General features: G+C 40.6%; 1 protein-coding gene across 1 annotated transcript; it reads left to right on the forward strand.

Moving 5' to 3' along the window:
• Nucleotides 1-668: 668 nt before the first annotated feature.
• LOC149267085 (F-box only protein 6-like) lies at nucleotides 669-104794 on the forward strand. The gene is made up of 2 exons (XM_089398060.1): nucleotides 669-1924; nucleotides 104471-104794. The coding sequence occupies exon 1, from the start codon at nucleotides 758-760 to the stop codon at nucleotides 1916-1918; it is 1161 nt and encodes a 386-aa protein (XP_089254186.1). The 5' UTR covers nucleotides 669-757; the 3' UTR covers nucleotides 1919-1924; nucleotides 104471-104794.
• Nucleotides 104795-144179: the final 39385 nt, after the last annotated feature.

Raw genomic sequence — 144179 nt, forward strand, 5'->3', positions numbered from 1 at the left:
AAGAAGTGAAAAATGGATATAGAATGATATAATTTAAGCTAACATGTGAAAAAAGAGAGAACAACAACATTTATTTAGTTTATAATTTATAATATATTTAATAATAATTTAAAAAAATGAAAAATAAAAATCATTGGTTACAATCCATCTTAACTTGACAACCATGGGAAGGCCTAAATCATTAGAGGCGTAAATCTTCAAATTTCTGCATTCCAAACCACTTTGATGCGAGAAATCCCAAATCATTAGAAAAATAAACTAGCAAATTTTTACTGTTAAAATAATATATATATATATATTTTCAAAAAACAAACCCTTCAATTGGATCATTTAATGTTAAAACAAATTTACTAATAAAATAAATTAATTTAAATCCATCTAAAACTTAATATTTTACACTCCAGAAGTTTATATTTTAATATTTTTTCCTATTATATTCAATATGAAAAAAATATATTTATACTGCATTTTATTTCTTATCATGATTATAGGTGATTCTATAACATCAGAAATTTAAGATGTATCTGTTATTAGTATAAAGATAAATCTAAGTGTGATTGGTTTGCTAAAGCCCTAGCTTCGACAAATATACACTCTTATTATCTTTTTCCTAAAGCCCTAGCTTCGACAAATATACACTCTTATTATCCTTTTCCTCCTTTTATTAAAACCCTTGCTAAGTTTTTTCTGTACAACTCGCTTCAACGCCTTAGATTCCAATTTTGCCGGCTCTACGAGTGTCGAGCCTTGTTTGAAAATGGCGCAGTCGAAAAAACGCTCAAGAACCTATGATGATCTGTATGATCATTTAAAAGAAGAAATACTGTCGTGGCTGCCAGTGGAATGTGTGTGCAGATTTCGTAGCGTCTCGAAGCAGTGGAATAATCTCCTGTCATCACACAATTTCATAACAAATGTATGGAGAAAGAAGCCTGCTAACATGAACCCATGGCTCGTTGTGCACCCTGTCAACTCCGATGGTTTGGCATACTGCTTCTTCACACGAACCTGGAAGACGACCTCCTCCATCTTCATTGAAAATGCAAATAATAATGGAGAAAACCAAATCTTGGGATCAGCCGCAGGCTTGTTCTTGCTAATAACTGCACCATTTTTATTTGTATGCAATCCTCTTACAAGAACTTTGCTAGAACTCCCCTCTATTAAATGCACAACAATTGATGTCGCAGGGATCATGGCAGAGGAGGGCGAAAGCTCTGACACATACAAGGTAGTAGTGGTGGGCATATCAAGTCTTCTGAATGCGCATTTAATAGAAATATATGATTCCAAGGACAAGGCATGGAGAATTGCAATGCAAGTGCCAAAGGAGAATGCCATAACGATGGGTCGGGGGACCGAAATGGTTTTCTGTGGCGGTTTCATGTACTGCTTGATGCGTACTGGTTATTATGATTGGAACGTTCTGGGCTTCAACATCAGAGAGGGGACTTCTTTCTCTACACCTTTGCCAGAGATGGCTAATGGAAAGAAAACTTACCCCTATCTGGTAGCCTGTGGATCGCGACTTCTGTTGTCAAGGGGCATATTCAAAGCAAGGGAGCAGCTCCTACAGGAGTTGATCATATGGGAGTTTGAGAAGGTGAAGGTGGAGTCCTCATCTTCCTCATCATCAGGGTGGAGGGAAATTACCAGAATGCCTCCACCCTTATGTGAGGGTGTTAACAGGACTATATTTGATGCTGAATACCCATTTATGTGTTGCGTAGGAGTTGGGGATTGCGCCTGCTTTGTAAGTAATGGAGATATTCAAGTGATAGAGGTGGTTGTTTACAATGTTGGTGAAAAGACATGGAGCAGTCTTCCCAGCTGTCATTTAGATGAGGAAACTGGTCACAAGGTATGGGAAGGCAGTGTTATGGCCTTTGAACCAAGGCCAGACATGAGGGTTCTGTGAAGCCTGGTATGTATTCCTTTTCCTTTCACATCACCATCTTCTAACATTTTAAACATGATTTCTCTCTTATTTAGATCTACATTTTTCTCTGCAAAGTTGCTTTGCTGTGCAATGTTCTTTGATATCAATAGTGATACAAACTTGTTTTATTTTGGTAATTAAAAGATGTTCTTATTACTGATCTAAAAAATTTATTACAAAACTGGGGTGGCCAGAGCCAATCCCCCTGTTGTGGTTTGGAAGTGGCTTTTAAAACTTTTATGCATGATATTCTAGCCATCTTTACAATGACATGATATGAATTTCTCCAATATATATTTCTGCCCTGTAACAAAATTTGGCCTCCTAATGGTTGGACTGATTTGCTTTCTAGAGATCAGATTGATAACCTTTAAGATTTTAATACCTTGGATGGCCCCATCTTGCAACCAAAGATTGATAGCCTTTAAGATTTTAATACCTGGATGGCCCCATTTTGCAACCAATGATAGATATTATGTATTTTGATAACATAAGAAAACCTTATTAAACGGCTGTAAAACCTTCCCAGGAATGCCTAGGCTCTTTTTGCTTCATTCTTCTCTCTCTATCAGTGTTGTGTTTGCAATGTATGTACTTTGTTTTGTCTCTATTTTTTTATTCTCCTTACCTTTTCCATCCCTCTTTGATTTCTTTGCAGCCAGATTCCCAAAATTTGTAGGATGGCTCTTTGTCTTTCTCATCTAGTGGGATACACGCTTGATGGAATTCCTCAAGTTGTACAACCTTAATTCCACTTCTTCCTTCTAGTCCTTCATTAAAGCTCCATTCTCCAACATTTCATTTGCAGGATTGATGGTCCATTCAGTGTGCTTGTGTTGTGCCTCATAACACATTTTCAGCCAAGTATAGACTGGGTAGCTTGGTCATCATGAATGTGAATGAGAGTCCAATGCAGCCTAGTAAAAATACGTCCCAATTCTCTGTTTTAAGTTTCAGGGGAATGGGTCTGTGAGGGATACATTGGGGATTTTCCTGTTCTTTATTTTGGTTTCCCACTCTACCCCCAGTTTTGAGCAAGATGCCCATTCTGTCTACCACTCGCTTTGTAGGTTGCTCCTCATATCTTCCTTTTTGGAGGAGATCTTTGCTACCCTTTGAGGATGAAAGTGTTTGGCCCTACACATTTTCCTTTCTCGTACATGCCAAATAGATATAAAGAGGTTTTCCCTCTTATACTCACGACAAGGCTCAAGCAATCAAAGGAAAGCACAAAGCCTAGGGCTTGACAGCTAAAGAAAAGAGGAAGCATGGCATGGTCTGAACTTTTAAAATTAGGTGGAAAAACACCTTAGAAACGGAACTAAAACTATGAAGCTGCGCTGGATAAACAATAGAACCTGCCTTTAAAATCTGAATCTTCGAGAGAATGGGGCACGATGTTAAACTATCAAGAATGGATGACCCAACCCTTTTGGAAGAACTCTATTGCACACTTACTCGGCACAATGTTAAACTATCCAGGAATGGAAAATCCAACCATTTTGGAAGAACTCCGTTGCACACTTGATTTAGAATCCCATGCCAAATAAAAAAGCAGAGGCCATAGAAGTGCACTTTGTAATATCCACAATGCCATAGTCTAACGAGGCCAGGGAGGCCAGGACTTCGCCAAGAAAATAATAGAAATTCTGGCATAATTTTAAGAAAATTTTGCAAATTTTTTAGGTAATCGGAATTACAGCTATCAAAATTTAGGGTTTTGGGTAGCCAGGTTCTTGATGGTGCTGAATCCATTTCCATTATAAAAAAATAGTTCTGGTTAGAAATTTCTTGATGTGTTACTATTGTCAAACTTCAAACTTCAAGGTTTTGAGTAGCCCAAAGTTCTTGATAGTGCTAAATCTATTTCCACTATAAAAAATACAAAATGATTCAAACATTGAATTAAATTTAAAAAAAAAAATTATAACAAATTCCAACCAAATTGTAACCTCATTAAACAACGTCTATATACAATAATCTACTTTTACTATTCAAAAGCTTACTTTTTCTCATCTTGCCATTTCCCAATGCCCCAACAGTGTTCCATTATTCTGTTGTTCCATTATTCTGTTGAGCCCCATGAAGATGTCAATTCTCGTTTATGCTTTCTTAACCATGATTGATTTTGATGTGGCACTACAAGCTTGATTTTTTTTATTTTTTTTACAGAAACAGATACTTTGCATCACTTCCTAAAAAAAGCCTTGGCCTATCCTGGAGGCAAGACTTTTTAAAAATTCCAATAAATAAAAGGTGCGGAGCACCTAGTTCAAACCATAATAAATCAGATTTGTTTTAGAAATATCACTGTTGTCTCTAATTTTCTGTGTTTTTGTATAGACAGACAAATTGTTCTCCTAAGAAATAAACGAAAAAAAAGCATATATTAACTAACTATATGCTTCACATTGTACTTCCTTGTGCTGTTTGGCTCTTGACCTCCTCCTCCGGACCTCCTTCTCCGGACCTCCTTCTCATGTTCTGCAAGGAGATTTAGATCATTCTTACCGATAATTTATCTAACAATTTCTTCTATTCGCTTCACATGGGCAGCCTGTTGTGCATTCAGTTGCTCCCATAGGAATGCCTTTGGCCATTTCTTGTACTCCTGACACTTCGCATTGAGAAAAGCCAGATTCATTTTATATATTGGTGACGTACAACATAAAAACCCATTTTTCAGCGATTAGTTAGATAATGTGTAAAGGATTCATGGGTTAGTAGGTTAATGCTTTACGGAGTTAGTAGGTTATATATTCATAGGTTAGTAGCATCATCATTAATATTTATAGTAGACTATTATATTTTATTGAAATTAATTATGGTTAATTATTAGAATAATCAATGGGTTAATGATTAAGGCAGGTTGGTTAGTTGATCCATAATTAGGGAGTGGCCTAGTTTAAATAGGCCACAATTTTATCCGCAAATTAATACAAATTTGGACATGAATTTTTAGAAAATTTGGTAGAAAAGCAGGGTTCTGATGGTGCTAAACCCATTTCTACCATAAAAACATGATACCAACACTCACATAGATATTTGAAATATTTTCCTTAGGCTTCTAGCGAGAAATTTGTCGTTTGGGTGAAATTGTGGCCTCGCTAGACAATGCCTAAAGGAATTGTGAGTTTGTGGATCAATCATTAAAAAGTGTGTTGGTTAGTAGGTTAATGGTGACAGTTTTAATATATTAGTGATTGGGTTCTTTATTTAAAAGGTAATGGGTTTGGTATTAAGGGGTTCATGGTAATGGTTTGAGCATAGTGAATTAGTGGTTCATGCTTAAATTTATGGGATTAGTATGTGAGAGACTAAGGGTTTAATGGCTTGGTGGTTAAATACGATGAAGGAATTAGAGAGTTAGTGAGTTTAGAGTTAGGTGTTAGTGGGTTACAATGTACAAGTTAACTATATTGAAAACAACTATTTCCTACACATTGAAATTCCTAAGTTAAAAAATATTAAACATTGACCTGAATACAAGTCTTTCCAACTTGTGGTGTTTTATATCAAATAAATCCATATCCATTATAAAATATCTATCCCATTGTCACATGACCTTGGGCTTCTCACATTATAAATGATTGTCAATTTCTTGGTGTCACATTGTAGATGATTCTAATGGCCTCGAAGGTGACTGGTGAAGGCTTACATGGCTAGATTTGGTCAAGAGAACAAAGATATCTTTGATTTATTTTTCTCGCAAGGGTTTTCCAAGGTAAATTGTGTGTTAATATTGTGTGCATGATGTATGTGTTTTTGTTCTTATTTCCAGTTAATTATTTCTCTAAGTTATGTCGTTATTTTTAATATGGCATTAGAGCGAGATTAGCTAGGATTCTCTAAAAAGAGTGCCCTATGCATTTCCTAAATGGTGAATCAAAGCTTAGTAGACTCGAACTTTGTTACAAGAGTGGTTTGGTTTTGGAATCCATTAAAGGAGACAATATGTCATTATTGTTGCATTACATTTGCTATTAGTGTTGTCATGAGGAACAAATCAAACTCAATTTATTCGTTGAGGCATAGTTTCACTAATGGCAGGCCCACAAATGCTGGAGAATTAAGGATGATCGTTCCTCTCTTATTCTCATTGGGAGAGGGTGATAGTAATAATTGCTAGAGTTAGAAAATAAATGATTATGTGATTGCTCGCCAAATGCCACAAAAGAAACATGCATCATTATTGATCCAATTAACAAGGTTGCTAAGGTATTGTAACCTTGTCGGATGGGCACACACAAGCCAAGGAACCCCCATCAGCTTGGGCCAAGCCCCCAGTCTTGAGACCTAACTACCTCCTAAAAGGTCAAGGGAGGATTCCCAATAGTAACCCCAAGTAACTCCAAGTAAGACCAGTGCCTTAAATGGGGTCGAGAATGAGTGGAGGAGCTAATATATCGGGTCGTTTTGTTATTTTTTTGTATGATGTAGCAGCAAAATATTAAACAACAAATAAATTGACACCAAATGACTGAAATTTTTTGGAAACAATGATAATACTAGGGGGGGGGGGTGAATCAATATTAAGGCTAATTTTAAACTTTTTATGCCAATTTTCTTTTCTTATTCAAACTTGGAAACCATCCATATAATCAACAGCAACATGTAATATGGTAGCAATATCAAATCAGCATACAAGCACACACCATGAACATTATACACATGAGACACAAGGTTTTATGTGGAAACCCTCTTGGGAAAAAACCACCAAAGATTTTTGTTGTTATTGATGTAAAATAAGAAGACCTACTCTATTACGTCAATATGTTTTGTGAACACCAACTCACAGGAAACATCAACTCCCTTTGATTGTTTGCTAGCACCCACTAGTAGGAAGCACCAAATCCCTCTTTTTGTAGATCCCTTCCAGCTTACCAGAAGCACCAACTTCATGGATTTGTTGCAAGCACCAACTCGTAACTCCTTAGATTTATGCAAGCACCAACTTGCAGAAGGCAACAACCCCCAAGCCTTCTCAAGCACCCACTAGAGATGGAAGCATCGACTTCCTGAATGTAGGCTTCAACCCACACTCAAATAAGAACTGAATGTTCTCTGTAATTGGCAACCACTCTGTCTGATCTCAGCTATGTTCTCTGCTCACTCTTCTCACTCTGCAACAACAAACTAATTTGCTCAAATATAGTCACTCATCACAGTCCACGCAACTCTCTATTCTCTGCTCTTCATCAGCATACAGTCAGCGCTCGGACTCTTTTATTCATCAGGCCCTCTCAGCCTTACACACCATAACACTAGTTCACTCGGCCTTCTTTCTCTGCACAGGAACCTTCGACCTTTCTCACACAGCAAAACAACTTCTCTCGGGGTCTCTTACCTCTGCATAGGAACTCCTGACCTTTCTCTACAGAACAGGCTCACTTAGCCTCACACAACGGCGCACACACAGAGCTTTTCCACTTAGCTCTCTAGCAACAATGCTACTTTCCCCATATTTCTCATCTGAGCTCTTGGGTTTTGTTCCTCTGCTGCCAACTAATCGATGCTGCCACTCATGTCCTGTATTCACACTGCGCGAGTGTACCTCGGCATGACTCTTCCATTCTGTTGTTGCATCTGACTTGGTCTCTGCCATTGTATTAACCATGAGAATGGACACTTGATAGTTTCTCCATACTGAGAATGAATTCTCAGTCCACCTGCACACTCCAACTAGGGACAGTCCTCTTTGTGAACAACTCTCCTATAACTGAGGCTCTCCATGCTTATTCATGGTTTGGCACAACTTGGTTGTACTTTGGGATGGCTTCTTTGTGGACCATTGTCCTCATTTCCTTGTCTCAGAGTTTTTTTCACATCCATCTGACTCCATGAATCAACTCCGTTGATCTGCATTTATTCTTCGGTAGCTAACCCATTCACCTGCCTAACTCATTGAGACGTGCATCAGAGCACAGAGATGGATTGTCTCACCTCAAGGCAGACCCAACACTCTTTCCTGAAGATCGTGGTCCTTGCTACCTTGACCTAGCGATATTTGACAGTCGCCATTAATCCTGAGACCAACTCCTCTAGTCCTACATTCAATCCTGCAACTATCGACCCATACGCCTTTAACTCTCTGTACTGTCTTATCAGAGAAATTCCACATCGTTGCATCATAGTGGTGCAATGTTTTGATACTCCTCAGTGCCTTGGCGCTCATCTCCATTGAGAAATCACTGTCTCATATGAGTAGGCCAGTGACCATTGACTTAATGCCATATCAGAGTCTCCTTTGTATCGTAACTTCTATGAAGTTCCAATTTCATTGGCTCCTTCTGCGTAGCCCTCACAACATTTCTCTTCATATGACCGAGAGATGTGACCTACCGCTTAGCCTTAAGGTGCTAGGCCTTTAGACTCCAACGGGGGCCATTCTCCCTTTGTTAACTACTCCTCACCCTTGGTTCTTTGAACTCTCACGACCATGTGCCAACCCAATATCGAAAGCCCCCTCTATCAGAACTTTTCCAAACTTCAACTATTCTAGAGTTTCGACATCTTCAACCTTCGATATGCCGACCTCCGATTATGACATCATCACTCCACGTGGCGACTCCTTAGAGGTGACATGTGTCACCCAATTCTAGCCCATTAGACTACCTAATTAGGTTGAATATGCCTGCCACATGTCTTGTCGTATTACCATGTCATGCTGATGTCAGATACCACTATAGCTTATGGGTGCCAATCATATGTTGCCATGTGTCTGTCGTATTGCCATGTCATGCTGATGTCAGATGCCACTGTAGCTTATCGAAGTCAATCATATGATGCCATGTGTTCTACTAGAGTAGAGAGAAGAGGGCCTATCAACCTTTGGTTTTGTACCGAAATCCTTTGTTAATCTTCTTTTGGCATTCCTCGGTGCTTATAAAGGGTTATCAACACTTATTGGATATCACAACTTTTAAAGGTTCCTCACTTTAAGAAGTTTAGATATTCTGATCCTCGATATCTCGATGTTTCGATGTGCTAAGGCTCCAACCTTCGATGTGCCACTTGTGCCAATCCTCCGATGTTCCGGTATCTAGATCTCTGATATGCCTAAGTGCCGATATGTTGACGTCCAACATCTTGTTCTCCGATATGTTGATGCACTGATATGCCGACCTCTGATACAACCTTCTCCGATGTACTGATCCTTCGATTTTCTGATATCGTGATGTGACGATGCATCGATACGCTGACCTTCGATATTTCAATGCGCCGATATGCTGGACCTCCGACATTCCGATCTCTGATATGCCAATACACTGGACCTCTGACATTCCGATCTCCGATATGCCAATATGCAGATTATGCTGACCTTTGATATTCTGATGCACCGATATCTTGGACTTCCAATATGTCGATGCTGCGATATGCTGGACCTATGAAATTCTGATCTATGATATGCCAATATGTTGGACCTCCAACATTCTGATCTCCGAAATGCCGATATACTAGACCTGTAACATTTCGATCTCCGATACGCCTATATTCCTTCCTTCCTAAGGCTTCAAATCCCTAAACTTCAATAGGCCATAACTTTTGAACTAGGAATCCATTTATGAAATTCTGTATATTGCTGGAAAGCTGATTCAAAGAACTTTCTAATTTAGAGGGTCTGATGTAGGCTTTGAGCCCATCTTCTACCTCTAAGATGGCTCCAAACTCTTGAAATATAGCCTGCACTACCATGGAATTTCATCTGGTCCATCATTGTAGTCATCATTTTATGGCTTCTCCAATAAGCCTGCTACTATGATGATTCTCTTCATGAAGCCGGTAGCAACCATAGGATTTCTCCTAGGCCATCACTGCAAATTATCTGTTGTGACAAGTATCTATTCTAGTCTTGTTGACAACAATGTCAACACTCCTACCAACAGTTAGGCCAACTTCCTAACACATCTCCCAACATGATTGTTGACATTAATGCCAACACACTCTCAGATATCTTTACTAGGCCACTAGCCATCCAGACAGTGCCAACTGTCCAATAATCTCCCCCTTTGGCATTGATGGCAACACTTCATTCTTATCTTCATTTGATGGCCAAACCTCATGCTACTTCCACACATCTCATTGCATGAGACACCAATGGCCTGCTTTCTTTTGCACAAGCCATCACAACTTCTCCACAAATTCTCTCCCCCTTTGACATCAATGGCAACGGGCTACAAGCTATCTTTTTCTCCCCATGCAATCACTGACCGTGAAGACCAAGGTCTAATTATTGAGATGTGCAATCTACTTAGCAGACATCTCTTCTAGGACTGTCACTATTGTTGTTCCATAAACTGAGAATATGTGATATGCTCCCCTTGAACATATACTGCCTCTGTTTTGAATGCCTCCAGTTTTGGACACCTTATGGCTACTAGTTGAGTACTCTCTCCACTAATGCATCTTTTGTACCAAATTTAAAAAAAATGATACCAATTAAACTGCTCATGGTATTGTTGCTGTTGCAAATACCAGTTAATGATGATTCATTTCTTCCCGCACTTCACTACCGTTGTTGCTTTCGAGACTATGCTCACTTCATTTTAGCATCTTCTCCCCTTGAGATCATACTTACACAATAGCACTGCTTCTCAACTAATACCAATTGCACCAAATGAAATGATACAAATTAGATACACTACCATGCAAACTCTAATACTTTTTTTTTCAGAAAGAAATGTCCATTTGAACACAATCTTACTCCACATGAGCCCACATTATAAGTTGACATAGTGATACCAATTGAGGGTTAAGGAACATGAAAAGCTTGCACCAATTGTGTTTCATGAATTAAAGACTGCTATGCATAATCAAACTCACAACTTAAATGAAATAAGGGTATTTCACCCAAGATGCAAACCTTTCATTTGCTCAGCAACCTTCCTTTCTGAGGTTGCTAATTGTTGCATGTTACTGCTTATCAAAGTAGCTCCCCTTGATCTGATGCTCTTTGATCGCTTGCAACTACTTTCTTGCCTCTGCATGGGCACTGATCCTGTGGACCTGACATGACTGTGAGCTTCCTTTCATTCTACACTTCCATTGCAACCCATCTTTTTCCCACAACATAAGATATTGTTGTGTACTCTTCATGTTGGTTGCACTCCTCTTTTTCTATGTTGATGTATTCAAAATAAACCAATTTATTCTTGTAATCAACAAGAAATCACAACCATACCTTCATCTATCAGATGCACCTTTTTGTTCATTCCTTTTAGCTTCCTGCATCTGACTTATTCGACCTCCCTTGAGGCCATTCTCTTCCTTCGCTAAAGAGAAACAAAGGATCTACTCCCCTTGAGCAGATCATCCTCCTTCTTCTTCCAGACCTTCAATGGACGAGTCCCGATAGAAGCATTTCTCCCCAACTTCTTCTTTGCACATGTTTGGGCTTCTTCTCGGCTACACATGGATATATGAATCTTCTCCTTCAATTCCACCTTCTTAGCCCAAACCATCTTGCTACCATTTCGCTTTGTTTGCAAGATAATGGTAATTTGGTTATTGTTACTTCCTTTCTTTACCTGAAGCTTTCATTCATTACAAAAGGTGTCTAGAAAGGGTTTTCTCATAGGAATATGATAATCGTCCTTCTTAATTTTTCTTTGATTTTTCTTTAGAGACAAGTTGGCACCTTGATGATTTTCCTTCCATTGTCCAACATGCTCTCTTTACTCAGAGCACTGAATACATTCTTGACTTCATTTCATCGTATCACTTGATCTTGAGCCACTTGGAGACCCATGAGACCCATTTGGAGCCCACAACACCCAAATAGGGGTTTGGAGATGTTTTGCAGCATGTAGAGGTCATCACCCTCTTCATCATAATTTTTTGGGGCCCTCTCCCACATTTTTAGCACAAGAGGTCTCATTGCCACCCCTCTAGGCCTCCACCCATGTATGATGTCAACCTTGCATGGGCTTCACGGAGAGATAATTTTTTTTTTTAAAGCTATGATGATTGGCTTGTAACAATGGGTGGGTTACTTAGCACATTAGGCACATGGAGGGGCTTTGTCATTTGCATTTTGAACTCTTAGAACTTGTATAAATAAATGAGACCTATTCTCATCTCAAATCATCATCACAATGATTTTTGGCCTAGTTAGAGAATTCAAACTTGCAATTTTTGGATGGTTTTGGAGGATTATGGATGAATTTCGATGTTTGGATAATCTTGTCTCATTTTTGGAGCTTCTAATTGGCATTGTTATGGATGGATATACTCTTTACTATCTTGTATGTGCTCTTTATTGATGAATTTCTGAATGTTTCTAATGTCTAATTCATGGAATAATGTCTCATAGTTATTAATGTGCCCTATGTATTTGATATTGTTGAAAGTGTAACTCTTGAGAATTTTACGTGTTATTCATTGAATGGGGAATGAATGAATGTTCCTAGAGGATCATTGTATTTTTTATCCTTGAAACTCTACTAACAAGTGTCAAATAAGTATAAATATGTAAAGGGCTAGCAAAAGCCTTAACCTTTAGGTCTCCTTGAACAACGAGTTGCTCATATCATGATATTTCATGACTCCTAACCTCCCAATGGCTAGACACTAGTCTTGAATCCTTGATGGTCATCAAAACTCAAATAATTTCTCTCTCTAAACCCTACTTTTTCATCCCTTTAAGGATAAGAGGCTTCTCTAGGGCTTGGTGTGAAATCTTTTGGAGGAAGGAATTTTAAATTTCGCTTGGATTGAATTCTTCCTTAATGTCTCCTCTAGGGATCCTCAAGTTTTAGTGGAAATCTCATTGTGGATTCTCCGTAAATTTGATGCCTTAGCCATCACATCAACAGGGAACCCTAGAAGGTAATCCTTCAATTGGGGATTCATTGAAGGCATTTTCTTTAGTACTTGCTGAAGTAAATCACTCATCACCTTTTCTCTTATCTACCTTGACCTTGGATGCACTCATATCTCGTTATATATCTCAACTCTAGGTCTCGTGTAGTTATCTTTCAAAGGGGATTTTCATGGAAGGTCCTAATTAGCTTCTACCATAGCTCATACTTTTGTTGAACCCTTCTATTGAATGAACCACCTTCTCTCACTTCAAACCTATCATAGATGTACATCTATCACAAGTGGGTAATACTGGGACTTCTCTTGTCGGTGAAAATACGAGAAGAGTAGGGACTTAGGTTGTGGTGGTAGTGGGCTCTTTGTCCCAAGTGTTGTTGTGCTCTCTAGCTCTTGCCTCTTTACAAGGCCTGCTAGTTTGTGCAGTAACAAGTTCTACCACTTTTTCATAATCCAAAAATATTGAACAAACACCTTACAAGGAACATTCATCTTTTCCCATAGTCCTAGTGGAGATAAGGCACCTAATCCGTTATCAAAGAACTAACCACCTTTTTTCAAAATTCTTGCAATTTCCTTTTATTTATTGATATTATTCGGAAAATACCTAAAAATAAAAAACGGAAAAATCTAAACATAAAAAATAAAAAGTAACACAATGGAATATTGTGAGGCTCCCTCCAAGGGTCCTCTAACTAAAAACCAAATTTCTCTAATTTTAAACACAATAAGGTGGGAAAAAACTTATTTATATCTAAACATTTATTTGATGATAATATACCATTAAAATTTATTTACCACAAATAAATAAGTAAGAATTTCATTGCAACCATTTACATAAGTAATCAATAAACGAAGGAATACCTGTTCCAATAACTTAATTGAGATGCTCCTAAGCTCCCGACTCTGTTAGGATGCTCCTCTTGACTACCCGACTGGATTTGCCTCCTAGCCAACTAGGAAGTATTTTCTAGCCCAGGGAACCTCCACAGGTTCCCTAGCCCTCCGAGCCCAAGTCCAACAAGATGTAATGTGTCCAAGTTTAACAAACACTCTCTAGATCCAAATTTGTATTCCAACATTTATCTCTCCATTCTCTCCCCTCTCTTTCTCCACATTCCTCCCCCAAACACAATCCTCCAAAACAAAATCAAGACCAAGTATCTCCCCCCTCCTCTCATCATCCTCCCCCTTTTATGCCTCTTCCTCCCATCCACTTCAACCACCTATCATTAATGTCATGACTACCCCCTCATCCTTTCATTTAGTATCATTGACTTTTCTTACCATATCTTGTTCAAGTAGATTTGAGAAGACATTTTGGGGATAAGATATTAATATTTAATTTGAAAAGTAATTGGAGAAGACCATATCTTCTCCCAAGTAGATTTTGAGAAGACACCTTGGGATATGGATATTTAATTTGGAATAAATGGAAGGAGACCATATCCTATCGAAAATTAAATTTGAGAAGACAAGTTAGGAATTGAATAATAACAATAATAAAATTTATATCAGTGAATAAAAATTGCAGTTTAACAAATGTAGGTATATACCAATATTTCTTGACAATTATAAGTCAATATTTTCAAGTAATTTAAACACTAATAAAAACAAGGATGGAAGTATGTTTTCAAGAAGGGAAACAACGTGTAGGTGTAAGGCAAACTCAGAGAAAAGAATGAAGAGAACTAATAAATAATTTGTAAATTTCAATAAATGAAATGCATTTTAAAAAGGATATGTGCCTAAATTTTCCTAAAATTTATTATCTTTGTTCTAGTGTTGTTACTGTACTTGTATCTTTTACATTTTTGTTTACTTCTTATCTTGCCTTCTCTGATAATAACTCCAATCTATCTTTAACTAATGTTCTCGAACATTCTGAGCATTTTTAATTTGTTGCTTTCTATTCTCTCCACCTAAAGTGTGTACCCATTTCTGCCCTCTACAAAAGTTAGCATGGAGCTTTCCATATGGCTGTATATTTTATTTTATTTTATTTATTTATTTTTTTAAATTTTATTTTTTTTATTTTTTTTTTTTTTCGTGCAGTGAGTTTTGTTTCTCTTTATTTGTTGTAATGCTTCACATCCTTATTTAGTAATAGTATTTAAGTTGTATTTCCTCTGGAGGAGAGGGCTTAAGCACTTGTAACAATCTTCGTGATACTCTCCCAACAAAGGTATGCTTTTTGACAATGTCAAACTCAAGTTTCCTTGTCAGTTTCGAATATAGGTCATGTGTTACACTAGTTAAATAAAATAAAATAAAAAGTTATGACCAAATGTGACATCTACATGAATATTCCTTCCTTATGTGCATTTAAATGCTTCTTTGTTAATTCACTGGGTCATGATTTTATTCATGGTTTTTGAAATAGGACCATTATTACAGGGCTCAAATATTGTGTGAACAACATCACACTGAACACTGGGTTATGGTTTGGGTCTGTAGTTAATGATAACCATACTTATTAGAATTGGAAGTTCTCTTGGTACCCCAGTAGAAAGCAACATCTCATGCCTAGAGGGACGGGAAGAGAGCCAAAAATATAAAGAAAGGCATAAAGAAACCAGGGGATTCAAGGAATTCATAAACACCTCTCGAAGTAATAATGCATGCATTGATATGTAATCCAAATAAGCGCGAACTAAATAATGGCAAGTCTAGTGGAATGCCAAAAAAAAATGTCATTTCCAGCTAACTCCAGGCTTCAACCATTGCAAGTTGTAAACAGGCTGGAAGGAAACTTTGATGAATCGTACCGGTATGCAGATAAAGACTTGTACTACTATAGTTAGATCAGGTACTGAAGAAATGCGAATGATGTAGAGAGGTTCCAAATGAAGCCACACTTGAAGCAATTTTTTATGAATTCCGAAACCAAAGTGTTTTTGAGGAAGTTAGATCCAAGCACAACAATGTTGAAAGCATGATTTATTAATATCTTATCAATCATAATCAAGTATTTACAAGATCTTTGAAGGAAAATAGAGTCTTTGACCAAATTTATAAAATTGTTGTTGGAGATGATAAGAATAAATTCAACCGCTACCTATGTATGGTCTTTTGTGATGTGTATCTTTCATTTCTCCTTTGCTACATTCCATCCGACCTCTCCCTTTTGTTTTCTATTTGCTAAGGTATTATGTGAATACTAAAACCCTATGTTATGATGTCTTTAATGTTTGACACTTCTTTCAGCCTCTCTGAGTAGTATGGAATTCAAGTCATCCTAAATTTGTATTTAATGAATCTTTTGCATCATCCGTCTTTCAAGTATTTTATTCCCTGTTTCTGTGCTCTATCACTTTATGCTTATGATGTTTGTATTCCAAACAGAATATATGGCCATATCACTGCCCAGGTGCATGACTTGTTTTCTTTTAAGCATAGTTTGGGCCTTGATATGTGTTTCTTTTAAATTTCAATATTAAACCATTCAAATTGTTGCACCATTTCTTTATCCATGCATGATAGCGTGATGAATAGAGACCTTGGGGAAATTGGATGCTAATGTTAATTTTGGAGGGGAGTCCAGGCATAAGTCTTGGTTGGCTTCAATACTAACAATTGCCCATAGTGGTGCAATGACACTCCGACAAAATGTGTAGTATTAAAATGTTGTAGCCTAAGTTGTGTTTTAGATATACAAGTGTAGCTGGAATATTTAATCAAGCAGTTTGACAAGAGTGTATTTGTTTAGGATCTTGAACCTTCCGTGAATTTGGAAAGGAATGTATAATTTCCTGAAAGCTGAATTGTGGCATTTCTACAACTTCAAACCAGAAATGTAGCCTTACAACTGAGCAATAGAAGTTGAATTGGAAGTAAGTTCCAAGTTTAAAGCAACATCTTTCTTGAATGATATTTGTTTTTGTCTTGGTTGAATCGATTTCCAGGGCTCTGAAGGATCACTATCACACTAATTAGAGCCTTGAAAAACTTGTAATGTTAATTCAGTTTTCCAACAACTTTTGAATATTATTTGGCCTTGTCTCTATTGAGTCGATTTTCGAGGATCTGAGGGATCACTATCGGAAAAATTTGAGCTCCACAAAACCTGCATGCCCCCAAAATGGGAGAAGGAGAGCATCAAAGAGAGTCAGGGAATGGGCACATAAGACAAGGCAAGAAGAGCTTCTGCTGTCGTCAGTGCCATAGGAAGGAGGAATGTAGAGTTGCAATTGGAATAAGAGCTTGTCGTCAAACCATTGATCATGTCCTTAGTCACTAATGGTGATCTCAACTTAAATTGCTTCTCTAAAGTTTCACTGATCATGGTTACTTGTAGTTCATTTTTTTGTTCATGGTCATCATCCAAGCTAGAGGTGTCCTAACTCCTCTCTACATAGAGTATGCCACCAAAAAGAAACAATAATTTAGGTGACAAACACAAAAAAAGGGAGATTTGACGTTTTTCAAAACCATTCATTTAGTCATTTCTCACAATGCCTACATATAACAGAATCCAACCATTTCACCTTTATTGAAAGTGGCTTATTTCTATGGAAACACGAGAAAGGCCCAAGAATCATACTTTGCACCTTTCTAATAAAATGCCATTATTTTAGTCTTCTAAGTACAACAATTTGCACCAATTCTGGTGTGTGTGACATATGAATTAAAGCATCTCTAAACATTTCCTAATGCACCGGTATTCCTATTCCTTAATGTTGTTTTTGCATTCTGAAATCATCTTCTAGAGTCATTTTCCTAATGAAATGAACAATTTATTTTATTTTCTAAGCTTTTAAGAATCCAACTTAAGTGACTTCAACTTGTTCCTAATCCAAGATTCTTTAGCCCAAAAGTTAAACCTTTTAGAGTTCAATGTTAGAAATGTTGAAATCCTTCTCTCGAATCACTCTCATAACAAAATGAACAACTTAGTACTTTGTTTTGAAGAATAGTGCCACAATAAAGAATAGGTACCCAATACCCAGAATAGATGACCTATTTGATCAAATGAAGGGAGCAACGGTTTTCTCAAAGATCAATCTACGATCTGGATACCACCCATTTGAGGATTAAGGAAGGTGACATCTCAAAAACTGCATTTCGAACTCGGTTTGGGCACTACAAGTTCGTAGTTGTTCCATTTGCTTTAACCAATGCACCAACAATATTCATGAGCCTCATGAATGGTGTGTTCAGAAAGTATTTGGACCAATTTGTGCAAGTCTTTCTGGACGACATTCTTGTGTATTCCAAGAATGAAAAGGAGCATGAAAAGCACCTAAGGATTGTATTGACTTGCTTAAGGGAAAATCAATTGTATGGAAAATTGTCAAAATGTTCCTTCTTTTAGAAGAAAGTTCATTACCTTGGGCACATCATTTCAGGAGAAGGGATTTTAGTTGACCCGGAAAAGGTAAAATCCATAATGGATTGGTCAGTACCGAAAAATGCTCATGAGGTGCATAGTTTTATGGGGCTAGCGGGTTATTATCACAGGTTTATGGAAGGGTTTTCGAGGATTGCAAAACCCATCACCACATTACAATGAAAAGGGGTCAGGTATGAATGGACATATGAATGTGACATTGCATTAACTAAACTAAAGAGGTTATTAACTAGTGCACCGATCCTTATCTATATATATTTTTTTGTTATATATATGCATGAATGAGAACTAACCTGTAGATTGGAAAGAATTATATGATAGCCAAGATCTACTCTTCCATTGGGGAAGGTCGAGACATCTAACGAGGAAAGGTATGGTGTACATTGTTCTATTACATTTTGTATCTACTTGATATGCACTCTTATGACACAGGTAAAATGTAAATGGCAGGTGACAAGACTACCTGACTGGATTATTCGATGACAAGTATCCAACCGGTGTTGTAGTGTGGTCCATATTAGGGTGTTGACCCTAGTTGTAAGGAGGGGTGGATGTATTTCTCATCATGTAACCTCCAAACTAGAATCGTGGGAGGGCAGTGATGGACACGCTCCCATAGACGTGTGATGACGATTGCTAGTTGCCTGCTGGGGAAGTTAGGTCGATATAGTCGACACTTCCGCCATATTGGTTTTATCAGTGGTTAGATTGGTATAGCTGATGCCATAGTATATAACAGCAGAGGATGGATAGGATGGGAATGGAAGTAGGTTAGGAAGAATAGGAGGATATAGATTAGTTGGAGACTCTTTATAGGAAGTGGTATCATTGTCTGACTTATTAAATTTTACTATTATAATTCTCTCTTTATTTTGTTATGCTTTATTGTCAAACTGCATTCAAACTCCTTGTTTTTTTTCACTCTAACATTGAGACGAAGTTTTCTGAAGGAGGGGTGTATGTAATGCCCTACTTAATATTATCATGCAAATTTTACTAGTGTTTAAATTCCTTGAAAATATTGACTTATAATTATCAAGAAATATTGGTATATACCTACATTTGTGAAATTGCAATTTTTATTTACTAATATAAATTTTATTATTGTTATTATTCAATTCCCAATTTGTCTTCTCAAATTTAATTTTGGATAGGATATGTTCTCCTTCCATTTATTCCAAATTAAATATCCATATCCCAAGGTGACTTCTCAAAATCTACTTGGGTGAAGATATGGTCTTCTCCAATCTACCTATCACGCCCCTACACCTGCGGTAGTCTTTCAACCGCTTATAGCGAGGTGCGGCACCACCAAACACTTTCTTTTCACCAATACTTATGTTCATGGACTACTCCTTAACATTCAATACTTAGTTTATTTTTTCTTCACCAAGTATTATTATTAGCCTTTATACTAATGAACACCCATACACATTCATTATCCACAACAATTACACATAAATAACACAATTGCAACAGTATAAAGGAAGGGGAAACTCCCTGAATAAGAGTCTGCCCGATTTCAATATATTTTCAATCTTTCATAAAAATACAAGTATACCTTGGCAACCCCAAGTTTTATACTTAGACAAATTTCAGACTTTGTGTCTTTCCCCGAGCTGCCCACCTCAAGTTCGTTTCACCGTCGGGCGGGCACCTTCATGCAGCCCTCCACCCGAGTTCACCGTCGGGCGGGCGCCTTCGTGCAGCCCTCCACCCGAGTTCACCATCGGGCAGGCGCCTTCGTGCACCCTCCACCCGAGTTCACCAACCGACAGGCGGGCGCCTTCGTGCAGCCCTCCACCCGCACGTTCAACCGACGAGCGGGTGCCTCGTGTAACCTTCCACTCGTGCCTTCAACCGATGGGCGGGCGCCTCGTGCGACCCTTCATCTGTATCACCAACCACGAGCGGGCGCGACTTCATGCGGCCTGCCACCCGTGATACCTCCGTGTTCACTCGGCGGGCGCGCCTTCGTGCGGCCTGCCTACCGAAACCATTCATAACTCGTGCAGCTCATGCGAGTCTACCCGACGGGCAGGTGCATCAACCTGCGGTTTGACCTGCGCCTCTACGCCTGCTCCTCCACCTACACTTTGCACCTCGAGCTCGTCCAAATGACTCATTCGAATGCTTGATCGTTTGATGATTTGATGATCCCCCAACTCGTCCAGCCATCCGCCTATGTATATGGGCGGTGGCAAGGTCAGCTCGTCCGACTGACCTTCGTTCAGCTTGCCTAGCCGACTCGCCTCAACTCTAGTGGACACAGGGGCCACTCATAACTTCATGACGACATGGTTGGCAAAAGAGGTTGGACTGATGATCTTCCCATTGAATGTGGAAGTCAAGGCGGTGAACTTTAGAGCTAAAGTGGCGAATTTGGCACACGAAGTGCCTGTACAGATAAAAGACTGGAAGGGTCAATTGGACTTCACTGTGATGGAGATGAATGACTTTGATATGATATTGGGCCAAGATTTCTTGAAGGGCAACAAGGCAATTGTTGTCCCCTTCTGTGATGAGGTGGTGTTGGTTGGACAGTCACAAACTTGGACTTTGCCCACTCATAGGCAAAGGCGGGAAGTCAAAGTGCAACATGTTTCCGCACTGAGTTTGGAGAAGGCTATGAAGGAGTCAGATCTGAAGACATATGCAGTGATGTTCAAGGGAGTCGAAGGTGATGGAGTGGGGATGCCTGTTCCAGCCGAGATTTCTGAGGTATTAGCCAAATATGCAGATTTGATGCCTGATGAGCTACCAAAGAAGCTTCCACCAAGGCGTGCAGTGGACCATAGCATTGAGCTTGAGCCAGGGAAGAAACCTCTAGCTAAAGTACCTTATCGGTTGTCAGGACTTGAGTTGGAGGAATTGAAACGACAGTTAAAGAAGTTAACTGATGCATGTTTCATCAGACCTTCAAGGTCCCCCTATGGAGCTCCAGTATTGTTCCAGTGAAAGAAGGATTCGAATGAGCTACGGATGTGCTATGATTACCGTGCACTGAACAAGCAGACAATAAGGAACAGGTATCCTTTGCCATTGGTTGCTGATTGCTTTGAAAAGCTTGCGAAAGCCCGAGTGTTTTTTAAGCTGGACTTGAGGCATGGGTATTATCAGGTGTGGATCGCTGAAGGAGACGAGAAGAAGACGGCCATAGTAACGAGGTATGGTACTTTTGAATTCCTTGTTATGCCATTCAGGTTGTACAATGCTCCTGCTACGTTTTGCACTTTGATGAATGATGTTCTACGTCCATACTTGGATTCGTTCGTAGTAGTATACTTGGACGATATAGTGGTGTACAATGACAACTTGGAGGACCATAAGAAGCACTTGGCGATGGTGTTCGAGGCACTGAGGCAAATCAGTTGTACTTGAAGAAGTCTAAGTGTGTGTTTGCTCAGACCGAGATTCTGTTCCTTGGACATATAGTGGGTCAAGGGTACATACGGATGGAGCCAAGCAGAGTGAAGGCGATCGAGGACTGGGTTGAACCGAAGAATGTCCATGAGATGAGGGTGTTTTTGGGCATGACCAACTACCAATGGAAGTTTGTAGAGGGGTACTCCAAGGTAACATCATCACTGACAGACCTGTTGAAGAAAGACAAGAGATGGAGTTGGACGGATAAATGTCAGGTGGCATTTGATGATTTGAAGAACAGGATGGTTACAGCACCGATACTGAAGTTGTCGGACTTCGAGCGACCATTTGAGGTACACACAGATGCTTCATATTTTGCCATAGGAGGGGTTCTTATGCAAGATGGGCATCCGGTGGCGTACGAGAGTCGGAAGTTGCAGGATAGAGAACGGAGGTATCCAGTTCATGAGAAGGAGATGACTGTGATCATTCACTATTTTCATGTGTGGAGGCATTACCTGATCGGGAAGCCGTTTGTTGTCAAGACGGACAACGTTGCAGCAAGTTATTTTGCATCACAACCAAAGCTTTCTGCAAAGCAAGCTCGTTGGCATGACTTCTTGGCAGAGTTTGACATGACTATTGAGTATAGACCGGGGAGACACATTGCGGTAGCAGATGCCCTTAGCAGGAAGGGACAACTTGCAACATTGAAAGGGGAAGACCAGGCAGCAAGGAGTAGGAGTCGAATTCAGATGTCGGAAGAGATGCAGAATAAGCTCAAGGAAAGTGTTGAGACCGATACTCAGGCGCAAAATATAGTGAAGCAGATAAAGGAGGGGAAGACACGAAAGTTCTTTTTACGAGATGGATTCTTGTTCTTTGGAAACCGAATCTATGTTCCAAAGTCATCTAGGCTCAGGAGGCACCTTTTGAAGGAGTGCCATGACTCACCGTGGGTTGGCCACCCAGGGCAGCATCGTTCTTTGGCATTGTTGGAGAGAGGATTCTTTTGGGAGAAGATGCGGAAGGATGTAGAGGAGTATGTACATACGTGCATCATTTGTCAGCAAGACAAATCGGATAATCAAAGGCAAGGAAGTCTGTTGTAGCCTTTACCGATTCCTGAGAGACCATGGATGAGTGTCTCGATGGAATTCATCACTCAGTTGCCAGAGGTGCAGGGGTATAATGGGATAATGGTCGTGGTTGATCATTTTTCCAAGTATGTTGTCTTTGTTCCAACAAAGATACCATGTGGAGTCGAGCGGACTGCGAGTTGTTCTTCAAGAACATACTGAAGTACTGGGGGATGCCATTAAGCATCGTGTCAGACCAAGATCCACGTTTTACAGGCAGATTTTGGACTACATTGTTCAAGTTAGTTGGGACAGAGTTGTTGATGAGTTCGAGTTACCATCTGCAGACAGATGGACAGACCAAGAGGATCAACACATTGTTGGAGGATTATTTGAGACATTATGTGATGGCTGATCAGAAGAATTGCCCTGAACTCTTGGATGTGGCTCAGTTTAGCTACAACATAGAAAAGAGTTCTGTGACGGGGTACAATCCATTTAAGTTGGTGAATGGACAGATGCCAGTCACACTGCATACCGTAGTGACGGGAGGTTTGTTGAGGAGTCCTCATGCGAAGAAATTCATGAAGGCTTGGGATGAGACCATGGAGTTGGCACGGTTGCGCTTGCACAAAGATGCAAGGAGAATGAAGAAATGGGCAGATAAGGGAAGACGGGATGCACACTTCAGTATGGGAGATATGGTGTTTCTCAGGATTACCGAAAAGGAGTTTCAGCCACTTAAGGGGACTACAAGCAAACTGACATGGAAGTATGAGGGACCATTCCGAGTAAAAAAGAGAGTCGGGGAAGTTGCTTACGAGCTGGAGCTTCCACGCCATATGCACATGAAGCATCCAGTTTTTCACATGAGTCAGTTGAAGAGATGTAGACTTGATGTTGATCATCCAGAGAGAGTTGAACCCTCGAGGGGACCAACCATGATTGTGGACAAGCCGAATCTAGAGATGGACAAGATTCTGAGTGTTCGATCTACAGGGATTGGTTGCCACATGAGATGGGAATTTCTTGTCAGATGGAAGAATGCACCGAAGGAGGAAAGCTGGGAAACGGAGGACTCACTTTGGAGATGGAAGCGGAAGATTGCGAAGTATGATAGGAAGCTACGGAGGAGAGCTAGATTGCCAGGGACGACAATGCTTTCAGGTGGGGGAGAATGTAACGCCCTGCGGCTGGCGAGTCGCTCGGGCGCGCCCACCGATCGACCGAAGTAGCGTGCGAGGCAGAAAGGTGACCAAATAGACGAGACATGTTATATGGGCGAAGTTCAGTTGCATGTTTATACGCAGGCAGGTTGAACGAGTCACCCGCGAGTTGACCATGTGAAGTGGTGAAACGAGCGAGTGATGGTGGGGAGGTCCCGTGTGATGGGCGGGCCGACCTACACATCGAACAAGTTTTGCAAACTGAAGGCACATCCGCTGGGCAAGATGAATGAGTCAGCCGGGTGGCATGACTTGCCCAACCAACGTATGAATAGTTGGTGCGGTTGGGGAGACAAGGCATTCGAACAAGCATCGCTCATCGAGTAGCTCGTGGAAGGAGTGCGAGGTAGCTGCAGCGGAGGCGCAACAAACCGTAGGTTGATGCGCCCACTCGTCAGACAAGGCGGGCACGACATCACACGAAGTCTTGGTGAATGGTTGGTGCAGGTGGAGGGCTACATGAAGGCACCCGCCCGTCGGTTGGAAGTACGGGTGGAGGGCTACACGAAGGTACCCACCCGCTGGTCGAAGGCACGGGTAGAGGGCTGCGCGAAGGTGCTCGCCCGTCAATTGGTGAACTCGGGTGGAGGGTGCACGAAGGCGTCCACCCGACGATGACACGAGCTCGGGTGAGGAGTTCGGGTGGAGGGCCGCACGAGGGCGCGCCCGCCTGACTCAAGCAAGAGTTTGTGGGTTGAACGATGAAGTGTGGGGAGCGACCACCATGCAAGGCATGCACAAGGTGGGTGCCCGACACGGGTAAAAACTCTGGTGGAGCATTTGCTCCTAGTGATTTGTATTTCTACAAATTCATAATAAAAGATTATTATTGCATATGATGGTGTCCTCTCTGCTATTATGAATGTTTATGTTGAATGTTTATAATGTTAATGGATTTCGCACATTAATATTGTTAATGAAAGATGATGAATGTTAGTCGTAGTTCGCAAAGTAACTTAACAATGGAACATGTTAGTTACTTAGGCGGTGCCGCACCCTTGCCAATTAACGAAAAAAGAAATGGGGGCGTGACCGAACACTTTCTTTTCACCAATACTTATTTTCATGGACTACGCCTTAACATTCAATTCTTAGTTTATTTTTTCTTCACCAAGTATTATTATTAGCCTTTATACTAATGAACACCCATACACATTTATTATCCACAACAATTACACATAAATAACACAATAAGAGTCTGCCCGATTCCAATATATTTTCAATCTTTCATAAAAATACAAGTATACCTTGGCAACCCCAAGTTTTATACTTAGACATATTTCAGACTTCGTGTCTTGCCCTCGAGCTGCCCACCTCGTGCATGCCTTGCACGGTGGTCACTCTCACAATCCACACTTAGCCAAATTTCCACTTTTCCAACCGTCGGGCAACACCTCCGTGCAGCCTCACATGATCCGTTCAACCACGGGCGGGCGCCTTCGTTTCACCCCTCACCCGAGTTCGTTTCACCGTCGGGTGGGCACCTTCGTGCTACACTCCACCCGAGTTCACCATCGAGCGGGCGCCTTCGTGTAGCCCTCCATCCAAGTTCACCGTCGGGCAGGCACCTTCATGCACCCTCCACCCGAGTTCACCAACCGACGGGCGGGCGCCTTCGTGCAGCCCTCCACCCGCACGTTCAACCGATGGGCGGGCGCCTCATGCAACCCTCCACCCGTGCCTTCGACCGACGGGCAGGCGCCTCGTGCGACCCTTCACCAGTATCATCAACCGCGAGCGAGCACGCCTTCGTGCGGCCTACCACCCGTGATACCTCCGCGTTCACCCGGCGGGCATGCCTTCATGCGGTCTGCCTACCGAACCTGTTCACAACTCGTGCAGCTTGTGTGAGTCTGCCCGGTGGGTGGGCGCATCAACCTGCGGTTCGACTTGCGCCTCTACGCCTGCGCCTCCACTTGCACTTCGCACCTCAAGCTCATCCATATGACTCGTTCGAATGCTTGATCGTTTGATTCAATGATCCCCCAACTCATCCAGCCATCCGCCTATGTATATGGGCGGTGGCAAGGTCAGCTCGTCCGGTTGACCTTCGTTCATCTCACGCAGCCAACTCACCTCAACTCGCATAGCTCGTCCAAAGGTTGGGTTGGCCCGCCCAACTCGTGGGACTGCCCACCTAAACTCGCCCACATCGCAAGTCCTCCGTGTCGGCTCGTGGGTGACTCACCCAGCTTATCCCCATGGTATAAAATCACCCAGCCAACCTTCCTCCATGCGCATTTCACACCGCACACTCACTCGTTTGGCCGCAGCTCGCCTATCTTTGCACAGGATGTGCGTCTTGCCTGTCGCATGGATCGCAGGTCCTTACATCCTCCTCCACCTGAAGTCATTGTCGTCCTCGACAATATACCATCCCGGTAACCATCTGCCACCAAGATCCTCATCTCATCAAGATAACTGTCTCATCCTCGCCCATGATATCAACCAGTCCATCCACTGCAAACATCCCTACAACATATGTAAAACAACTGCCTCCATCATGTGTCGTCCCATCCTGTGAATGTCGTCAGATACTCCAACATAACGCCAACATCTCTCTGGTACACTGCTAGCCCTCATGACTCGAACTAGTCTGGTGCTCAGTCCAATTGTCACGCTCAAATCATAAGAATGCCCATCCTTATGTCTACACCAATCTTTCTCAGACTTTGCCACATCCTGGACTCACCAAGAATCTCTCCCATGCTCAGGTCCATGGAAACTCCATCCCATCTGCAACATGTCATGATGCTAATGCCAAACCATTCCTGCACCATCTGTCATACCTGCTCAACCTGTTTTAAGAACTCACTGTTATGAGCAGTTAACAATGTTCCCTATCTTCCTGTCATCTACGAAGATGTAGAGGGAGTAGAGCCTGAAGGCTCACCCTCACTAATAAGCTCAATCCATCTGTCAGGATCCTCTATCTCCATCCTCTACAGATATGTCACCTGATCCTCCTCACGGACATTCGGTCTCACATAAACATCCTCGTCATCATCATCCTCAACCTCTTCTAGCCTTCTTGACAAATCCAAGATACTATCAGATAGTGTCCTGATAACCAATGACTGCTCGGTAAGATTTGCCTCAGCAGTAGACAACAGATTACACACATCATCCAAATGCTTCTCGTCCTCCATCTGCATCACTGCTAGTTTACAATCAGGCCTTGTCACACCAATGGTTGGAACACCAATGGGTACATCTTCCCTTCCATCGTAAATGTACAGCTTCTTCAAATGTGGAACAATCATAGCATCATATTGTTTCAAGAATTCCATCCCTAGCACAGCCTCATAGTCATCAATCCGCACTATAGTGAAGTCGACTTTCCCGGTCCACTCACCTAGTGTTATGTCCACCCTTTCAGCTACACCAAGTACAGAATCAGGAGGAGAATTCACCGTCTTCATTTGCGCCTTCACCGGTACAAATTTCAGCCCAATTCTTCTCGCAACATCCTCACTCATGAAGTTATGAGTAGCTCCACTATCCACCATAGTGAGCACATCCATACCTCCAATCTTCATCCGAACATACTCCAAGCTGTTTCTTTCAAGATCTCTCCGAGAGACCACTTCCGTAGCAGCAGTAGCTCCAAGAATCTGCATCATCCCCACAAAAGCTTCTTCTTTCTTTGTATTAGATTGTGCAATAGCGGCCACTTTCGGTCTTGAAGGACAATTCTTCACCGTATGTGGTTCAGCACATATCCAACACTTCAAGGCTTTGTTCATCTTCGGCTTCTCATCCGATTTCAAAGCATCATCCTTCTTCTTCTCTTTTGGCTTATCGAACTTCTTCTTTTTCTCGTCAGAGGTTTCATCATAATGCTCCACCAATCAATCCACAATAGCAAAAGCTTCTTCAAGTGTCTTTATCTTCTGCCTCTTCACTTCATTGCGTGCCCAAGGTTTCAATCCAATAATGAAGTTGAACACCTTGTCCCTCTCCGCCATGTTAGGAAGTTCCAAAACCGCACTTGCAAACTCCCGCTGATATGTTTGTAGGTTCCCTGTCTGCTTAATAAACTTAATCTTCATCCTTGCTTCCTAAGTTTCATCCTGAGGACTGAAATGGGTCTGCAAAGCTTTCTTCATGTCATCCCACGAAGTAATGTCACTAGCGCTGCCACTAGCAATCTGATCCATTCTCCTTCACCACCACATCTTAGCATCTTTCATCAAGAATTGAGTAGCCACTTTCACCCTTGTAGACCCAAGCGTTCCAAGTATTGCTCCATATCCCGGAGAAAGTTACCAAGAGTCTTCGCACTTCTTGTACCATCATAAGGTTCCGGTTCCTTGATATTCACATGAGACACTCCTCCACTTGAGTTATGTCTCACGACCTTCTTCAACACCGCAATCTCATCACTCGCTTCATCAAGAGATTTCTGCAAGTTCAAGATTTCTGCCAAACCTCGATCCCTTGCTTCTCCAATCTCCTTGACTTCATCTTCAAGTTGTGTACACTTAATATCAATGTACTCATGCTGAATCCGGAGTTCATCGAGTTCTTCCCTCATCTTTGCATTAGCCTCTAGATCTTTCATGACCATGGCCACCTTCACAGTCCAGTAAGTCTCCAATTCCTCCATTCTTTCCAATATCCTTTCTATGAAAGCCTTGGTCGCATTGTGGCTAGATTCACCCGATACAACATGAGTTTCTCCTGCCATTTTTGCTAACAACTTCCTTCTTTGTGATCTAGTATAGACCATCTACCAGCTTCACCAAGTTCCCTGCAAAACCGAACCAGTTCTTGTCTCACTTGTATGTGAAACCAACTTCCTTCACCTGCAAGTACCTGTTTTCACTGTTACTTCATCACGAGCAACCCTGCTCTGATCAACAGCTTCAACACCCAAATTAATTGGAGAAGACCATATCTTCACCCAAGTAGATTTTGAGAAGACACCTTGGGATATGGATATTTAATTTGGAACAAATGGAAGGAGACCATATCCTATCCAAAATTAAATTTGAGAAGACAAGTTGGGAATTGAATAATAACAATAATAAAATCTATATCAGTAAATAAAAATTACAGTTTCACAAATGTAGGTATATACCAATATTTCTTGAAAATTATAAGTCAATATTTTCAAGTAATTTAAACACTAGTAAAATTTGCATGACAAGATTAAGTAGGGCATTACATACACCCCTCCTTCAAAAAACTTCATCTCGAAGTTAGAGTGAAAAGATACAAGGAGTTCGAAAACAGTTTGACAATAAGGCATAACAAAATAGAGAGGGAGTTATAGCAGTAAAATTTAATAAGCCAGGCTTTGATACCATGTGTGAGACTCCCTCCTAGGGTCCTCTAACTAAAAACCAAATTTCTCTAATTTTAAACACAATAAGATGGGAAATAACTTATTTATATCTAAACATTTATTAGACGATAATATACCATTAAAATTTATTTACCACAAATTAAATAAGTAAGAATTTCATTGCAACCATTTACATAAGTAAAGAATAAACGGAGGAATACATGTTCCAATAACTTAGTTGAGATGCTCCTAAGCTCTTGACTCTGTTGGGATGCTCCTCTTGACTACCCAACTAGAATTGCCTCCCAGCAAACTAGGAAGTATTTCCTAGCCCAGAGAACCTCCATAGATTCCCTAGCCCTTCGAGCCCAAGTCCAACTAGATCTAATGTGTCCAAGTTTAACAAACACTCTCCAGCTCCAATTTTGTACTCCCTCATTTATCTCGCCATTCTCTCCCTTCTCTTTCTCCACATTCCTAACCCAAACACAATCCTCCAAAACAAAATCAAGACCAAGGATATTCCCTCTCCTCTCACCATCCTTCCCCTTTTATGCCTATTCCTCCCATCCACCTCAACCACCTATCATTAATGTCATGACTACCCCCTCATCCTTTCATTTAGTATCCTTGACTTTTCTTACCATATCTTGTTCAAGTAGATTTGAAAAGACATTTTGGGGATAAGATATGAATATTTAATTTGGAAATTAATTGGAGAAGACCATATCTTCTCCCAAGTAGATTTTGAGAAGACACTTTGGGATATGGATATTTAATTTGGAATAAACTGAAGGAGACCATATACTATCCAAAATTAAATTTGAGAAGACAAGTTGGGAATTGAATAATAACAATAATAAAATTATATCAGTAAAATAAAAATTACAGTTTCACAAATGTAGGTATATACCAATATTTCTCTTGATAATTATAAGTCAATATTTTCAGGTAATTTAAACACTAATAAAATTTGCATGATAAGATTAAGTAGGGCATTACAAATATTTTTTATTTATTGATTATAAAAAAGTTGATAGATTACATTCTTAAATGATGGTGTTTTTCTTAGGGTTTGTGCCATTTTGAAGAATTAAAGGTTTAGGAAAAACATCCCTTTTGTTTTATGTTCTAAATATCTATCTGACATATATTTAACTATTTTAAAGGTGTTTTCATTGATCAAAATTTTATTACAACAATATCTTCAGAGATTGTTGAGGCTCCTTAACCAGGGCTTCATTAAATGTTGTCTCTAAACTCTTAAAGGCCCTACTCATACTTTTAAGTGTTTTCATTGCATATCTCTAACATTTGGAAGTATTTAAAGCTACCCTAAGTGTTGCATTTTTTTTAAATTGATTAGGGCACTTCTTAATTTTTAGCCCCTCAAGGATTGGACTCCAAATTCAAGCAAATCTGGATTAGATTGCTATAATTTATTGTTTGTTTACATAATATTCATTTTTAGGTTGTATTTTCACTCTTGTGTAAGTTCCCGAGCTCAAGCACCCAAGGATTAATCATTCTAAGTATGTTTTTTAGTGTTTTTTGCATTACTTTGCAGATATGGAAGTGTAGGATAGAAGCAATCTTGTCCCAATTAGGTCACAAATCAAGTGGTAAAAATGGGTAGACCATCTTGAATTTTGTGCCTTTTCCTCACTCTCAAGCTTCTAAGATAACCTTTTATCAAGTATTTTCATTGAGTTTTGTTTGCTTGTTTGTATTTTCTACAATAGAATATTATATGTCAGACCTAGAATATATTTTGTATTGCTCCTAACCTTCATAATTTTGATTGTTTAGAGGCATTGTTTTTCTCAAATAATTGGTGAATTTTGTATAGATTGGGATACCCACCATGGCATTCTAGGAGTTGGACTAATGTGAGAGGAGACTGAGATTGTGTTGAGGTAATAATGGGTGTATCTCTTGCACACTTACAATTTAGCACCTTGAATAGAACTTGTGAAAGCTTCTAATATAGGAGGTGCATTTTTTTTGGCACCATTTCTAGGGAGAAGCTCTTCATCCTAGTCTCTTAAACAACATTTGCGGTTAATTTTTTCCACTTCATATTGTGTCTTGATGAGTGTTTATGCAAGCTAACTTGATATGTCTCATATGGTGACTCTGCATTAACAAAATATGAAGAAATAATCTACAAGAACAAACCCTCAAGGTGTTCTTTTTCAAGTCCATAAGCTTGAACTTGTTTATCAAATAAGAAAGGTAGTGAAAGAAAATAATCAAGGCCTTCAAGCCTCATGTGATTTAAGAAAATGTTTTGAACATTATTTACGTGCTCAAGACATAATGGATGCCCCAGGGTTGACTAATTCCTTTAAACCTTTTAATTTCACTAACATTATAGGTCAACCTCATGACATGCTAGCTTCATTATAAGAAATTCCCACCTTTAGTGGGGATAATGTTGTTGGAGCAAGAGAAAATTATGATGCATTTTTAGAACATATGACTTCTCTTGTTGTCTTTCATTTGGATGTTTTACTTAAATGTTTCTCTCTAATCATTAAAAAAGATGTTAAAAGTAGCTTCTCATTTTGTTTGAATCATATCATGATACTTATTTTTATAGATGGCTTGAGAAAAAAATGTATGTTTCTTATTTAATGCTTTAACTAACATGGAAATAAAAGAAAATGAATCCATTGATTTTAATGCAAGGTTTGACAAGCTTGTGCAGGAAATCCTATAGACACATCAACCAAATAGAGAGACTATATTGATGTACTACATGAATGCTTTTCAAGGAAAATTTAGTTTCTTCCTAAATGAAGAAAGGCAAAATAGATTGAATGAAGCCAAGAAAAAACAAAAAGTATGGATGAGTTTTGGGTCTTGATAGGCGAACTAGATATTTTGATGCCCTCAAGAACAAAGATTGAGCATAAGAATAAGGTACAAACTTTGGCACCTCCTCCTTCTGGTCTAGATCCCTTATATTTCTTAATTGAAAAATTCAAAGAATTAGATAATATAAGATAATTATATTAATGTCCAACAAATGACCACAAAAGTAGGTCAACAGGACTACTGAGTAGAATGATGTCAATACAAAGTAGGATTACTAAGAAGTCTCCTATATACAGAACAAGAAATAAAGTAGAAGCATGAATTCTATATGTGAAAACATGAGGAAACATGAAAAGATGCTCATATCCAAGTGCAGACTACTGCAATAAGAGGGACATGTGCATGGGGAAATAATCTAGGGATTAGGTCATGATCCACTAGATATACTTCTCCTAATATCCAAGGTTGAATGAAGAAACCTCACGATAGGATGATGCCATGAAGAAGAAATAGGGGAAGGTCTAGATTGTCTCTTGTGCTAATGCTCGTCTTTTATAACTTTTTTTTGACATCTAGGCGATCTGATTTGCTTGCTCATAAGGGATCTTGTTTGGAAATGTATTTGAGGTCTCTAGGGAGGGAGAATGGCCCCTCTCGTCGGCATTGATCTAGATCTAGAAGTAATGTTATCATCATCTCGTCTCTTAATGCTTCTAGCTTATGGGAGCATCACAAAGAAGGAGGTGATCCATTGAACAATATTTGGCCTAGGTGGAGGCTGGAGAGTGTGGGTATGAAGCCTAAGGTCCTCCTATATGTAAAGGGATATACAACTCTAGTATGAGTATTGGAAGAAATTAGAAAGGGTTTGGATTCCCTTGAAAGGGGTCAACAACAATTCAAATTTCCACCAAGAAATGGATACAAAGGACACCAACAAATCTAAGACATCCAAGTTATGGAACCAAAAAACATGGTGGAACACCCCCATTTATATTATTGCAAGGATTGTAAAGCTTTTCATGCTAAATAAACTTGTGCCATATATTAGGAAAGTATGAGAGACAACAACACTCATCTTCTAGATGTTTGCAACATAATATTGAATGGAGATTATTTTTATGAATAAAGTCAACCATTTCAAGTAAGCATAATGGGAATAAACATATCTACAAAATTATTCTTTGAGATGCCTACACTAGAAGAAATATGTTAGATGTATGCAAACAGGTATAAAAGAATGGCTTACAGTCAAAGGATGACAAAGAACTCAAATCAATCAGAGTATTCAACTCCTCTAGAAGGTGAAAATCAACCTGAGGTCCCTCAAAAGAAAAGTACCAAGGAAACCCTGGTCCCACCTCAGGACGATCTTGATATCACAACTTGGATGAGTAATTTGAAGGTATTGGTGCTAAAAAAGGAATCAATCAAACATCCATTGATCAAGAAATAGATTATAGAGGTACTTGGTTTTGAAATTAAAGAAGCTTCGATCCTTAACATTGAAGAATGGTAAGATTCCCCAATCATCTTACAAAAAATAATTGGAAATGGGGCTAAGAATCCATTGAACTATCCATTTTTCATTTTGTTCATAGTTACAAACTAGATTTTACATAATTTTATGTTGGATTCTAGAGTCGCCATGAATGTAATGACCCTTGAAGTTATGACCATAATGGTATCAATAACTTCGAGGCCATATAGAAATATTTGTGCAATAGATTCTTAGGAATTTCTAGTGTGTGACTGTTACACAATATTTTGTCACGCCTCTTGCACTTCCCTGTTTCATACCCCAAAATGCTCAAAACTTGGCAATTATGGAGTGTACCCATCCTGATATGCAGTCTAGATCTTCCTTGGAGAATTGATGAAAACATGCCTTGAGCCTTCCCTGAAGAAGTAAGCTCAAAACCCTAATTTCAGGACCAGCGCAACTATGACACTGCCAAATCGTGTTGATGGCGGGTTACACCATACTAACCTCATGCTACCAGCGTGGTTTTTACTTGGATATTCACGTTGATCCCTAAAAGGCAAGTTTTCCCAAAGAGGACAAGAAGCTTCGTGATCTAGAGGCTTCCAGAACGATGCGCTGGAGGTTGTTCATTGTGGATGTGGTCGAATTCTCCCAATATTTCCATTTGATCTTATCCCTATGAACTTCCTCCTTGAGATGAGGGCCTTCCCCTATCTTTGGTGAGATCCTAACTCCTTATCCCTACCTATATATTCATCCTCCTCCATTCCCAAATGATTGGTCTCTGATTATTTGCACCCTTATGCTGAGATAGTGCCTACATGCTATTCAGTTTGGCTTAGAGAAGGAGTGCATGGAGAGCTTGAGCTTGGACTTGGACATTCACTCAAGGAAGGCTTACTAACATCAAGGCCTAGGTTGTATGCTTCCTCTTTTATTTCTTAATATATACAACTATTAGTTCGCTTTCCATAAATGCTTGTGTTAATGCATTGTTTATCTTAATGCTCCTTGATCTGTTAAGTGGATTACATTTGATTATGCTTGTTGCACTTGTATGCTTTGTTATGGCTTTGGCCCCTTGTGCAGGTATTCAAATGCTGTGAACAGTAAGGACTAAACTTGAGGAGCAAGCGATCAATCTCTTTAACAAAGGAGTGCATTATATGATCAGAACGAGGTAGGTCTCCTTCCTCCTCTCATTTCGATTGTAATTTAGGAAAGTGTCTCATAGATTGTCATGTTGGTTGCTAGTCCCACTCATTGGGATAGAGGGATCGTCTCTGTCATTGTCACTGATCATGGATCACATTTTCGTCAATACATGATGGTAGAGCTTACTGTTCAATTGGGTATTCACCATGACAGCTCAAATTCTTACTACCCTTAGGCCAATCGCCAAGTTGAAGCGATTAATAAAGTCTTAATTATTATGCTTCAACATACCATTGTGTTACAGGGAAAAGTGTCTATTTAGAACTGCTCTATCCCACTAAGGTGTGACAGCTGCCTTAGAAACAAACAGAGAAAAACTACTTTTGTATTTCCTTTATGAATTATAGATAGAGAGGAACAGAAAGACCAACCTCTGTCTTGCGCTAATCCTTCGATTCGATTCCTCTCTTCTTTGATAGTCCCCAGCTACCTACTCCCTTGCACGCCCAGCTTCACAAAGTACCTGTAAGAACACAGAAGCATAGCACTATACAAAGACATGGATCTATAATCATAAAAAATCTAGGATCAGATGTAAATTGACCATACAAATGTAACAAGCATCAATGATACAAAAGCATGGAGGAAAACTCAAATAGCTTTTATTGATAAAACAAGAAAAGATCCAGGAGGAGTTACAACCGGTTGTTCTGACCCAGCATCAACCTCCCAGCAAAGAAGCCCCTCTTCACCTCAAACAAAGCTTAGATCACCCAACAATCTGATGTTTGTCTCTAGAAACCAACAACAATTCCTTACAATATGCAAAATTCCAGCCTCCGGATCTCTGGGATGAGGGATCCATATATAGATTTCTATAAGGGGAATGAGTCAGCTTGTGATTTGATTAGTGTCTTCTCTCTGAAAGTTCTTGCTTCCACTTGGAGACTGAGGGCCTCTTACTCATCCTTGGTCGAATTCAGTGAGGCAAGTGTCACAGGAGAAGATTCTGGAAGCTTCCATTGCCTCTCCACCTCGTGGAATGACACTGCCATTTGTCATTTCTCACCCATCGCACCCCACAGAAGGGACTTTTGAAATGCAACACACCCTCACAGTGTATTTGGGTGAGATGCAACACACCTAGCCAGTGTAGCAGCTGCAATGATCCTGTTTTGACCAATTCTGAGTAGTTTCTCATGGAGAACATCTGGGAGAAGCTGTAATCTGTTGACCTTGTTCCTTTAGGGGTTAGAACAACACTTTTAGGGACTTAGGAGCCCTTGGTTTATGGACATTTCATGCTTGGGGTTGCAGGGCACAAAAATGTCTATAACAGTTGCCCCCTAAAGTATGAGGCCGTTAACCTTTTGGTGTCAGGTGAAATGCTTTATTATGAGGATCCGAAGTTCTTTCAATGCTGGGAGGAGACCTGTAATAAGATACAATACAATACATTATCTTCATAATATTTTCATGATCTAGCTGAGGCGGGCATTCCCATGCTCAGCTTTATAAATTCATTTTCATGTACATAGGACAGACAATCGTCTGAGTGTAGACTGATGATTCTGGTAGAGCCATCATCCTTTTGATAGGATGATTATCTGTGCTGCAATGATGTACATTTAATGTCTTTATTTCCCTGAATATATATCGCAGCCCAGATGGATGAAACTAGATCCGGGGTCTTCAATCTCGTCTGATCTTCACTCGAAGTACAAGTCGATCCATGTGAGAAATGTTCTGAAGTCGAACATGGAAAGACATCGCTTGATTACCAGTCAATGATGTAAACTGTTAACAAGCGCGAGAGGAATCACCGATAATGATAATGACCCTCAAGGTACTGCAGTACAATTCACGTGGTGTGAATAAAGGACTTGGCGTCGAACACCACGCAAAATCTTTCGGTCGAAGGCCATTGATGTAAACCTGTCGCCGGAAGTGAGAAACTTGCCATTGAGGCATGCAAGCTTCAAAGTACTGAATGGGGTGTTCCTAGATCATCTTCTTGGATAATGAGCTGATGTCGACAAGAAGTGATCCGTCACAGGAGGGCCTTAATGAATCCCACATCAATGACACGGAACGGAGCAAATGATTTTAATGGAGGTGAAAACGATCTGATGATATAAGGTTCAGGGTGGCGGTCATGAAAGAATGGAGTATAATGTATGGTAGTGGGTGAGACACAGGCGAATCCTCTGAATGACTTCTCTTGAACATATCGGCGACACTGATGTGATGGATCGGTAGCATTAACCCCAAATGTGGATGGTATGGCGTGACCATGGTGATGTGACCGGTGAATGAAACAACCCAACCCGACTCGGACACGGAGTGGAAGTGTCATGTTCAAGAGCGACTTGCTACCAACAAAGTTTCTTCGAGTTTTCTTCCCAATTTTTTCCCCAGTCATTGCTAACCAGTACCTCTTTATTTTTTCAAGCTTGAGGAGGATAACATATGCTTGTTCTATAATTTTCCCTTCGGGCAAACCCATCGCTATGCTTTAACGAGCCTAGCGATAGTGAAACTCGTTCTCGTCTATAGACAAGTTTGTCGCTATTAATTTTTTTAACGAGTTTAACGACAAAGACAACTCGGTCCTTTTCAATTTTAGAGAGTCTGAAAAGGAACGTAAAGGTAACTCCAAAATTCCTTTTTCGTCATGTAATCCCTTAAGTCCGAAAAAGTATAAAACAATACAGAAGGGATGAATTTTCGATATTTTAACGAGCCGAACAAAATAAGCGCTCGATCTTTTTGTGTAATAATCCCTCAGGTCCAAAAAGATTAAAATCTAGAGGAGGGATAGCACTTCCTGTCCCTTTAACGAGCTGGAGAGGCCAATGGCTCGACAATCTTTTCATATTTTACGAGTCAGTTGAAAAGAGCTTAAAGGAGACTCGTCTTTTGAGGAACGAGTGATAAAACGGGTAGCAGCTGATTCCAGGTAAGATTTGGAATTTTCCAATCACGGCAGTGTCACAAGGATGGCTAGTGAAATCACTCTTCGCAACTGTTCCTCAAAATGGGTAAACAATCAAATGGAGGTGAATGATCGGCCAATGAAAAAGTGGAGGTGACGGTGCAAACATGACCAAGGCTTTAACGCCTGAAGTACTACATTCACGATGGTTATTTACCGGGGAATAGTTCATTTTTTAACGAGCTTAAATGCGGGGAGAAACATTTGCTCATGTCTTATGTTTATTTTTTAACGAGCTTGAACTATGTGCTAAAACTGCTCAATGCGTGTTTATTTTTTAACGAGCTTGAACCTTGCAGTAACACTGCTCGATTAATCCAGTCGTGTGATAAGAATGTCTCATATAAAACGACAACTTTTAGAGTTTTGCCCCACATCCTTTCTTTATGCAAGTTAGGAGACGACCAATCCTACGAGTTTAAAGGGTTAGAGGTCCTAAAAATTAAAAAAAAATAAATAGTCGCTCTTCGCTTGCACTCCAAAAGGTTTGCATGCCCCTAGGTATAAAACAGAGTTTCAAGGTTACCCCTACTTCTTTCCGATAAAACATTTGTTTTAGCGAGAGAGGCCTACCTCTTACAGGTTACCCAAAGATTTTTCTATTCACAGCACAAACAAAACACTTCTCTGGCGATGTCTACCGAGATAAACAAAGGTGAGCGGCGGTGCTCGCCACCTCACATAACTTTGACAAGAGAATCTTGTTCCAGTCCAACTCCCCCTTCCAATCACGGACGGGAGTACGGAGGTCATATTCTCTCACGGAAACCTACCCTATACCTGAAGTTTTCCTGCCGAAGCAGACCAGGATGCATGCCCCCTGGGTTTCAGTCATGTCCCCTCGAATCACTCGCGCTCATCGGGTGGACGGACTGGAGATTGAGACATTTCTTGTGTGAAAAGACCATTCAGGGATGGTATATGACTATTTGCTATGCGTGATCCGGGAAATGAAAGCTGGTCTACGAGCTTGACCACTCTTCCTTCGTGCGGAAAACACATCACTCTAAAGAGTGATGAGACAATGGCTCTCATGCAATAAATATAGTCTCGTCCAAGGAGTAGATTGTAATCCAAGGGTCCTTGAACTACCATTACGTTCATGTGAACGGTTTTCCCTCTCAATGTTATGGGCACATTGGGAAGGATCCCTAACGGTCGACTGGTTCCTTTATCAAAGCCTGTCAGATTTCTCATCTCAGGAAAAAGCGATGGCGAACCAAGCGCTTTCCAAGCAGTTGAGGAAAGGATACTCACAGAAGCCCCTTCATCTATGATGGTACCAGCCATAACCATTCTATATATTTGAACAATGATTCGGAATGGTACACTAGCTGGTAAACGGGGCCTGCCTAGTTGATTCCAGTCGAAGGAGACAACTAGGTTGCTTGGAGGTGGGATCGAATAGACGGCCGGGTATGACTTTGACGAACTTCCTTCCTGCGGTAAAGGAACGGGTAAATTTCCCCCTTGTTTGTTGGAGTCTGTGCTTATGAAAAGAATTTGGACGGTGTCATCCTTGTTCTCTTCAGTGACTGTATCATCTGAAGATGGAACCTCTAAAGGCAAGACCGGGTCAACTGCCGCCTCGATCTTTTGACTTTCGTCTGGTATGGGTTCAGATGGTTTATCTTCAATGATAGATGCTTCGGCCGACCACCTGAGCGGGCCAGCCGGATTTTCAACTAGTGACGGACTCGGCAAGAGTTTTTTATATCCAGGAGGAAGTCGTAACGGTGAATGGCACAAGAGGGGACAACGGTGGATGGCATGATTGCCTTCGCACAGTTTACAAGGAAATCTATATTTTCCTTTTTGTCCTGGGGCTTCACTTTCACTAGTTGACGGTGTGTTTTCAACATGATTATCAGAGGTTGATGACACTGGGTTGTGCAAACGAGGAGACCAGTCCCTTAAGATCCGAGGGATGCAAGGACAATCTCTGTGATAGTGGTCTCCTCTGCAAATGACACATGGCGATTTAGGCCTGGTCGGTGCAGTGTGTGGATTTTCGTTAGACGACACTCGTTTGCCCCCATTCGCTTTTGGCTCCTTTTTCTTCTTCTCTTTCTTCTTCTTTTCCTTCTTCTCCTTAGGTACTTGACTTTTGGCTTTACCAGCCCCATCAAGCGAAGAGGAAGGAGGAGAGGAAGAATTAGAGGAAGTAAAAGGTTGGTGGGTAACTCTGGACTCATCTAATTGCTGATTTGATTTTTCAGGAATTGCGGTGTTCTGAACGACAGAGGTTGAGAAGAGCCATACAGGTAAACCAATTTTCAGTCCTGGAAGTGACAATGTGGCCATATGGGGTGCACCAACATCTCCCCAAGAGGAGAAGGGACTAGGATTTCCTCCAAGGGGAATCCCTTGGTTGGTGGATTCCATTTTCTCAACCCAAGATCAACGTAGGAAAGGGTAATGAATATTCCGTTTAAAATAAATTTTAGACGCTTTGACACAACTTGTTTTTTCAGTTTTTAAGAGTCGAGAAAAAACAAAATATGACTCTAGTCTCCTTCGATTTTTAATGAGCCTGAAGTGACAAGTGCTCAGATGGACCTTTTCCGTTAAGGAGTCTGAAAAGGAACGAAAGGGACTACTCTGGAAGTCTAGGTAGAGGGAGTACCAAACCAATCGCAAAACTGCAGAATACTTTTTACGGTACGGCAGTCAATCTTCCCGAATGCTGTGTTCAGTGCATTGCGATCGATAGGGCGGCAGACACAGCTTCCTATGGATAAAGGATTAAGCCTATTGGGGTTTCCCAAAATATACTCGACGGTACGTGGGAGCACAAGTCCGTACTGGCACTTATTGTCTCAAAGTGGAGGAATCACCCAACCATCAGTGAGAACAACAGTTACCAGGCTTTACGACGCCGGAATACGTCTCTAGCCTAGACTTCTAAATGTTGTGCGTTAAGTTCCAAAGCGTTGTTAGATTCATTGAATTTATTTTAAGTTGATCTTGTTTATGAAGTTTTCCTTTCGGGTTCACCACGAGATGTAGATGTAATTCCTAAAATGCAATCTAAGATGATAAACAAACTTTTTATCTCTTTTATGCAATGAAAATCCTAGCTACTAGGGAAAAGAAAGACAGAATCTTTTCACAAAGAGCAAAGAGCACACTCTAAATGCACTTTCCTAAATCAAGCCAATCAGACTGTCTATATGCAAATGCACATGCATGTATTTGTTTTCGACTTTCTTAGTATATGGATGCTAAAAAGAAAGTTGATGTACAAATCTGAATTTCTTTTCAAGTGACAAATATAAACAAGTTTCTTTTCGAAATTAAAAATGGAGACGATTACGACGCCTTATGATTTTGAACTGAATGCTTTTTCTTGACACTAAAAAATTACAAATTCAGACCAAAAGCAATAGTAACAGGATAATCGACCGTCAACAGCAATCAAACTTTTTCCTACGATCGAAATCGACACTTGCGACAGATTCAAATCAAAGGACGACAATACGACTATGCTACTTTTGCAAAGGAGAACTGTAAATGACTCAACAAACACACAAAAACATCTACAGTTCTTTTGTACAAAGGAGGCGGAATAACAGTAAGGAAAAGGGGTTTCAAACAGACATATACTGATCATAGGCAGAAAAATTCAGGAATAGAACTGGAAAGAATGAATCACAGAAGCCATAGCCGCACAGAGCTATTCTGATCAGCGCACCTGTAACACAGAGAATCTGAAATGCAGCGCAGGTTGTCCACTCGGGAAGTGCGCTGAAATTCAGAATCTCTGAACAGTACCTGCGCTGGGCCAGAAACGAGACTCTGTCCGGGTTCCGGGTCACAGTTTGCAGTTCAATTCTTGGGTTTTGGCCGAGTAAAAAGCAATCAGTAATGCAACAATCAGGGGAAGATCTAAGGAGGATCTAAGAGCTATCACAAGGGCAATCAGATAGTTTGTGAATCAGTTGTTTAAATCATAAACAGATCCAGTAGATGGATTGAAGTAGCAGTTGTCTACTTTGCATTTGTTATGGCAAATGCAGTTCGAATGCTACTTGTAAGTTTATGAAATAGACAACAAAGAATGATAAACAAACAAACTAATTATCTCCCCAGTGGAGTTGCCATTTTGTTACAGGGAAAAGTGTCTATTTAGAACTGCTCTATCCCACTAAGGTGTGACAGCTGCCTTAGAAGCAAACAGAGAAAAACTACTTTTGTATTTCCTTTATGAATTATAGATAGAGAGGAACAGAAAGACCAACCTCTGTCTTGCGCTAATCCTTCGATTCGATTCCTCTCTTCTTTGATAGTCCCTAGCTACCTGCTCCCTTGCACGCCCAGCTTCACAAAGTACCTGTAAGAACACAGAAGCATAGCACTATACAAAGACATGGATCTATAATCATAAACAATCTAGGATCAGATGTAAATTGACCATACAAATGTAACAAGCATCAATGATACAAAAGCATGGAGGAAAACTCAAATAGCTTTTATTGATAAAACAAGAAAAGATCCAGGAGGAGTTACAACCGGTTGTTCTGACCCAGCATCAACCTCCCAGCAAAGAAGCCCCTCTTCACCTCAAACAAAGCTTAGATCACCCAACAATCTAATGTTTGTCTCTAGAAACCAACAAAAATTCCTTACAATATGCAAAATTCCAGCCTCCGGATCTCTGGGATGAGGGATCCATATATAGATATCTGTAAGGGGAATGAGTCAGCTTGTGATTTGATTAGTGTCTTCTCTCTGACAGTTCTTGCTTCCACTTAGAGACTGAGGGCCTCTTACTCATCCTTGGTCGAATTCAGTGAGGCAAGTGTCACAGGAGAAGATTCTGGAAGCTTCCATTGCCTCTCCACCTCGCGGAATGACACTGCCATTTGTCATTTCTCGCCCATCGCACCCCACAGAAGGGACTTTTGAAATGCAACGCACCCTCACAGTGTATTTGGGTGAGATGCAACGTACCTAGCCAGTGTAGCAGCTGCAATGATCCTGTTTTGACCAATTCTGAGTAGTTTTTCATGGAGAACTTCTGGGAGAAGCTGTAATTTGTTGACCTTGTTCCTTTAAGGGTTAGAACAACACTTTTAGGGACTTAGGAGCCCTTGGTTTATGGACATTTCATGCTTGGGGTTGCAGGGCACAAAAATGTCTATAACACATTGGGAAGCATAAAAATGATTGACATCTCATGTTGTTCTTGGCTCTTTGGGCTTATTGAACCTCGGCTAAGACAACCACTGGTTTCACTCCATTCCAGTTGGTATATGGTTTAGAGGCAACACTCCCTATCGAGTCAGAGATTCCTTCGTTAAACCTAGCTATCGAGCTACTCCCCGATACCTCACCGGAAGAGGAATGATTACTTTATCTCAAGAGGCTTGATGAGACCCATCATATCGCTGCAATGGTTATCGAAGCACAGAAAAAACTGGTTAAAGCTCATTATGATAAACTGTTTCTCCACGAGTTTTCGCTGAAGGTGACTTGGTCTTGCTGTATGACCAAGCCAACGATAAGTTGGGAGCTGGGAAGTTCGAACGTATGTGGCATGGGCCATACATCGTTAAACGTGTCTTGTAAAAAAGTGCCTATGAGCTGGTCGACTACGAAGGCAATGCATTAATACAACCCTGCAACAGACTTTATCTAAAAAAGTATTATGCATGAATTTCGTGTAATTACTTTTGTACATTAATGTGTGAATTCATTCATGTGCATTTTTTGATTTCTTGGTGTGATTGTTTTCTTTGCAGACGTGTTTCCTCTGCTTACCTTGTGTTCCACTCGGTTCGCAGATGTCATCAAACCATTATGTTTGTTTTGCTTATGGTGCTTGTCATAGCACACAGAACTTATCCTCCGCAACTTGGACACTCTTCACCCCTGATGGCGAGTTGATCAATTTACTAGGTATTTGCCTGGGACGAACAACTAATAATATTGCCGAGTACAATGCAATTATTGAAATGTTATCAGAAGAAGTTGCTCTCGGAATTAGAAATTTGGTTGTTAAGTTAGATTCACAACTCGTTGTGCTACAATTAAATGATCATTACTCACTAAGAAATCCACAAATTTTGCGCATGTATCTACGTGTTTGATTATTGGAAAGAAATTTTGATTATATCACATATCAACACATTCCACAAAATTTGAATACATTAACAGATGCATTAGCAAATTATGTTTTAGATAGACATTAGCGTCATTTATGAAAAAAACGATCACATCATCATGATATATCAACACATATGTAAATAATAGAAACATGCATATATATATATATATATATATATATATATATATATATATATATATATATATATCGAGTCTGTCAAATTTTGTTCATCAAAATCCCAAAAAATAACTATGTTGACATACATGGCTTTCAAAACCTACAATAGTGCAGATAAACACGGCTAGGAAAAGGCTATTCGCCCACATGATGCTTGCGATAGTATGAGACCGCCTTGATCACTCGGCCTAACAACCGATGTAGTCTCGCAGACACTCCTACTGTATGCCTCTAGTACCGCAGTGGCTCGTCATCTATAGTCACATACTCTGGAATCTGTCGAGTATTCACTTCCAGATTTTGTTCCATTTCTACCATAGGATCTACTCCTTCCTCATATGGAGCATCTTCTGTTTGACGTGCTACTCATCGTGCTATTGGAGACATGCCAGGAGGCCTTTCCGGTCCTACATCTACAAAATTGTCACAAGTAGAACTCTCAGATACACTTCAAATAAAAAAAATCATAAAACTCGAAAAATTCCAAAAAACAAGTTTTACCTACATCGGTCCACTGTGCACTCGGTGGTAGAAGAAGATATGGATCTCCTCTGAAGTTCGTGCCTGCATAGGCATAGTCATCCATGACGATCAGTTGTTGGTGTAGCCAACCAAAGAACGATGGAGGGAAATGCATCCGTTGACCTCCTCCCCCTCAAGGCATGATCTCACTCCATCTGAGCAACCTTAGATCTTGTGGAGCTTGATCGTCCACCTCTACCCACTGGTATTGAAATAGGGGCACATGCTCCAAAAAGAAAGTGACCAAAATCGACCCAAAGCCGAATTGCTTCAATTTTCCCAACTTGTCTTTGGTGAGTTGTCTCTTCAGGTTGACCAACAATCCTTTGCACCAGTTGAACACTGTTGGAGCAAGACAATGCACTGCATATTGGAATTGTGATTTCGTTGCCTCATGCAACGCTTACACCCTAGCTATATGGGAAATGGTGTGTAGAATCGTCCTCAAGGGAAGGTTGTCGATGGTTTCTATCTTCACATTCTCGCTCACAGTTGTCTCTTCACCCGGGCAATGCCTTCTAATCAAAGTATTGGTTCTCCCTCCTCCAATACAAGCTCCAAAGAGTTGGAACCTCTCCCATCTACTGGACAATCCAATGATGACGTAGATATTGGTTATTTCCAACTCTAGTTCTTGATCTCCAATGATGAAGATTTGTTGGTTGACATCCCATAGTCCAATGAGATATTCTAACAGCTCATTTTGAGCTCTGAGTCCTGGGGTTCGAAAGAACTTTAGTAATCTACAATCCCTCAAAGCATTGACACACTCAAAGCTTGGGCAACTTGGTGATCTTCTGCCTCATGGCCCCTTTCCTTCCATTCGATGGCCATGTCTATCGAAATATCCTACAAACAACCCATAAACATCAGTTAGATGCCTTTCCATGGATCAAAATCTTGAAATAATCGATCAAGGGAGAGGATTTTCATTCTATTTTCCGCTCTGCTTCTAGCGTGACTATCTAAATTAATCTTGCGCTGGCAGCGTGGGAGCCTTTTGGGCTCAGGGGCGATCAGCGCGGATCTGATTATCATACTCGCGTTGGTCACCCATGATTTTAAAAATGAAAATCCTCCCCTTAACCAACTAAAATTCCTATGAAATGGCATGAAATAAGTATGAAAAGAAAGAGAAAATTAAGATATCTTACCTGGAGCTGACGGTTCATGAAATGGTGCCCTAGATCTCCCACACTGCTTGCCTGAAGAATCAAGGAAAATGGGGTAAAATGCACTCTCCAATTTACTTCAAGTGAAATGGTAAAATGTTTTTACTTTTGGTCTATTTATAAGTTTTAAACACATTTTTGTCAATATTTTATTATTTTTTCGATATCAGTGATTTGTGGTTGTCTTTGTGCAATTGAAGGATCTCTTTGGTGGTAACAATGATCATTTTTTATCGATTCAATGAGTTTTTGTTTTATCTCTTTTCCAGACTCGTTTAAAAATAAACGAAAAAGGAACCCCATTGGAGTCATCTTTAAGCTCTTTTCTGACTCTCGAAATATGAAAAGATTGTCGAGTACTTGTCTTTTTGAACTCGTTAAATTAAATGAATTAACATCATCTCAATATACATTTACCCCTTTTTCAGTCTGGGATTGTTTTCTACCTTTTCTGGTTCGAGAGACAAATTACGAAAAGGGCCCTGATGGAGTTTTTCTAAATATGAAAAAGACCCCGAGTTATTCTTCCATCAGACTCGTAAAAATTAAAGGATGAAAGACTTATCACCATGATGAGACGAAGTTTCTCCTTCCTAGGACTCGTAAAACTTACTAGGATGGATTCATTTGAAGAATGAACTTATACGACAAGCATATGTTATCCCCTTCAAACTTGTGATTAAAAATAATTGGTGTACTCGCTAGAAATAGTGGGGAAAAATGAAAGTGAAACATCTCTTGTATAGGTAACATATCGCTCTTGAACATGACACTCATTTGTTTCTCATGTCGGGTTTGGGATATCCTCACTCAGTTACTTGTTTTTCCAGGTTTGGGTGATCCATTTTGTCTCTCATCTGACTATTCCACTTCATCATCATGACCCTTGATCCTATGTTGAGTCAAATGCTACCACACTCTGGAGTCGTGTCACCGATATGTTCAAGAGAAGTATCTGCAATTTATTACCTATACATTGTCTGACTTTTTGCCACAGTCCTGTATCATACTCATTTGTTCCACTTTATTTCTTGTTTCGTGTCGATGATGGGGTAATCACTATGGCCCTCCTTCGACGAGTCACTTCCTGTCGACTTCAGCTCATTATCTAAGAAGATGAATTAGAGACTCCCTTTCAGTACCTTAGAGGTTGCATGCCTTAATGGAAATTTCTTCGCATCTGACAACAAGTTTTCATCATTGGCCTTCAATTAGATGTTTCCACGAGTGTTTGACTTTAGCTTCATTTTCACATTCACGGATTGTACTGTCGTACCTTGAGGACCATTTTCATTATAGGTGGTTGCTCTCGTGCCTATTAACGGTCCACCTCATTGGCTGGTAATCAGGTGGTTTTCTAGCATGTTCGACTTCGACACATTCATTCGCATGTTAGAATTCATACTTTGACTGGGTTGGGATGGAGCGCAAGACCCTAAGTTTTGTCTGATGCAACTCAGGTTGCACAGGAGTTATGTATTATTCATGATTGTATACATGGTTCCTCTATATGGATGGTTGTGACCATACCGTAGGACCTTATATTTATGATGATGATGATCCCTCTATATCAGGTGGTTGTGTCCATACCTTGGATCTTAGACTTCCAGGCGATCCTTTTGATTTGGATGGCTGCGCCCATACCATGGATCTTTTCACATGGTCCTTCCTATCCGGATGGCTGCGTCCTTACCATGGATTCATGTTTTGATATCAGGTATGTATATGTATATGCATCCTTGATTTGCAGGTCTCCTGATAGTGTTTGTTCTTGTCCTTGCAAAAGCTTGTAAAGCATCTCAGCGATCACTCCATGTTCTGCCTTCATGCTTTAGGAGGCATCTGTTCAACAATATTTTGTCATGCATCCTGCACTTCCCTGTGTCATACCCCGGAGTGCCCGAAACTTGGCAATTATGCAATGTACCCATTCTGATATGCAGTCTAGATCCTCCCTCGAGAACTGATGAAAACATGCCTTGAGCCTTCCCTGAAGAAGTAAGCTCAAAAACCCTAATTTCAGGACCAACGCGACTGTGACACTGCCAACTCGTGCTGATGGTAGGTTGCACCATACTAGCCTCACGCTGCTAGTGCGATTTTTACTCGGATACTCGCACTAATCCCTAAAAGGAAATTTTTCTGAAAGAGGACAAAAAGCTTCGTGATCTAGAGGCTTCCATAACGATGAGTTGGAGGTTGTTTGGTGTGGATGTGGTCGAATTCTCCCAATATTTCTCTTTGATCTTATCGCTATGGACTTCCTCCTTGAGATGAGGGCCTTCCCCTATCTTTGATGAGATCCTAACTCCCTCTCCCTCCCTATATATTCATCCTCTGCTATTCTCAAATGGTTTGTCTCTGATTATTTTCACCCTTATGCTAAGATAGTGCCTACATGCTATTCACTTTGGCTTGGAGAAGGAGTGCTTGGAGAGCTTGAGCTTAGACTTGGACATTCACTTAAGGAGGGCTTACTAACATCAAGGCCTAGGTTCTATGCTTCCTCTTTTATTTCTTAATATATACAACTGCTGGTTCACTTTGCATAAATGCTTGTTTTAACGCATCATTTATCTTAATGCTACTTGACCTGTTAGGTGGATTACATTCGATTATGCTTGTTGCACTTGTATGCTTTGTTGTGTCTTTGGCACCTTGTGCATGTATTCAAACGCTGTAAAAAGTAAGGACTGAACATAAGGAGCAAGCGATCAAGCTCTTCGACAAAGGAGTGTGTTGTAGTATCTGAACGAAGTAGGTCTCCTTCCTCTTCTCTCATTTCGATTGTAATTTAGGAAAGTGTCTCCTAGATTGTCACAATGGTTGCTAGTCCCACTCATTGGGCTAGAGGGATTGTCTTTGTCTGCAAAGAGGATTTACTAAGACAAAGTGACCTTGTTATTGATCTGTCTAGCTTGGCTACTAAGGTCCCAACAACCTTACTAAATGGGCACACACAGGCTAGGGGAACACGCAAGACAGGGGCCCGTTATCACCTTGGCCCAAACCCCCATTATTTATGCCCAACACCCCCTAAACATCCAAGGGAGGAGTCCCTAAATTCCCCCTAACTATACATTTCATTATATGCAATCAATGGGGTGTAGGTGTTCTTAATCTATATGTTGTCTTGTGTAAAAGAAATGCATGTTTATAACAACAGATGTTAATAAACAAAATAACTCAAAAAATATGGCATGTGACCTATGGATTTTGGTCTATTAATTTTATCCTAACCAACTATCTGATTATTTATCAGTTTTGATACCTAGTTATGTTGTTAAGGATGAAAAAACTTGTTGTCCTCTATGACAAACTGTAATCTTTGCGTTAAAACACAGGGACAACAATCCATTTTATTTTATCAGCCAATCCACTATGTTAAAAACACCTCTAGGGAGTTACACTAACGTGTGGGATGGATAAAGGGTGATTAGAGGCTTTGGAGCCTCCCCTCTATTAAATTTTGACTGAAAATACAATTTCAAGTAGTTGGAAATTGATTCTCAAATTTGTGGGTTATGTTTATTTACCTAGAAATTTATTTAACAATTTCAATAGCTAGAAAATGAAAGAAATTGAATTATAATTTTTAAAAAGTGACTATAAATCAACGTAGAGCTGAAAATATCAAGTTCTAGTTGTAGGTATTATCCTATAGGCATGTAGAGGTTGTTTATGATGGCTAGATAATGCAGGTTTAGCAAACAAAAAATCCTCTTAACTTCCATATTTGCAACCAAAAGACTAGATATAGGTATAACATGGAGGAAATGGGAACTTGTATCAAAATGGAGATTAGATTTGACAATTTTTCTATGTTTTCCCCAATAAATAACTTGTTGAATATGTTGAAAATAGCAACAAGAAATGCTAAAAATAGAAGTATTATAAATAGCATTGAGAATATTCCAATTTTGATTTTTCCTTGAATTAGAATTGTGAATTAAAATTCGAATTTAGTCTCACCAGTTGTTTGAATAATAATTAATTAATTCATCTTATGTTAATTAATTGGAGAAATTCAAACATCAAGTCTTTTTGAAGACATGCAACAATTGTCCCTTTGATTGAGGAAGTTATCCCTTAATTAAGGAGATAAGGATGAGTTGTAATTAGTTAGCTTAGTTAACTGAGTTAAGTCCAGATAAATTAGTTACAAACAGTGGGAGTAACTAATTGTGAGTTCAGTCAGTTAATGCATGCATGCATGCAACTAGTGTTCTCCAGATAACTCAATATTCTCTCATAAATAACTCATGCATATCAGTTCAGACAAAGGCCCAACTTAGATTAAAGATAGGGACATTTTACTATAAGTTGGAGGAATTTTCCTATAAAGGAAACTCATCCATGCAAAAGGAATTCATTCCTTCAGGATTGCACAGTTTGACAGTGTGTTGGAGCAGTGTGTGAGATGAGTGTCACATAAGGTTACAGGAGGAGAACCTAGGGAAAACTGTGCAAGGAAATAAGAGGCTTGGAGGACAGAGGGAAAGACATATGAGTTGTCTGGTCTGTCTATGAGCAGTGAGAGATTGTACTAAGAGTTGGATAGTTATGTGAGAGCTAACGATGTGTGTAATCTCTGAGATATTTCCATTGTATGATAATACAGATAGCGGGGTTTTTAGCTGAGGCTTTCCCCAGAGTATTCTTTTGTGTTTCATGTGTGATTGAATCTTCTTCTTTGTTATATGTGTTCTGTTTGATCTTGCTCAAATCGATTAAGCTTCCGCAAGTTTGATTGTAGAAGTAGATTAAGTATTTTTCTTTAGTACATTACATAATCAGATTAATCTACAGTGAGAATTTCTACATGGTATCGGAGAAAAGGTGATCAGAGCTGTAAACAACATACTAAGAAGGGAGAAGTTCGAAATTTGAAGTTCTTGATTGCAGGTGCAAAATCGATTTCTTATCACATCTCAAAGTTCACAATGGCATTTAATGGCTTGAGACTAGAGTATGCCCTGGATGGCAGCTCAAATTACATAGCTTGGAAGGATTGCATGGAAGCGGTAATAGAGGACAATGGTTTGAAGGACTTCATTGATCATGAAGTCCCTAAACCATCAACAGCTAATGCCCAAGAATTGGCGGAATGGAATAAATGTGTGGCAAGAGTGAGGAGGATTCTTCTAGATGGAGTTCGAGACCATATTGTCTCGAGTCTCCATGGGAATGAGACTCCGTATTCAATGTGGAAGACATTGAAGGACCTATATCAGAACAGTAGCGACCAAAGGAAGCTGGCACTCAAGGATAAGCTTCGGAAAATCAAATGGAAAAGGGTGACAACATTTCTACATATATGAACAAGCTCACCACCTGCAGGGATGAGCTTGGTAGTGTAGGAATCACAACAACCAATAATGATATTGTGAGCCTTGTTCTCCTCGATCTTCCAAAGAGTTGGAATAGTTACCAGGCCTCAATGAATGGAAGAGAGCAACTGCCAGATTGGGAACAACTGTGGTCGGATCTGATGTAGGAGGAGATCAGGAGGAGCACCAGAGATGGTTCTTCATCTAAGGATGATGATGAAGAAAATCTATCCTTAACCAGTGAGGCAAGGAAAGGGAAGGAGAAGGATTCTCATCCCAAATCGAATTCTTCTCATGGAGGGAAGAAGACTGAAAAATCTAAAGTGAGATGCTTTAATTGTCATGAGGTGGGCCATTATGCTACTAATTGTCCATTGAAGAAATTCAAGAAGGGATCCTTGGAAGGATTAGAAGGTGAGGCACTGGCCTCTCAGTTCGAATTGGATTTTACCCTCATCGCATGCATGGTTTCATCGATGATGGGTTGTGGTTGGTTTCTTGACAGTGGAGCCTCATTCCACATGACCGACGATAAGAGTTTGTTCAGTACCTTAGAGGAGAAAGACCTCTAGATGTGCATAGATATGGGTAATGATGAGAAGTATAGTGTTTCAGGGGTGGATACGGTTGCTTTTCAGAGGGAGCATGGAACTCTTATTACTTTGACAGATGTGAAGTATGTGTCTGGACTGAAGAATAATTTGGTATCGATCGCGATGTTGGAGGATAAAGGCTACGATGTTGTCTTTAGTAAGGGAAAAGTTTTCCTTAAACACATCACCACGAGACAGGTGAAGCAAATTGGTTCACGAGTCAAGAACCTGTATGCTCTTGAGGTTCAAGATGCATGCAAAGCCTTGAGGAGTAAGGCAACTATTAGAGACTTGGTGGTTGAGAAGGAGAGTAAATTATGTCTCAACATGAAGCCACAAAAGAAGTCTCAGACAATTGTGGAGGAGCCACAATTGGTGAAGCAGCTTCAGGAAGTTGTGGAGCAGCCAAAACTAGAGAAGCTGAGAGGAGACCGAGTGGAGGCATCCACTCATGCAGAGACCTCTAGTAGGTGGAAATTTCGAGTCAAGTGTGTAGAAGGATCACATGCATCCATACCTCCAAATGTGAGGGGGGGCAATGTGAAGTGATTGTCCCCAGAAGGCTAAAATAGGGGTAGGATCCTCGAGGTACCTAGCCTCTTGGATTAGACCTTGCTACGCGAGCCCCAATGAGGAGTAGTAGGACTGTCTGAGTGGGTAGAGACGGATGCGGATGGAGCGACAGAGAGAGCTACAGTGCAGGAGTCCCAAGACAACGCAGAGCTAGCAGGCTGCAACAATGCGAGAGGCACAAGAGTGTTACACCAGTGCAGGATGGCACAGAGAGGTGTGCAACGATGTGAGATGAAGGGAGTTGTTGCAGCAACATAGAGGTCAGAGAGGGAGCACTTGTCAGCGGCAGAGGGAGCTTCAGCACCAAAGGGTGTTTCTAGCTCAATAGGGAGGTCAGTTGGGAAATCCGTTACTTACTTCTCAGTAACTGAGTTGCAGTGCAGCAGTGGGTAGCACGATGCAACATGATGAGAGGAGGAATTAGGGGGATTGATGCAATCATAGATCAAAGCGACAGAGGCTAGAGTAGTCAAATACTGAAGAGCATAGAGGTGCATAGTTTTCAGTCGACAGAGGCAATAACAGTCAGAGACTTTGATGACAGAGACATCATTTTGATTCAGGTTGGATAATTTTTTTGTTTCTAGAGTTGCTAGAGCAACAACACTAGAGAGTAGTGTGGCATGTAGACCATTCCAAAGGTTCAGAATCGGGATCGAGCTGAATTCCTTTCTTGTTGAGAGGGAGTGTTGAAAATAGCAACAAGAAATGCTAAAAATAGCATTGCTATAAATAACATTCAAATTATTCCAATTTTGGTTTGTCCTCAAATTAGAATTGTAAATTAAAATTCGAATTTAGTCTCACCAGCTATTTGAATAATAATTAATTAACTCATCTTCAGTTAATTAGTTAGAGAAATTCAAACATGAAGTCTTTGTGAAGACATGCAACAATTGTCCCTTTGATTGAGGAATTTATCCCTTAATTAAGGAGATAAGGATGAGTTGTATTTGAGTTGTAATTAGTTAGCTCAGTTAACTGAGTTAATTCCAGTTAGATTAGTTCCAAATAGTTGGAGGAACTAATTGTGAGTTCAGTCAGTTAATGCATGCATGCATGCAACTAGTGTTCTCTAGATAACTAAATATTTTTTCATAAATAACTCATGCATGTCAGTCCAGACAAAGGCCCAGTTGAGATTAAAGATAGGGACATTGTACTATAAGTTGGAGAAATTTTCCTATAAAGGAAACTCATCCATGCAAAAGGAATTCATTCCTTCAAGATTGCACAGTTTGACAGTGTGTGAGATTAGTGTCACACAAGGTTACAGGAGGAGCACCTGGGGAAAACTGCGCAAGGAAATAAGAGGCTTGGAGGATAGAGGGAAAGACATATGAGTTTTCTGGTCTGTCTATGAGCAGTAAGAGATTGTACTAAGAGCTGGATAGCTATGTGAGAGCTAACGTTGTGTGTAATCTCTGAGATATTTCCATTGTATGATAATACAGATAGCGGGGTTTTTAGCTGAGGCTTTCCCCAGAGTATTCTTTTGTGTTTCATGTGTGATTGAATCTTCTTCTCTGTTATATGTTTTCTGTTTGATCTTGCTCAAATCGATTAAGCTTCCGCGAGTTTGATTGTAGAAGTAGATTAAGTATTTTTCTTTCGTACATTGCATAATCAGATTAATCTACAATGAGAATTTCTATAGAATATTGATATGTAAATAAAAACAAGTAAGAAAATCCTTCCCTACTTGTAAAAAATAAAAAATAAATTTGATACTTTTTGGATTTTTTGTTGTTGAAATTATATTTGTGCCTTGGAGTCTTACCTCTTGCCTAAGTGTGAAGTAGATGTCCCTATAAAGTCGCTATGCTTTGGTTTCAAGGGAATGGGCTTGGTCCTTCTAGAAATTCCCCCCGCTATTGCTTAATTCACCATGTAAACTTTCAACCCTCCTTAGGAGTAACTTCCTCTTTTGGTGTATGTGTGACAAAATAAAAAACCCTCGGAGTAGTAAATCCTCCTTTTGAAGCAATTTAAAACGCCTTGGATTGATTCACTTGCAAAACAAAACAAACAAGCAATAAGACCCTAGTTTCTTACTTCCATGTAGTATATTATCTCCACATTAGCAGAGAACATTAGTCTTAGGATATAATTACTTGTTAACAATATATAATTAGATTAAAAAATGATTCTGTAGAACAATAGCACAAAAGGAACAATAGCAAAAAAGTAACAATAACAAAAATCACTCCCCAATTATACAAAAGAGCAGAAGAGTTTGAAAATATATGAGCTCTTTATTAATGGTAGCACTTGTCACAACTAAACAACAACAATTACAATGGATGAGAGTGTATCCTTTTATAGAAAAATCTATAATGTCTAGTTAACTACTAGAAAGTCTCTTCAATAAAAATATTGGTATTCTTCCACATATTGGGAATTAGCAATATTTTAATTCCTTAAAAATATTACAAAATATATTTAATTATTCCCTAAGGGAGGTTGAATTAACTCAATCTTCCAAAGAGAGGCCACGAATTCCCTTCGAAAATGGATTTTAATGGTCAAAAGTCAAGATAGCAACTTCTCCTCCCCAACTTCTAGTATCCTCAGTCCATTTCCCATTTGATTTATCCACACAAGGGGGTGCAATTTGTTCTTAGGAATTCAAATTGGTTCTCTTGGTTGTTATTTGTCTCTAACAACTATATTTTTAGTCCATTTTCATACTTGCTCGGTCTAAGGTAGTTGCAATGACTAATTGACCCCTTTCTAATGGCTAGTTTTGACCCAATTGATATTTTTGACTTAATTCCACATTGATTTTCACTTGTACAATTTGACTTGGGCCCAAAATGCTAGATCTTCAATGCTCATTCCCTCCTAGAAAATCTGGAATATCGGTTTTGCTACTCAAACCCTAATCTATACAGGTATGTATCTAATTTTCCCCATCCTCTAGGGAATTTCTAGATCATCACCTTGATTGCCATTTCATCCTACCTGCAAGCCTGACCTCCAATGCCTTGCATGATCTCAAAATTCTGACACTTGGGTCTTCTTTGTCTTGTCATGTTTGATCAATTTTAACGTAATGTATGCAAGACTTTGATCAATGCTCTACCTGAAAATCAACCTAGAAATTCCTTATACTCTTGATGAACCTTGACTGAGCCATAACTTTTCACAAATTGCTTCGATCAAAAAATTTCCACATGACATGGAATCCTCTGGCCCTGCTTTGCAATATGAGCCTAGGTTGACTTTTTGACCACATCGACCATTTTGTATTAGGAAGCATCAACTAACTTGGCAAACATGAAAGTTGTCATAATAGACTACTATGTTCAGAGAGCTATAGACTATATATACTAACCATGTGGAACAACATAGGTGCACCTTGACATAGGGTGGACTAGTCCATACATTGGTTATGACACTGTTGTGGCCAGCAACAACCCCCCTTGTTCAAACTAGTATCGGCCACGATGCTAGAATGAATGGGGACCCTTAGTTAATTTTCGAAAAAACAAAGATTTCTTTTGAAATTACAAGCATAAGCTTAGGAAAGGTTTCTTGGACGACTTAAGCCTAAACCTGTGTTCATAAAAGATTGCATCACAAAAAGATAAGAAATGCCTTCGTTTCCCCTCTAAAAGCCAATATGCACATCGCCTCGGTGTTAGTGGACAACAACGCATCGCAATACACAAACATCCATGAACAAAATCTTACAAGTCCGCCGATCTGTGATGTTGCGATCGCGCGATCGCATATCGCAGAAATGAGGCAGGGTACGTTGGCAAACATTGAATTATCACGATCTGCGATGTTGCGATCACTAACACTTGCGATTGCGCGACATGCAAGGGTACGTTGGCGAGTCATAAAAGCACCTTAGTACGACTCCTTCGGGTGCGCCACCCAAAGAAAATCCACTTACTATAACCTGACTTGGAAATTATGCGCTTTTAATGATAGTAATGAATTTGGTTGTCAGTTATTAAGTGGAATAAAGATGCATGCCTTAATGCGGATTTGCTTCACGTAAGGTGGCGTATCTGATTTATCTCTTGCATTTAAAACTCTCCCATCACCTTTCTGATCAATCTTTCCATTTCACTCATAACCTGCAGGAGCAAAGTGCGAAGGCAAAAATCAAACAGAAACGCTAAGCGAGATGGGGAAGAAGAACAAAGCTCAGAGCTCAGAGACAAGAGAAAGGACCAAGGAGATGGCACCCCTCTACACAGATACTGCATGCAATAAAGACGCAGGCATCTCAACATGGGAAGGCATGTATACGCTGTTAGAAGAAGAGAACCCTAGAATAATCAAGGTAACTGCTGCCGTCGCAGGTGCATCACGTCCCTCAGAGGCATCCCTGGAAGACCTAGCGTGCTCTTTCCTCCACAGAATAGCGGCAAGGCCGAAGATCCTACCTTATACAGACATGATCAAGTGGATTTTAGATGATGCGGAATTGCATCATAAACAGTTCAAAGTCCAGGGGCATGGGCTCGTGGGATCGTTTGCAGCTCAAGACCTGAAGCTCATGTATCATCTTCCTGAACCACAAGCGACCTACAATGCAGAGTTTGTTAGGAAGTTCGTAGCAGAGAATCCGGACCTATCAGACACCACTAAGGAATGGTCAAGACGAGATGAACCATTGAAAAAAGATAAGAACGGTATGTATAGCATTGGTTCTCTTACCTCTCCGTATTGTTTTGCTGCAACCATGCTCTATAGGCTATTTGGTAAGCCCGATATCAATAAATTTTCATCTGAATGGCTACCGTTAATTGATGCCGCGACTAACTCTGAGATAGTGGATTGGGCCAAAATCCTTTCTGACACTCTATACACGGCGGTTCTCCACTACCGTTCTAAGAGATCCTTCTCCCAAAGGGTCTATCCTCCTTTTTATTTGTCTGCCTATATAATGGACTCTGTCTGTCTTGTATCGAAATTCCCTACTATGGGCTGGCAATGGACTACCCAGGACCCATTTCCCATTCATGTCTATCATAAAGTCTTGTGGGATTCCCAGTTTGCCCCCCATTTTTACCAGATTTTCCATGGGCTCATATTGGCCATGCATAGAATGATATATGATAAGGACCCCCCAAGGTGCTCTCCGAGGCACAAAACGATATCATCCCCATCGTAAGATGGTTTGGGGAAGAATGGTTTACCTATACTTGAGTTTTTGGAAGCACTGCACCTCCGCATGTCCTACCCTTGTATGTCCCGGATAAACTGTTGGCCCGAGAAATCGCTTATCAGACTTGTTCTGAAGGCGGTTTAACTAAGGACCTAAAGAACAAAAAGAAGGCCATTTGGCCTCAATTCCCCATCACATGTGGGGCCTTCTCTTTGTTCGATGTGGGACACGCTTTTGGCGAGGTGGAGAATGTGACGTGTCTCCAACTATTTAAGTTCTCACCAAGACCATTCGACCCAAATAAAGTGGCCCAGGAATTTACAACCAATGTCAAGATAAGTGTGTTCTCTGGGAAGAAAGATCCGTTTGATGATCTCTTTCAGAGCAAGAACTCGCTCAAAGAAGTTTTGCAAGAAGCTCAGTCGAGGTTGTCCCCAGACGACCTCCGGAAATTCACGTTGTATAGAGAAAGAAGGCTGGCTAACATTCCACTGGAAAGACTGCGAGTAGCTACCAGAGAACCGACTCCGATCATCAGCCTCAGTGAACACTCCAGCGCTTCCAGATCTAATTCCAGCGCCGTAAAAGAAATATCCGAAAATCCTGAAGAGTCTGTGCACAAAGAAGAAAAGAACGAAGAAACAATCAAAGACACGGCTCAGTCAAGTACGATGGCTCAGCAGCAAGTTATCGCCTCGCCACCAAGAGAAGTTCCCCCTCCCGTCGCCGAAACACCTCTTGTCACTGAAGAATTGGATAAAGAATGGGAGACCTTCAATGAACTCATAAATCTTGAAGGTCAAGTCCCGAAGACACCTGTGAGCAATACACAGGTGGTGCAAGAAGTCGCCTCGACCATGGTCAGTAGTGCCGCAGAAATGGAGCATCTTCCTATCGCTCCATCCTCAGAACTTCTACTCAGCATAGAAGAAATTCCTCCACTGGACATATTCTACAGTCCACAACACAGGGCAGTTGTAAGAAGACAAAGAAAGAAGAGGAAGCTTGAAGATGCACTGTCTCAAGATGCTGAACACCTAGATGTCTTGTGGAAAGACCCGAATAACAATCCAACCGAGAATCTCACGAAATTGTCTTAGATTGCAGGAGCATATGCTTCTGCAACTATCGACAAGGCCTCTGAAGTTCAGCAACTTCTAAAAGAATGTGAAAGTCAAATACAACTGCTACAACAACAGTTGCGATAAGCCAATGAGAATGTTGAAGCTTCCAAGCAGCTCGAAAAACTACAGGAAGACTTTCGCCAGATGCAGGTGAACCATCAAAGAAGTATTGAAGAAAAGGAAAAGCAGCTGCAGACGGCGCAATAAATGCATAAAGATGAGCCTAAGCTGACAGAGTTTATTTCAGAGTCCATCGGCTTGAACGACCAACTGTCACAGCAACAGGAAGATATGGTGCGCAGAATATCACAGTGGAGGCATTTTTGTGAACTAAGCGACAAGATCACCAACCAGGTGGTGAAATTGTGGAACGACTATGACCAGACCAACAAAAGAATAACAGAATATCTGGCTTGGCAAAATGACGAGGAAGGGAAAAGAGCAGGGGCACCCAAGATTAATGAAAATCATAAGGAACTGCTCTTTAATAAGTGGGACGAACAAATCACACAGGCGGAGCAAGCAGCAGAGTCAGCGGCGACACAGGCGAGCATACTTATCGACTGTGTAAATGAAAATTTACACAGGGCCAATTTAATTTTAGAGTCCACTCCGGGGTACCTACCAATCGTGTCGCAACTGGAGGCAGAATGGAAGCAGAAAGCACAGGCAAACGGGGAGACAATCCAGGCATTGGCTAGACTAAACTGGGAAAGTTACTGGACTTACTTAGTTAAGCCTCACAGCCAATGCATGACAGTAAGATGCATCATGAACGCAGCCGAGAAAGTAGCGCCAGCTCTTATGGATGCTGTTTTCGCAGCCCAGCTAAGCACAGAAATCAGCCAGCCTACTCTTCTCAAGCCTATGCTTGACAGCTGCAACTTCAGAGACCAAATTAAGAAGTAATTTCATTTAGAATGTTATTTTTTCCTTTTTTACTGAATTAGAAAAAGGGTGGTCATTTGAGAACCGTATCCTCAATTTTGTAATAATACTATTATTAGGATTAGTTAGTAGTATTTCAACCCTTCTCATTGCATTGGAGAAGGGTCTAGAAATTTGCCAAAAACTTGTCCTCGGAACATGCACTTCTGCACCCTCAGAGGAGGTTTTGATGAATGGAAGGATCGAGATTTATTTATGTTTGCATTCTAATGTCTGCTACGGATGTTGCACTTCTGTACTCTTGGTAGATATTAGAGCAAGTAGAGATAGATCGTTATTGCTTGAAGTCTGTGAGTAGAAATTAGTTATAAATGGTACTTTTATCTCTTAACGAATTTCTGCTTATACTCTTAGAGTGATATACAGCTGATATTGTTTGTATGTTAATGTATGAGCATATGGGATATCATTTGGCACTTCTGTACGGTGGACTCATGTATTTATGCTTGACATATGAATGATTTGATTATGCGATATGCTGTTCACAATTGTTTTGTGTAACTTCTTATGCAGAACAGTTCATCTTAAATGGTTTATATTCTTATGATAGCTGAATAATCTTTATTACCAGTTATTGTTTGAAATCTTTCTAGATTGCATAATGGAAAAGATACATCCCGGGTTAGTGTAGATTCTATATGTTGTTTCCACTAGATTTCAGTAGCTTAGAGTCAGTTTGCAAGTTAGATTTACAGTAGTTTTAGAATGCTTCCAGAATCAACATAATCAAACTCTACACACACTCACACATCCCATGCATCGGGAAGCTGGTCCCGTTATCCCCAGTCGGACCCGCTACTCCAAACGGGCAAGGAGCCGCCAACCAGGTTCCCGACCGGGTGGGTATCCCCCTTGTTGTCGACCCGATCTCGGGGCCCTCAACATTTCTGGCGCTAGAAGGAGGGCCTGAGCATATTGTCTGTTGGAATGTTTTTAAACTAGAAATCCTGGAAAAGGATGTCTGCTCACAGAATTCCCATCTGGAGTTGCATCCACGTTCCTGCCTCTTCCAACACTCCACCAGATGTGGTAAGGCTATTATCTCAGGTAAAATTCAACGGTGAGAATAATTCTTCTACATTTCATCACGCCCTGCAGTTCATTCAAAGAGTTTCGAGTGCTGATATTCAAAAAATTGATGAAGGCGTTTTGTGCAGGATTTTTACTCTTACATTCACAGCGGAAGCTAGAAGATGGTGCAGAAACCTCCCAGTTGCATCAGTCCACAGCTGGGACCAATTCGTTAGAGCTTTCATCTTGGAATTTGATTGCTATGAATACGACCAGGTATACGATGAAATCGACTATCTGCGAAAACAAAACGAACCCGTAAGGGATTTCAATATGCGATTTCACCTTAAATGTCTACAATATGATCTCGAGAATGAGCTCATAGATGAAGAATCTTCAGATTATGATGAGTATTTCCTACCTCCTGTACCTGATCGGACAGAATTCAGCCTAGGAGTTTTGCATGCTCTAACACCAGAAAACAAAGGCGAAAGTACTGAAACGGAAAATACCCTGGCACCAGAAGATGACTTTGACATAAAGTCAGACAATATCAATTCAAATCAACAAATGCTGATGCCAAGGTTAGATCCACCTACTGTTTCTCTTTCAAAAAGTATAGGCACAAAAAGGTATGATCTAAAGCCCGATACTTATAATAAATCTGATGAACGAGATTTCTTTGATGTTCTTAAATGCATTGTTCCAGATTCACATTTTTCTCTTTACCCCGATGTTTTTAGTAATGACAATTCTTCCCCTCATGATATCAAGCATATTTCAACAGAGGGTTATTCAAACAAAACATCACTGGGTTTCCGAAATAAAGAGACCACTTTAACACAGCCTACGATTCATATCAAACGAGAGCTGCCTCACCTCCCTTGTCTGAAAACACATAATGAAAAAGAGGAACCTAGGGAAAACTGTAAAGTCTTTCGTGATAGTTGCTTTGACAATTATGATAATGTTGAGTTGTCACATGTAACTCAACTAGGGTCAGATAATAAGAAACGTCTCAGATCAGAAACTATTCCATCTAACCCTCATCTCAAAGTGAAATCTCATTTGAATAATTTTACTATCCAAGACGATGCTCCTATCTATGATTCATATCAAGAAGAAAGCTCCATCCCTGTTCGCAATCATGATTTAGTTCCTGATTCACAAAACCCGGCCAGTTCTTGTGAAAAGGAAAAAGTTACAAGTAACTCCCAGACGTGCGACACCACTATGTGTATACATACCCAATCATTCCTTTCTCACTCGCGTTCATCTTGTACAAAATCGAATTTCTGTTTAAATTTTCAAATTTTTGATAGATTAGATTTCAGCGATTTATATATAAACACTTTCATTTCAAACGAAATCGCTGAAAACTTAACGTCAACAAACTACGGGTTACAAGCCGTCGAGATTAAGAAACCCATTCCACAATTTGGCTTGTTATCCCTCCTATTGAAAGATCACCGATCTACAAAAGAAATCCATCTCAAAATCTATGATCCAATAGGTACCCAGTTGGAAGGAACCTATCATGAGAAAATAAAACCAGGCAGAATTCCAATTGAGTTTATAGGTTCTTGTTTCCTACCCAACAATTTTGATCCAAGGGAAATTCAATTCTTTTTAATGCTTAGAAGATTCATACGGCTAGGAATAATAATGAATCGTTGGTTACATTGGAAATATCATTTTACTTAGTTATTTCCTGTATATAATTAGAATAGGAGTAGGAGTAATTTAGCTAGGTTATTAGTTTTGCTTCCAATAATTGATAGGCAAAGTTAGTTATATTCTCTACATGACCCTAGAGAATAGTTGCCTCTCCCAAATAAAAGTTCGTTCTAGCTAAACAATATTTGACGTTTGCTAAAGAAACCGTGTCTCTGTTAAAGATTTTGAACTTCGACTCTCTTGAACGGCAAATCTTTTGGGAATTTAATCTTTATTATCGATAGATCTTTAACCCGGAAATGATGATAAGTTCAACCCCAGAAAATTTTAAAGGAAGCTATCTCAGTGAGGAATTCATTTTAGATCAACACAATAAAAGGTATCAATATTAGAATAAAGATTCTCTGTGAAAACAACCATTATCAAAAGCAGCCCTATCATTGTCGTCCAGAACTTTCTTAAGGAAAGAGAATTTGACTTCCTCCCTGCTAAAGGAAAAATGCAACGTTCAGGAGAATAACCTAAAAAGATGCTATATCTCAAAGAATAAGAGGTCTCATCACGAGCCGACTTATCATGATCACAGATATTATAACTTGCTGACTTTGCCAAAACTGTCTATCAAAATAGGGCAACGACTCAAGATTGTTGCGATCAAAAGACAAGGGGTCTCATCACGAGCCAGCTTGTTCAGCAAAAGTGTGAATCAAGTGAATGACTGTGTCATAATTTGGCCACCAAACCAAGACATTGTTCTTTAGAGAATATAATAAAAAAAAAAAAAAAAAAAGCATCAAGAAAGGGATAATTCTTCTGAAAAAGTTGTAAGAAAAACTGAGGCAGGATAAAGGATCATTCCTGGATAATAGGTAACCCTGTCGAGGCTATGGACGCCTGCTGGCAGCAGTGGCTCTACCTGCGACAAAGGGACATTCTTAAAAAAGGGTTGATACATAGAGAACACTTTATTTTTATGTTTTACAAGACCAAGTAATAACTGATCTAAACTCGAAAACAACCTGGGAATGCAAGTAATTGGAATAGAATGGGACTAAAACAAAACATCATTGACGCTTTGAAGTTTTGTTTGTTTTTATCTTTTTATAATAAAGTTCGAATTCCCTGAGAAAATTAAAAAAAAAAAAAGAGAAGTCTGAAAACGTCAATAGAAAAAGAGCAGAGATAACTGGTTCTCCCAAGTGAATCGCCAATTGTTGTGGCCAGCAACAATCCCCCTCATTCAAACTAGTATCAACCACGATGCTAGAATGAATGGGGACCCTTAGTTAATTTTCGAAAAAACAAAGATTTCTTTTGAAATTACAAGCATAAGCTTAGGAAAGGTTTCTTGGACGACTTAAGCCTAAACCTGTGTTCATAAAAGATTACATCACAAAAAGATAAGAAACGCCTTCGTTTCCCCTCTAAAAGCAAATATGCACATCGCCTCGGTGTTAGTGGACAACATCGCATCGCAATACACTAACATCCATGAACAAAAGCTTACAAGTCCGCCGATCTGCGATGTTGCGATCGCGCGATCGCATATCGCAGAAATGAGGCAGGGTACGTTGGCAAACATTGAATTATTGCGATCTGCGATGTTGCGATCACTAACACTTGCGATCGCGCGACATGCAAGGGTACGTTGGCGAGTCATAAAAGCACCTTAGTACGACTCCTTCGGGCGCGCCACCCAAAGAAAATCCACTTACTATAACCTGACTTGGAAATTATGCGCTTTTAATGATAGTAATAAATTTGGTTGTCAGTTATTAAGTGGAATAAAGACGCGTGCCTTAATGCGGATTTGCTTCACGTAAGGTGGCGTATCTGATTTATCTCTTGCATTTAAAACTCTCCCATCACCTTTCTGATCAATCTTTCCATTTCACTCATAACCTGCAGGAGCAAAGTGCGAAGGAAAAAATCAAACAGAAACGCTAAGCGAGATGGGGAAGAAGAACAAAGCTCAGAGCTCAGAGACAAGAGAAAAGACCAAGGAGATGGCACCCCTCTACACAGATACTGCATGCAATAAAGACGCAAGCATCTCAACATGGGAAGGCATGTATAGGCTGTTAGAAGAAGAGAACCCTAGAATAATCAAGGTAACTGCTGCTGTCGCAGGTGCATCGCGTCCTTCAGAGGCATCCCTGGAAGACCTAGCGTGCTCTTTCCTCCACAGAATAGCGGCAAGGCCGAAGATCCTACCGTATACAGACATGATCAAGTGGATTTTAGATGATGCGGAATTGCATCATAGACAGTTCAAAGTCCAGGGGCATGGGCTCGTGGGATCGTTTGCAGCTCAAGACCTGAAGCTCATGTATCATCTTCCTGAACCACAAGCGACCTACAATGCAGAGTTTGTTAGGAAGTTCGTAGCAGAGAATCCGGACCTATCAGACACCACTAAGGAATGGTCAAGAAGAGATGAACCATTGAAAAAAGATAAGAACGGTATGTATAGCACTGGTTCTCTTACCTCTCCGTATTGTTTTGCTGCAGCCATGCTCTGTAGGCTATTTGGTAAGCCCGATATCAATAAATTTTCATCTGAATGGCTACCGTTAATTGATGTCGCGACTAACTCTGAGATAGTGGATTGGGCCAAAATCCTTTCTGACACTCTATACACTGCGGTTCTCCACTACCGTTCTAAGAGATCCTTCTCCCAAAGGGTCTATCCTCCTTTTTATTTGTCTGCCTATATAATGGACTCTGTCTGTCTTGTATCGAAATTCCCTACTATGGGCTGGCAATGGACTACCCAGGACCCATTGCCCATTCATGTCTATCATAAAGTCTTGTGGGATTCCCAGTTTGCCCCCCATTTTTACCAGATTTTCCACGGGCTCATATTGGCCATGCATAGAATGATATATGATAAGGACCCCCCAAGGTGCTCTCCCGAGGCACAAAACGATATCATCCCCATCGCAAGATGGTTTGGGGAAGAATGGTTTACCTATATTCGAGTTTTTGGAAGCACTGCACCTCCGCATGTCCTACCCTTGTATGTCCCGGATAAACTGTTGGCCCGAGAAATCGCTTATCAGACTTGTTCTGAAGGCGGTTTAACTAAGGACCTAAAGAACAAAAAGAAGGCCATTTGGCCTCAATTCCCCGTCACATGTGGGGCCTTCTCTTTGTTCGATGTGGGACACGCTTTTGGCTAGGTGGAGAATGTGTCGTGTCTCCAACTATTTAAGTTCTCACCAAGACCATTCGACCCAAATAAAGTGGCCCAGGAATTTACAACCAATGTCAAGATAAGTGTGTTCTCTGGGAAGAAAGATCCGTTTGATGATCTCTTTCAGAGCAAGAACTCGCTCAAAGAAGTTTTGCAAGAAGCTCAGTCGAGGTTGTCCCCAGACGACCTCCGAAAATTCACGTTGTATAGAGAAAGAAGGCTGGCTAACATTCCACTGGAAAGACTGCGAGTAGCTACCAGAGAACCGACTCCGATCATCAACCTCAGTGAACACTCCAGCGCTTCCAGGTCTAATTCTAGCGTCGTAAAAGAAATATCCGAAGATCCTGAAGAGTCTGTGCACAAAGAAGAAAATAACGAAGAAACAATCAAAGACACGGCTCAGTCAAGTACGATGGCTCAACAGCAAGTTATCGCCTCGCCACCAAGAGAAGTTCCCCCTCCCGTCGCCGAAACACCTCTTGTCACTGAAGAATTGGATAAAGAATGGGAGACCTTCAATGAACTCATAAATCTTGAAGGTCAAGTCCCGAAGACGCCTATGAGCAATACACAGGTGGTGCAAGAAGTCGTCTCGACCATGGTCAGTAGTGCCGCAGAAATGGAGCATCTTCCTATCGCTCCATCCTCAGAACTTCTACTCAGCATAGAAGAAATTCCTCCACTGGACGTATTCTACAGTCCACAGCACAGGGCAGTTGTAAGAAGACAAAGAAAGAAGAGGAAGCTTGAAGATGCACTGTCTCAAGATGCTGAACACCTAGATGTCTTGTGGAAAGACCCGAATAACAATCCAACCGAGAATCTCATGAAATTGTCTCAGATTGCAGGAGCATATGCTTCTGCAACTATCGACAAGGCCTCTGAAGTTCAACAACTTCTAAAAGAACGTGAAAGTCAAATACAACTGCTACAACAACAGTTGCGACAAGCCAATGAGAACGCTGAAGCTTCCAAGCAGCTCGAAAAACTACAGGAAGACTTTCGCCAGATGCAGGTGAACCATCAAAGAAGTATTGAAGAAAAGGAAAAGCAGCTGCAGACGGCGCAAGAAATGCATAAAGATGAGCCTAAGCTGACAGAGTTTATTTCAGAGTCCATCAGCTTGAACGACCAACTGTCACAGCAACAGGAAGATATGGTGCGCAGAATATCACAGTGGAGGCATTTTTGTGAACTAAGCGACAAGATCACCAACCAGGTGGTGGAATTGCGGAACGACTATGACCAGACCAACAAAAGAATAACAGAATATCTGGCTTGGCAAAATGACGAGGACGGGAAAAGAGCAGGGGCACCCAAGATTAATGAAAATCATAAGGAACTGCTCTTTAATAAGTGGGACGAACAAATCACACAGGCGGAGCAAGCAGTAGAGTCAGCGGCGACACAGGCGAGCATACTTATCGACTGTGTAAATGAAAATTTACACAGGGCCAATTTAATTTTAGAGTCCACTCCGGGGTACCTACCAATCGCGTCGCAACTGGAGGCAGAATGGAAGCAGAAAGCACAGGCAAACGGGGAGACAATCCAGGCATTGGCTAGACTAAACTGGGAAAGTTACTGGACTTACTTAGTTAAGCCTCACAGCCAATGCATGACAGTAAGATGCATCATGAACGCAGCCGAGAAAGTAGTGCCAGCTCTTATGGATGCTGTTTTCGCAGCCCAGCTAAGCACAGAAATCAGCCATCCTACTCTTCTCAAGCCTATGCTTGACAGCTGCAACTTCAGAGACCAAATTAAGAAGTAATTTCATTTAGAATGTTGTTTTTTCCTTTTTTACTGAATTAGAAAAAGGGCGGTCATTTGAGAACCGTATCCTCAATTTTGTAATAATACTATTATTAGGATTAGTTAGTAGTATTTCAACCCTTCTCATTGCATTGGAGAAGGGTCCAAAAATTTGTCAAAAACTTGTCCTCGGAACATGCACCTCTGCACCCTCAGAGGAGGTTTTGATGAATGGAAGGATCGAGATTTATTTATGTTTGCATTTTAATGTCTACTACTGATGTTGCACTTCTGTACTCTTGGTAGATATTAGAGCAAGTAGAGATAGATCGTTATTGCTTGAAGTCTGTGAGTAGAAATTAGTTATAAATGGTACTTTTATCTCTTAACGAATTTCTGCTTATACTCTTAGAGTGATATACAGCTGATATTGTTTGTATGTTAATGTATGAGCATATGGGATATCATTTGGCACTTCTGTACGGTGGACTCATGTATTTATGCTTGACATATGAATGATTTGATTATGCGATATGCTGTTCACAATTGTTTTGTGTAACTTCTTATGCAGAACAGTTCATCTTAAATGGTTTATATTCTTACGATAGCTGAGTAATCTTTATTACCAGTTATTGTATGAAATCTTTCTAGATTGCATAATGGAAAAGATACATCCCAGGTTAGTGTAGATTCTATATGTTGTTTCCACTAGATTTCAGTAGCTTAGAGTCAGTTTGCAAGTTAGTTTTACAGTAGTTTTAGAATGCTTCCAGAATCAACATAATCAAACTCTACACACACTCACACATCCCATGCATCGGGAAGCTGGTCCCGTTATCCCCAGTCGGACCCGCTACTCCAAACGGGCAAGGAGCCGCCAACCAGGTTCCCGACCGGGTGGGTATCCCCCTTGTTGTCGACCCGATCTCGGGGCCCTCAACAGACACCTACAAATGCAACATCCCATAAAACCATGAATCATCATGAGAATCCTACTAAGGTCATCCAATCTGATTAGGGATGAAACTGCTTAGGTAAAGATTTTAAGGGGACAGGGCATGGTCCGACCAAAAAAATGGATATAATTCAAACTAACAAGACACAGGTCTAAAATACCTAAGATAGGGTCTTACATGGTTTTATAGAAATTCCTTGTAGATTCAAACTGCTTATGTAATTTTCTAAAACAAAAGACTTGAATCTACTCTACTCATCATCGGAAACAATTAAACAATCGTGAAATCACAAAGTGTACAAGATAAAGAATTCAATAAACGCATTACACAATGATTTCCTGGGGAAAGTCATAGCTAGAAAACCCCTGCTATCTGGATATTGCATTAATCAGAAAATATGAGAATATTACAATGCTTTGCTCATGCCCGAACAACCTGTGCACTATCTCTATTTGTATCACTACTTCCTAGACAATCATAGGCCAATAATTAACCAATTTATCGCTTGCCCAAGTCCATATTTCCTTGTGTTTTTTCCTTGGGAATTAGCCCCTATTCATTAGGGAAATTCCTCAGTTGGAATTACGCAATCCTCATAGGCCTTCCTCTATCTACATGCACCACTTGTACAATTCAGATGATTATACACCTTATAGTACATTGTCCCTGAACTCCAATCTCAACTAGGTAACTCTCAGATCTGACATGCATGAGACAATTAACTGTTTGACCACCTGAAGTAACACCCCACTGTCTGACCTCCTACTAGTTCCTCCATCAGGTCAAAATAGTTTAACTGACTTTAACTTAGTTAAACTGAATTAATTAATTACAACTCAAAATAAACTCAACCAAGGCTCCTATAATGTAGGAGACACTCTACATGACTTAAGTTAGACCTCAACTTGAATTAACTGAGCCAAATAAGTCAATTTAACTTAGTTAACTCGTACAAGTTGTCTTGTGATGTGTAATTACAATTTTATTCCTAATTTAATTCAAGGACAAAATTAAATTAGGATTTTCTTGTTGCATTTTCAACACTCCCTCTCAACAAGAAACGGATTAGCAAATACTCCAATCCCGCCTCTATGGAAATCGAATTTGCCTCTTGACGGTGCCTTAGTGAAGATGTCTGCACCATGTTCCTTTGTAGGAATGTACTCCAACAACATGATTCTCCTATGCACACAATCTTGTAGATGGTGATATCGAATGTGGATATGCTTGGATCGATCATGAAAAACTAGATTCTCAGAGTGTTTGATACAACTCTAATTGTTATAATAAATTACTATAGGATCCATATACTGACCAAATAACCCAAGGAGGATCTTCCTCATCCAGATAGCTTCACAAGTTTCTTGACTAGCAACCATGTACTCTGCTTTTGCTAAACTGAGTGCAACTGATCTCTACGTCCTAATGTACCAAGAAAATGTTGCTTACCCAATACTAAAGATTCCCCCTGATGTGCTCTTCCTGACAGATGGAATCCCTAACCAATCTGCATCTGTGAAGCCTTGCAACTTAACTCCCTCTCTCTGTCTGTACCAAAGAATAAATTGAGTGGTGCCTCTGAGGTATTTCAACACATGTTCAACTGCCTTCCAATAGAGTTTGGTTGGCTTAACCATTGCTTGAATAAGTTGATTAACTGCAAAACATATGTTTGGTCGTGTGTTCACCAAATACATAAGTGAACCCACAAGCTCCCTGTAAATAGTAGCCTCCACTACTTCACTTGAAATAAAATCTTCCTTCCTCCAATTTCCTACCAGAGGTGTTAAAATTGGCAACCAGGGAAAAACTTCATGTGGGTCATCTTATTCATGGCTGATAATATTTTTATTAGTTTCCCCTCATTGAGAGGTGTAGGATTGATATAAAGATCATCTGATTCCAATAAGTATTCATGAAGATATGAATTTATTTTGATTATGGAATTATTATCAAGCCGACCTACAACTCATGTAGGCTCAGAAGCCCAACAGTCGCATCTACTCACCCACCAACATTGTGTATAAATAGAAGAGGACTTTTCCTCATTTGGACTCACTCTTCTCATCACATCTCTCTCTCTACTGCGCAGAAATGAGTCTCTTCTCTACTGTGCAGAAATGGGTCTCTCTCTCACACATGTGAAGCCGGAAGCTGCTGAATTTGAAGCTGCAACTGTAGAAGTAAAGATTGACTTGCGTGGCCTAGAAGATCTCCTCTTTGGAACTGTGCTGTAGGTTCATCTGAACCTCCTATGGAAGCCGCAACTTTTGGTGGTGGAATGAAGTCAATCCGACGAATGGTTTGCAAGATATCGACTGCCCTAGTTTGAAGCCGGAAACTGCTGATACTGAAGCTGCAACTGCAGAAGTAAAGATTGACTTGCATGTCCTAGAAGGTATTCTATTTGGAACTGTGTTGTAGGTTCATCTGAACCTCCTCTGAAAACCGAAACTTTTGGTGGTGGAATGAAGTCAATCCGACGATCGGTTTGTGAGATATCCTCTGCCCTAGTTTGATAATGAAGCTGCTAATGCTGATGCTGCTGATATAGGGTTTGCTACTGCTGATATGAATCAGATTCATTGCATTATTTCTCTCTGCTGAATTATTGAAGATAAAAGAATATTTGATCAAAGGGTTTCCCCACACATTGTGGGGTTTGTCCCTGGCTAGCTGCCACATCTTGTGTCTCTTGTCTTGGCTTGTTTTCTGTCGATCGTTTAATGTTCTATTTGCACTTTACTTTATGTATATGTGATTGCTAAGCTGTGGAATATAATAAGAAAAAGAAGTAAACTGTTATAAGCATAGAACATACCATAACTTAACATGGTATCAGAGCTGAGGTGAAGACAAAGCCCGAGCAAGAGCAAGAGAAATCATCGAAGAGAAGATTGGCAAGGCTATCCTAAAAGAACTATGGGGTCCTCAACACTCTTCCTTGCCGAAGACAAGCTCCATTAGAAAGCTAACTATCACGGATGGAAGATGTCTATCGATCTAACCCTTGAGAATCAAGGAGTGTTGGATCATGTGAGAGGCAATATTGTTGAGCCTCCATCAAATGCATCCGCTATTGCGTGGAACAAATGGAAAAATAGAGAAGTCAAAACAATAGAAGATCATTTGGGACTCTATCGTCAAGCACTTGGTGGCCTACATCTTTGAACTGGACACCTCCAAGGAAATCTACAATAGACTGGTGAGTTTATTTAAATTTAATGATGCAAATCAAGTTTTGTTTCTTAAAAATAAGCTGAGGGAAATCAAGAAGGGTAAAGATGAAAGTATGCAAGCATACTTCTTAAGAATCATCGAGATCAAGAACGATCTCCTATCTATTGGGGAAACTATTACTGACAGAGAAATGACACTCACAACTCTTGGAGGATTACCATTTGAATGGTATGTGTTCAGGACTACTCTTTTGAACTATAATGTAATTCTTGGTTTCGAGGAATTAATGGCTAGATGCATTCAAGAAGAAACATGGGAAGAAGAGCAAGAAATGCCCATGCCTAAAGGTCCTCCTGCTGCCTCTTCTTCTCAATCAAAAGGAAAGGCTGGACCTAAGGGTGGAAGAAAAGGACGATGTTACATCTACGATAAAGCAGGTCACTATGCAAGGGAGTGCCCTGATAGAAAGAACTCACACCGGGACGATGATCAAAATCCCTCTGATGGAAAATCAAAGGAATGAAAAATTCAATAGCAAAGGTAAGAGGAGAGCTGGGAATCAAGGAAGAGGACAAGCATTCAAGAAGGATAGAAATTCCAGGATATATGAAATGCACCTGACCTCAAAAATAACCTAGTGTCCATCTCGGCAATGGAAGACAAAGGCTACAAGGTAACCTTCAGCGATGGCAAGGTACGTATATGGAAAAATAATGTTAAATGTGCCTTTACACTTGGGTTTAGCGTTGATTCATTATATCAGGTCGATGGAAGTCTACTAGGTGTCATGTCTTATGACACATCTCTTCAGTCCGAACTTTGGCATTAGAGGTTTCCCCCCCTTCATTATAAAGCTATACTTGGTGTAAGACAAATGGTGACAGGGATGCCTGAATTCTGAGTAGAAAAAGATGGTGTATGTCCGGGATGTGCCGGAGGAAAGCTCAAAAGGGGACCATTCCCCTCAAGCTAAAGCAAGACCTCTGATATATTACAATTGGTTCACTCAGGCATACCTGAGGTTAGCATTAAGAGGGAGACTACTACACCACATACCCCTAAGCAGAATGGTGTGGTGGGAAGGAATAACCGCACGATTATGGAAGCTGTCCGGGCCATGCTACATGATTAAAGACTTCTGAAGTTTCTATGGGCTAAAACTACAAACATGCCATATATGTACAAAAATCGATGCCCTCATAAAGCATTGGGTTCCAAGACTCCTGAAGAAAAGTTCACTGGTAAGAAACCTAATGTTTCTCATTTTAGAATTTTTGGAAGCCCTGTATATTTTCATGTGCCGAAAGAGAAAAGAAATAAATTGGGTGCATTTGGAAAGAAGGGAATTTTCGTGGGCTATGGTGAAAATACTAAAGGATATAGAATCTATGTAGCCGGTCAAAGGGAAGTCGTAATTAGTCATGATGTCACCTTTGACGAAGATATGGCTCTCAACAAGGTGAACAATCTTCCGACTTTGAGGAGCTCTCAAGAAGCCGACACCAGGGAACCGAAAGAAAAGGATGATGAATCAATGCCTGATGTAGAAGAACCCATGGATCCGATTGATCCTCATCCACATGAGCCTTCCTCTTCTAGGAAGAGGCCTTCATGGCTTAGGGGATACTTGATGATGCTGAAGGACATGCCGCACCTTGAGGAACCTTCCATCAAAGTAAGAAACTTGAAAGGTATCAGGGATACCTGACCATCATGAGCACGATCATACAAAATGAGCCTTCATCATTCTCAGATGTCGTCAAGCATTAACTATGGAAGGATGCTATGACCATAGAATATGAGTCTATTATGGAGAATGATGTCTGAAAAGTAGTTCCCAGACCCTGGACAAGACAGTTGTTACTTCCAAATGGATTTACAAGATAAAGCATGCAGCATATGGAAGTATGGAAAAGTATAAGGCTCATTTTGTTGCTCATGGTTTCTCCCAGAAGGAAGGTATAGACTATGATGTGATATTTGCACCTGTTGCCATATATACGACCATCCGCTCGATCATAGCCCTTGCCACTTCACAAGGATGAAACCTACATCAGATGGATGTCAAGACTGTGTTCTTGCACGATTTGATCAAAGAAGAGGTCTACGTGGAGCAACCCGAAGGATTTGAGATTTATGATTGAAAATCTCATGTATGCAAGTTGAAGAAGTCTCTCTATGGGCTGAAGCAAGCACCCCGAGCATGGTATGGGAGGATCAATAGCTACTTGATGAAGCTGGGATTCACTAGGAGTGAAGCCGATCCTAGCCTTTACTTTAAGGTTGAAGATGACAAGCCTCTCATAATGGTGTTGTATGTGAATGACCTCTTTCTAACAGGGGAAAACCCTCTTTGAAATGAAGGACCAAGGACTTGAAGTGTGGCAGAAGCCAAGGGAAATTTTCCTATCTCAAGGAAAATATGTGGTAAAGATATTGGAAAGATTCGGTATGATGGACTGCAAGCCTGTGACTACCTCGAGGATCTTAACTTTTAGAAGTTATATGGTAGTGATGTCGAACCAGACTTGGGAAATGCCTCTGAGTTTCAAAAACTCATTTGCATTGATGTTCTTGGTGAACCTCCGTCCGAACATATGTTTTGCAGTTAGCATTGTGAGCCCATATTTGGTTGAGCCTCACTGGATTGATGCCAGGAATCTTCTGAGATGTCTTCAGGACACATTCTGTCATGGATTAAGATACACTGCCGTAGATGTGAGACTACTTGGATATACTGATGTTGATTGGGCAGGCAGTGTGGTGGACCGTAAGAGCACTTCTGGGTGTTGTTTCACCTTGGGATCTTCTTTGATATCCTGGATGAGCAGGAAGCAGAAGTCGGTGGCTTTGAGCACCGTCGAAGCAGGATATATTGTTGCTAGCATAACCTCGTGTGAGGTAGTCTGGTTGCGAAAGATCTTCAGTGAGCTGTTTGGATTTACATTGGATACCATTGTGATTCTCTATAACAACCAGAGGTGGGATTCGATTATTTAGGAATCCCGTATTCATCGATTGCTCCAGTAGATAGACATAATCTGGGATATGGTAAGTTGATGAGCAAGGAGGCTCCATCGCATTAAGATGATGTACAGGTTGATACACCTTGTGAAAGCCCCGAGGAAAGATCTAATCTGTGATTTTTCAAAATGACTTGGAGTCGGCAAGAAACCCTTGTACAAGGGTCCTGCATGTTGCATACATTGAGCTTTGGGAGCTCTGAGGGCTTGCGGTTCCTACTGGAGAAACATATGACCACAGGGCGACTCACCCTCCCCTAGTGGTGCGCACTGGAACAAGATGATTCGCTCTCTTTTGGAACAAGATGATTCACTCTCTTATGGGACAAGATGATTCACTCTCTTATGGAACAAGATGATTCGCTCTCCTTTGTAGCAGGATTATTAGTTCTCCTGTGAGGCCTGGATTGATGTGTTCTCCATGGTGATTGTAGCAGGATTTCTACTGTGAGGCCTGGATTGATGTGTTCTCCATGGAAGCCTGGATTGATGTGTTCTCCATGGCGATTGTAGCAGGATTGATGTGTTCTCCTGTGAGGATAGGATTGATTAGTTCTCTTGTCGAGGCATCCTACCCATGTAGTTTTGGACTCATGGGAAGTACCTCTCATATGATCAATGAGCAGGGAAATGAAGTGAGGGACCATAGTATTACCGATGGACGCATCGTTGTATCTACCGTACTCCCTACGCTAGGATGACCTCCATTGATTTGGGATCAATGATACTGGTCTAGGACCAGTGGTAGGAGTTGTGCCATACTATGACGCTGACTTCGGGTCGGTTGAGACTGGTCTGGGACCAGTGTTACATACTCTGAGATTGACTTCATGTCAGAGCAGTACTGGTCTAGGACCAGTGAGAGTGGTACATACTATGACGATGACTTCGGGTCGGTTGAGACTGGTCCGGGACCAGTGGTACACTCTCTGAGACTGCGATATTGGTCAGGGACCAGTGGTAGGAGTGGTACTTACTATGAAGCTGACTTCGGGTCGGCTGAGACTGGTCTGGGACCAGTGGTACACACTCCGAGACTGACATTGAGTCAGTGGAGGATGATACTGGTCTAGGACCAGTGGAGTTGTACTCACTATGATGCTGACTTCGGGTTGGTTGAGACTGGTCTGGGACCAGTGGTACATACTCTGAGACTGACTTTGAGTCAGTATGATACATCCTTGATCATTTCTTCTTCTTCATAATTCGGACAAAAGCAAAGCAGAACAAAACAATGCAAGAGCAGAGCAGAACAGAGCAAAACAGTACAGATCAGTGCAGGGCAGAACAAGACAAAGCAGAACAGGCAGAATAGAGCAGAGCAGGGCAAGGGTTAGGCTGTACAAGGAAGTGCATTTGATGGATGAATAGTAACGACCGATAGACAGATTGCAGATGAAGTTCTCCCTGGTTGAGAGGGAGTGTTAAAATTGGCAACCAGGGCAAAACTTCATGTGGGTCATCTTATTCATGGTTGATAATAATTTATTAGATTCCTCTCATCGAGAGGTGTAGGATTGATATAAAAATCATCCGATTCCGATAAGTATTCATGAAGATATGAATTTATTTTGATTATGGAATTATTATCAAGTCGACCTACAACTCATGTAGGCTCAGAAGCCCAACAGTCGCATCTATTCACCCACCAACGTTGTGTGTAAATAGAAGAGGACTTTTCCTCATTTGGAATCACTCTTCTCATCACATCTCTCTCTCTCTACTGCGCAGAAATGAGTCTCTTCTCTACTGTGCAGAAATGGGTCTCTCTCTCACACATGTGACGTCGGAAGCTGCTAAATTTGAAGCTGCAACTGCAGAAGTAAAGATTGACTTGCGTGGCCAAGAAGATCTCCTCTTTGGAACTGTGTTGTAGGTTCATCTGAACCTCCTACGAAAGCCACAACTTTTGGTGGTGGAATGAAGTCAATCTGACAAACGGTTTGCAAGATATCGACTGCCCTAGTTTGAAGTCGGAAACTGCTGATACTGAAGCTGCAACTGCAGAAGTAAAGATTGACTTGCGTGGCCTAGAAGATCTTCTATTTGGAACTATGTTGTAGGTTCATCTGAACCTCCTCTGAAAACTGAAACTTTTGGTGGTGGAATGAAGTCAATCCGACGGTCGGTTTGTGAGATATCCTCTGCCCTAGTTTGATAATGAAGCCGCTAATGCTGATGCTGCTAATATAGGGTTTGCTACTGCTGATATGAATCAGATTCATTGTACTATTTCTCCCTATTGAATTATTGAAGATAAAAGAAGATTTGATCAAAGGGTTTCCCCACACATTGTGGGGTTTGTCCCTGGCTAACCGCCACATCTTGTGTCTCTTGTCTTGGCTTGTTTTCTGTCGATCGTTTAATGTTCTATCTGCACTTTACTTTATGTATATGTGATTGCTAATCTGTGGAATATAATAAGAAAAAGAAGTAAATTGTTATAAGCATAGAACATACCATAACTTAACAAGAGGAGTCTCCATGGATTTGTTACTCTCCATGTGGAACTTCTTCAGTATCTCGTTGGTATACTTTCCCTAAGAGACAAATAGTTCCTCGTTTCCTTGCCATAGTTCTATACCAAGGAAATAGTGCATGAGACCCAGGTCCTTCATCTCGAATTCTCTTGCAAGATCCTCTTTGCAAGATTTTACTAGCTTCTCATCACCTGTTAGAATTAAATCATCGAAATATAATACTATAATCAACAATTTACCTTCAACCACAATATGGTAAAGGTTTGCATCTGCTTCACTTTTGGTGAAGCCCAACCTGGTGAAATAGTTGTCAATCCTGGTGTACCAAGCATGGGGTGCTTGTTTCAATCCATATAATGCTCGCTTGTTTCTGCATACATGCAACTCTCTGTTGAAGGTCTCAAATCCTTCTGGCTGCTCAATGTACACCTCTTCCTCAATCACTCCGTTGGGAAATGTTGTCTTCACATCCATCTAATGTATCTTCCATCCCGTTTGTGCTGAAAGTGCTAGAATAGATATGATTAAAGAGTACCTTGCTACTGGAGAAAATTCTCCTCATAATCAATTCCCTCCACCTGAGAGAACCCTATGGCCACAAATATGGCCTTGTGTTTCTCCACACTCCCATATGTTGCTTTCTTTACCTTGTAAGCCATCTAAAACTCAATACTAACTTGTTAGCTGGTCTTGGGACCACTTGCCAAACACTGTTTCTGATAATGGAGACACACTCCTCAACCATGGCATCAACCCATACTGGTTTCTGCATTGCTTCCTCGAATTAGGATGGCTCAATCTCTACACTCTCGTTCATCAGAGCCATGTAGCTAGTATATCGACCTGGTGACCTCCTCTGCCTATGCTATGATGTGGATGCTCCCACATTCTCTCTAGCATCATGCACTAATCTGGCATTCTCTCTGGTGCACTTCCTTCCATCTCTAGAAGTCTTTGCATGATTGGGTGCTTCCACTCTCCGCTCCTCTACATGTGGCTGCTCCACATCATCTTGAGGTTCTTCCTTTCGGGCTAAAAGCTCCTCATCTACATGTAACTGAAGCTCCCTCTGAAGGGAACATCTCATGGTTTTCTCTTCATCCAACTTCACATCTCTACGAACTACTGTCATCCTGTGAGATGGAAGGTACACGCGATAATTTGTGAGGTGTATCAGTGTATCCCACAAATATGCCCATCTCAGTTGTAGGTTCTAGCTTTTTCCTTGCATCCTTGGTGACATGACGATAAACTAGTGAACCAAATATCATGAAGGGTGCCACATCTAGTTTCTTACCTAAAAAACTTCTTCTGGTGTACTCATCCCAAGAATCCGATGAGGACCCCTTTTCTGCACATATACAACTGTGTTGCATGCTTCAGCCCACAAGTGCAATGGTAGGCCCTGGTCATGTAACATCGCCCACGCATCTCCCACAATACTTATGTTCTTCCTTTCAGCCACCTCATTTTGTTGTGGGTTATGGGGTGTTATTAACTCCCGTCAAATTCCTTTTGATGCACAAAAGTTCTTGAATTCATTCGACACATATTTTCCACTGTTATCGCTCCTGAGAGCCTTCACTTTCCTAGAGTTTCTATCTCAACAAGTGCTTTAAATTCACAAAATTTAGAGAACATCTAATCTTTCTTCTACATGAATAAAATCCAACACTTACGTGAGAAATCATCTACAAATATTACATAATACATGTGCTTGGTTGTGGAGGCTGTCGAGAACGATCCATACAAATATAAGTGAACTCTTTCAAGGATCACTTGTGCTCGACTGTTATCATGAAAAGTGGCTTTAGTGTACTTCCCCAATGTACACCCTTTGCATGCATCTCTCTATTGTAGTGCACCCTTGGGAAGTCCTGTAGAAATCTGTTGCATGATCTTCAAAGCTTTGTGGTGCAAGTGGCCCAATATTCTATGCCACAACTCACTGATGTCTTGACTCTACACCTTCTCTGCTTTTGTGCTCAAAGCATAACTATCTTCTACATCCAATTTGTAGAGGTTCTTCAGCCTAACCCTAATATGCTTCACTTGTCCTGAGGCTATGCGACGAAGGAAAGCCTCACCTTTGCTAAATATCACATCACAGGCACTATCCTCCAACATAGCAACTGAAACCAAACTATTCTTAAGACTCGGAACATACATGACATCTTTTAATGTGAGAGGAGAACCAAACTCCCTCTGAAAAGTAACAGTACCGATGTCAGTCACATTATACCTTCCATCATCTCCCATTTCGATGTGCATCTAGAGGTCCTTCTCCTCCAAGTCACTGAAGAATTATTTGTTGTCGGTCATATGGAATGACACTCCGCTATCTAGATACCACACACTACCCATCACCAATGTCACCATGCAAGCGATGAGGGTGAAATCCAACTTGAATTATTAAGCAAGATCTTCACTTTCTGCTCGTCCCAAGCGCTTCTTGCTGGCCTTCTTGTGGGGACACTTCATGGCATAATGTCCCAACTCGTGAAAGTGAGAACATTTAATCTTTGACAAGTCCTTCTTCTTGTTTCCTTGACTAGAATCTGATTTGGAATGGGATCGCTTCCCTTTCCATTTCTTTCCGTTCCAGCTAAGGCATAGTTCTCCTCGTCATCATGCTTGGATGAGGATCCATCTTTGGTGTTCCACCGAATCTCTTCTTGCACCAAGTCGGACCACAAACGCTCCCACTCTGGTAGCTTCTCCCTCCCATTTACCGAAGCCTGGTAGCCATGTAAGCTCTTGGGAAGGCCTAGAAGTGCTAGGCTGACCAGATCATCTTCAACAACTATAACACCAACACTTCCAAGCTCATTCCTACATTGGGTGAACCTGGTCAAGTACTTTGGTATTGTGTCACCCTTCTCCATCCTTATTTTCCTAAGCTTGTTCTTCAGTGCCAGTTTCCTGTGGTCACTGCTCTTTTGAAATAGTATTGTCAAGGCCTTCCACATTGCATATGGAGTCTCCTTACCATGGAGGTTTGAGACAATATGATCTCGATCTCCTTCTAGTATGATCCTTCTCACCTTTGCAACACATTTTCTCCACTCTGCCAGATCTTGAGCATCAGTTAAGTGGAGGCTTAGGAATATCTTTGTATATGAATTCCTTAAGCCCGTTGTCCTCCAACATTTCCTCTATCCTATCCTTCCAAGAAATATAGTTTGAACTACACTCAAGGGCATATTCGAGTCTCAATCCGTAGAATGACATCCGGTTGGCTCTATAGAATTATACGGCAAATTCGATTTCACCTGCAAAAGGAAAACTCGTATTCTCCTCTTCTAGAGTGATTTCTGCTCTGATACCATGTAGAAATTCCTTTTATATTCAAACTACTTATGTAATTTTCTAAAACAAAAGACTTGAGTCTAGTCTACTCATCAACAGAAAAAAAAAAAAAATGATCACGAAATCACGAAGCACACAAGAGAAAGAATTCAATCAACACTTTACATAATGATTTCCTGAGGAAAGCCACAACTAAAAAACCCTTGCTATCTATATATTGCATTAATCAGAAAATATGAGAATATTACAATGCTTTTCTCAAGCCCGAGCAACCTTTGCACTATCTCTATTTGTCTCACAGCTTCCTAGACAAGCCTAGGCCAATACTTAACCAATTTCTCGCTTGCCCAAGTCCCTATTTCCTTGCACTGTTTCCTTGGGAATTAGCCCCTATTAATTAGGGAAATTCCTTAATTGGAATTGCACAATCCTCATAGGCCTTCCTTGACTGCATGCACCACCTATACAATTCAGATGATTATACAACTGATCGTACACTATCCTCGAACTCCAATCTCAACTAGGTAACTCTCAAATCTGACACGCATGAGTTATTTATGAGTGAATAATCTGTTAACTATTTGACAACATGAAGTAACTGTCAGACCAGGAGTAACTCCAAATTGGACAAAAAAACTGATTCGTATATGTCATTAGGTAGCTATTGTTTATATACATGAGTGTGATTGATCAGTTCATCTTCTTGATGACTGTTCACATTCCAGTTCACCCAAATGTTGAGGATTAGGTGTCAACATTCCCCCCCTTAATCTGAAGGGATGTTGGTGAGTCCAAGCATCGTTCTGAATCTTTCAAGCTTTTCTCTTCCAAGCGCTTTGGTGAAGATGTCTGCAATTTGCTCATTTGTGGAACAATGACGGAGATGGATTGTTTTGGCCTCAACATGATGTCGGATCAGATGATATTTAGTATTGATGTGCTTAGTACGATCATGGAACTTTGGGTTCTTGGCCAACTTTATTGCAGATGTGTTATCAATCATGAGTGGAGTTGATTGTATTTGTTTTACCTGCAAATCTTCAAGAATTTTCCTGAGCCACACAATTTCTTTCATTGCTTCAGCTGCTGCCACGTATTCTGCTTCTATTGTGGAATCTGCTGGTACTGATTGTTTGCGTGATCTCCAGGAGACAGCTCCTGATCCAAGACTCATAGCATATCCTGAAGTAGATACCCCAGTTTCTTTGTCTCCATCGGAGTCTGAATCAGAGTATCCAATCAAGTTGAAGTCGTCCACCTGTGTATACTTGATTCCAAGGTCTTGAGTTCCCTTCAAATACCTTAGAACTCTTTTTGCAGCAGACCAATGTCCCTCACAAGGCTTTTGCATAAACTTGGAGAGGATTCCAAAAGCAAATGAAATGTCTGGTCTGGTAGTAGTGAGGTAGATGAGACTTCCTACAAGATGTCTATACTTTGTTGCATCCTCAAATTCCTTTCCTTCAATAGATGTGAGCTTCAAGTTTTGTTTCATTGGAGTAGAAAGAGGATTGCACTCTGTCATGCCAAATCTGTTTAACAAATCTCCAATGTATTTCTTTTGAGAAAGAAATATGGATTTTGGATGTTGGGTTACTTCAATGCCAAGATAGTAATGAACATAGCCCAAATCAGTCATTTCAAAACTTTTTCCTAATTCTTTCTTTATGGATGCAATATAGCTTTCATTGTTCCCTGTCATTAAAAGATCATCTACATATACCACAAGATATACAACTGTTTTGCCAACTTTCTTGACAAATAAAGTTGCATCATCAAGATCAAAATGATTGAAGTTGAGTTTCAGAAGATGCTCAGTTAGTTTTTCATACCAGGCTCGTGGTGCTTGTTTGAGGCCATACAAGGACTTCACAAGTTTGCATACTTTATGTTCATGTCCTTTCACAGCAAATCCTTCAGGCTGGGACATAAAAACATTCTCTTTTAGATCTCCATTCAAGAATGCAGTTTTTACATCCATTTGATGGACTTTCCAACCGTTCTGAGAAGCTAGTGCAAAGAGTGTCCGGATGGTGGCCCATTTTGCTGTGGGGGCAAAAGTTTCCTCATAATCGACCCCTTCCTTCTGTGCAAAACCTTTTGCCACAAGCCTAGCTTTGTGCTTGTCAAGTGAGCCATCAACTTTGTATTTGTTCTTGTAGACCCACTTGCAGCCAATTGGTTTGGTTCCAAATGGAGGATCAACCAGCTTCCAAGTGCCATTCTTTATGAGGGCATCATACTCCTTTTGCATCGCTTCTTTCCATTCATCATGAGAAGCAACTTCTTTGAAGGAAGTTGGTTCAAAATCTGTAGACAAGTTCAATTCACAATCATAAGTAACATCCATATCAACAGGTGAATTAGAGTTATCTACATCACCTCCATCTTGTCGGTTTGTATTTCTGGTTCCTGTTTTTCCAATTTCATCAGGATGAACACTTTCAAGTGTCTTTGTCAGCCACTTTGGGGGACCTTTCTGAGATGGTCCAGGCTTCTCTGTTGATTGAGTTGGGACTGAATCAAGATTGAGTCTCCCAATTCTATCAATTACATCACTTAAAGGATCATCCGGTGTTGGAGTTTCATGCAAGGGAGATTGTTCTTCAGAAGAAGATTCCACATGTTGATCTAGTATAGGAATCCCCCCTTCAAGATGTGGAATCTGATTATCAAACTCTTGAAATGATTTCGTTTTTGTGAATCTATCCAAGCGATCAAGTTGCCACTCAACAACACTGTCAGATTTGGATGATTCAAGAAAAATGACATCTCTAGATACAACAAACTTTTTATTTACTTCATCATAGAGATGGTATGCTTTAGAGGTGTTTGAATACCCCAGGAAGATACACTTACAACTTCTAGCACCAAGTTTGTTTCTATGTACCTTTGGTATTAAAGCATAACAGGTGGAACCAAAAATCCTGAGATGTTTTACCGAAGGAACATGTCCATACCACAATTCATAAGGAGTCTTGTTTCTTATAGCACTAGATGGACATCTATTCTTTATATATGCAGCACATAGAACAGCATCAGCCCAAAACATTATCTTTACATTTTTGAAGAAAAGCATGGATCATACCATATTCAAGATTGTTCTATTCATTCTTTCAGCTACACCATTCTGTTGGGGATTATAAGGCACAGTTGTTTGATGTTTTATCCCATGTTGGCGAAGATAGTTTTCAAATTCATTTGATGTATATTCTTTTCCATTATCAGTGCGAATAGACCCAATATGAGATTGTGCATCATTTTCAATCCACTTATGAAAATTCTTGAATGTTTGAAAAGCATCAGATTTGTTCTTCAATAAATAAACCCAACACATTCTGGTGTAATCATCAATAAATGTCATGATATATTTATTTCCATTTGTAGAAGGAACATGCATTGGACCACATAAATCTGAATGAATGAGTTCAAGCTTCCTATGTGCTCTTGAATGTGAATCATGAAAAGACTGTTTGCTATGCTTTCCTAGAATGCAAGCATCACATTGCTTATGTTTTCTAGGAATTGTAGGAAAACCAGCAACATCATTTTTCTTCAATAAGCGAAGACTATCATAGTTTAAATGTCCAAATCTAGCATGCCATAATAAACTTGATGGAAGTGTACCTTCTTCATGATGAGAAATATATGAGAAATGTTGTGCATGAGCAGAGGTTCCTTGCAGTTTAAGAAGTCTTTCTTCTTCTATTCCCCTCATGAAAAGTGAGTGGTCAGATGCCTTTCTTACCTCAAGCTTTCCATCAAACATATGAATGGAGTGACCTTGCTGGCGGATGTGGACCAAGGACAGCAAGTTTCTCTTGAGCTGTGGGAGATATAGAACATGATCCAGAAGAAAGTCTGGAAGACCAGGCAGTTTAAGCCTGATTGTGCCAAGCCCTGATGGCTTGATTTTTGACTGATCTGAAAAGTATACTGCTCCATCAACATTGTCAGTGAAATCTTCAAAAAAATATTTCCTATGAGTCATATGACAGGTTGCTCCTGAATCAAGCAACCAATCATTTTTCGAAGAAGTAAGTGAAGCATTAAACAAATCTTCATTTACTCCAATGTTACATTGTGCCTCAATATAGTGAGCGGATTCAGGTGCTTTACCTTTGTCTGTATCATCAGTTTTACCTTTCTGCTGATTTCTTCTCTGCTCAATTTTGTCCCATGGTAGCTTACATGTAGAAGCATCATGTGATCCATTTCGTTTGCAGCGAATGCAATGCAGATCTGCTTTTTCTGCTTGAGAATGTCTGCCCCCCCTGCCTCTGAAGTATCTTCCTCTTCCTCTTCGTCCACCTCTTCCTCTTGTAGAATCTTGAGCAGGATGCTTTTCTTTATGAGCAAGGCAAACAGTCTCTTCAGAAGATTCAGGGACTGTCTTCTTTCCAAAGGCTTTCTCTCTTTCAGCAAACTTTTTCACAAGAGAGTCAAAGGTTATATCTTTAAGATTTCCATTTGCTTGTAATGACTCAAGATAATTGGAGTAGGTAGGATAGAGTGCTTTGAGAAAAGAAATAAGAGGGATATCCAGCTCAATCTTAGTGGATTTAATATCATGCATTATAGACTTTACTTCAGATGCAAGAGCAAGAGGATCATTATTTTTTAGTTCAAGAGTGAAGAGTTTAATCATGAGCTGAACAACTTCAAGTGCAGAATGTGAATCATAGAGTTCTTTCAGCTTTTGTAAAGCTTCAAAGGCAGTGGAATAAGATGAAATATGATGACTTACTTCTTCATTTACAGATGCTGCGATCAATGCATAGGCTTTGCTGTTCTTGTTTTCCCAAATGACAAGTTCTTTATCTGATGTAGGCTGCACAGGGTCTTTGTCTTCTTCTCCGACACACACTCCTTTCCACAACTCATTGTAGATGAGGGTGTGTTTTACCATCCGGGACCATTCAGGATAGTTCTCCTTGCCAGTGAGAACTATTCCTACCATAGAGATGATTGAATGCATTCTGTAAAAAATTACTTCTGTTGATAAAAAAAATCCTTACGTTACAACCTTCAAATCCCTCTAATATTTGCTAAAAGCATCAGCATTTCATTGTACATATCACTGCAATACTACTATGTTTTGAAAAAATGCGCAAGGGATCACTTCAATATATCACTTCAATGTATTAATATATCACTTCAATATATCAATATATCATGCAATACTACAAATGCTTTGGTATATAAAACACTCTGAAAACACCGCAATACTTTGAATGATATATAAACGCTTTGAATCATATAAACTGCGTAATATCATGAATTCAACAAACGTTTATACTTTGATTCAACTGCTCAACGCTATACCAAAACCGCCATCATAAATATACACTGAAGTTAAAATCAACTGCATAATACTCAACACTTTCAACTATCCCAGCAGCTTCGTGTCCAAGAATGCATGGAAAAAGACCCTCTGGATCCTTTCCGCTTCAAGTATAGAGCCACATAAAATATCTTTATGCGGACCTCCCCAGCCTGAGGTGTGGTGACTTGGACATCTTCAATATATGCGCGTTAGCTATATCCATTCATTTGATCTCTGTTTCTGTGTATATAACCCTCGATGATGTCGACACAGGGTCAGGTCATCACATGCAAAGCTGCTGTTGCATGTTGGTGAGGGTGTTACTGAGGTTCAACCATAGAGAGAGGAGCCGAGGCGCAGAGTGGACTTGCGAAAAGATTTGAATCGAAATAGCCAGGATTAAGGTTCATGAGCTCTGCAACAAGAGCAAATCAGAGCTGTTAAGCCAGCTCAAGGAGCTCAAGGCTGAGCTTGCCTTGCTCAGAGTTGCAAAGGTCACCGGAGGAGCACCCAACAAACTCTCTAAAATCAAGGTTGTGAGGCTATCAATAGCTCTGGTCTGAGGCTTGGGGGCGTGACGAGAGATGTCAACGGAGACCCGGATGAAAGAGGGGCAGAAAAAAAACATCTATTATGTCACCAGCGAGAGCAAGAAGGCGGTGGATGCTATCGATGATTATGCCATAGGGAAGCTTAAGGAGTACGATACCATACGATGGGGAAATGTACCTGAGAGCAACGAGCTGCAAGTCGGCGTCGGAGGAGTGGAAGGGGTCGTGTATGCCGTTTCCTTTGAAATCTCCTCAACAGAAGGATTTTGTTTAATCTTCAGTATTTCCACAACGTCCTCGATGGTCTGTTGCAGAGCCGGTGCATCTGGTGTGGAGAGGCAGCGAATCAATGAAACACAGGACAATTAATGACTTTTAACCGATGCTCAGAGAATCAATGACACGCAAGACAGAGGCAGTGCTCAGGACAGAGGAGCAGTCAAGACAGAGCAGCGCTCAGGACAGAGCAGCGCTCAGGACAAAGATAAGGGAGTTACAACTATTTTAGGACTGGCTCTGATACCATGTCAGACCAGGAGTAGCTCCAAATTGGACAGAAAAACTGATTCGTATATTTCATTAGGTAGCTATTGTTTATATACATGATTGTGACTGATCAGTTCATCTTCTCGATGATTGTTCACATTCCAGTTCACCCAAACGTTGAGGATTAGGTGTCAACAGTAACACCCCACTGTCTGACCTCCTACTAGTTCCTCCATTGGTTGGAACTAGTTTAAGTAACTTTAACTTAGTTAAACTGAATTAATTAATTACAACTCAAAATAAAGTCAACTAGGGCTCCTATAATGTAGGAGACACTCTACATGACTCAAGTTAGACCCTAAACTCGAATTAATTGAGCCAACTAAGTCAATTTAACTTAGTTAACTCGTACAAGTTGTCTTGTGATGTGGAATTACAATTTTATTCCTAATTTAAATCAAAGGAAAAATTAAATTAGGATTTTCTTGTTGCATTTTCAACAGGTTTTAGATGGCTTTAATGTGTGGCCTTAAGCTTAGAATGGTGGTGAATGATGCAATGAAAAAATATATCTACCCCCATTAACAAAGGGGTAATAATATGCTCCAACTGCGGAACATATGCTCTACCCAAGAGGATGTGAGAACCTCAAAATATTCTACCTGTCACCCAAAAAATCATCATCAAAACATCAATACCCTATGAGAGAATTGGAAGGAAGTCCTATCCCTCCCTAATATAGAAATACAATTGAAATGAATAGACAACTATTTAAAAAAATGAAATAACATAGCCAATGTGAAATACAATTAACTACAAAAATTAAATAACAACACAATAAATGAGCATGAAGTCATACAAGTGAAAATGAAAACTATGTTACAGTGAGAAATGCACCCTTTATAACACTAAGTTATATCTTTCTAGAACAATTTTAAAGCTTGCACATTGATAGGTAAAGGAAACCTCTCACCATCTAGATGGCCAATGCAAAATTAATTGTTACACGCAACTACAACAATTATATGGGGGCTTGTTGCCTCAAAATATAGTAGGCCTTGTGAGAGGCCTTTTGCTGCAAAATCTAGTAGGCCTTGGAGAGGGAAACACTATAAGGTAGAAAATAGACCAAGAAACAACAATTGGTTGGTGGCCCACTCTCACCACATCCAAAACCCCCTTCTCTTCATAGACTTTCACTAATGGGAGGAGTCCCGAAAGGAGAGAGATCACTTATAATAAAGTATTATAGGGTTAATGTGTGAATTAGAGGAAATTTAAGCCTAAAAGTGGCCTTCGAAGGAAAAATAATAAAATAGTAGTTAAAATAATAAAATAAGAGTCATGAATTTTGGAGGGAAAAGAAGAACAACTATTTTTTTTTTAATTGCATTTTTGGCTTATCTCCTTATAGGTTTACTCAAATTTCAAGTGTAGACACTCGTTGGATACGGAATTTAATTTCACATCCAATGAGTGCCAATTATGCATACTTTTGAGAAGACCCACATTGATAAAAATTGTAGATACATTAAAAATGCATGTTGGACACACTTTTTTAATGTATCTACAATTTTTACCAATGTGGGTCTTCTTAAAAGTATACATAATGAGTACTTGTTGGATGCAAAATTTAATTATGCATCCAACAAGTGTCCACACTTGAAATTTGAGTAAACCTATAAGGAGATAATCCAAAAATACAATTAAAAAATAGTTTTTCTTCTTTTCCCTCCAAAATACTTACATGTACCTCTTTTTAAATTTAAAGAATTTTGATTGGTTTACATATTATGACATGGAAATTATGTGAAAATTTCATGGGCACTTTAGGCTAAAATTTCCTCTAATGAAATGATTACGCTAGGAACTCTTCAAGGGAGACACAATTTATGCTCAAGCCTTCATAAGGAGGCAATTCACTTTCAATAAAAAGGCCTAGAAACAAGGGCAGAAGACCTAGGGTTTGATAAATTTGACAAGTGTTGGAGTAACTCAAGGTCAAGGCTAGGAGAAAATGTTTCTTACAATATATCAAAAATGCCAAGGCTCATGAAACCTTCAAGGAGACCCTTAAGTTGAAGGAAGGAGAACTAAGGTTTCTCGTTTAGGCAAAAAAACTAGGGAAAGGAAATTTATGGATGAAATTGAAGTGGATATCTACAAAAATGATAGATTTAATGTAAAATAATATCCTCTTGATGTTTAGGCTCTTCAACCACCATAATTCCTCTTGCCTGGGCATTCACAACAAGCCCTAGTTTCCTAACTTAGCTTTGAAAGGCTGAATTTGGAGAGAGAAAATATGGATAAAATTAAGATGTGAACACCAACAAAATGGACCAGTCCCTTGTTCCTTTGGAGTATGGAGTCCTTAATGCAATAGATCAACCAAAGAGCTTATACAGAAACCATAATTTTGATGGCCTAGCAAGAAAAATTCCATCAATTACCTAAGGCCTTCCCTATTTGAATTCTAAAGGTAGGGATCTTGACAATTTCAACCAAATGGATAGAAACTTTAGCAATATTTTTCCATCCGGTGATATCTACATTTAATTTAGTGGACCGTGAAGACTTGAGAGATTCCACTACTGCTTTAGAAAAATAGGATGTTTGACTAGATGATTGGTTAGGTGATTGAGCGAGGATTCGTTTAGGATGTTTCTTTATATTTGCATTGATAAGTTTTTCCTATGAAATGTTTGACATACATATGTTTTAGTTGATCATTTAAAGGGGTCCTATGTTGCCTATGTTGTATTATTCTAGAAAATCTTGGAATGTGAACTCAAAGTGGAAAGTATTGCATACCCTACAAAAAATATGACTAAACTGCTCAACAACATTGTTAGATTCCAAAGGATTAGGAGGTTTATGATCTTGGTACGAAGGTTTAAGGGCTGTCGTAGGAGAGAAACTATTTCATGGTTGAAAGGACTGTTAACAATGTTCCATTTTAACCACTTTTTTTTAACATCTTGATGGATTTGCAACATTTCCCTCATGGATAGTTGCAACTCTTTATTTTGGTGAGTTAATTGGGACATAGAATCATCTAAGTTGGATGTTGAAGGCTTGCCTTTATTTTTAGATGCTTTAGTTTGAGGTTTGGCTCTAGGCTATGTTACCAAAAAATCTAGCAAGCCTTGGAGAGAGAAACTCTATAAGACAAAAACTAGATAAAGGGATAACAATGGGGTAAAGGCCCAATGTCACCTTAGCCAAAATCCCCTACTCTTTACAAAATTTCACCAATGGGAGGAGTCCTGGTAGGAAAGAGATACTTAGAATAGATAGGTTAGGTATAGGGCACGAAGTAATCAAGCTAGAGCTCATTCAAAAGAGAGGCTCAGAAAAGGTACAAGGTTTCAAAGAAGAAAATTAATCTCTAAGAAAATCCTAAGAAAAGAAAACAAAGACCTTGGGTTTTGAGGCTTTTTAATGGTAATAGTTATTCACAAGGTCAAGGCTCGAAAGAAATGGCTTCTTGTGATATACTTCGACAAGTACTTGTGAAAATTTCAATACTAAAATCCTATTGTAGCAACTGTAATTTATTTTTCTAATTGTTAATTAATTTAACAATTTATCTGCTAATGATAAATATTAAATAAATCGCATTGCAACCTTCACAAATAAAAATGCAGAAGAAAACAACTCTAGAAACTGAGAAATTCTAGAAAACACACATAAAAATTAACAAAGTTATTTTTGGACAAATGTCTTTGGAAAAACAAAACTTGGGAAAACCAGTGCAGCAACTGAGGGTTTTATTATTAAGTGAGTACAATCTATGAATGCCCAACAGGGAATCCAAACAGAGAAAAAAGAATGGAAAAAATATTGTGAGTAATTTTCCTCACCCCCTCAAGATATCCTAACACAATCAAGCCAATCGAATTGGCTTCCCAACTGCCTTTGTGTGGGCCCTACATCAACCTCTATGCCGGCCTGAAATATGCTGCCTTGAAATTACCTTTGATCTATTTCTGATTGATTTCTACTAGCCTGGAATCCTCTGGCTTGGCTCTCTAGAAATTCTTCTAGCCACTAGCACCTAAAACGACTCTTCCTCCAACTAAATTGAATTTCCCTCTAGAGGTTTCTGCACAACCCCCGCGTCAACGTCATTGTGGCTCTTTCTGCCTCTTTGTGATGTACTTCACCGAATATGGAGAACTTCCTCCGACTCACTGCCTTTGCCCCTCAATGTTTATGCTTCCTTCTCCGACTTTCCAACAACTACTGTTGCTCTCTAGAAATCGAACTGCCAAAGAAATCGAAACCCTCAAGTGTGTTCTCCATCTACCGATATCCGATGTTGGAGCACCAACGACCAATATTAAAACTTAATCAAGGGCCCAAATCATTTCCCAATCGATTTGTGCGAGTTTCTAGAGAATTCTCACCTTATCCCAATTGATATTGATTCATTAACCAAATTTCCTAAGTTTAGACTTAGGAAATATTTAACAATAAAATAATAATCTAATTGAGACACTTCTAGGTGGAATTTCCATAAACAATTTTTGGGTTATGGAGAGCTCATGTGTTTTAGCCTCTCTATAAATTTTCAAGACTAGAACACCTCCGATGCTACAAAAATAACAGTACTAAGTTCATACAACCTTCAAGGAGGTCCTCAAGTTGAGGGGAAAAGAATTAGCGTTTCCTTCTTGGAGCAACACCTAGGGCAAGAGAATTTATAGATGAAATTTGAGTGGATTCCCACCAAACTTGGAAAATAGGTAGCCTATACCATAAGCTTGATGTTTAGGCTCTCAAATCACTAAAAATCCTCCTCCCTAAAATTTTGCTACAAGCCCTAAATTTTCGCCCTAGCCTTAAAAGGACCAATTTTAGGGGAGAAACATATGGAGAAAATTTAGGGTTGATCACCAGTGACTTGGAATAGTTCATTATCCTTTAGGCATATGGAGTTAAGGCTTAAATAGATAAACTAGATATTTTCTAAGGAGGCTAAAACTTGATGCCCTAGGTATCAAATCTTAACATTTACCCACTTCAAAAGAAAATGGAGTTTGATCAAGAGATTAATGATTTCCTCCACTAGGAACATTCATTAAAATTGTACAATAAATTAATTTTCAACGATTAGGGCACAAGATAGCATAACCTAGAAACAATAATTTCATACATTAGATAATTTCATGATAGAAAATATTCAACAATAATCAACTCAGACCAACATGCGGTATATCCATCCTTTATCCAAAGAAGTAGCTTCGAATACAATAAAAAATAGCTTCCAAATATGAAAATGCATCCAATAGATCTCTAGTAGCCAAGAAGGAACAAGTGCAAAATTCCTCTAAGAGGTCAAATTCCAAGTGTGATGATGATGAGAGACTCAACTGAGGTCTCTTCTATCTATACATTTCTAATCAATTCTAATTTTAGCCTAAAGCCCCTCTTAGTTGTCAAATCATGGGAAAAAACTAAGTGTGATTACAAGCCAACCACATAACCAATGTGAAATCATAAAATTTAATCCACAATAGGGTCTAAATGCTAATGTCATCACTATGTGGGCCTCATGGAGGCATGCGTTGAGATCCCTTGATGCCAAACTAACTCAAGAGGTTTCTAAATTCATCCTCTAGGGGTTGACCCCTAGGCATCCATGCAAATCATCACATGGACCCCAATTTTGTGTTTGGGGAACAAAATGGGTCGCAAGTGTCCCCTGATGATCAAATATATTGACTCTACTCCAACATTGAGGGCTCAGGGTGAGAAAAACTCAATTGATCCTAAGATCATTTACCAAACCATCAACACACTGCTAAGTCGGCTGGTGCATGCTAGTCAAAGTGCATCATCTCACAAATAATGTGGAGCAAAGTACAAACTATTTTGGTATTGAAAGTTCCCATGGAATGCAATGATTCTCTACAATTGTCAAGAATCCCATGGATCTCAATGCTTCACCTGTAGGGTTGCATATCCTCCTCTAGTGGACTTAGGCCCCAATTAAGTTGCCCAAACCATGATGAAACCACATACCAATCACACATAATGTCCAGTGTCGCATCTTCACCATCAGGTAACATTAATATTTTGTGAATCTAAGTGAACCAATCTTGTTAATCGAGGGAAAATTGATATTTCATATGGGGCTTCCCTTCCAAATTTAGGGTTTTGATCATGTTACTTCTCTACCTAGCAGGGGTCCTAGGAAGGGATCCTACAGAGAAACTACTAGGTCAAGGGGCAACAATGGAGCAATAACCCATTGTCACCTTAGCTAAGGATCCCTGCCCTTTATGAAATTTCATTGATGGGAGGAGACCTAATATAAGAGGAATCACAATGATGAATAGATCAATGATCATGGCCCTTGATGGTGTGAAGTGGTTTAAATTCTAGATCATACTCTTGTAAACCAATCATCCACTTCGCTCTTTTGTCACCCAACTCTTGTTGGACAAACAACGATATGACTACTTGGTGTGGGACAAAGATAATACAATGATTCTTCAAGAGATAGGGCTGGAAGTTCTTTACCGCCTTATAGACTACATATGCCTGCTTATTAATGGTGGTATAGTTAAGTTCAGGTCCTTGTAGGCTAGCACACATAAAAGATATTGGTCGCTCATTATTCTGAACATATTTCTGCGTAAGCACAATGGCAAGAGAAGTGTCAGAAGCGAAGGTATATAGCATAAAATCCTTGTTGAAATTTGGGTTGTATAAGGCTGGGGCTATTGTAATAGCTTGCTTAATACAGGAAAATGCATTATTTTTCCTTTTATCCCACTTGTATATTGCATCCTTCTTTACATCTCCTGTATAGGTTTGACAATTTGAGCGTAATCAAAGATGAACTTGCAAAGAAAGTTGATCTTCCATAGGAAGGAATGCATGGATTTCTTGTTCACTAGGAAGAGAATCTACATAATAGCTCTGACCCTATTAGGGTCCACTTTGATCCCACTCTTTGCGATGATATGGCCCAAGAGGTTTCCCTCGGATACCGCAAAAATTTTCTTGTTGGGATTAAGAGATATCCCATATTTTCGACATCGCTCTAGGATTTGCTTCAAGTGGCGTAGGTGGTTGGATCTCTTCTTCGAAATAACCATTACATAATCAAAATGCACTATGCTTTGACCAATCAATCCATGAAATACGATGTCCATCGCACACATTGAGAGGTCACACCAACATTAACTAGCCCAAAATGTATTCTTCTAAATGTGAACGTTCCCCACTTTGTTTGAAAGGGAGTCTTAAGCTTGTCAGGCTCCAAGAACAGAACTTGTTTTTATCTAGAAATAACGATCAAGAAAAGAGAACATTTATGACTCCAATATTGTCTACAATATTTGTTCCATAGATGGCACAGGGTAGTTGTCTTTATTTGAAGCGTAGTTGAGATTTCATAAATCTATGCACAAACATATTTCCATAGACTTCCTCCTCACTGGGACTAGATTAGATACCCAGGTTGAATGTTGCACCTTGTAAATGATATGAGCATCCAACAACTTCCTTAACTCCTTTTGAGTCAGGGGCTCGCGTTGGATGTACCTTTCGCAACTTTTGCTGAAAAGGCTTGGCCCCTTCCTTTATTGGGATAATATGTTGGATTATTTGCATGTCTTAAGTTTTGAGCTCATCATATGTCCATGCGAAAACATCTCGACACTGCTTAAATATGTGGATGAAGGCTTGTCACTCTTGTGGTGTGCAGCAAGTACAAAGATTAATAAACTTTGGGTCCTTTTCGGTTCCAATATTGATTTGCTCATGCGACAACGTTGAACTGTGCATTTTGACATTGACTGGTCCTCTAAAGTGATTTTGCAAGTCATACAACTCTCTAATGATACTGTGCTCTTCAGCATGGGGTTCTCCTTACTCGCGTGAGTTGCATCTTGCAATGTTTTTTTGTGCTCGTCTTCATCAATGGCTACATCTTTGAATACATTAGTGTTCGCCATGAAATGTATTATTTGTTGTTCATCATTAAAAGCGCGTAAATTAGTGATATTATTAGGGACATATGGTTTATAAACAATTCCAACAAAATAAAAATCCCTAAGCGGTGACAACCTAGTAGCAGCATTTTCTAATGCATTCGCAACTACGTTACACATTCTAAGAACAAATATAATGTTAAAAGCTTGGAATTGATAAATTAAACGCCATACCTCTTGTTGATAGCTTTTCAAATTAGGCAATACACAATGTATATTATTATGTACCTGTCACACGACAATCTCTTAATCACCTATTGCTTTAAGGACTCTAAAATTGAGGTCAATGGTCTTCTATAAGCCCAGGATGAGTGCTTTGTATTCCTTCGTGTTATTAGTGCACTTGAATTCCAAGCAGCTTGAGATTAGGTGTTTTCTCTGTCACGGGTCTACTAAAACACAACCAGCTCCAGATCCCTCCTGCATCTTTGAACCGTAAAAAAAAGTTCCAAACATCATATGTACAAGAGCTATGCCCTACACTAGTACCAACACTACTACTATCTACTATACAAAGTTCATTTGCGCCAGTTGGACTAGGAAGGAGTTCCAAGTGTGTGTCTAGTGCGACTAGGGAAGGCTGAGCCAGGTAGCACCCTAGGTTAGTCTTCATGAAGAAATTAACAAATATTAGATCTGCTAAAGCAACTGGCTCGTTTTTCCCCTCGAAGGGTGTGATAGTGTGCTTCATTTAAGGTTTTGAGTCTACCCAGATTTGGTTGTTTTTCCCTTGTACAGAAGCCATACATGTGACTAATCGGTAGCAAAAATACCCTTGTAATTTGTTGGACTAGTATATACTCAACAATACACCACATGCTCCCGGGATGTCTACAATTACTATGTTTATATATTGGTGAATGTTTTGGTCGGATGGTAGGCGAATATGCATATTTCTGAGTTCCCCAATAGCATGGAAAAGAGTCCTATCCAGATGAATGATTTGCGCATCTGTCTTATCCCATTTTGCATTGATTTTCTTAGCTACAAATAGTGGCGTTACGTTTACGGATGCACTAGAGTCGACTAAGAAATTGTGTACATTGTAATTAAAAATTTCGAATGTCAATAAAAACAGAGGGTAGAGTGTGTTAGCATTTAATGTTAATGCATTAAGAAAATATTCTAGGGGACCAGAAGACTTACCAGATCCCTTTTACGAAGAAGCGTTGTTACCTGAGGCAGGTTGTTCAGAGCGTGGACAAGTAGTTCCCGCTGGCTCTCGATTCTTGTAAGTTCGAAGAGTGAAATATTACCGCAAGCTTTCTTCAAGTCTTCGATTATGTTATAATCAAGCACGATGGGCAATTTCGAAGTGTCTTGAGGAGTAACCTTATTTGATACTTACAGAATGGTAGGTTTTCTTTTGTTATTAGCGAAAGTATTTTTCACTGAAGCAGTGTTTCATTACTTTCTCTAAGTGTTGACAGGCATGTGATATTCCTTAACACCTGTTCTTTCAATTTCTGCCTCGTCAACTCTTGTTTGAAGACCAACCCTTGGCTTCTCAACTTATATCAACTATTCTGGTTTTGAGCTCAATCCTCATTCAATGGCAGTTCTTCAACATTTTTCTTTTCAGCTGCATATACACAACTGAATGTATTCACTGCATGTCCAACACTTATAGTTTCTTCAACTGCAACGGTTTCTTCCTTCTCTTCCGTTGGCTCAATCTGATCATCTGAAAGTACTGTATCAATGATGTGCAGAGCGAGAACGTTCATGTTGTGATTCTATTGCGGACATGTATTTTTTGAATGATACTCTTGATGAAATGAATAATATTGGTCCATGTCCATGCTTTCAACGTTCAACAGGACATTAGAGCTTTGTGCAGACTTGGCTTGTTTATTTTTGTTGTTTCTTGTGTTGGTAACTCTTCTTAGGAAGTTGAATTTAGGGGGCTTACTGCTTACGATGGTCTCACTTAACCTCTGTTTTAACTTTGCCAGCTCATTGGACAAAGACTTAATGGTCCAGGTCAAGCTTTCAAGATCGGTAGCTTATTTATCCTTGGCCTTACTTGAGGAGGCCTGAGACCTTTTGCATGTGTCTTTGGAGTCTTTTGATGGTTCATCGTCAAAAATCAGTACAATTGCACACAAGTCCTTTCACATGCAATAACTTCTTTGTAATTTTCTCCCAGAATTTCTTTCACATTTCTATTCACGAACTATGTGATGCTTGTTGGTAAGGAAAAAGTGTAGTAATAAATGGTGATGGAGTCATGAGGTTTTGTATTTGTAGGAAATTTTTTCAATGTGCGATTAAACCTCTGGATAAAATATTTAACTTTCTCTTTCTTCTCCATCTTCAAATTACCCAGCGCTTTAATAACATGGTAGGGGTTTTATGTCGACAAACGTTTCAAGGAACAACCTTTTAAACCCCTTCCAATTTTGGATTGAGTTTGGAGGAAGACTGCGGTACCATACAAATGCTCTACCATCTAAGGTACAAGGGAAAAGTCTACATGAAACATCATCGTAAGGTACCTCAAGCATTTACAGATATACGTAGAAGTTTTCCAAATGGTCGTCCGCTTTCACTTCTTTGTTAGGGTCGTACTTCATTAACAGTTTCTCTAGGTGCCTCGGCATCTTGTGTAAAACACCCCAAAGAGCATATGGGCCCTGATACATCCAATCTAGATATTGGTTTACCATATCTTCATATTTGTGCTCCTCTTCCTCATCGGAATCTGATGGATCTTCTTCCTCCTCTTCATAACTGCCTAACCCTTGGAAAGTGTCATCTGAGAGTACAATGTCTTTTCTGTCACCACTGTTAAAATATGGAGGCTGCTATGATTTATCTATGTTTTCCACAGTCTCTACTAGCTCTTCAAGGGTGGAAAGAACCAAATCTTCGACTGTAGAAACCATTATCCCAGTAGGAGTGGTTATGTTCTTCTTTGGAAAATAAGGAAGATTGTGTACTCCAGGGATCAATCTAATAACCTTTGAAAACTTATGGGTTATAGGTTGGATGCCCCGGATCTGCTCATAAGAGATTTCACAAATTTGTCCAATACCAGGTTGGAAAGATCTGCCAAACTCAGGAATATGAGAAGGGAAGGTGTCGGGAATATTACTTCCTTGACCAGAAGAAGTATGATGAGGGTGGGTGAGGTTATTAGCCATAAAAATCTAGCTACCCTCCTTCTAGCGCCATAAATATTGATAATGTTGGACCTGCCAACATTCAAGGGGTCTCCTCGATATGTGATACCAATTAGACCTCACATCGTTTGGGATAGGATCCCCATCTAGAATACGATTCGGTTACCGTTTTCTTAAAGATTTTCCTTGGCTCTAACTATTAGCAAGAGAGAGGAATGCATGTGTGCCTTCGAAAAACAAGTGAGTCTACCTGGTGAGCGCTCAGTTGTATGCGTGTCAACGTTCTTCTACTATGGAGGGAAACGAAAGTAAGCCTCTAAGAGAGAGGTAATAGTACCACCCTAGTAGAGACACAAAAGAATAGAAAATATCCATCTAATATCCAACGGATTAATCCACAAAGATATGACAGTCATTGCAACCATTACAACACCTTATCAATATGATAAGCACTAAAATAACTGAAATAGTTCAACTACTTTAGTACAATTGAAAACAAACATGAATCATAAACATTCACAGAACAATCTCACAAATATTCATAATACATGCGTGAAGAACATGTTGGCCATCAAGCTTCATATATTAAGTAGAATTCCCAAGGCAAATGTATACATCGAACACTACTAGCTCTAATAGTGGAGCATTGGAGCCACCACTCGCTCCTCAAAAGAGCTAGCTTGTCTGTCTGATGCCTTGTGGGAGGAACCAAGGTGAAAAGTCCTTTGCTCATACAATGAGGGTGTATCCATAACCAATGGGGTGATGCTTCACCTCCCTTATGACTCTTTGACTACCTTCATGATTGTTTGACTTCTTATGACTTTTCGACTTGACATGACTCTTCATATTTTGTACATGTCCTTTAGACTTCCACTTTACAATACATTTTCGAATAGAAATTTATATAATCCACAAAAATGATGTGGAATATGGTGACTCATGACATGACACTGATGACATGGACTGCTTGATGACATGGCGATGTCAACTCATTCTTGTTTCTTCTTTCTATGTGTCTTCTTGAGAATGTTCTTCTGTCCACCTCCATATGGCTTAGAGATAAAGAGTCTTCAATGATATCAGGTCTTGAGTTGCGGTGGCAAACTGGTGTCCCTTTGTTTTCTCCTGATTGATCAACTTGCATATTCAGCTACAAAGGTGTCTTCTAGCATATTCCCCTTCTCCATCTCGTTCTTCATCATCCTGTCATGGAATGATAGAGTACCTGCATCTACAATTCACTCATGAAAAGATGACATTGGTTTGATAAACCCCTAGTCTAAAATGTTGCATGATGATCGAGTAATTGAGAGGGAACCAGGTGGCAGATTGAGGGAGAGGCTCAGTGACCATGCAATTGTGTAGCTCAAGCAGTTAAAGGTCAGGATTGAGCCTTGAGACTGCGCAATGCATAGTTTAGGTTGGACTGAGCATGATGATTACACAATTGGGGAGCTCAAGGAGCCAGGTTGAGGGCTTGATGCCTGAAGTTGCCTACTACGTAGTGCTAGGGGGACAAGGAGGCTAGGTGACTACACAATTGCACAGTTCAGGAGCTCAAGGGTTAGGCTTGAGGACTAAGACTGCGCAATACACAGTTCAGGCCTGATGGAGGGAAGGATTGCATAGTTTTGGAGCTCAGGGGCCAGACTTGAGCATCGATACTACGCAATGCGTAGTGCTAGGAAGCAGGAACTGTGCATTGCGAAGTGTCAAGAGGTAGGGTTGCTTCTTGAGGGCTGAGACTACACAATGCACAATTTAGGAGGGTTGGATGAGGCTAAGTTGCTTGGTTGGGGAGTTTTGTGAATTTCGCTAAGTGTGCGATCGATGAAGCCAATATGAATAGTGATAAGACTTGACTGTGATCATGCACTTAGAACACTTGACGACGCAACATAAATCATCCAGAACACATGAACAACATACTTCCCTTAGTGTGACAACTTACGACAAGTGCGACACCAAAGATACACTTTGTGACGACCGTGACGACACTTGTGTGATAGTGTTTAAAACTTTGGAAATGAGTGCAACAGATGCTTACATGGTAAGACCAACTCATTTACACAAAGATAACCCCTTGAAACCTCGAAAACCAACTTATGTACATCGTGCAACACCTAACATGTTAAAAGACGACACTTTGATTTTCTTTCAAATGGGAGAAAAACACTTAGAGAAAACACATGTGATAAGTCTTAATGTTTACAACGACAGTATACAAGATCAAAGTAGGCTCCAAAATTTGGTGTAGACCAAAATTTTGGAGGGTGTTGTAGCAGTGACAACAAAAACATACAACTAATGTAAGTGTCAGAGATAAAGTGGGACATCATATCGACTACGAGGTGGCGGTCAAGGGCTCTTGGCTACCAACTGGAAGAAGATGAATAGGAGAAAGGTTGTCCTAAGGCTCCCCATTTTTGGTGGGTAACATTATCAAAAGATTTTGGCAGGCCTATTTGTTTTCTAGAGCCCAACTATCATCCATGTTCTTAGCACTAATTTTAGCAGCATTGATAGAATCTGGTTTAGTGAGATTTAAGTTAAAAGAAAAAGATACTTTAAAAGCTTGGAGATAATAAGTTAGAAGATCCTTTTTTGGAGGTATAAAATCTTGAGATATATCTTGAACTACTTTATCAAAACTAAGATTGAATTAATCAATATATTCATTCTATCTTCTTTCAATTTCTTGTAATGCATTTAACAAAATCTAGGATCCTTTAATGCTGGCCATTTTTTAAAGAAATTGGTTTTAATTTGAGTAAATCCACTAATGCTATTATTAGGTAAACTAACAAACCATTTAACAACATCACCATTCAGAGCAAGAAAAAAACATTTCATGGTTACATCTTCATGTCCACTTTTAGTTCTTCGATTTCTCTAGTAAAAGAGTCCCAAAAATCATGTGTAGAAATTTAATGACCACCCTTAAAAATTGGTACTTTATCAATATTATTGGGGAGGGCATGGGGTTGACCCTATATTTGAGTTAAATTAAGTGGTTTATGCAAATCCATTAATCAAGGTAAGTCCATTTTATTATTATACATGTGTTCTGTTGAGATGTACATAGATCTAAAGATTCATGTCTTTCAAAGAAATCTCTAAGTGTAACTAAAACAAAATGGAATTCAATTGAATTTTGTTCCTTACTCTTAGCTCAATTTTTTTTTCTTTGGTAAAATACCTTAGGTTAGGGAACAAAAACAAACTCACCTTTGGTTGAAGATATTGTTGTGTACCTTTTTGTTTGAATGGCTTTTGTTGAAGCACCCTGAGTTGGAGTTTTTAGAGGAGATCTTGCTTATTAGTCCTTTATAATAATCTCATAAAAATGCACAAGAATTATATACAATTTCACCCAAGTGGAATAATGTTGTATGAAACTAGGTTGAAAGAAATTATCCCTAGTAATGGGACCAAAAAATGTTACCAATATTTTTAACAGGGTCGATAGAGTCCTCACAACCTCCCCATATGGTTACACACAGGGCAAGGACACATTGTCACCTTGACCCAAGCCCTTGATATTTAAGGCTCAACAACTCCTAAAAGGTTAAGGGAGGAGTCCCTAAATACCCCCAACAACTATGTTTTATGTCATTTCCTTGTATGGAGTCAATTGGGTGGAGTTATTCTTGAATTGTTTGTTGTCCAGTGTAAAAATAATGTTAAAAACATAGCATATTTCTATCAAATATATTAATAGACAAATACTTCAAATATAACCTATGTATTTTGGTTTATTAGAGATATCCTAACCAAATATGTGATTATATATTAATTATGAATTTATTTTAAAGGATCTTTGAGTCAAAATAACTTGATGTCTCATATGATAATCTATAAAACCAACCTAAAATCGCAAGGACAACAACATATTTTGTTGTAACAACCATTCTACTGTATGAAAAAAAACCTCTAGGGAGTTACCAGAGTGTAGGAGGGATAAAGGTGATTATAGAGCCTTTGGGCCCGCCCTTTATTGCATTTGGGATGAAAAGGAAATTTCCATCTAGCTGGAAATTAATTTTCAGATTTTTGCGTTATGTTTAATAAACATAAATTTTTCTAGAAAATTATTATACAATTTTGATGGCTATAAAATAATTTTTATTCAACTCTAATGTGAAAATTTTGATGATAAACAAGTATAGAGCTGAAAAATATAAGTTCTAGTGTCATATACTTAATTGTAGGTATGTAGAACTTGTTTCTGATGGCTAAAAACGCAAGTTTGGTAACCTAGAAATCCACAACTAGAAGCTAGACACAAGTGTAAAATGTAAGAAATAATAATTTGTATCTAAGTGGGGTTTAGATCTAGAAATTATTTTAGTATTCCCCAACAAAAAACTTGTTGTAAATTAATATGATAATAAAAACCACTAAACAAAAATCCTACTCTAATGTAGAAAAGTAAAATAATTTTGAAGAATTGTATATTTTAGGTTGTTGGGATTTGTACCAATGCCTTGGAATCTACCCTTTGTTGGAGTATGAAGTAGATATCCTTCTAAATCACCATGCCCATTTTATGTCTAGGGAGTGGGCTTGGTCCTTTTGGAAGTCATCCCCAGTTTTTCTTAGTTCACCCTACAATCTTTGATTCTTCTAAGGAACATCCCTCTTATGTGACATCTCCAACCTTTGATCTCTATGTGCAACAAGATATGTATCCCTTGAGATTATAAATTCCTCTTTCAAAATGGTTTAGAAATCTTGAACTAATTTACCTGCAAAACCAAAACAAACAAGTGGAGAACCCTAGTTGTTGTCTTCCATGTAGCATATTAGCTCCTCAATGGAAAAGAACATTTGTTGGAGATTATCCACGAGCTCTATAAATTAGTTTCCAAAGAAGGAAAACTAGTAGGTGCAACCAAAAAGAATAGACCCATATTATGTTGGATGTGTGAGAATATCACTTGGCAATAAATTGCCCCATTAAGTAGAAGGTGGCTTCTTTAGAGCCACAAGAGGCAGCAAAAGTGGGGATGTTATAGGTACTAGGAGAAGTATCTTTCCACAAGAAGAAAGAAGAAGATAAGGGTAAGGAAGGAACCCAATTGGAGTTTGTTGGGGTAGAACTAGGAGGGATCCAAGTGATACTGATGGTCGATAATGGAGCTACTTATAAATTTGTCAAAGTAGTAAGGAAGCTTGAACTTAGTTTCAAGCATGAAAATGCCTCCTTTAAGGTTATCAACTCCAGAGGTGTGTGGGTACTTTGTTCAATTGACGATGTACCTATCTTCACGGGAGATCGGCAGGGAAAGGTGGACCTTACAATAGTGAAAATTAATTATTATGACTTGATGTTGGGGTAGGAATTCATGATTGATGAGAGAGTTGTCCCTGTGCCTCATTGGGGCATACATTCATTTTGTCGAGATCTAAGATTGTAGTGAAGTCTTAGAGAGGAGACCCTATTGCAATGGTGAATATGGCTACCATATTCGATGATCAGCAACAATATTTTGGAGCTACATGTGGATATATGAGTAATCGTGATGCAAATTCTATTCTTTCACGACATGTGGATATTATGTTTTCTTTGACAAACATGATAAATAGGTGTGATCATTACCAACATTATGGATTTAGCTCCCTTGGATGAGATCATTACCAACATTTGGATAGGTTACTATATTTTTAATGAATTACCTAAAAACATATGTAACCTCCAAATCACCATTTTTATTCACACCCTAGTATTTTATCTCTAAATCCAATATAAATTCTCAAGTTAAGAGATTGGATTTGTGGTTGTATCAAAGTTGAATTCGAGATTCACTAATATTTTATGAATGATATCGGGGGCTAGTGTCCAAAAGCACTCGCTTCAAATTCTCACTTAGGCTTCTTCATCCATTAATTTGCACATATATGTGGAGTCAAGTATTACAACATTTGCTATTCTTAGAATTTAATTATTTTCATAACAATTTCACCTTTTAACCATCTAAATTTCAATTTCTTTATATTTAAAGTGAGCCTAACCGTTTTACCTTTCAACCGTCTAAATTTCAATTTCCTTGTATGTAAACTGAAAAATCAGTTCTAGCGACTACATGGCACTTATTTTAATATAATATAAATATTATATCTCTATAAAGTTATATATTTAAAGTAGTTATATGGAAGCAATGTTTTAAACGGATAATACGGTTCTTTGTTACAATACATTTTTACGTATGACAGAATAATAAACGGATAATAACGCATCGATTATTCGATTTTTCATCTTCTTCATCGGCCACGCTCTGAGTTTGGGACTACATAACGCACTGATTACGACTGATTACTCGCGGGTTTTATAGAGTAAGTGGTCCTGACTGGATTTTTCTTGAGACTGATTTGACGACATCTTCATAAATCTGTTATCATGTATTTTGGTTTTTTATAGATTTCGAACATTAAATGCAAAAACACTAGTGTAGAAGTCTGCTACTTTCTTCTACTTCCAATCATACATTACACCTGGATTTCAAAGCTTCTCTGCAAAGCACACCATGTCGCCTTCTTTGACACCGTGACTGCCATTTGCATCTTTGTTCCAGCCAAGACTGTCCAGCCACAGAACTGTCATCAATCTCCTTTATCTTCCATTGCCTGACTTCCTACTTCATTCCTGTCTCTTTATCTTTGTTTGTGGCCATTCCATGGATCATCCCAGAATAATACATTGGTTCCTGATTTAGCCTCCCTGAAAACAAGGTCAGACAAGGTTTTACATTTTTGGATATGCTATTCCAGATTGGTAACCTTTTCGGTATATCTCTGAGCTTGATCATGAAATTAAATAACATATACAAGACGACTTGGTTATGAAATTGACTAGCTTTAGCCTTTTATTCAATTAAATAACATACACTTCTAAAAAAAAATGTATTACTTCAAACTATCAAATGCAATGAGGAAGTAGTTTGTACCAAATGAATCATTAAAACATTATAATGTGTCAAATAGCCTTACAGTCCATAAGAAGGATTAGATGTTAGTTTATGGTAATGATTCTAATTTGCTTTTTATGGCTGGTTATAAGTATAACTACATATGTACTTTAGTTTCTGCTTGAATATGTAAGAGGTTATATTGTAAAATAGGTTAGTGATTATTGTTTCTGCATTGTTATATGGTAAACCAATCTTTGTTTCCTGTGCAGTACTACAAGAGTACAATGAAGAATGGAAAGAGATGACAACTCAGAAACTGTTTGAAAAGAAAAGGTGGCAGACGGTTATCATCTCAGTTTGATGAAAAGTTGATTCTTCAAGAGAGAATCTTGATCTCGTTTATGCTCTCTAGTTTTAGTTTGAAAATCTAGACCTTTGATCATAAGTACATGCACTTTGAAAACAGTGGGAGGTGAAATGAAACCATTTAGCTTTAGGTGAACTGAAGCCATCTTGTGATGTTAATTGAAACCTTTCAAAAATGTATGCACTACACTAATAACATATGATTTTGGAGATTGAAATATTGCTCATCTTGGCTGGCAATATAAGCTGTTTTTTCCCTTTCAATAACTGCAAGTGAGAACATTATCTCATTCTCGTACATTATTTTCTTAAAAAAAGCTTCACGCCTTTCAATCTTCAGCTTATTTATCAGATGAACAGATGTATTGCAGGAAATGCATGGGTAGAATTTAAACATCAAAAAGGATCTCTATTTTGTTATAAGGGTAGTATTATGGACTAAGGCTTCTGCTTTTAATTTTTGCATTTTTTCATCTTTGTTTGTCTCACATATATGTGGGTAAAATTCCGCTCTAGCAATGGAATCTGATGAACATTAAAAATCCGCTCTAGCAATGGAATCTGATGAATTTAAAACTATGAGCATTTATTTATATTTAATTTGCAACTGAGAATTTAATTCTTGCAACTGAGAATTGAATTCCGGTAAGAATTCTTCAAAACAAATTTAATTATGATGCCAATGTATGACATCAGTTTCCCCAAACCCTTGAGAGCTATATGACGCACATCTAGCCTTAGTAGCCCATTTGTAGTGATATGTGTGTCTTACAGTTTCAACCATTATTTTAAAAATGTGTCTGGGTGTGTGAGTTCACTTTGTTGATTACCCAACAGATATCAATGGAAGGTAGAAAGTCTGAACAAAGTAGCAGGTTAAAACTATTGATACTTTTGTCATCATTCATAAAAGGCACTGTTTCTAGAGAATTGTTAATTCAATTTGAAAAGAAATAATTTCTCTTTTCTGGTACATTGAGAATCTAAATTTAGCTAAGCGTGATTTCATAGGTATCTTTAAAGGAAGCTTTGCTAAGTCCACGAGTTTTGCAAGCATATTTGTTGTTCCTTTTTGTTTGTTATGTAATGTGAGTCCTGAGGTGACTGACACAATTAATCTATGGCTTGATTAGCTGGACCCAAGGGCATCTAAGTTGTCAAAATCACCCGGGATCGCACCCAACCTCCACGACATCCACTCTTAGCATCACTGAATTAGTCATTTTTTCACCACAAAGTGTCTTAACAAAGCACCCTCTTATTGTCTATTCTATGCATAGTGGGCTTGCAAGCATTGTTGTTTTACAAACTTTGTTTCAGGAAATAATTAGTACTTTGAATGCAATTTCAGTAACAATTGTCAAATTATTGGTTTTGATTCATGTTTCGTTGTGTAATGTTAGATTGCAACCAAAGTGCTTCAAATATAAAAGATTTAATTGTATGGCTAATCAATGTCGATTTTGTGTTTGTGAACTATGTGTGCTGAGTTATCGAAATAGAATCCATGTTCCAATGGTGTTGTCTACATCAATATATTTTTTCTCAATTTTGATGGTTGTTGGGCAGCAGATCCCCCGTGTGACGGTTTTGGGGCCTAAAGCCCACAATTTTGGGTATTGGTATTGTAAAGGCTCCATGAAGTGCGCGGAGCGTGAGTTTTAATGAGTCAAGTCAAAGGGTAGTCTGCCCTAAAATATTGTAATCTAATCTAGAATGTGTCGGCCTACCCATGGTCTGCGGACCATGGGAATGTATAAATAGAGTGAGGCTCTAAGTGTAGAAAGTAGCTTTTGATGTAGAGATCAGCTAGGTATGGGTTTCTGAAAGTAATAGTCGATCTAAGTCGGTGAGTCAGAAGTCATGGGTCATAGTAGTAGAAGAGGCTCTGCAGCTGTGTGCGCAGAGGCCTAGTAGAGTCCGCAGCTGTGTGTGTGCAGACGCAGGGTAGGAATTGGATTGTAACCAGAAAAAGCATTAATAAAGTTAAGTTGGTTTTGGAATATTGCGTATTTGTTCCTATATTCTGGTTTATGCATCTGTTATGGTTTATGATTACGCGCGTATTAGTTTATGTAAATTGATAACTGAAAGTATTGGGCTTACTTAATTTAATTCAAGATCTATCATAATACTAAGCATAGAAAGGGGTAAAGAACATTTGCTCTCGTTATCTTGACCGCGCAAAGGTAGCTGCACTGAACAGACGGCTGCACTGAAGAAGCACAGTGCGTAGGATCGGTTCGTGAGCTTTCCAGACCTCATCCAGACATCCATAGGGTGTGGAAACCTGGTTCCAGCACCCTCCCATACTACCTCAGGTGAGACCTCAATCCGCGCTCTGCAGACAGTTGTCGAAAGGGCCGGTAGTTCAGGATTTGTGTGGCTAAAACACTCTGAACATGGGTCAGGCCCCATCAAGCCAACAAATGGTTCTGTTGCCGGGACCAAGATCTGCCTAAGAGATGGCGGATGTCGGAGCACTGGAACCCTATGAAGAAGGAAATTGAAGATTGGTTGGATCAAAAGCTTCACGAGTTCGTGGTATAGGAAAACAAAACCCCGCAGAGATCTGAGAAGAGGTGGTTGGATCGCTATGTATATATGGAAATCCATGAGATCTTCTTTGTGTCTTTCTCTTCAGAGCTGTATGATTGGATCGCAAGGCTAGCAGACAGCTAGGGAAGGTACAAACCTGATCAACCCATAATGTGGACTCCAAAGTTGGTGCGCAGGCTAAAGGCATTTGAAGATAAGATCGCGCGGGCTGTAGACCATTGGCTAGAGCAAATAATAGGAGGGTTTATCACTGAATTTGCGATAGACACGACTGTCAGCTACAGCAAAGCAGAAAGGCGTTTTCTCAAGGGACCGTGAGGTAAGTACATAAAATCTTTGAATACCTGGATTAAGATGCTGTTATGTGAAAAATGGGTGATGCGAATCCATTAATGAGTGGAACAACGCGGAATGGGAAGGTCTACAAAGGTATTGAAAGGTTAGGAAACAATCCTTTAATTTCACCTCCGCGAGTGAGAGAGGAAGAGCGCGCGTGGGTTTCTCCGAGGAGTGCGATCAGTTTGATAAAGCAATGCTGTAAAAATTTCTGTTTTCCCACCCCGGTTTTCAGTTTCACCTTATTTCTCCCATATAGTTAAATGCCCTTTCCCATATCCATACATTCAACAAGCTGGAAAAATAAATTTTGCTGAAAACACAAATTCTGGAAATTTTACAGAATGCTGGAAAATGCAGAAATAAAAAATCAGCAGGTACAAATAGTCATTTAACACATTTGAACACAGTGATTTTTTGTCAATCAGTGCAAGCAAATTTACAACTTATCTCTTTTCCCATGCCTCACAGCAAACAGGACAACAATAAATGTTGTACGACCTCCTCGATTTTCATGCCCAATTTCAGCATTAAATGCTGTTGTGCGGACTACATTAAATGCACTGTACAGGCTGTAATAAATGTGTTGTACGGACCTCGATTTGAGTGCAGAAAAAACAACAAACTGCTCCTCGATTTCTATGCAAACCAGCTGTATGGATTTCTAGAAAATCATGCCAAAATCTGCCTTTCACTGGGTGCTGAATCAGCTGTACAAATATGTTCAATTGCTATCTTGGAATGTGTGCCAAGCTGCCGTCTCCTTCTCCTCCCTGTTCAGAAATCTCTCTTGCTCTCTTGCTCTCCTTCTCTCAATCTGCTTGAAAGAATGAATGATCTTTTCCTCCTTTTCCTCATTTAATCTAACCCTAAGTGACTTTTGGGTGATCCCATAATCCAATGGCTGAAATAGATTTAGATCTATGGCTGAGATTAAATGTTCATTTAAATCTCACTTTCTATTTTTTAATTCACCCCACTTTAATAAAGACCAGTCACTTTAAAATTAGACTTTAGTAACTTTATCACTTAAAGTCACTTTTAAATTAGATTTAACTTTATAAAAATTATAAAGTCACTTTAGGAGAAAAATTAAATTCTTTTGGACACTTTTCCCTAGGCCAAAGATCAAAGCCTTAGGGAACCACATGTCCTCCGGTACCAAATTTCAACACTCCCTCTTACCGAGGAAGGTGTTCCTCACCACACCCATCTTGTCTCTGAAGTGGTCATGCTTGCCCCATGGTAAGGGTTTAGTAAGAATATCTGCAACCTGCTCATCAGTGGAAATATACTCAAGCTTCACAGCTCCCTTCTGAACAAAGTCTTTGATGAAATGATATTTGATCCTGATATGCTTTGACCTATCATGAAATACTGGATTCTCCGTGAGTTTAATGCAACTCTGATTATCACAGTAAATCACTGAAGGTCTCAACGGCTGACCAAATAATCCAAACAACATCTTGCGAAGCCAGATGGCCTCACAACTAGCTAGACTGGCTGCCATATACTCTGCTTCCACTGAACTCAATGCTACTGACTGCTGCTTCCGACTGAACCATGACACTACTGCTGAACCCAACCCAAAACAACACCCTGAAGTGCTCTTCCTATTAGAAGCACAACCTGCCCAGTCAGAATCAGTATAACCTGCCAATCTCACTCCATCCCCTTGCCTGTAGTCCAGACCATAATCCACTGTCCCCTGCAAGTACCACAAAATGTGTTTTGCAGCCACCCAGTGAACCTTCCTAGGCTCACACATAAACTGACTCATCGTGTTGACTGCAAAACAGATATCTGGTCTAGTGTTGACCAAATACATCAAGGAACCAATCAGCTGCCTGTACAATGTGGGATCCACCAACTCGGAATCCGAAGCATGAAGCTTCTTCCAATTGGTGATCATTGGTGTCGACATGGGTCTACAATCCTCCGAATCTGCTAAGGATGTCCACAATATACTTCCCTTGCCCCAGGAAGAAATGCCCCTCCTCCTGCCACACCTCCAAACCCAAAAAGTAATGCATCAAGCCGATGTCCTTCATCTCAAACTCCACCGCAAGATTTCTCTTGTAGTGCTCTATGAGTCTCTCTGCACCTGTAATGACCAAGTCATCCACATACAACACCAGAATGAGAGGCTCCTCACCTATCACAATAAATTAAAGGTTCGGATCTGCCTCACTCTTTGTGAAACCCAACCCCTGCAAGTATGTATCTATCCTGGAGTACCAAGCTCTGGGAGCTTGCTTCAGGCCATAAAGGGCCTTCTTTAGTCTGCACACATGGGACTCCTTCCCATGCACCTCAAAGCCCTGTGGCTGCTCAATGTGCACCTCCTCCTATATGAAGCCATTGAGAAATGCAGTCTTCACATCCATCTGGTGGATCTTCCAACCCATCTCTGCTGCTATCGATATAATGGAGCGGATCGAAGTATATCGAGCCACGGGAGCGAAGGTCTCCTCATAATCAACTCCCTCTACCTGGGAGAACCCTCTAGCCACAAACCTCGCTTTGAATTTCTCAATGCTGCCATCTGCAGCATGCTTTACCTTGTAAAGCCATCTGGAAGTAACCACGGATTTGCCCTCAGGCCTCGGCACCACCTCCCAAACATCATTCTTCATGATAGAAGAATACTCCTCCTGCATGGCCTCTCTCCAGACCTGTTGGCTAGCTGCCTCCTCATAACTAGAAGGCTCAGAGTCAAGGATGCTGGTAACCATTGCCATATAGCTACAAAACCTCTCACGTGGTCTACTCTCTCTGACCGGCCTCTTTGGCTCAGCAACAGATGTGGCATCTCTCAAGGTGTCCTGAAGCCACTTGGGCTTCCTCTTCCCTAAGTGCACTTCTCCCATAGGAGAATGAAACTCCTCCTCCCCATCATCATCAGGAGCCTGAACTCCTGACTGTCTGTCTGTTGTCCTCCTGCCTGCACCTGAACCTGTAGAAGCTAAGGTACCGTGTGAACTATCCATCAGTGGACTCCCTAGTGAACTACTCTGTGAACTGCTCTGCATGCTGCCCGAAGCACCACCTCTCTGGCTTAGCGAACCACTGCTCACTGACGGACCTGACATCCTCATAGATGTACCTCCGGATCCTCCTGATCCCTGCCCACTGGATCCCTGCGACTGACTCAACTGCTACTGAGGGTCTGGCTGATCCAGATACTCTAACTCCCGTGATCTCCTAAAGGCCCTGTCCTCCTCAAACTTCACATCCCGTCTGACAACAACTCTCCTTTGTGCAGGAATGTAAATCCGAAAGGCCTTTGAGGTCTCACTGTAGCCCACAAAGATACCCTTCTCTGCGGTGGGCTCTAGTTTGGTCCTCTTCTCCTTGGGTATGTAGGAGTATGTAATGCATCCAAAGATATGAAGATGACCAATATCAGGCTTCTTCCCAGAGAAAGCCTCCTCTGGAGTCATGTGCCCCAAGGCACGATGCAGACTCCTGTTCTGCAAGTAAATAGTTGTGTTGCAGGCCTCTGCCCACAAGAACAATGGAAACCCCTGATCATGTAACATGGCTTTGGCAGCCCCTACGATGGATCTGTTCTTCCTCTCCGCAACCCCGTTCTGATGGGGGTTGTAAGGAACAGTGAACTCCCTCCTAATGCCTGCCTCCGCACAATAGTCAACAAACTCTCCAAGGGTGTACTCTCCCCCATTGTCCGACCTAAGGGACTTGATCTTCCGACCTATCTGTGTCTCCACAAGAGCTCTAAACTCTTGAAACCGCTTGAAGACCTCACTCTTGGTCTTCAAGAAATAAATCTAGGTCCTCCTGGAGTGATCATCAATGAATAAAACATAGTACTCATATCCACTCAAGGAAACATGAGACATCCAACCGCTCACATCAGAATGAATCAAATCAAGTATCACAGTTGCTCTGCTGTCACTGCTGGGAAAAGGGGATTTGGCAAACTTTCCCATCGCACATCCTTTGCAAGTATCAAAGTGATCAGTTGATCAGGTGCTCATGTCCTAAGTGTCGTAAAATGCTCAAAATTTAAAATGCTCAGAACTGGTTCAAAGTTGAACAACTAGAAATTTCTCGTTTTCTTGATTCCGGCGCCGCAAACGGTTCGAAAAACGGTCACCGTATGAGAAAGTTATGGCAAAAAGAAGAATTTCTCAGTAACATTGGAATTTTGAATTTTTCAAAAAAAAATAAAAAAAGAATATTCCATAGAATATTCCACAGAATATTCCTTGGAATATTCCAAGGAATATTCCCTTTGAACAACCAATAGAAAGCTGCCACGTGGCAGGCCCGGAGGTTGCCACGTGGCCCAGGATGACGTCAGCAAGCATTATATGGGCGCATGTTTGAAAAATTATATGGCAAGGTCTGTGGTTTGAACCCGTGACTTCACTAGAGCAAAGACAACGTTTTACCGTTGCGCCAATGGTGTGAGTCGTGAATTAAGGTCAGAGACAAGTTTATTTAAAGTTTAAATTTGTGTTGAGGCGGGGCCCGAAGGGGGCCAGCCCCCATACCATGTGATCACAACCCAAAAACCGTGGGCCAAACCTTTAACCGCCGGGCACAAAATCTGAGGCGCCTAACCGCCGCCCCACAAATCCGTTCACATGTATTTATTAACTGCAGTTAGCATGGTGGAATATTTGGCAGAGCGCGCCAAATTTGGCAACCGCTCCATATTTGGCGGGCCTATCTGGCCATAACTACAGTTAGCTGGAGTTTTTTTAGGCCAAACTGGAGGAAATCTTTAATGGGCCATAACTTTGGCTAGGAAAGGCAGTTTTGGACGATTTTTTTTTTTTTTTGGGTATTTTCGACCTTCTGAAGCCATTGGTGCAAGTCTTACAACCATCTGAGGTCATTTGCAAAGGTTTTGGAGCCGTGAAAGTTCTAGGAGCCACTAGGGCCCAGTTTTGTGAAGACTGTATAGGGTTGCAGGTATCCATTGGAGGTGAACCAGTAGTCAATCTTGAAGGATTCAAGTGTTCTGAATCCATTTTTACCATCTATTCCACCTGTAGATGCTTCTATTCAGCTGTATATTCAATTTGAGCATTTAATTAAAACAAGGACAGACCCATTTGGGAGCTTTGGACCCAGCAGACGTAGCCCAGGAGGGGTGAACTACTTTATCAACTTCTTTTGCATCTGTGGTTGATTTATTTTGCAGAACAAATTCGTTTTAGTGTGTTAAACAGTAAAAGGAAATAAATCTGCTATGCTTAAATGGGTCATGAACAGCTGAAAATTTCATTTGTTTTCTTTCTGCAAGACATGGACATCTTTTAAATATGTATATATCTGAATTGAATACCTTGCAAACCATTTACAAGTAGTTTCAAATTCATATCAAGTTGGTATCAGAGCTATGTTGTTGTTTCTTTGTATCAAAAGTAGTCAAATAAACTATAGACAGAGCGTGAAACGAGCCAGGAAGCCTTCGAAATGCTCTTGTTATACAATTGCAAAGTAGATAAATGCTCTTTCAGTCAATCTCTGGTGTAGTTGTCTTTTGATTGTTTTTGTGCAAAGATCTTCTAACTATCTTGCAAGTATTGATGCTTACCAGGTTGAAACTTAAAAGAGGGGAAGGACAGTTGACTAGAGAACGAGAGAATCCTCAGTCAAGGAAGGCCAGAGAGCCATCACCTCCACCTTCAATTTCACCCTCAAGAATCTCAGCAGAAGCTTCAAGAATGTCTGCACATGAAGGAGAAATTACTGCAGACATGGATCCAAAAGAAGAAGAAAGAGTCTTTAGAAAGGCTTTCTTGGACCTCACTGAAATGGTGAGGATATTGTACCAAGAAAGAAATGAGAAATTGGCTGGAGAAGGGTCCAAACATCCTCATGAAGGAGAGGGCTCTTCAGGAGGTAAGAAGGATGATGATCATTCCAAGAAAGGACATGGAGGTAATGGTGATCCACCACCCCCATCGTCACCTTCTTCCTCTTCATCCTCGTCTTCTTCTTCTGTGCATAAGCATAGATCCTCTGGAAAAAGTCCTTTTTTGAAGCTTGATGTAAAATTCGAATTACCTATGTTTAATGGTGAAGTGAATGCAGAAAAGCTTGACAACTGGATTAGGCAGTTGGAAGTTTACTTGAGGATCCAGAATATGCATGATGATGCCACAAAGATTCAGTTGGCTTCTTTGAGAATGGATGGAGCAGCATTGGTCTGGTGGGAGGCCAAGACTAAAGAGGAGATCAAGAAATTTGGTAAGGTTACCTTAACATGGCCTGAATTTCTGTTAGCCATTAAAAAACAGTTTTATCCTCTTGCTCACATGCAGAAAGCCATTATGAACTGGCAAAATTTCAGACAACTTAAGGGTCAGAGTGTCCAAGACTACACCCAAGAATTCAGGAGAAGAGCTCTCTTGTTAGGGGTAGATTTACAGACCCAAGAAACCTTGCTGAAATACATTGGTGGCTTGCATAGCTACCTTAGACACACCATCTTGATGTTTAACCCTACTATCCTGGACGAGGTTTGTGTCCAAGCTACCCATTTAGAGGCAAGGGGGAAAAACACATTTGAAGAGGGTAGAAAGAAGTCCCCCAAGGGGAAAAACAAAGAGAAAACCTCCAAGGGAAAGGGAAAAAAGAATGCATCTATCAAACAGGAGAGTGAGAAAGTGATCTGTAAACACTGTTCTAAACCAGGCCATGAGGAGAAAAACTGTTGGAAATTACATCCTGAAAAAAGACCTCAATCTAACAAATCCAAAGGGAAACAGAAAACTGCTGCTACTACATCTACACCACAAGATTTAGGGGATGATTCAGGTGATGAAACCAAAATTGCAGCCATGGGTTTGAAAAAATTGAAGGGAAAAGAAATTGAAACTCAAGCCAGCACTAGTACCTCAAACTGTCATGTACAAGCTCCTAATGAGGAAGAAAGAATTGAACTGTTTCATGTGAGGGTGATTTCAAAACATACTAAAATTGACACACTTTTTGATAGTCGGTCACAAGCAAACCTTATATCAGAGGACTTGGTCAAGCAGCTTAAACTTGAGACCATTCCACATCCGAAGCCATATCCACTTTGGATTTGCAAGGATACAAATTTACAAGTTTCAAGGAAGTGCACATTGCGCTTTGCAATTACTGCACATTTTATTGACACAGTTGCACTTGATGTGGTACCTTTTGATATAGCAGGAATTGTTTTGGGAAGTCCTTACTTGTTTGACAGGAAAGCTATCTTTCATTGCCAAGAAAACAAATATCATCTTTTCAAAGATGGCAAGGAGTTCATTGTTAGAGCTCATCGCAAGAAGACAAATATAGCGATGGTGAATGCAGGACATGTAAAAAGGCTAGTCAATTCAAGTAAGAATTTTGTTCTTCTTATGATTAAGCCCAAGGTTGATGTGAATCATGAGTCATTTGACAATTGTGATCCAAAACTTAAGTCAGAACTGTATGATGTAGTTGATGCATATCATGAGATGTTTCAGGAGCCAACAGGTTTGCTTCCTAAGAGGGAGATTCAACATGAAATTCATTTGCATCCAGATTGTCCTCTTCCAAACATAGGCATGTACCGCATGTCTATTATGGAGAATGTTGAAATAAAGAAGCAAATCAAGGACTTGTTGGACAAGGGTTTCATAAGGCCAAGTACTTCGCCATGTGGGTCACCGATTGTATTGATTCCAAAGAAAGATGGCACTTGGCGTATGTGTGTCGATTTCAGGGCCTTGAACAAGATAACGGTAAAGAACCGTTACCCACTCCCAAGGATAGATGATTTTCTAGACCAACTGAAAGATGCTCGATATTTCACTAAGCTAGACTTGCGCAGTGGATATCATCAAGTAAGAATTGAAGAAAGTGACATTTGGAAGACAGCCTTTAAAACCAAACAAGGACTCTTTGAGTGGCTTGTGATGCCATTTGGTTTGTGTAATGCACCTGAAACTTTCATGCGGGTAATGGATGATGTCTTGCGTCATTTTCTTGATGATTTCGTTATTGTCTACTTAGATGACATCTTAATTTTCAGCAAGTCTAGAGAAGATCATGTCATGCATGTTGGGAAAGTACTTGATGTTTTGAAGAAGAATCAGTTATTTCTTAAAATGTCAAAGTGTGAATTTGGAAAGACTTCTTTGGTTTATTTGGGACACATAGTAGGGAGAGGTGCTTTGAGAATTGATCCTGCTAAGATCGAGGCTATTGTGAAGTGGCCTACTCCCAAATCCATAACAGAGGTAAGAAGTTTTTTGGGTGCAACTCAATATTGGAGGAAGTTCATCTCTAACTTCTCTTCTATAGCAGCTCCTATGCATGCAGTGACAAGTGTGAAGCATGCTTTCCAATGGGGAGGCAAGCAGAAAAAAGCTTTCGAATCTTTGAAAGAGAAGATTAGTTCAGCTCTGGTCCTTGCATTACTGGATTTGAGACAGCCATTTGAGATACAAACCGATGCTAGTGATTATGCCATGGGTGCAGTTCTTCTACAGCATGGTAAGCCTATTGCTTTTCATTCTGAAACTTTTAATGGTGTTGTTGTAAATTATCCTACATATGATAAGGAGTTGTATGCATTGGTGCAAAGCGTCAAAAAGTGGAAACACTATTTGATGGGCAAAGAAACTGTTATACATACCGACCATCAGCCCTTACAATACTTGCAATCACAAAGCAAGTTACAATAGTCACGACACTTCAGATGGATGGGCTTCTTGCAACAGTTCCATTTGGTAATAATGTACAAGAAAGGTACTTTGAATAAGGTTGCTGATATGCTTTCAAGGCCTATTATTGGTTCTGTTACTTTACTTAAGAATGATTCCATTGTACATGATAGTTACATAGAACAATATGCATCTGATGATGACTTTAAAGATGTGTATGCTAACTTGAGTAAAGGGAATCATGTAGAGGAAAATGACTATCACATGCATAACAATTTGCTGTTTCATTTGGGAAAGTTGTGTATACCACAGGGGGAGAGAATAAATGTCATAAGAGAAGCTCATTCTTCTCTTATTGCTGGCCATTTTGGGGTAAGCAAAACAGTTGCACATCTACAGAGGTATTGCTATTGGCCTCCAATGGTAGATTCTGTTTCAAGGTTCATAAGAGGATGTTCATTATGTGCTACAAGCAAGCCTAGTAATAGGAAGCTTGGCTTGTATATTCCTTTCCGGTACCTTCTAGACCATGGGAGAGCATCTCTATGGATTTTGTAGGAGGTTTGCCAAAATCTAGAAAGCAGCATGATTATTTATATGTAGTAGTTGATCGTTTCAGCAAAATGTGTATACTTATGCCTTGTAAGAAAACTATAACTGTTGAACAAACTGCTGAATTATTTTTTCATCATGTATGGATTCACTTTGGTTTGCCTACTTCCATTATTAGTGACAGGGATTCCAGATTCATGGGGAATTTTTGGTCCAACCTATGGGAGATGATGGACACCAAGTTGAAGAAAAGTACTGCTTTCAATCCGCAAACAGATGGACAAACAGAAGTTGTGAACAGAACCATTGTGCACCTCTTGAGAGGATATTGCAGCAAGCATCCCAAGCTGTGGGATGAACATTTGCACTACATACAACATGCTTACAATCGTGCCAAGCACTCTTCCACAAACACCTCACTGTTTGAAGCTTGCTTTGGTTACTTGCCAAAATCACCTCTTGATTTCATTCTTGAGAAAGATGTTGCCATTGAGGGACATAGTGATATTGACAAAGCTCGTTCATTCATTGAAAGAATTTAGCAAATACATCAGCAAATTCAAGAACAGCTTGAGAAGAGTCAAGGCAAGTACAAGGAAAGACACGACAAGCATAGAGTCAATCACAAGTTTCAAGAAGGGGATGAGTTATGGCTGTACATTAGTAAGGAAAGGATGCAAGGAGAAGGTAAAAAGTTGAAGCCTATTCGTTATGGTCCATTCAAAATCCTCAAGAAGGTTGGAAATAATGCTTTTCAATTAGATTTGCCTTCCTACATGCAAATGTATTCTATTGTCAATGTGGAGAACTTACGTTTGTATGAACCTCCTTTGATTGCTGATCATGAAAGTGCTATTCAGCTGCCATCTATAGAAGATTTCTCGCCAGAATTCTTAGATGAGCTGAAAGAAGATACAATCCTTGACAGAAGGACACGCACTTCAAGGAGGGGCAGTGTAGATTATGTTCGGGTTGGTTTCATAGGCAGCAAACCGAACAAGGCAAAGTGGATGGAGGTGGACAGAGTGAGGGAGCTGTACCCTCACCTCTTTAACAGGTAGTTGAAGGCTTTTGGGGTCCAAAAGCTTCCCAATGGGGAGGCGTGATCAGATGCTCATGTCCTAAGTGTCGTAAAATGCTCAAAATTTAAAATGCTCAGAACTGGTTCAAAGTTGAACGACTGGAAAGTTCTCATCTTCCTAATTTCGGTGCCGTAAACGGTTCGAAAAACGGTCGCCGTATGAGAAAGTTATGGCAAAAAGAAGAATTTCTCAGTAACATTGGAATTTTGAATTTTTCAAAAAAAAATTAAAAAAAAGAATATTCCATAGAATATTCCTTGGAATATTCTAGGGAATATTCCCTTTGAACAGCCAATAGAAAGCTGCCGCGTGGCAGGCCCAGAGGCCGCCACGTGGCCCAGGATGACGTCAGCAAGCATTATATGGGCGCATGTTTGAAAAAATTATATGGCAAGGTCTGTGGTTTGAACCCGCGACCTCACTAGAGCAAAGACAACGTTTTACCGTTGCGCCAATGGTGTGAGTCGTGAATTAAGGGCGGAGACAAGTTTATTTAAAGTTTAAATTTGTGTTGAGGCGGGGCCCGAAGGGGGCCAGCCCCCATACCATGTGACCATAGCCCAAAAACCGTGGGCCAAACCTTTAACCGCCGCCCCACAAATCCGTTCACATGTATTTATTAACTGCAGTTAGCATGGCGGAATATTTGGCGGAGCGCGCCAAATTTGGCAGCCGCTCCATATTTGGCGGGCCTATCTGGTCGTAACTACAGTTAGCTGGAGTTTTTTTAGGCCAAACTGGAGGAAATCGTTAATGGGCCATAACTTTGGTTAGGAAAGGCAGTTTTGGACAAATTTTCTTTTTTATTTTGGGTATTTTTGACCTTCTGAAGCCATTGGTGTAGGTCTTATAGCCATCTGAGGTCATTTGCAGAGGTTTTGGAGCCATGAAAGTTCTAGGAGCCACGACGGCCCAGTATTGTGAAGACTGTATAGGGTTGTAGGTATCCATTGGAGGTGAACCAATAGTCAATCCTGAAGGATTCAAGTGTTCTGAATCCATTTTTACCATCTATTCCACCTGTCGATACTTCTATCAGCTGTATATTCAATTTGAGCATTTAATTAAAACAAGTACAGGCCCATTTGGGAGCTTTGGACCCAGCAGACGTAGCCCAGGAGAGATGAACTGCTTTATCAACTTCTTTTGCATCTGTGGTTGATTTATTTTCCAGAACAAATTCGTTTTAGTGTGTTAAACAGTAAAAGGAAATAAATTTGCTATGCTTAAATGGGTCATGAACAACTGAAAATTTCATTTGTTTTCTTTCTGCAAGACATGGACATCTTTTAAATATGTATATATCTGAATTGAATACCTTGCAAACCATTTACAAGTAGTTTCAAATTCAGATCATCAGTACTGAAATCTGGCACACCTGTAGTGATCTCCCGCAAGGTCCTCAAGGCTCCATGATACATATGTCCCATCCTGCGGTGCCAAATCTCACACAGCTCAGAACTGCTAGCTCTGCTGTTGGTACTACTGCTCAATGCCACAAGGGACTGGAATGCAAACTTGTACACCTTTGCATGGCGTACACCTATCACTCTAGCTGAATCAGCTGGAGTGCCCATGGGATACATCAACACCTATCCTCCCCTGAACAGTACCTCATATCCTCTATCCTCCAAAGCTGATACGGATATGAGGTTCTTCCTCATCCCTGACACATAAAGAACATCTGTCACCTTCAAGGGAGGTTTGGACTCCCTCTGAAATGTCAGTGTCCACACCCCGACTGCTCTAACAACTCTGTCATCACCGAGTAATACCTCAATATCAGTGCCACTCTATGAAAGCTCTGAGAAGTACTCACGGACTCCTGTCATGTGACGTGAAGCCCCACTGTCCACATACCAGATACCCGAAGATGCTCCGCTAATCGAGGGAAAAGCATGCTCCCTCTGAACTTGTGTGGCAGGTGATCCTGCACTAGAGGACTCATACGCAGTGAACCCAAACTCTTGGTCAAAACGAACTGCAAAGTCCTCAACCTCTGCTGAAGCTGCCACATTATGGTCCTTCCCCTTCTTCTTCTTCTTCTCCGGACACACAACTGCATAGTGACCCATATTTTGACAATTCCAACACTTCACCTTGGAATAGTCCTTCTGCGTGTTACCCTATTTACCTTTACCTTTGCCTTTGCCCCCACCATTTCTTGTGGAAGCCTGCTTCTTCCCTTTGCCTTTCTTGCCTCGTGCTAACAGTGCTGCATCCTCATCCTGCTCAACTGGCTTGGCTGCCCCAAGCTGACCTTTCCTGATCTCTGTTTGAACGCAATCATCCCAAAACCTCTCCCATGTGGGAAGGGTCTCATGTGCACAACCCCATCAGCAGAGTTCATCCATGAACGGGGGAGGCCATTCACTGCAATCCGCACCAACTCAGTGGGTTGAATGGCCTCTCCAATTGCTGCCAACTCATCTCTCACATTAGTAATATTTGTGAGATATCCAGCTGCACTATCATTACCCATTTTAATGTTCTTCAGCTTCTCCTTCAGGACCATTTTCCGGTTCTCATTGGTACTCTGGTAGAGATTGGACAATGTTGTCCACATCTCATGGGCATTGCTCTTTCCTCTCACATGAGGAATGCAATGGTCTTTGATTCCGTCTAGAATCAGTCTTTTACCCTTGTTGTTCTTTTTATTATAAGCAGTCAACTGAGTAGCATCAGTAGGCACAACAACAGGGTTCTGTGTGGTATGCACCATGATATCCCAGACTTTTGCCTCCTCAAAGATGCTCTGCATTTTCTCCTTCCAAACGTTGTAATTTGTATGCCCATCCAACCTATCCTCCACCCTTGATCCCAATGACATCCTGCTGTCCTAAAACTGAAAAATAGCATTTCTGTAGTAAAGATAAAAACTGATGTTTGTGAAAAATCAGCTTGCTGGAATTTTCTGAGTGAAAAATCAGCAGGCTGTAATTTTCCTCCTTGTTGTCCCAAACTGCACTTCAGCACTCAAGCTATGATACCATGTAAAAATTTCTGCTTTCCCACCCCAGTTTTCAGTTTCACCTTATTTCTCCCATATAGTTAAATTCCCTTTCCCATATCCATACATTCAACAAGCTGGAAAAATAAATTTTGCTGAAAACACAAATTCTGGAAATTTTACAGAATGCTGGAAAATGTAGAAATAAAAAATCAGCAGGTACAAACAGTCATTTAACACATTTGAACACAGTGATTTTTGGTCAATGTGACCGTGGAAAAACCCCCTACAACTCTTGGGGAAAACCAGTTTGAGAGCTCTTCTTTATTTCTGAAAAAGTCCTTTTTTCAGTGAGAAATATTCAGCAAAAAATCAGCAAGCAAATTTACAACTTATCTCTTTTCTCGTGCCTCACAACAAACTGGAAATTACAGCAAACAGGACAACAATAAACGTTGTACGGCCTCCTTGATTTTTGTGCCGACTTTCAACATTAAATGCTGTTGTACGACGTGCATTGAATGTGTTGTGCAGACTGCAATAAATGCACTGTACAGACCTTGATTTGCGTGCAGAAAAACAACAAACTGCTCCTCGATTTCTATGCAAACCACTCCTCGATTTTTGTGCAAACCAGCTGTTCGGAATTCTAGAAAATCGTGCCAAAATATGCCTTTCACTGTGTGTTGAATCAGTTGTACAAATCTGCTCAACTGTTGTCTTGGAATGTGTGCCAAGCTGCTGCCTCCTTCTCCTCCCTGTTCAGAAATCTCTCTTGCTCTCTTGCTCTCCTTCTCTCAATCTGCTCATGAAAGAATGAATGACCTTTTCCTCCTTTTCCTCCTTTAATATAACCCTAAGTGACTTTTGGGTAATCCCTAAATCCAATGGCTGAAATAGATTTAGATCTATGGCTGAGATTAAATGCTCATTTAAATCTCACTTTCTATTTTTTAATTCACCCCACTTTAATAAAGACCCACTTAGTCATTTATTTCCAAAGTCATTTTTCCTTTCTAATTTTATATTGACTTTAATAAAGTCACTTTAAAATTACACTTTGGTAACTTTATCACTTAAAATCACTTTTAAATTAGATTTAGCTTTATAAAAATTATAAAGTCACTTTAGGAGAAAAATTAAATTCTTTTGGACACTTTTCCCTAGGCCAAAGATCAAAGCCTTAGGGAACCACCTGTCCTCCGGTACCAAATTTCAACAAATGCATTCCGTAGTTACCATCCCCATGTACTCCGCCACCCATGTCACCGCATTCGCCTCCATCTTCACCCACATCACCTCCACCAAACTAGTAGTTTAGCATGGCGAGCGCGATCAATCTACCTGTATTCAAAGGAGTAGGGAACGAAGATCCAGATCAGTTTTGGTTTGTAGTAAGAGCCATATGGGAAGCACATGGGGTTACGAATGATAATATTAAGAAGGCCACATTGGTAAGCGCGTTGCAAGACCGCTCGCTGACTTGGTATATCAAGCACTCAAATGATCACCCAAATGCAGGAATAGCGAAGATCTAGATCGTGTTGAATAGAGAGTTTAGCCAGCCGAAATCTGAAACGCAGTCGATCATCAGATTTAAGGAGATTGCGATGCTCCTAGGCAAAACCCCCTGGGATCTGTATCAGAGGCTAAAGAGTACGATCCGTGAGGCTAATATGACACTGACAGATGCGCAACACTGTGCGTGGTTTGTGGCATCTTTGACACCACACCTGAGGATGGCATTGTCACAACAAAAACTCTCAACCCAGGCGAAAGCATTGGAGATGGCGATGAGGTTGCATGAGACACCTATACAGGATCCAGGGTTGGGAGTCCAACAAATCCACGCGCAGCTACAAAACCTATGCTTGGAGATGCAGAGTTTGAAGCAGGATAGGGCACCTCGACCGGAAGCGCGTGAAGAAGTGTGGTGCATAAAATGTAAAGGCCAGGGTCATGATAAGGATCACTACCCTATATTTGCAAACTATTTGACGAGAGGAGGACCGATGACATTGAGGCCAGAGGAAAAGGTTGGCCCAAGCGTGGCACCTGCGTTGTGGTGTGCGATCTGTCAAGTGGGAGGAAAACACACGACAGACAACTATCACCTGTTGCAGAAGTATATGCAGCCTCCGCAGCAACTATTTTGTAATTTCTGTAGATCAATAAGCCACGATGAGAGAAACTGTTGGAGCTATGAATTATTGATGGATCAAACGCCTGCCTACAGGATGCAGATCTAGGCACGAGGTCACGATCCAGCTGCAGTCGTAGCGCGCGGTGGATTCCAAGGGCGTGGACGGGGACGAGGAATGGGACCCAGACGAGGGCGCAGACAGTTAATCTGCTACAATTGTGGAGGCCCTGGGCACTACGTGAGTGACTGTACAAATCCCACCATAATATGTTGTCCGTATTGCTATCAGTTTAACCATGAAGCAGTAGATTGCCCAACGTTGATCGCATAGATGCGTAAGAAAGGGGTACTATAGCCTCCTCCGACACAATATCCAAATGATGAGGTCAAAACCGTATGAAGAAGACCCTAATGTGAACATGGTACTCAGAAGTGGTGCGATTATAGGGGACAATAAGGGAAAGCAACCTGAGGGCGATACATGGGTTGGCAAGGCTCCCATGAAAGAACTCGAGTTTGATGTGGAGCGCACAAAGGACGCATTTATGGAAGCTAAGAAGAGCTTCATGGAGGCCTCTACTTCAAGTAGTAAGGATCAACCAGAGCCGGGAATAGATCCTTCTATGCTTACTACCTTTTTAGAGACATGCATGAAGTTGCTACATGACAATAAGGTAGTTAAAGGACTACAAGAGTTGATCACTAGGTGTGCAGGGTCAGGGGAATCACACATAGTTCGAAAGTTGAGGAAGCATGCCTTGCGCACTGGGAGAGAAATGCAATTGATGACACAAATTGGTGAATACGAGATGGATCAGGTCATCCTAGACCTGGGCTCAGGCGCGAATGTGTTACCAAAGCAGACATGGGAACGCATGGGTAGGCCTGCGCTACAGTGGTCTCCTATTCAATTACGGATGGTGAACCAACAAAAGATCGTGCCCATGGGAAGATTGCAAGGGGTAACAGTGGATATCGAAGTTGTGAGCACACAAACTGATTTTGAAGTAATAGAGATTGTGGATGATAGTAACCCTTACCCCGTACTGTTAGGGATCGATTGGGCCACGCATATGAATGGGGTCATCAACCTGAAGAAGCGGGAAATGATTTTTGAGAAAAAGGCCCTACATGTAATAGTTCCGCTTGATCCGGCCGAAGGGGCATGCTACATAGAACCTGTGCACGAGGATGACAGCGACAATGAGCTGGATTGCGTTTATTAGATAATGGCACAAGACTAGGATCGCGTGAACCCAGCAGAAGATGGAAGAATCTCATGGGAGTGCGACAGTTCATGTACTTTGGATTCGGATGAAGAAATAGAATGCTGGTAGAATCGGTTGCATGAAGTAACAACGTGAAGTTGCAACATGATGATTAAATCATTGTGGTGCATGAGGTCCGAAGCAAGGTAACTACCAACATATAAGGGGGGGACCGGTGTGGATGAATTCCTAGACAAATTTGAATGGTCAGTACCAAAACAGTAGAGGTACAGTGCAATGAAATGGGCGTTGAGCGCGACACCAACACGATGGTGGCAGACACACCAGAGAAATATTGGGAATTGGCATGAATGCAGAAGACAGATGCACTTACGATTTGGAAGTCCCCGGCGTCGAAAGCTAGCCAGGTAGCCAGGGCAAAGCAGTTTCCACAGCCACCTGTGTCGATGGGTACAGACGAATGCTGGGCAAGCACATCACAGGCTAAGGATCAACCCGACGTAGCAGCAGGAAAAGCGACACACCCCACAAATGCCCCATGATGAAGCATTCACAAGGCTACATGAAATAATGGATAAAGTCTACCAGGCGGGACGAACGGATTGGGACCTGTGTGTACCAACAGTTCGATGGGCCTATAGGACCATAAGAAAAAACCCTAGTGCAATAGTATCAAGAAGAAATGAAACCAGGAAGACAGAGAAGAGGCCCTAGACCACGATAGGGACAGGACGTGAGGACCTGAGTAAAGGAATTAGGCAGTTGCAAGAAGACCTTCGGAGAACCCGATGACAAGTGGGCACATCTAAGGAATGGAATTGTGACAATGGACGAAGAAATGGACGAACTAAACACCAAAGTCATGCAAGCAGGCCGCGAGAAACTAAGCATGTTGGGATCAAGGCTGTTGACACCTAATCCTCAGGATTGGGTAAATATAATGTAAATAGATAAATAAGTAATATGAACAGTCATCGGGAGATGAAGTGAAAAGTCTCTCCCTCATGTATATAATGAAGACCTACCTGATGGAATAATACATACGAATCACTTTTGCCTTAAGGAGTTACTACCTGGCCTGACATGGTATCAGACACAACACCATTTTTTTTATCTTCCCTCTGCTTTGTAACTCCTTTCTGCATATTCTGCCTATATTCTGCCCATGTTCTGCAGGCTAACATCTTTGTCAAATCCCTATGAAATCTCATTCATTTTTTAATATATTCGTTGAAGTGCGTTACCTCTTGAAGGATTCTATTCGTTGCATTGGAGCTGGTTGTTGCATCGAATGCACTGAAGCCGAAGGTGCTGTGGTGTATGGCACTACTTCCTAGAGGTGTTATTTCTTCCTACGCAAATGATATTGAGTTGTACGTATATCTTGATTGTATTATGTAGTGGTATAAAACCCTTTTACTGTGAGTTCATTTGTTGTGAGTTCCTGCGAAAATGGTATTGAGTTGTATGTAGTGGTATAAAACCCTTTTGCTGTGAGTTCCTGCGCAAATGGTATTGAGTTGTACGTAGTGGTATAAAACCCTTTTGTTGTGAGTTCTTGCACAAATGGTATTGAGTTGTACGTAGTGCTATAAAACCCTTTTGTTGTGAGTTCATTTGCTGTGAGTTGTGTATTAAAATTGCGTTATACACCTCGGCCTCTACATACCATTCAATTTATATACGCCTTTCAATCGTGGTTACAATAACATTGGTAACAGATCCCTCGCACGACAGGCTTGAACCCTTAGTGTTCCATAAAAAAATATACAATGCAACCTCTCCGCCATTATCCATTCCTTTGACAGGCTCCCTTACGTTTTTTTATCAGTCAGCAGACCGACGGACAACTTGCTTATTAGTCAGCAGGCCGACAGACAGCTTGTTATTAGTTGTGCACGTGGACTGGAAGAACAAAGAAGCGTTTATGCTGGCCAGATGATGATAAAACGGTCTAACATGGAGCGTATGGCAGCGACAGGGTAACACTGCCTTGGTATACATCAGCCTCCTTGATATACATTGGTTTCCTTCGTATTCACATTGCACAGAAAATGTTGTTCCTCCACCACAGTCAGCTCTTATGTCCACACTTTGATGACTATGATACAATGAAGGCTTGAGCACTGCTCTCTATCCACAGTATAATATGTTGAATTATATTTTTGATGTCCGTTGTGTTATATACCTCCGCTATAACACCCTTCGTATACCATATATATGAATGACTCCCATATAATGAGGTATGACTCTTGTATTGTGTAGTGGTATGATTCCCGTACATGATTATTAATTGTGTGGAGCCTGACACTTGTGCCATTCCAGCTAATACCTCCTCCATATAATACCTCCCGCAATAATACCTTTGTCCTATTGCTACCATTATTTCATTTTCCAGAATATTGCTACTACAGTGCATTTCTTTTCCAGCAAAAGTATTTTTCTATCAGCAGAAGTGATTTTTTTTACAGTATGCATTCAATCATATCTATTGTGGGAATAGTTCTCAATGGCAAGGGGAACTATCTTGAGTGGTCCCAGATGATAAAACACACCCTCATTTTCAATGAGTTGTGGAAAGGAGTGTGTGTCGGAGACAGAGACAATGAACCAGAATAGCCTACCTCAGACAAAGAGCTCGTGATTTGGGAAAACAAGAACAACAAAGCTTATGCATTAATCACAGTATCTGTAAATGAAGAGGTGAGTCGCCATATTTCGTCATTTTCAACTGCCTTTGAAGCCTTACAAAAGCTGAAAGAACTCTATGACTCACATTCTGCACTTGAATTTGTTCAACTCATGATTAAGCTCTTCACTCTTGAACTGCAAAATAATGATCCTCTTGCTCTTGCATCTGAAGTAAAGTCTATAATGCATGATATTAAATCCATTAAGGTTTAATTGGATATTCCTCTCATCACTTTTCTCAAGGCACTCATTCCTACTTACTCCAATTATCTTGAGTCATTGCAAGCAAATGGAAATCTCAAATATATCACCTTTGACTCTCTTGTGAAAAAGTTTGCTGAAAGAGAGAAAGCTTTTGGAAAGAAGACAACCCCTGAATCTTCTGAAGAGGTTGTGTGCCTTGCTCATAAAGAAAAACATCCTGCTCAAGATTCTTCAAGAGGAAGAGGTGGTCGAAGAGGAAGAGGAAGATATTTCAGAGGCATGGGGGGCAGACACTCTCAAGGAGAAAAGGCAGATTTTCACTGCATAAGCTGCAAAAGAAATGGATCACATGATGCCTCTACATGCAAGCTACCATGGCACAAAATTGAGCAGCAAAGAAACCAACAAAAAGATAAAATTGATGATACAGACAAAGGTAAAGCACCTGAATCCGCTCACTATGTTGTGGCACAATGTAACATTGGAGTAAATGAAGACTTATTTAATGCTTCACTTGCTTCTTGGAAAAATGATTGGTTGCTTGATTCAGGAGCAACCTACCACATGACTCATAGAAAAGATTTTTTTGAAGAATTTGCTGACAATGTTGATGGAGCAGTATACTTTGCAAACCGATCAAAATTCAAGCCATCAGGGCTTGGCACAATCAGGCTTCAACTGCCTGGTCTTCCAGACTTTCTTCCGCATCATGTTCTATATCTCCCACAACTCAGAAGAAACTTGTTGTCCTTGGTCCACATCTACCAGCAAGGTCACTCCATTCATATGTTTAATGGCAAACTTGAGGTAAGAAAAGCATCTGACCACTCACTTGTCACGAGGAGAATATAAGAAGAAAGGCTTATCAAGCTGCAAGGAACCTCTGCTCGTGCACAACATTTCTCATACAATTCTCATCATGAAGAAGGTACTCTTCCATCAAGTTTATTATGGCATTCTAGATTTGGACATTTGAACTATGGCAGCCTCCGCTTGTTGAAGAAAAATGGTGTTGCTGGTTTGCCTACAATTGCTAGGAAACTTAAGCAATGTGATGCTTGCATTCTAGGAAAGCATAGAAAGCATTCTTTTCATGATTCACATTCAAGAGCACATAGAAAACTTGAACTCATTCATTCATATTTATGTGGTCCAATGCATGTTCCTTCTGCAAATGGAAATAAATATATGATGACATTTATTGATGACTACACTAGAATGTGTTGGGTTTATTTATTGAAGAACAAATCTAATGCTTCTCAAACATTCAAGAATTTTCATAAATGGATTGAAAATGATGCACAATCTCATATTGGGTCTATTCGCACTGATAATGGAAAAGAATACACATCAAATGAATTCGAAAACTATCTTCGCCAACATGGGATCAAACATCAAACAACTGTGCCTTATAATCCCCAACAGAATGGTGTAACTAAAAGAATGAATAGAACAATCTTAAATATGGTACGATCCATGCTCTTCTTCAAAAATGTAAAGATAATGTTTTGGGTTGATGTTTTTCTATGTGTTGCATATATAAGGAATAGATGTCCATCTAATGCTATTAGAAACAAGACTCCTTATGAAATTTGGTATGGCATCTCAGGGTCTTTGGTTCCACCTGTTATGCTTTGATACCAAAGGTACATAGAAACAAACTTGGTGCTAGAAGTCGTAAGTGTATCTTCCTGGGGTATTCAAACACCTCCAAGGCATACCGTCTCTATGATGAAGTAAATAAAAAGTTTGTTGTATCTATAGATGTAATTTTTCTTGAATCATCCAAAACTGACACTGTTGTTGAGCGGCAACTTGATCGCTTGGATAGATTCGCAAAAGCAAAATCATTTCAAGAATTTGATAATCAGATTCCACATCTTGAAGGGGGGATTCCTATACTAGATCAACGTGTGGAATCTTCTTCTGAGGAACACTCTCCCCCGCATGAAACTCCAACAACAGATGATACTTTAAGTGATGTGATTGATAGAATTGGGAGACTCAATCTTGATTCAGTCCCAACTCAATCAGCGGAGAAGCCTGGACCATCTAAAAAAGGCCCCCAAAGTGGCTGACAAAGACACTTGAAAGTGTTCATCCTGATGAAGTTGGAAAGACAGGAACTAGAAATTCAAACCGACAGAATGGAGGTGATGTGGATGACTCTAATTCACCTGTTGATATGGATGTTTCTTATGATTGTGAGTTGAACTTGTCTATATATTTTGAACCAACTTCCTTCAAAGAAGCTGCTTCTCATGATGAATGGAAAGAAGCGATGCAAAAGGAGTATGATGCCCTCATAAAGAACGACACTTGGAAGCTGGTTGATCCTCCATTTGGAACCAAACCAATTGGCTACAAGTGGGTCTACAAGAACAAGTATAAAGCTGATGTCTCACTTGACAAGCACAAATCTAGGCTTGTGCCAAAAGGTTTTGCACAGAAGAAAGGGGTCGATTATGAGGAGACTTTTGCCCCCACCTCAAAATGGGCTACCATCTGGACACTCTTTGCCGTAGCAGCTCAAAATGGTTGGAAAGTCCATCAAATGGATGTAAACACTGCTTTCTTAAATGGAGATCTAAAATAGAATGTTTTTATGTCTCAGCCCGAAGGATTTGTTGTGAAAGGACATGAACATAAAGTATGCAAACTTGTGAAGTCCTTGTATGGCCTCAAACAATCATCGCGAGCCTGGTATTAAAAACTAACTGAGCATCTTCTGAAACTAAATTTCAAACATTATGATCTTGATGATGCAACTTTATTTGTCAAGAAAGTTGGCAAAACAGTTGTATATCTTGTGGTATATGTAGATGATCTTTTGATGATAGTGAACAATGAAAGCTACATTGCATCCATAAAGAAGGAATTGGGGAAAAGTTTTGAAATGACTGATTTGGGCTATGTTCATTACTATCTTGGCATTGAAGTAAACCAACATTTGAAGTCCATATTTCTTTCTCAAAAGAAATACATTGGAGATATGTTGAAAAAGTTTGGCATGACAGAATGAAATCCTCTTACTACTCCAATGAAACAAAACTTAAAGCTCACATCTATTGAAGGAAAAGAATTTGAGGATGCAACAAAGTATAGACAGCTTGTAGGAAGTCTCAACTACCTAACTACTACGAGACTAGGCATTTTGTTTGTTGTTGGAAGCCTCTCCAGGTTTATGCAAAAGCATTGTGAGGGACATTGGTCTACTACAAAAAGAGTTCTAAGGTACTTGAAGGGAACTCAAGACTTTGGAATCAAGTATACACAAGTGGACAACTTCAGCTTGATTGGATACTTTGATTCAGACTTCGATGGAGACAAAGAAATTGGGGTACCTACTTCAAGATATGATATGAGTCTTGGATCAGGAGCTGTCTCCTGGAGATCACGCAAACAATCAGTTCCAGCAGATTCCACAACAGAAGCAGAATACATGGCAGCAGCTGAAGCAACAAAAGAAATTGTGTGGCTCAGGAATATTCTTGAAGATTTGTAGGTAAAACAGGTACAATCAACTCCAATCATGATTGACAATACCTCTGCAATAAAGTTGGCCAAGAACCCAATGTTCCATGATCGAACGAAGCACATCGATACTAAACATCATCTAATTCGACATCATGTTGAGGCCAAAAAAATCCATCTCCGTCATTGTTCCACTAATGAGAAAATTGCAAACATCTTCACCAAAGCGCTTGGAAGAGAAAAGCTTGAACGATTCAGAATGATGCTTGGACTCAACAACATCCCTTCAGATTAAGGGGGGGAATGTTGACACCTAATCGTCAGGATTGGGTGAATATAATGTAAATAGATAAATAAGTAATATGAACAGTCAATGGGAGATGAAGTGAACAGTCTCTCCCTCACGTATATAATGAAGACCTACCTGATGGAATAATACATACGAATCATTTTTGCCTTGAGGAGTTACTGCCTAGCCTGAAAAAGACTAGCCAACCCTACTACTGCATTAGAAGGAGTAGTGACCCTGCTATCTGATCCGGATTTAAACAGGAACGCAATAGATTACAGAGATAACCATAAATACAGAGATGCGATAACCATAAATATAGAGATGCAGCGGAAATAATACTTCATTTCATTACTGTAAAATACTGAAATATGCTTACAAACAGAAATGGAAAGAAACCAGCTAGGGCGATGGTAGCTTATCTCTGAGAAGAGATGTGGCGGCTACATGCCTCTGAACTGTTCCCAACTGTATTACAATGAGGCTCGAAGGCCTATTTATTGTTGAGAAACAATGGAAAACCCTTCACATCCCGAAACCTAACCCTAGAAGATGAAACACCAAATTGTGGGCCCCGTTTGGGTAAATTGGTACATCAATTTCCCGGGGTCGTAACTTTGGCATACGATCTCCGTTTGACGCGTACGATAGCTCGTTAGAAAGATCTACCCGAGTACTACCACTTTGGGAGGCAACATCGGTCCATGGACCCATGTTGCCCCAGATTCCCAAAAAAAACGTCGTTTAGGGCCTCAAAACGGCTCCGGAAGTTCAGGACCCGAAAAACTGCTAAAAATAGTAAACTGTGCTACAATTTAGGAAACTGAAAAGACTGAAAGAGACAATTGTGGGGGTCCAAATGGGTTGGTGGGTGGCCACCAACATCCACCTGGATCATTCCTCCCCCCTTAGGAAGCAATGGTCCCCATTGCGTTGAGTTCCTCCATCTACTGCACTTGTCCTGCAATCTCTGATGTGTCCAGTGATGGTGGGAAGCATGGTCGACGATGGTCCACATTGAACATTTGGTGCAGGTGAAGGAATGGAGGAATGATGTGCTCCAAAGCATTGTTCCCCATAGCCTTGGTACTGCTGTAAGGACCATGTTGGAGTGATCTGAGCTTCTGATGGGTTCTGGTAAGGCGTTCTTTCTGTCGATGCAACCAGACTTTGTTGCCCACCTGAAACTTGTGTGGTACCCATGTGGGTGAGGAGAAGTTGTTCCTGTGTTTTTTCATGACCGTATCCCTTTGCTGCTGCTGCTGCATGGAGGAACCCTTTACAGGGGTCATGGATGTAGCAACAATCTTCCCCTTATTTTGGGAGTGAACCAGACAGATGAATTTCCTGGTCTGTGATATGAGCTTTCTGCCTTTTTTGGTAGTGATCAAAGATGTGGCGGTAGGTGGGGCTACCTCCGGTATCCTGTATAATGAATTATCCAAAGAAATAATGACAGCACGAGGCCTAGACTCATACACAGCATGTCGCCTCCACAAGTATGGTTGGCCTAATAATACATCACAAACATCCAGAGGTGTAACATCACACAATACCTCGTCTGTGAAGGGCTTGATGTTGTAGGGAAGGCGGCACTGCTGGCGAACTTTGAGATCTCGTCCTTCATGAAGCCACTCGATACTGTATGGCTGCGGGTGTGGTGTAGTCGGTAGGCCCAACCGCTTCACGACCTCTGCTGAAACCAGGTTCTTTTGGCTACCACTGTCGACAATGAATCGCAGCGGTGAACCCTTCACCCACATCTGTGAGTGGAAAAGACGCTCCCCTTCTTCTGGATCTGCAAGTTCATTCTTCTGGATCTTGGCAGTGGCAACAGTGGTGCTGGGATCCGCATCAATGATCTGCTTCCCTTTGCCATTCCCCTTGTCGGGTTCTGGCTCAGGGTCGGAACATGCATCTGATTCGGAAGCCTTCAACTCAGCCACCAGCGACTGCTTGGTCCGACACTCACTTGTGTTATGAGTGGGACTCTTGTTGAACTCACACCACTTTCCTGTGTCCTTCTTCGGCTTCGTGGTGTTTTTCTTTTCTTGCGGCTTCGACGGGTTGTCTTGGGTCACCCCGCCTTGGCTTTGTCCTTTGGGCTTCGGATTTGCAGATCCAAAGTCTCGCTTCTTCTGTTTGAACTTTTGCTCAATTTTGACAGCGTATCGGTATGCTGTGCCGAGTGAGGGGATGTTCAAGAACACCATCTCTTCTTGGATGTATCTGTGTAGGCAGCCGCGGTATTTGAGTACCAGATGCATCTCAGAATCTTTGATACCCAACTGTGTGCGAAGGGTATGAAAAATGTTTGTGAACTCCGGCACATCTTGGTCTCGTCCCTGTCGCAGTGTGGTCCATTTGATGTATTTGTCCTCATAGCTTCCGACAGGGTAGTACTGCTCCTTGATGGCATCCCAGAAGTCATTCCAAGTGGGTGCAGCTGAAAATAGTGAGCCTGTACTTTCATCCTTCTGCTCGCAGTACGTTTCCCACCAGTCCTTGACGTGGGGGGCTGCTTTGAGAAGAGCGAAAACAATCTTTTCCCGACTTGAAAATTCATGAACAGAAAAATACCCATCTAGCAGATTTAACCATTTATCTACGGCATCTGCGTCTATTTGACCCTCGAATATGGGGATTTCAAAATTAACTTGTACCTTGAAGGGTGTGGCATTTCCAGAGTTGCTGTTGGAAGCCGATGCATCGCCTCTGGGTAGCCGCTGGAGAATCTGCGCAAAGCTATCCATCATCGCGTTCCTTTGCCGCTCGAGCACTTCTTCGAGCAAGATTTTGATAGGATCTCCTGCCCCCTCGTCTTTCTTCTCGTCCGCCATGGGAGGCCGTCGGGATTTGCGAGGCTGGTCTTGCAAAGGTTCAACCAGTTCAAGCCCTAACTCCTTATATCCCGACCTTGTTGGGGACATGCAAAGAAAAACAGAGAAAAAGCAGACCGTTCTGATACCACTGATCCGGATTTAAACAGGAACGCAATAGATTACAGAGATAACCATAAATACAGAGATGCGATAACCATAAATACAGAGATGCAGCGGAAATAATACTTCATTTCATTACTATAAAATACTGAAATATGCTTACAAACAGAAATGGAAAGAAACCAGCTAGGGCGATGGTAGCTTATCTCTGAGAAGAGATGTGGTGGCTACATGCCTCTGAACTGTTCCCAACTGTATTACAATGAGGCTCGAAGGCCTATTTATTGTTGAGAAACAATGGAAAACCCTTCACATCCCGAAACCTAACCCTAGAAGATGAAACGCCAAATTGTGGGCCCCGTTTGGGTAAATTGGTACATCAATTTCCCGGGGTCGTAACTTTGGCATACGATCTCCGTTTGACGCGTACGATAGCTCGTTAGAAAGATCTACCCGAGTACTACCAATTTGGGAGGCAACATGGGTCCATGGACCCATGTTGCCCCAGATTCCCAAAAAAACGTCGTTTAGGGCCTCAAAACGGCTCCGGAAGTTCAGGACCCGAAAAACTGCTAAAAATAGTAAACTGTGCTACAATTTAGGAAACTGAAAAGACTTAAAGAGACAATTGTGGGGGTCCAAATGGGTTGGTGGGTGGCCACCAACATCCACCTGGATCACTATCATGGCTGCAACCACACCTTATTGAACAAAGGAGCGTACCACATAAAGACGAGCACGACGCACCACCGGACATAAGAGTATTTGAAGGATGCCTGCAACCCAAGCTAGCAGGAAAATTGAAGCCTCGCACCAGGGGTGCGGCCACCTAACTATCATTAGGAACCACAGTCTCAGCGCCCCACACAATTGAAAGAAGGCACGAGACTATAAACAAGTCTGCAGAAGAAATGCGCGGAAAGGAGGTTCCTTGCAGGGTCAGTTTGTCATAAGAATCGTGGTCACGCCTAAGAGCCTATGCTGTTGCGTGGGTAGTCTGGGTAGTGACCGTTGATGTCACTGTTCATGACAAGAGGGCTAATTTAAGGTAGAAAGTAGTGGACGACAGGCCATTAAGACAACAATTAAGAGCTAGATTCGGGATGATGTAGAAATTTTGAATAACATGACACATATTCATAGAGATTATCCTAATTATACACTTATAATCGGAACATGCATAATACATAACCTCCTCTACGTTGATCATCAATTTACAGAAGCAGAAACATTCACAGGCGCACATAGAAGCATCAATCACACATATCAACACAGTATATTCCTGGGGAAAGCATCTCGCTAAAAACCCCAACTATCTGTATATTATATTGATTTAATCATGTAACAATACATAGTACAACACTCCTCAAAAGTACTTAGTACTATCTCCACATGCTACACACAATACATCTTAGATCTAATCTCCAAATCTCCCCCGCTGCTTGCCTGCCTCCACAGCTCAATACCTGCTCAAGAATTGATGAGAATGGTTTACCAAACTCGTATTTGACCTGCAAATAATCACTCACACTGTGTTGGACGTGAGCACAGGCTACAATTCTTGGTATTGGCCAATTCATTGGCATACTCAATCCCTCTGATTATGAAAATCATCATGCACAGCTATAGTCACAACTGATAGCAATATGATCCTCTAACACCTGTCCCTGCTGAACTGAACATGCACTGACATGAAACTAAGTTAACTGATGTATTCTATAGTTGCATTATGAGTTAATAACTTGTGAATTAATTAATAACTAATTCACCCAACTCATCTCTAGTCTATTGATCAGTTAGACTAAATACAACTAGTTTAACAAAGCTAAACTGAACACAACTCCATCAACTGCACCTCCAGTGCACTAAACTCAACTCACTTGAGTTCTAACTGAAGTCCTGCATGCAAATATTAGTCATCCCATAGGTAACCACGTATTTCCTTCTGGGATCTGCATGTACCACATCCGTAGCTCATCCTGAAGTGCTCCAAGAGAATAAGATCAAGTTTATAGTCCAAATATTATTATGAGACAATAATATTTGACTTTTCTATTTTTGACAGCCAGTCTAAAAGTAAAATTTGATCACTCATATTGTGATCACTCATACTGTGGTCACCCATACTGTGGTCACCCATACTGTGATCACCCATACCGTGATCACCCATACTGTGATCATCCCTGCTGGGATCAAAAATAGAACTTGCGCCATAATTTGCCTGCGGGTCCACTTAGTGAAGGCGACTCTTTTCACTAAGCTCCATCATCTTGTTGCATTCTCAACAAGCATTTCTTGTTGCACACTTTTCAACAGATGATCTGCCACCAAGTAGGAACTGCTGATTTAGATATGGAGGGAACACTGGAGTTCAAGTTCAAAAGTTATCGTTAGCTGCGGAACGACACCTGGTGGGTTGAGCTTTGAGCCAGTACATAACGGTGAGAGCCAAGCTACCTCGTCACCTGTAAGGACATGACCAAACGAACCCACTAGTGACACAATGTCCAGAACCAGAGTGTGATTCATAGAAGTTAACCCAGAAGCCCGGGTGACGCAGGAAGAGCTTGGAGAGGTAGCAAGTGCACCAGAGGTACTGAAGTCCCCACACACTCCACGACCACAGAAAAACAAATAGCCAATGGGGCTAGTCCAGGTATCACCACGCAACGCAAAAGTTAGTAAATTGTCACTAACAGAGAAGGGAAAAGTTGTCACCACTGAAATAGAGGAGGAGGAGGAAGATTTGCAAGCCCTAATAGCCCAAATTGAGGCACAGGACGATGAGGCAGAGAATGTCTCCCAAGCACTGTCGGTGATAGAGTTACCCCCCTAAATTCCCCCGTGGAAAGGGACAGTCAAAATACTGAAGGACTTGGAAGCCACGAAGCGTGTGCTCCAGACCTTGCTTCTTCCGAACGAGATAAGATTTGACGGTCTGCCTCATGGATAGGTACAGAACGTCAAATTTGAAGACTAGGACTTTGCAGATAATGAGAAGTTCCCATAATTGGCCGTGGAGAAATTACTACAGCAGAAATGGTTGCATGGTGTGGAGATGGTTGGGTTACCCCATCTGTGGTGGATACCCTACTACCACCGCGCGCCCATCACAATTTTTGTAATCCGGTAGCTACTGTGTCTAGTACATGATGGGTATATGTGGCTAGATGAGTCAATTCCTATCACGGCCAAATTAATTCACTGACTATCACGACTGCCTATTAAAGGAAGCAATCTTGTAGACATTGTAGGAAAGAGCAGTGACTTGGGCCTCGTAGAAGCTATGAAGCCCAAATATAAGCTAGAGAAGAGGAAGTCAGGGTATGTAATAGCAAGCATCAAGGACCGAGGGGTGCACGTCTCCACCCAGCTACTGGCTGGCAAGCTCATGAGGAAATTCCGCGTAGATGAAATGCTAGCATCTGTAATTGCGTTGGTGGAGCAGTATGGAGAAGGGGTCCAGTTCAACTAGGCGCAGTTTCTCTGCGAGGAATTTTTGACGAATTGTAGGGAAGCCCAGGACCAGGGTAAGACCTTCCACTACACATGGTTACTATTATCTATCCTGCTAGTTTCCAGAGAGCTGTCGGCGGCCAGCCAGTTTCCCGCCATTGAAAGGAACCTACCGAGGTCCTGAGGTATACCTCGCTCTAGTCAATAAAAGATGCAACGCGAATTCTAGAGATAAAAGTGTTTTGGGCATTCATAGAGGCGATTTTACGAACATGGATCCACTGCTCGCCGCGCTTGTCCTCGACAGTATATAATAGTTTACAAAGTGTAGTAGAATTCAAGGTGGACATGCATAACTTGTATATCCAGGCGCTCAAGGATCCAACCCGAGAATGGGTAAAAATACCATTCATTGCCATAGATGATGCGATCTTCAATGTCATGGCGTCATGGTCCCCGGAGTGGCCCGCCCTGGACCTAGTGGAACTAGAAAAGATCGCAACACAACAAAGGAATAAGGATAAAAAGCTGCATCATGAAGTTGGTGGAGTCAAAGCATCAGGAACAAGGCGCGGTCACGTAGAAGAATATGGCTGAGGCAACATCAACATAGCATAGGGTACGAACCACGGCCACGCCCACTAAGGAAACCAAGGAAGGTTAGGAATTGTCCATGGAGCATGACATACAAGAGGAGGAGGAGACACCAGAATGCACGAACCTTACAACAAAATTGACCCAAACCAAGAGGTCGTGCGTCCAAGAGCAGCTACTCGCGCGCAAAAAGACAAAGACAACAAAGACTGCAGAGGGAAACCTCATTGTCAGTAACGAACCAGTTCGTTAAGTCATTAAGGATGCTCTGACGGAGTTGATGATGGAGCAAACCACTATGTTGGGGGCGCTCATAGTACAATTGCAGACATTACAGGTGTAACCCCTAGGAGAAATGACACCGCACCTTGCAGAAGGTATAGCTGAATCTGAGTAGATGGTGCGCGCCCACAAAATGAACACTTTGGTGTTACTAGATGGCGCCGTCTTTGCAGAAGTGAAAGGAGACATGATGGGCTGGGAATTGAATTTGGCTGCCCTTTCTAGAGAAACCCTATACTAGCTACACGATGGGTTAACTGCAGATCTCAACCCCGACAACAAAACCTGTGTGCGAGGATGACAATGATGAGGAGCTGGATTGTATCTAAAAATAACCGCGTGAAACCAGGATTGGCTAAATCCGACTGCAGATGGAAGGGTCTTGTGGGGGCATGCAGAGTCCTGCCTGTCGGATTGAGATGAAGAAGATGAACGATGGCACAATCGGTTGAGTGAAGTGATGATGCTAAATTGTAATATGATGACCAAATCACTGTGTTGCGTAACCACCCAGGCTCGAGATCTACCAACATATGATGGATTGACAGCGGTGGATGAATTCTTGAACAAGTTTGAGAATGCAGTACCAGAGCACTAGAGGTTCGATGCATTAAAGTGGGTGTTGCGCGCAACACCTACGCGTTGGTGGGGAACACATGAAGGAAATTTTGAAAACTAGCATGACTGCAGAAGGATGATGCAGCTAAGGTTTGGGAAGTCGGAACTACGAATAACCGAGAAGTACGATGGACGTGATGACCTGCGCATGCACCTCACAAAATGGACCAAAGCCTATGGTGAAGAGCCCCAGCCTGAATGGGTACACTTATTTTATCATACCTTGGATGTCATCCCAAGAAACTAGTATTCCAATACAGAACTCTGACATGGTACGAGCGAATGGGATATCTTGCACAAGGGATTTTTGTTAACGTTCTTATTTGAATAACAATGGGCAGATACTGTTGACGATGTGCTACAAGTCGTGAAAGCCACCATTTTCAAAATGCCGCAGGAACCACGAGAAATAGTTCAACCAGTATGAACACATTAGTTAAGCCATGCCCTAGAATGTTATAACATGCAAGTGGAGGATGATGATGATGCCCCCAAAATATTAATATTCAGAAAACAGAAGGGAGTCGTGAAGTTCAAGGACCATCAATCAAGGACCCCGACATCACTGTGCCACTGAAAATGAAACAGGTGAACATTGGTACAGATGCAGAGCCGAAGTACGCAACACTTGGGGACTATTAGGATGATGCCATGGTGGATAAGGTCATCGAGTTACTCTCAATATCAAGACTTATTCCCAACCAAAATAATAGAGTTAAAAGGGATCCTCGGTGACCTAGGGATGATGAAGATAACTCTGAAACCGGACGCAAAGGCAGTTAAGAAGCGTCCTTACCGTTTGAATCTGAAGTATAAGGAAAAGGTCCGCGGAGAATTGGACAAAATGCTTGCAGCAGGAATTATTGAACCAGTAGAAGAGTCTGACTGGGTGAGTCCTATGATAGTGCAGGAGAAAAAATAGAAGGGTGAAATTCGAATCTGCATGGACCTCCGAAAACTGAATGATGCCTGTGTTCATAATCCATTCCCGACACCATTTACAGATGAAGTCCTGGAGAATGTTGGCGGACAAGAAGCATACTCATTCATGGATGGGTTCTCAGGGTACCATCAGATCAAGATCGCGCCAGAAGATAGAAGCAATACAACCTTCGCGAACGAATGGGGATGTTTTTAGTAAACTGTTATGCCCTTTGGGTTGAAGAACGCGCCAGCGATATTTTCACGCGTAGTAGTGGCCGCATTCAAGGAATTCATCCATATGTTTTTGGAGGTTTATTTTGACAATTGGACTGTATTTTGGCCAGTCAAGAAACATATAGTGAGCTTACAGTTGATGTTGGATACTTGCCGAAGACACCAGATTACGCTAAATCTTAAGAAGTGCATCTTCCTCATCCCCTTTGGAAATTTGCTCAGCCATGTGGTCAGCAGACAAGGCCTGATGGTGGACCCTGCGAAGATTGTTGTCATACTCAATTTGCAAGCACCGTAAAGTTTCAAACAACTCCGCACCACGTTGAGGCACACTGGCTACTATCAGAAGTTTATTAAGGGATATGCACAAATCACGACACCAATGGAACAATTGTTGAAAAAGGACACTACATCTTGTTGGAATGATGATTGTAAGAAAAGCCTGGAGATTCTCAAGGAAAAGATGGCATCCGCCCCCATTTTGGTTTTCCCAAAATGGGACATTGAATTTCATGTACATGTTGATGCGTTGTGTATCGCGCTGGGCGTTGTAATCACGCAGGAAGGAGTGGAAGGCATTGATCACCTGATCGTGTTCGCAAGTTGATGATTGTCCAAAGCCGAAAAGAACTACTCTACTACTGAGCGTGAGGGATTGGCAATGGTATACGCACTCCAGAAATACCACCACTATCTATTCGAGGGACACTTCAAGATGTATACCTATCATTCTGCATTGAAATACCTGGTGTAAAAGCCTGTGTTGGGGGGCACATTTGTAGATGGTCATTACTATTTCAAGAATATGACTTCGAGGTCATCGTAAATCCGGGATGCTTAAATGCAGGACCAGATCACCTATCGCAAATTGAGAATGGTGAGGAGACAACAAATTTGGAGGAAGGACTACCTGATGCACAACTCTATGCAGTGCACATCGCGGATGGCCACTTTGAGGATACAATCCACTTCTTAACCACAAGGACCGCGCCACAGGGATATTCAGCTTAGCATAGGAAAGAAATGGTGGTGTGCGCAACGGATTTTAATGTTACCACGGGGCACCTCTACAAAATGGGAAACAATGAAATATTACGAAGATATGTACCTGAATTTGAACGAGGACAGATCCTCGCAGAAGCACATGGGGCGGCTGTAGGACATTATGTAGGACGGGCGACAGCACAAAAGATTCTTCACACCAGACTATGGTGGCCAACCCTACATCAAGACTCGAAAGCGTACCGTCAGGCCTGTGACGTATGTCAACGAATTGGGAAACCATCAAAAAGGGATGAGATGCCACTCAATCCACAAATGACGTTGCATCCATTCGAAAAATGGGCGATAGACTTTGTGGGGCCTATCACACCTCAAGGGAAGATGGGTGTGCACTACATTATCACTGCGACAGAGTTTTGACTAGATGGGGAGAATCACGGCCCGTTAAGGACTACACATTCGCTACAACTTATTCGACAATGTGTTAACATGGTTTGGATGCTCGAAAATTTTAATGAGTGACCACGGAACACACTTCCTAAATGAAACTATCAGTGCACTTACTGAGGATTTCCAGGTGTAACATCAACAAAGCACGTTGTACCATCTGCAAGTGAACGAGACCATAGAAGCATTTAACAAGGTTCTGGAGACTGCATTGACTAAAGTATGTAATGCACATCGAACCGATTGGGATTTACGCATACCTGCCATGCTATGGGCATACAGAACCACATGCAAGAAATTGACGGGGCAGACACCATTCAGGTTAGTCTACAGCATGGAAGCCGTCATGCCAATGGAATACATTGTACCCACTTTGTGGATAGCAATGATGACCGGCATAGCAGACCGTAAAGCCTTGGAAGAGAGGCTCGCGCAACTGGAAGAACAAGAGGAAGAACGGTTTCTCACAGGATTCCATCAACAGGTATAGAAACAACGTGAGAAGGCTTGACACAATCGCCATATCAAGTTGCGCACGTTCAAAGTAAACGATTTAGTATTGTTGTATGACAGCAAGTTCGAGAAATTCCCTGGAAAATTTTGAATGCATTGGTTTGGACCATATGTACTCAAAGAGGTCACGGATGGAGGCATAGTCCAGCTCAGCAAGCTTAATGGAGAGCCCTTCCCAGGAAGAGTAAATGGCAGTCGCCTGAATCTCTACACGAGTGGGCCGGCTATATGACTAACCAACCAAAGTACAGTCTCAGCACTCCAAGCAATTGAAAGAAGGTGCAGGACTATAAACGAGTCTGCAGGAAAGCTGTGTGGAAATAGGGTTCCGCGTAAGGCACACCGATCGCAGGAATTGTAGTCGCACATAAAGGGCTACGCTACTGTGCAGAAAGGAGAGAAAGTGATCGTTAAGGTCACTGTTCATGCAACACTTCTTCAAGCTCCTGCTCCATTGCCCCTACTAATTCGTGTAACCGATGATGCTCATTCTACTCTACTCCGTTAACACAAAGCAGCCCCTTATAGGATTTTAGTGCTAGCTGAGATGCCAAAGCGGTGAACTCTTTGTGCAAAAGCAGCAAGCTTGTGATCTTTGGTCCCGTATACTCAATGTCTACTGAAGCTTGTGCTGTAGTTTTGTAAGAGAGATGTTGTTGTCCATGAGGTCCCAATCTTCAAGTTTCGTCATGGGCACGCAACCCAGGGATGCACTTTTCAACAGAATTCTGTCTTTTATTCCAAGATTCACCATCTCACCCTTATCTTTCATATATCGCTTACCATACTACAGGTTTCACGGCGACATGCAGACCAGTGCTTCTATCTATCTGGGAATTTGCGGTATATCTTACACCACTAGCGTTGGGCTCAGTACAACAACTTCGGTTGTCGGCATTACACTGTTCCAAAGGTCCTGTGTCTCTTTTTACAATGTTACAACCACTGAGTTTATTCTCAAAGCATCGAAGTTGGACAGGTCCATATCTATCAGATAGCTCAATAACTTAGGTCTCATAGTGCCATGGGTTGTTCGGTAGATGACCAGCTGTGATTTATTGGCTGGCCGATATTCAAATTCGACCGTTCCCTCCTTTTCTGGTTCATTAATGCAATACTAACTAGAGATCGTTTCAAATCCAGTCCTGACTCCATGTCTTAAATGCCCGTCGTTCGCTCCTTGTTGTCTCAGAGTGACCATCTTGTCAGAAGGCAAGGATGGAGCAACGAAGCGTAGTGTGTCACTCATAGGGATGCTGGACCGCAAAGGCTTGGCAGCGCGTCTCACTGCACTGACGAGTGACTCGGGATGAGTCACGATGATTATGTTGGGGGCCTGTTGGGTAGTGGATCCCCCACGTAGCAGTTTTGGGGCTTAAAGCCCACATTTTTGGGTATTGGTATTGTAAAAGCTTCATGAAGTGCACAGAGCATGAATTGTAAGGGGTCAAGTCTAAGGGTAGTCCACCCTAAAATATTGTAAATTAAACTAGAATGTGTCAGCCTACCCATGGTCCGCAGACCATGGCAATGTATAAATAGAGCGAGGCTCTAAGTGTAGAAAAAAGCTTTTGATGTAGAGATCAGATGTGTATGGGCTTCTCACAGTAATAGTTGATCTAAGTCTGTAAGTCAGAGTCGTGGTTATAGTAGTAGAAGAGGCTCTAGAGCTGTGCGCAAAGGCCTAGTAGAGTCTGCAGCTATGTGTGCGGATCCCTACAGCTGAGTGCGCAGGGTAGGAAGTGAAGTGTAACTAGAAAAAGCATTAATAAAGATAAGTTGGTTTTGGAATATTGCGTATCTTTTTCTATATTCTAGTTTAGGCATCTGTTATGGTTTCTGATTACGTGTGCATCTGTTTATGTTAATTGATAATTAAAAGTGTTTGCCTACTTAATTTAATTCAAGATCTATAATAATACTAAGCACAAAAAGGGGTAAAGAACATTCACTCTCGTTATCTTAGCCGCGCGAAGGCAGTTGCACTAAACAGACAGCTGCACTGAAGTAGCGCAGCACATAGGATCAGTTCGTGAACTTTCTAGACCTCGTCAAGACATCCCTAGGGTGTGGAAACCTGGTTCCAGCACCCTCCCATACTATCTCAAGTGATACCTCAGTCCGTGCTCCACGAATTGTTGCTGAAAGGGCCGGTAGTTTCGGGATTTGTTTGGATAAAACACTCTGAACTTGGGTCAGGCCCCATCAAGCCTATACCAGTTACACAAGTAAAATTCTCTACTAGAGCTCATTTAAAAGCTTTAGGTAATGCATAATTTAGACCATTGGTATACTTCAAAGATAAGGTTAAACTTTTAGATTTATAAAACAAGTGAGGGCTTATTGCAATGTAGTTAAAGAGTTGTGGGAGGCATCGAAGGAGATAGACTGAGTACACCAAGAAATAGAAGAAAAAATTTAAACAATAGGA

This window comes from Pinus tabuliformis, chromosome 6 (genome assembly GCF_031772625.1).
Source record: "Pinus tabuliformis cultivar Carrire ecotype Pingquan chromosome 6, CPIR1, whole genome shotgun sequence".
Classification (NCBI taxonomy): Eukaryota; Viridiplantae; Streptophyta; class Pinopsida; order Pinales; family Pinaceae; genus Pinus; species Pinus tabuliformis.

Coding starts and splice junctions, on each gene's coding strand:
- LOC149267085 (XM_089398060.1), top strand. CDS start 758: ATGGCGCAGTCGAAAAAACGCTCAAGAACCTATGATGATCTGTATGAT.